Source organism: Solanum dulcamara, chromosome 10, assembly GCF_947179165.1.
Source record: "Solanum dulcamara chromosome 10, daSolDulc1.2, whole genome shotgun sequence".
NCBI classification, from domain to species: Eukaryota; Viridiplantae; Streptophyta; class Magnoliopsida; order Solanales; family Solanaceae; genus Solanum; species Solanum dulcamara.
The window spans coordinates 2,424,507-2,538,113 of record NC_077246.1 but is presented as its reverse complement, the minus strand read 5'-3'; the positions used below and the strand labels follow the sequence as shown (position 1 = coordinate 2,538,113).

Below are 113,607 nucleotides of genomic sequence, written 5' to 3'. Positions count from 1 at the left end.
AAAGTATTTATCTATGTATTATATCTTATTTAAATAATGTTTTATTTTGGGTGCATAAACAAGTAGTCCATACTATTGTTTAATGGAATTAGAAGTGATCCTGTCTGGAGGAATTTTTATGTTCACATGTTACACAAAAGAAAAGCAAAAGTTAAAAGGGGCTATCCATCAAAATTGTGTCAAGACAACCTTTTTGCACATGCAAGAAAAACATGGGGACAAGTCACAAGTTGCTAAGATCTCACCATATTTATTGACTTTACTACAATAGCACATGGTTTTTTCTGACAACTGTCTGCATCTTATCAGTTGGTCATGCTATTCTAGTATGTTTGTTGGTTAATCATTTGTTTTGGTGTTGTGGGTAACCAAAGGGGTTGGTTTAAGATTGAAGGTTACAAGCTTATCCTAATAATGAGGTTTATTTGAGGGGCAAAATCAAACTCAACCCGTCTAATTTAATCTAATTTATTTAAGTATGAGTTGGTTAGTGACTCGTCCATGCATTAGTTCAATCTATTTTAATCAATTATAAATTGGGTTGATATGTAATCTGAATTGACCCATGAGAAATTTTATTACAATATTTTAATTTTTTTTTTTAATTTGATATGTTAAATATAGTCATAATATTTTTTTTTACTAGGTACTAAAATAGTTTAAAAGAACAAATAAAATAATTAAGCTTAGTAAAAATAGAGTTGGGTTGAGTCTTGACCCGTTATATAATTCATTATCTAACCCATTTTGATCCAAATTAATTTGGGTTGGGTTGAGTCTTGACCTAATTATTGTGTTAACCCATGATGATCCGCCCAACTTGATCCAACCCGCCCTTTGCCACCCCCAGTTTATTCCCTCATCTCTCCTCTCTGTTTATGTGAAGGTGTTTAATTGGACTCGTACAAATAGAATAATTGCAATGTAACTATATCACCTGTTGATAAAAGAAAGACAGTATATCAAGCTTGTCCCAACAGATAGATTTATTCCTCTAGGAAGCAATCCACTCGTTGACGACGTAGACAAATGGTCCTTTGACATGAAATTTAAAAATGAAAGATTTTTTTTTAGGAAAAATTTGTGACGTAAAATAAGTTATAGATATTCGTGTGAATGTAAATTATTTCATCAAGAGTAAAATGAGATGTTTAAAGTTAAATTGTTAATAAATATAGAAACATTTTATTGTTTTGAAATTGACTAAAAAGGAAAGAATATCACATAAATTAAAATACAGAGAGTATTAGATATGATAAACCAGTGTTGGAGCCATCCTTGTCCAAGGGATAGCAATTGACACTCCTTCGCCTGAAAATTATATTCCATAAATCTATTTATTGAATCCTTTTAATTTTTTTTGTATTCTTACGTCTTTATATTTTAACTCTCTTGGTGAAAATTTAAACTTCGCTACTATGATCAATTATATAAGACAAAGTTTAGACTAAACCACAATGCAAGTAGAAATTTTCTAAGAAAAATGTAATGCAATTTGAACCAAAAAACCATCTATTGTTAAGATTCAAAGATATGCTTAGAGATTAATGCATTGGGTAAATGTCATGACATATTAGAGTTTAAAGCTCAACAAAAACAAAATATAGTTTTTCCATTTATCTAAATATTAGTGGGTAAATTATCAATATCAAATATTGATGAACGATAATAGACGTCAAATAAAGTAATCGAGCAGCACAGATACCGACTCCACTATAGCCTATTTGTGGAAAATCTTTGGGCCGAATATGAAGAGTAGGAGCATGATAGACCATGTTGTGGCCCATGAATTAATTTAAGAAGAATATGGTGAACTATTGGCCCATCACTAGTGATTTGATCTGATGGGCCTCTGCCACTTTTTAGGTGCCAAAATTGGTTCATTTGCACTTTTGCTTCTATTTGTGTTGGTTTTTAATTTTTGTCCTCTAAGATAAAAAAATATGTTTGCAAAACATAAGTTTATAATTTAGCTTTATTTTGTTCTACGTGTTCTGACTTGCGTCCTTAAAAACTTATAATTTATTAAACATATAGCAATAACGATCCAGTGAAATCATACTAAGTGGAGACTAAGGAGGATATAATGTACGTAGATTTTATCACTACCTTGAGGAGGTAAAGAGACTGTTTTCGAAAGACCCTTGTCTTAAGTGTCTCGAACCCAAGTAACAAAAAAAGAAGAAACAATGAAGAAAGCATAGCCGTTAATAAAAAAGACAATGTAAAGTCCACAAGAAAGAAATAATAACAACAGCAAAATAGTATGATAATGATACACAATATAAGGCAAGACAACACTTATACTCTATTAAACACGAATTTATGTGTTTTTTTTCTTTCTATTAAACATAAATTCAATTTTTAAGGGCAAAAATTTAAAAACAACATATTTGTAAACGAGTTTTGCAATGAAATAGCCAAAATTGAAGTAGAGAATGAGAACATGAGAGACGAGGAAGTAAGACTAGTAGTTGATTGTTGTAAAATATGGATGTCCTTTCTTTTGTCACTTTTACCCTAACCCACTAATTAACTCACCTTTTCTTCTTTTGAATTGACTATAAATAGCCATTGTGTAAGTTAGTAAACGTACAAAATCCTCTCTCTCTGCATTCCTTTCTAATTTTTGTCTTCCTTCTTATTTTGTTAAGTTAATTTGTTTCATAATACGTTATAGCACGAAGCTCTAATTTTCTCTGAATAAGTTAATTTCTATCTCAGGTATTGAATAAATTTAATTTTAGTTATCTTTGTTATTTCTAAATTAATTTCTATTTCAGTATTTGTCATGTCAAATTTATCAAAATTTGAGTTTGTGGCACTTGACATTACCGAAAAAATTTATTTGTAATGGATCCTTGATGCTGAAATTCACCTTGACGCTAAAGGTCTTGGTGATACTATTTGTTGACATCTAATTTTGATCCTCCACAACGCAAATTAGCTATCGAGTTTCTCTGAATTTTGAACATTTTTTAAATAATTAGCTTTTATAAAAACAAAGATATTTTTATGTTATTCTTAATTATTTTTATCTTTTTATAAATTTTAGTATAATATACATATTTCTATATAACTATATCTTTGATTACTGTTTATGTAGTTATTCGAAAATCATCTGAAAAAAATATTATTTTTAACTAAATACAATGTTAGTTAGGTTAGTTTAATTATAGTTTGCATTTTTGAAATTTTTAGTTTTTTCTAAAAAAAAAAAAAAAAAAGCTATCAATCTCCCACATCAAAAATCCTTGAGGGATTTGGGGTTTTTGGAGCCTATATAAAGGCTCATATTCTCATTAAGAAGAAGAAAAAAGTGAGAGATTTTTTAGCCACCCCTAAGTTAGAAATTTTTCTTACTTGGCTAGGATTTTGGATTCTTATTCCTAGCCTAAAAGTTGTGAAAATTTATAGCTTTCAATTGATATTTTTCTTCGAAGAAAATAGGAAATTGAAGTCAAAATTTAGACTAAGAATGGAGTTCTTATAACGTCGAACCCACAAAGGTTCGAGTCTAAATTTTTTCAATTTTTCTTTTTGTGGATTGGAGTTCCGTCAAGAGAGGTAAAAAAAATTCTCAGCTTTATTTTATTTAATTATTTCATGTTTTTATATTTAGTTGATTCGTAGTCTTTTTTTTAGCATGTATTAAGAATAGTTGGATTAATGATAGAAATATCTTATAGTTAGCATGTGTTAGAATTAATTAGCTAGCATGTGTTAGGATTATTTAATGAAAGCACTTAGTTTTGTTTATTATTTTTCCAAGTAGTTTTCTTTGACAATATAGATTTTCATGTTTTCAATTTCTTCTTTTAACATGATTTAGATAATAAAAATATGTTTAAGTTATTATTTAGTTAGAACTTTCATAGCCTAATTGATTTAATTCTTTCTTTAAAATTTGATTTAGTATAGCGTATAAATTAATTTCGTGTCCTTTAGTTACTTGAATATATTTCTTTTTTTCTTTTCTTTGTCTACATTTAATATATGTTGTTAGTCACCTCTCGGATGTCCATCAATTTGATAACTTAACATATCATGATATATTCCCTGGTTTAGATTAAATTAAGTAGATGCTTATGTAATTTTATTTTGATGCATGTGATGTCGATTCGAGTTCATCTTTGGACTCCATCCTTGCATATTGTTGAGTTTTGAGTCTTTCATCATCTTGCTCAAATTGCTGGAAAATTGATACATGAAAATAAAGCTAATATTCATGGTTTGAATATTGATATTGGGTTGTATACACGAAATACAGGTGAAAAACAATGTCGTATACACTGATATACAATATCTATACAATCTAATATGCAACAAAATAATATTGTATATATTGATATACAGTGTATATACAGTCTGATATACAAATATATACAGCAGATACAGGGAATAAACATGTGGTATACAGTGTGTATATGGTTCGATATACAAAAATAATAACGTATACACTCTATACAGTGTATATATAGTCTGATATATAGTGTATATACAGATACGATATATAATAGAATTGTGCTTAAGACCCAAAACGCAGATGGACAACAACTTAGTCCAGGCGTATAGAAACTAAGTGTCAAACCATATTTTCATGTGTTATTTATTATTTATTTATATTGATTCGGGTTGTAATAATTTTTGTACTTATTTTATTTATGTTTGCTTAAATATTAATTTTAATTTATTTTAACTAAATTAGAATCCCCTAAAGATAAATCAATTCATGTTAGTTTACTCTTTAAATGATTTTCTACCTTTACTTAGTCATTGATAAACTTTTACTTTTTTTTATATACATGTATATTATTTTCAATATTTAAGTTTGATCATTTTTTCTAAAAAATAATTTTAAAGTCTTCGTTTTCTTTAAACTAATATTTTCAAAAGTTAGTCAAATAATTTTTCAAATCGCCGGATAACCGTGCGTTAGCGTCCACTTTGAATGCTTAACACCTTCTCAAAGTGAAATAAGAAACTCATATCTTTTTTTCTTAATTTTTATGACTTAAATCTGTTAGAATTTTTTAAATTAAGTTTTTTTAATTTCTTTAAAACATTAAGTGGCGACTCTTCTTTTCTAAGATTGATTTTTTTTCTATAAAGTTGAAATTAATTTTAAAGTGTCTTTTTTTGACATAACACTATTAAATAAGAAAATAAAACATCAAGCCAAAATAAAGCAAAGACCATGATTTTCCTCCATCATCATATTTATGAAGGATTAAAAATTGAATATTTAACTGTGAAAGACCCTATTGAATTTGGATTAACTTGAAGGATCGGTATGACCACCTAAAACTTACGGTGTTACTGAAAGCTCGATATGAGTGGATACACCTTCGATTTCAAGATTTTAAAAGTGAGACAAAGTATAAATTTGCTATTCGCAAAGTATTCGTATTAAAATTATGTGGAGATACTATGACTGATGATGACTTACTTGAGAAAACTTTTTTCACTTTTTACTCTTCAAATGTGTTCTACAACAACAATATCGTGAAAAAAGGTTTAAGAAATATTCTAAATTAATTACATGCCTACTTGTGGATGAGCAAAATAATATTTTGCTGATGAAAAATCACGAAACCCATCCCATTGAGTCTGCTCCATTTCCTGAAGCGAATGCTGTAGCAGTACATAATCAGTCTGAATCAGCACAAAATAATTATCGTGGCCGCGTCCATTGCCGTGGTCGTGATAGAGGACAAAAAAAGTATCGTCATCATGGTGAAAATAAATATGAGAACAATAAAGTTTATCAAAATAATTCTTCTAAGGGTAAATTCAATGTTTGCCACCGATGTGGTATGAAGGGTCATTAGGCACGTGAATGTCGTATGCCTGATAATTTTGTGAAACTTTATCAAGTCTCTTTCAAAAGAAGAGATAATAATGTGGAGGCATATTTGAATTTTAGGAATGATGATAATGAAACAACTTCCTTAAATAAATATGAAGATATTGAGGTAAATCTTACTTATAAAGATGATGATTTTGAAAGTCTCCCAAATATTACTCATTTAGAAGCTGAAGACTTTTATGAGAATATGAATATTGATTGAAGAACTGATCATCTAACTGGGGATAAAAATTATAAAAATAGTTATTGTTTTCCTATTATGTTTGCTATTATGCTGTTATTCGTAAATGTGTTTCTTAAGGCAGTGCAATTTCTTATGGTTTCTTATGTTGTTAGTTTTTCACGTTCTTCTAATATATCTTTTTATTTATGAAGAATATGAAAATTTTACAGTCATCAATTGGATCCAAAATCAATTATGATGCTATTTGTCTTATCGATTGTACCACAACACATACTATTTTAAGAGATAAGAAATATTTTTCTTATTTGATTATGAAAGAAGCTAATGTTAATACAATATCTGATTGTACAAGATTAATTGAAGGATGCGAAAAAGATAAAGTTGTACTTATCGGAGGAACAAATTTGACAATTAATGAAGCATTATATTGTAGTATGTCTCAAAGAAACTTATTAAGTTTCAAAGATATTCGTCAAAATGGCTATAATATTGAGACTACAAATGATGAAAATAATGAATATCTCTACATTACTACAATGATGTCAGGCAAGAAGTTTATACTTGAAAAGCTATCCACTCTTTCATCCAATTTATACTTCACAAGTATTAGAATGGTTGAAACACATATCATAGTAAATTAAAGTTTTAGTAACTCAAATGATTTTATTATATGGCATGATCAGTTGGGCCATCTCGGTTCTAATATGATGCGCAAAATAATTGAAAGTTCACATGGACACTCTTTGAAGAACCAAAAGATTTTTCAATTTAAAGAATTCTCTTATGTTGCATGTTATCAAGGCAAATTGATTACTAGACCATTAGTAATCAAAGTGGGAATTGAATTTCCAACATTTCTGGAGCGTATACAAGGTGATATATGTGGGCCCATTCACCCATTATTGAACTATTTAAATATTATATGGTTTTAATAGATACATCTACAAGATGGTCACATGTGTGTTTATTAGTGTAACATCCCCTAAAAACGTTGTATATGATGTTTCAATCTCGATGAAAATGACATCTCTTCTGTATTTTGGGCATAACTTTTAATAGAATGATCCAAATTAGGTGATTCAAATTTCTAAATAACCCTAACATCATTACCTACAATTTTTGTGAATACCATATTTAAGTTTCAGAGGTTAAGCAGGTAAAATAAATTAATTGTTGCAAGATATGGTGTTGTGACGAAATAGAGTGTTTGTAGAAGAAAAATCATATCTCACTATAGGATTCTCCAAATTAGTTGATTCTTAAACGATATGAAAGTAGACTTCTATAGAAACAATTAATATTAAGACACCAAATCCTAATGAGGAAGTTATCTTTTTCAAACGCAGCTCCAAAAAGGGTAATCCATTAACAGAAGGTTTATCTCACCAACAATGAAAAGATCTAGATCCATTTGACATCACCCATGACATCAATAGTCCTTTATTTGACATTACCCATGATATCACAATCTTTTATTAAATTTTTAGATTTTTCTTTATAATTATTTTAATTATTGTTAGGTTCCTCCTTCACACCTATAAATACCCACCTTATTTCATCATTTTGTTCATCAAGCTTTTTCAAGCAACTCTTCTATCTATACACTCCTTTACTCATTCTCAAAATATAGTTTTAGTTCTTAGTAGTGTAGAAATACTATTTAGGTGATTCATATACTCCAGGTAGTATACAAAATACTCCGGCGAGGAGAAAATGCTAGAATTCAAGAGTGTTTATTAAGTCATTCGATTCTGAGTAACGCTTCGAATTCCAGGTATGTAAGGTTTCAATGAGAGTATTCCTTCCTCTCTCATGCCTAAATTATTTTGATTATATGATAAATTATGTTTATTTTCTTTAAGTTTTACTCTAAGGTATGTGGGTGTTTATCAATGGGTTCTTTCACCTACGGAGTCTAAAGCTCTTTCAACTAAATCTCTTGATTTCAAATAAGATTTTCTTATGAGTAATTCTTATTTTTACTTAATGGCATAAATCATGGTTAAACTAATGATTATTGGTCTATTTTGATGCAAAATGATTTCATATGTATGAATTGATGGTTTTCAAGTATTTTTTCCTATTTAGCTCCTTAAAGGTTCTTGAAATTCATGGTGGGTTGTTTACATCATGATTTTTAATTAATGGATATCAAATTATTTATATATAATTTTATTTACATACATGTTTGAAAGTTGAAGTAATTTAAACCCACCTAGTTTTACTATATTTTTAATGAAGTTTGACTTGAAAGCTGTCTCCAAATAAATATTTATGAAAGCAATGTCTATGATCAAAAAGGAGTCATATGAAATAAAAAAAATGATGAAATGCTATGAATGATGGATTCTTTATACTATAAGGATAATTCTTGCATATTTGAATTACTAAAGGTTTTAATGAGCCATTCCACCAAATGTGATATTTTGAATTCTCAAGCTATATGCTATGACTATTTTGAAGTATTAAACTATTTCATAAAATTGACTTAGCACCGAATGGGACATTGAGGTGGGATTCGATAAGGGAATCCTAGTAGCAATCCCTTGTCTCATTAACTATGTGCCAACATAGGAGCCTTTGTAGGCTTAGACTAATGGATCCATGAAAGCCCTTAAAGTTAAAGTTAAAGAAATAAATGAAGTTGACGGAGCTCTACCCGGCAAGTAGTCTCCCTGTCTAACGTAGGGGGTTATGTTGGATTCCATGTATCGCATGGTCTTAAATGTCGGTTATGGTCATTTTCCCATAAAATGAATATTTTAAAGGATATCTATATGATTGATTATGCATGCATAACATTATGTGTCATATTACATAAATGTTTTAATGTTTCCTCAATATTAATGCATGCTTACATACATAGTACATTCAAAGTACTAACACATACTCTTTTACCTACATGATATCACCATGTAGGGATCGGTGCTCCTCCCCGTTCTCCTCCACGTGGCTAGTTGAAATTTCGTTTGAAGACCACTTTTGGTGAGTTCCCATGTTCCGGGAACAACACTCCTTTATATTTTTAACTTATAACATCTTGAGATCTTTAGACACTTACTATGACATTTCTTTTTATTATGATTGAGGGTGAGCTAGAGACTTGTCTTAGCCCCATTAAATCTAAATGTTAGGTATTGTTGGACATATGTAAGTTGAAGATTTACTATTATGATTTCTTCTTGTTTATTTATTGTCATTACCTATGAAAGGCTAAAAAAATGCTAGGAGGCTTGTTTGAGGTACTTTCGAATTTCTCATTTGTCATGTCAAATCTAGGCCCTAGGCTTGGATTGTAACAATTATCAACTCATAATATGACATTTACGAGATTACTTGCTCAAATAATTAAGTTAAAAACACAATTTCCAGACTATGCAATAACGATAATTCATCTTGATAATGCTGGTGAGTTCACATCTCATGCATTTAATAATTATTGTTTGTACACTGGGATAACAGTTGAGCATCCAATTACTCATGTTCATACTCAAAATGGTCTAGCGAAATCATTGATTAAACGCCTCCAATTAAATGCTAGACCTATGCTTATGAGAACAAAACTTCTCAAAGTCTTGTGAGGATCAGACCCACAAGTTATCATAAAATCTCCTCATTACAATTAATTTTTGGTCAGGAGTCGAACATTTTCCATTCTTAGAATATTTGGATATGCAGTATATGTTCCAATTGCTCCACCACAACGTACAAAGATAGGTCCCCAAAGAAGATTGGTGATATATGTTGGGTATGAATCTCCTTCTATCATAAAATATTTGGAACCTATGACTGAACATTTATTTATTGCATGATTTGTTGATTGTTATTTTGATGAAACAATATACCAACCATTAGGGGGAGAAAATAAGCAGCTGAAAAAGAAAATAGATTAAAATGCATTATCACTGTCTCATTTAGATCCTCGTACAAATAAATGTAAAGTAGAAGTTCAAAAGATAATCCATTTGCAAAATATTGCAAATCAACTGCCAGATGCATTCACTGACCTATCAAGAGTTACTAAGTCCAATATTACAGCTGCAAATGCTTCAATTCGGGTCGATGTCCCAGTAAGATAATTAATTAATATAAATGAGTCTAAATCACACTTAAAATGTGGTAGACCGATCAATTCTAAAGATAAAAATCCTCTAAAAAGAAAACGAGCAAACAATAAAGATGGTCATAATATGGAAGAATCTTCTCAAAAAGAGTGAGGAGACATAACAATTGATAAAACCTTGGAAAAGCTTAAGACACCTGAAAATAATAAAGAAATTTCATTAAATCATGTCTCATCAGAAAAAATATGGAATCGAAATAATGTAATTGTCGATAATAGTTTTGCTTATAATGTTGCTATTGAAATAATGCAATAAAATAAGGATCTTGAAACAAAATTTGTCGTGAAATGTAGACAGAGGAATAACTGGCCGAAATGGAAAGCTGCAATTTAAGTTGAATTAGCTTTGGTTGAAAAACGCAAAGTTTTTGGACCGATAGTACGAACACTTGAAGGTAGAAAATCAATGGGGTACAAATGGATTTTTGTGCGAAAACGAAATGAGAAAAATAAAGTTGTAAGATATAAAGTACAATTTTTGGCACAAAGATTTTCGCTAAGACCTGACATTGATTATATGAAAACATATTCTCCTGTAGTGGGTGCAATCACTTTCAAGGTATTTTATAAATTTAGCAGTTCATAAAAAACTTGGCATGCATCTGATGGATGTCGTTACAACCTATTTATATGGCCCTCTAGATAATGATATTTTTAAGAAAATCCTGAAGGATTTAAAATGCCTGAGATATATAAAAATTCCTAAAAAACTTGTTCAATAAAAGTTTAAAAATATTTATATGGGCTGAATCAATCAGGGCGATGTGATACAATCGTCTTAGCCAATTTTTTCTAAAAGAATGATATAAAAATGATCTAATTTGCCCTTGTGTCTTTATGAACAGGTCTGAATCTGATTTTTTTCATAATAGCTGCATATGTTAATAATTTGAATATTATCGAAACTCCCGAAGAACTTTCAAAGGCAGTAAAATGTCTGAAAAAGGAATTTAAAATGAAAGATTTTAGAAAGACAACATTTTGTCTTGGTCTACAAATTGAACATTTTGCAAATGAAATATTTGTCCATCTATCAACATATACTAAAAATATTTTAAAGAGATTTTACATGAATAAAGCATATCCACTAAGTACCCCAATAGTTGTGAGATCTCTTGATATTACTAAAGATCTATTTCGACCTCATGAAAATGATGAAGAGATTGTTGGTGCTAAAATACCATATCTTAGTGCAATTGGTGCATTAATATATATTGCCAACATTTCTAGACCAAATATAGCTTTCTCTATAAACTTGTTATCAAGATTTAGTTCCTTTTCAACATGAAGACAATGTAATGGAATTAAGCATATATTCAGATATATCCTAGGGACCGCAAATATGAGATTATTTTACTCAAATGAATTCATGTCAGAATTGATTAGTTATGCAGATGCAAGATATTTTTTTGATTCCTATAAAGATAGATCGCAGACAAGCTACTTATTTACATATAATGGTACAACTATATCATGACGTTCAATAAAGCAAACTATGGTTGCCACTTCTTCAAGTCATGCTAGATAATAGTCATTCATGAAGCAAATCGAGAATGCATTTGGTTAAGATCAATAACTCAACGCATTCAAGAAATATGTGGTCTTTGTTTGAAAAGAGACGTTCCAATAATATTGTATGAAGACAATGATGCTTGTATAGCTCAATCGAAGGGAAGATACATTAAAGGAGATAGAACAAAACATATTTCACCAAAATTCTTTTTTACCCATGATCTTCAAAAGAAAGGTGAAATAGATGTTCAACAAGTTCATTCAAGTGATAATTTAGCAGATATGTTCACCAAGACATTGCCAGCTTCATCCTTTGAGAAATTGAGATACAATATTGGATGCAAAAACTTAACCATCTGAACCATGTTCTTCATCAGGGGGAGTAGAATACACGCTGCACTTTTTTTCCCTTAATCTAGGTTTTGTCCCACTGGGTTTTTCTAGCAAGGTTTTTAATGAGATAGCAATCAATGCATATTGAGAATAACTATGTATATTTGTTCTTTCACTAGAAGTTGTTTTTGTTTAAATGGACATTCAAGGGGGAGTATTGTAAAATATGAATGTCCCTTTCTTTTGTCACTTTTACCATATCACTACTTTTCCTCCTAACCCACTAATTCACTCACCTTTTCTTCTTTTGAATTGGCTATAAATAGCCATTGTGCAAGTTAGTAAACATACACAATTATCTCTCTCTGCATTCCTTTCTAATTTCTGCCTTCCTTCTTATTTTGCTAAGTTAATTTGTTTCATAATACTGATGAGTTTTATAAGTTTATGGAAGTTAATCATATTTTGTATACCAACAATGTAAAGATTTCTACGATAAACAATAATAACATACTCAATATAATTTCACAAATATAGTATGATAAAAATATGATGTAACACAATCTTATCTTATTTTTGTGGATTCGAGATAGTTATAGATAAACACTCATCTTGTATAAGGATTACTTAAAAGTCAATTAAATAAGTGGTCATAACAATACACTCACTTTCGTTTTATTTTACTTGATCCATGTTAACTTAACACAATTCTTAAGAAAGTTTTGACTAGGGGTATATTTTACTAACAAAATCTTATAAATGATGCTTTGAAATTCAATTTGACTACTATTTATGTACTCTCTCCGTTCATCTTTAGAAAAACAAGATATAATTACCATTTTTGTGTTTATTTTTTTTCTTGTTATTAAATATTATTCATTCCTCAAGATTTAGATGACTTATAATTAAGGCTTAAGTCATCGACGGACAATTAAAGTTATTCGCATTTTTTATTTAGACACCTCAATTAAGACTTGTACCTATTGAACACTTATAGCACTTCGAATTGATATCACTTCAACACTTTTTGCCTATGTGGCATTTTGGGTGTGATTCACGGATAAGGAGCGCGTGAAAGCTGAAAGCATTTGATTAGATTTTTTTTTTAAAATTAAAAAAAATCTCTTTCTTCTTTCTTGTGCTCCGTTGCCAGCACTTCCTCCACCTTACCACCACGTCGTCGCCGCTGCTGTTGCCGCTATAGGTTAAATTGTAAATTTCTAACATTGTTTACTTCTATAGATCAACAATATGACAAAGATTCAGAAAAGAAGAAAGAAATTTTAATCGATTCTAGATGTGAACAAAAAAAACGACCAAGCGACGGCGTTAATGGCAGAGGGGTGGTGGTCGCTCAAAAGAGGAGGAAAAATTGGATGTGATGACAACGATAATGACAAATCTGAAAAAATAAGATGAACACAATGGTTAAGGAGGTGAAGTGACCAGAGAAAAAAATAAAAGAACGGTGTTTTAACTTCATGAGACTTGCGGTGCCGGAGCCAGGGGCGGACCCACGTGTCATCCAGGGGTTCATCCGAACCCCCTCGTTAAAAAATTACACTGTATATATAAGATAAAGTTTTTAATTTATGAGTATATATTTGACATTGAACCCCCTGAACATAAGCCAAGGGACTAGCTCAGTGGCAAAGAGGTTCAATATTTTGTCTTAGCTTGTCTCTCAGCTTTCCGCCACTGGCCGGAGCAAAAGGAACTCGAACGAAACCTGTGACGAATCTGACGATGATGAAGAAAACGACGAAGTTCCACACAATCTTTACAAACCAATTTGTAACCTTAACTCTTCTTCATCTTACGACATCCCGTCTGCCATTGACGCCTTTTCCGAAGTAAAGTTCTCTATTTTTTTTTTAATTGGAGCAACAAAATGCTAATCTAAGTGGATAGGGCAATTAGAGAATTGTACCCCTTTTCATGTTATTATTTGCAATGCGATTTGAAATATTAATGTTTGAAATTATTGGAATTTTTCAAGTCGCCAAAGTTTTTGAACAGAGTTGAAGAAACTGGAAAGGATATGATGGACAACACATGATGGGATAGCAAGGGAAGTGATTGGGTGGTGGGTGGTTTTTTTTGATTTTATTTATATTTATTTTTAATAGTAATAAGTTTCTTTTTCTTTCACATTATAATACATGTTAAAATATTTTTTGGGACCCAAATGACACATGTCATTATTTAATTCGTCATGTTTGTTAGATCACCGCGAGTGTATTAGACACATTATACTTTTTTAGATGATTGTTGAAAAAGTGTTCACTGGCATTAATTCGAAGTGCTAAAGGTGTTCAATTGATACACGTTTAATTGAAGTGTCTAAGTAAAAAAATGTGGACAACTTTAAGTGTCCGTCGATGATTTAAGCCTATAATTAATATGAATGTTACAGTAAAGATTAAATGAAGTATTCAACTCTTTTAATTTGTTAAATTGAACAAACAAAATGAAAAATTTACTTTTAATATAGGTGTCAAAGTAAAATAAAATAGTAGTAATATGTTGTGATAGGCAATATGACATATCTATTTGTTGTTTTTATTAAAATTTTTCTTCAAAAGGAAAGAACTCACTAATATTAACTACCAATTCAAATTCAACACATATTGGAATCAAGAAACTTGTAAATTTGTTGCAGATAAAAAAGCTACAAATTCTAATGATAACTCTACAGTTCCTCTCTCCATTCTCTTCAACACCTTCAAAAAACCCAAAAATTTCAATTTTCAATTCCAACCCTTTATCTAAATCCCTTCAATTCAATGATACTCATTTGAAATCTTTCATAAAACCCCCCAAGATTCTACCTTTCAAGTGTTTTAGATGTAGCAAAACTCAAAATCAGAGGTTTAAGTGTAAAGGGGTTAAAGATGAGACAAAGGTGGTTGTGGACCGTGACGGCGGAGGCGGTGACGGCAGCGGAGATGGTGGTGGTAATGATGGAGATGATGAGAAATCGGAGAAGCAAAATGGGGTTTTGTCAGAATGGGTGAATATTACTTCAGATGATGCAAAAACGGTTTTTGTGGCTGTGGCTATATCACTTGCATTTAGGTCATTTGTGGCTGAGCCAAGGTTTATACCTTCATTGTCAATGTATCCTACATTTGATGTTGGAGATAGAATTGTAGCTGAAAAGGTAATTTTTTGTTTTGTTTTGCATATATGTTTGTGAATTATTCTTTTGACATGAGTTGAAGTTACATGAAGCAGTGATTATTCATATAGCTGACCCCCAAATTCGGATTTAGTAGTAGTGTTAGTCGGAGTAGTTGTTCTTGTTGTTATTGTTGCTGTAGTTGAACTTCCCAAGCATAGTTGGTCTCGAGTCTGGATAAAGTAAGAGAGTTAAGGTAGGTTGAATGCCAATGTAAAAACAGTCTAACTATGATGAATCATTAAAATGAATAGAGATATATTCTTTTTTTTTAATGATAACTGTGGAGATGCGAGAGGCTGGTTGTAGGGGGTGTGCGGAGGGATAGAGGTAGACCGAAAAAGTATTGGAAAGAGGTGATAGAAAGGACATGGCGCAACTTCATATTACTGAGGACTGTAGATAGAAAAGAGTGGAGGTTACGTATTAGGGTAGAAAGTTAGGAGGGCTAGAGGGTGTCTTGCTTAGGCTTGTTAGTGCTTGTTGTAGTACTAGTCGTACACTAGTTTCTTTGTTGTAAACTTTACATTGTGGTTTTATTTAATGCTATGCTTTCTTCATGGTTTTCATCTTTTATTACTTGGGTTTGATGCACTTGAGCCGAGGGTCTTTCAGAAACAGTCTTTCTACCTCCATGAGGTGGTGATAAGGTTTGCATACACTCTACTCTCCTCAAACCTCACCTAGTGAGATTTCACTGGGTATGTTGTTGTTGTTAGGGGTGGGCATTCGGTTCTTCGGTTCGATTTTGCTAAAGTGTGTACCGTATTCCAAACCAAACTAGATCGGTTCGGTTCGGTTTTTTCAACTTCGGTTCGATTTATTTCGATATTTATAAAATGTTTTTTTTGGTGCAAATGAAAAATAAAAAGGATATAAGGTAGTCCACAGTTCACACTCTGTCTTTTAAGTTATAAGTTATATTAGTTGTTGTTCACACTTCACTGCCCAAATAGCCATTAATTAATAAGTAATAATATCAATTAGTTGTTCACACTTCAAAGTAACAACTAACAACATAAAGTAATAACATTGTGGAATTGGATCAAAATATATAAGTAATAAAATTTTAAGTATTATTGTATATTTATTTAATAAAACTTCGGTTCTTCGGTGCACCGTGGAATTGTGATTCTAACACCGAACACCGAACCGAAGAACCGAAGTTTTCGAAAAAAAGAACCGACACTGAAAAACCGAATTAGTTCGGTTCGATTTTTTGGTTTTTATGCCCACCCCTAGTTGTTGTTGATAACTGTGGTGACGGGCCATCTTGCATGTACCTTGACTGATTACATGGGGCACCTGCCAATTCCTACCAACAACATCTACTATGTAACTCTGTCTACCAAGACTGCGGGAATTTGAACCTGAGACTTTAAGGTGCTCAACCTACTTCATTGACCATTAGGCCACACCCTTGGATGAGAATATAAATGATTCATATAAGCTGACTACGACTAGTTTGGGATTGAGTCATAATTGATATAGAAGTTGATAAAGTTTGAGTTTCTTTTGCTGAACATTTCCTCCTGATTTAACTAATGACAATCGATTAGGAAACTTGTAGCTGAAAAAGTAATTTGTTTTATTTTGGCTGTATATTTGTGAATTTATACCTTTGGTTGCTGATGAGGTTGAACTCTGCTAAGCATAGTCAGTCTCAAGTTTGGATTAAGGAGGAGGGTTCAGGTATGTTGAGTGACTATGATTCATCATCAAAATTGACACAAAAAGTTCATATAAGCTGACACCGACTAGTTTCGGCCTTTGGGGTTGAGGCATAATTAATATATAAGTTGTTGATAAATTTGGACACTTTTTAGCTGAATATTTCCTTCTGATTTAAATTTTGACAATTGATTTGGTTATGTTTCCAACATTTGATGCTGGGGACAAATCGAAATGTAGGGAATCAATTGTTGGAGACAGCTGAAATGCAGAGGACAGCTTTGTTGTGGAATTTATGCTTCTTGATTCATCCTAGACCTAAATATTGAATTTGAAATGATAATGTTAGTATCATGAAGTATAGACGTTGAAACACGGAATAGTTTGACTCTGAAAATGATTTTAGGATTGTAGTAAGGTCTGCGTACACTTTACCCTCACCAGCCCCCACCTAGTGGGATTTCATTGGGTATGTTGTTGTTGTTGTAGTAACTTATAAATAGTGATCTGTTTGCTGTTATTATCAGTTGTAGATGCATCAAATTACCTTTTATTAGGTGTCAGAGAATTACCTGCAACTTGCATCTAAAATTGTTCTTGTTATAGTGTGTTTGAAGTCAATACTGTTGTGTTGCAATCATCTAAAGACAATTTCCTGAGGGTACGAATATATGTTTAAGCCTCCTCAATTGGTTCTTTCCATCTTATATATCCTTTGATGTCCTTCGATATGTGCAATTATTAATATGGCGAGTCGATTATTTCAAAGTCATTTTTGTTCGTAACTATGTTGATCTTGTGGTTTCAGGTCAGCTACTATTTTAGAAAGCCATGCCCGAATGACATAGTAATTTTCAAAAGTCCCCCAGTCCTTCAGGAAGTAGGATACACTGATGACGATGTCTTTATCAAGAGGATTGTTGCAAAAGAAGGTGATATTGTCGAGGTGAGTTCATTAGATAATAGAAGCAGTAATACTATGAATTTGAACTGCTTAATTATGACTGACCCCCCACCCCCCTAATGGCTATAGAAGCAACTGAATTGGTTGATAGAATGCATGGGTCACAATACGCTCCTATTTCATTTCTCTTATGCTCCCTCAACAATAAGAGTTCAGTCTTTCAATATACATGTGCTTCCCTTTTTGTCAAAACCATGCACTGACCTGGTCGTCCAATCAGTATATTGAGAGGACGGACCCTTTTGTAAAAACTCTCTATATCCTGTATTTGTGTAATACATCTTCTCTCTTCCATTCCAACTCTGTTGATTTATCAAGTCCTTTTAGAATCTTTTCTAATAGCATTACGTAATATATAACCATGGAATTGCAACCTCTAGGCTGTAGTTTTGATACATGGACCGCTACTTGAACCAGTATCAGTGTACATCTGTGTTGCTCAGACTCTTTAAAACTGCACTCGGGTGTGTGTCGGATTCTCCAAGTAGCTCATTTTTGGAGCATCCGACACGGGTGCAACAACATTTTTGGAGAGTCCGAGCAACATAGGTGTACATTGTCAAATAGCATGCTTCTCCAGTCTCTGCTCTGGAGGAGAACTCCTGGTGAATTTGTTTATAACATTGATATTCAAATTCAAGATGCTTGAAATACATGATTCCACTCATGAGATAGTTCTCAACAAGGGTTTTTGGCATCTTATTGTTCCCTTCCATTTCAATCACAAACTTGAACTCCACCTCTCTTTTTTTTCGTCCAACCTCAGATGCTGTCCACTTTACTGATATAAAAAAAAAATTAATCAATTTTATAAAAGAGAAATTATATTGAATCCTCTTTCAGACTTAGCAATATTATTTTTCCTTTTTCATTCTTATACATCCGAACGATAGCTCAAAAGTTCAACCTGCGTTAAAATTTAATTATTTTACTCCATTACTTTCTTCCTAACAATTTCGTCAAATCAGAACGTGAGCTTCAGTTTGAGATAGAGTAAAAGATTACTACTTAGGAACTCATCAGCTGTGTGAGTGTTATAATTAAGTCCTAATATAGAAAACGAAAGTCAAGGGAAGTCTGCCGTCTTATTTTGCTTTCATATACAAAAAAGAGATCCCGCTCATCCCCTTTGTGATGAATCTCCAACATCCTTACATTTAAATCATTGCTATATCTTGTCTTTTTCTTCTGGTTTATTTTGGAGGGGAAGGGAGGAGTTTGTATAACCAGAAGTATAAAAGGAAATATTTTGGTGATTCTTGGTAGTGCAGGTTCATGAAGGAAAGCTGATTGTAAATGGTGTTGCGCGAAATGAAGATTTTATAAATGAGGCACCCAAATACGAAATGACACCAGTGGTATGTTCCGTTTCTACTGATTCATTTAACTCAGCAATCAGCTTCCCTCCAATTCATTTCCTTAGGAAGTTTCGAATATACAAAAGTATTGGGTCATCCAGATTTCACTATCAAAAACTATCATAGTTGTGGCCTATGTTACTCGGAATCTTCAAAAACGTCAACAGACGAGTGTCGAATCCTCCAAAAGTAGTGCATTTTTGGAGGATCCAACACGGGTGCGTCAACATTTTTGAAGAGTCCGAGCAACACTGATTGTACACAAAATCTGTTGTTTAATTGCCACTTAGTGTAAGAAGAATGCATACTATTCTTACCGTCTCTTATCCATGTTGTACTGCAGCATGTACCTGAGAATTCAGTTTTTGTGATGGGTGATAATCGGAATAACAGCTACGATTCTCATGTGTGGTGAGTTTTCCGTTCTCCGAAAAGCTGGAGCGTCTCCTATAAATTGCTAGTTTCATTAAGTGTCTGTTTGGCTGAACTTATTTAAAACAACTTATAAACTGAAAGCTGCTTTAGATAAGTTAAGCCAAACAGACCAAATTATTTTTTTGAGCTTATTTTAAGCACAAAATGACTTTAAGTTCGCCAACCAAACACTCAGAAACGCTGAAAACAGCTTATCAGAAACTAATAAGCCAATCTAAACGGGTTCTAAATATGCTCACCTTACGTTTGAATCTCTTTTTAACAGGGGAGCACTTCCTGCGAAAAACATCATAGGCAGGTCCATATTCCGGTATTGGCCTCCAAAAAGAATTGGCGGTACAGTTCTTCCTAAAGGTTGTGTTGTCGACAAGCAAGATAGTAGTTTAACAACGCCTCAATAACATATTTAGCCTGAAAATTTAAGAATTCGTGATTTCTACTTTCTTCTTTTTTGGAATAGACATGAAAATGAAAAAAGTGATCATCTATTCATTGTTTGGTATAGTACCATAATATGGCGTAGTTTGAAATAGGATGTAATGTAATGTATATTAGCAGGCATCTGACTTGCTCTTACTTGAGTTATCACAATCCGCCTTTCTACCTTCGCAAGATAGGGGTAAGGTTGTGTATACACCATCTATGAGATTTCACTGGATAAGGGTAAGGGAGGATCTTTACATAAAGCGTGAATGCAAATAAAATGTATTTCATGAATAAGCTTTTACGATTGGGTCTTTGAAATAGAAGAAGAGAATTTTTTTTTAAAAAAAAAACTAAAGCCATGGTTAGAATGCTCCTTCCAAATTAACATCAATAGAGATTAATGCTCATGAAAAATTGAGAAAAAACACCAAATTTCGATTTCGTGATCCTTAAACACTTAAAAATGGCATGAATTTCTATAAAAGCTATAAATATTATTTATTAGGTAATTATAGATGGTCTTATTAAATTTGGAGCAAAATAATTTCGGACAAGTATATTTACAGAATATTTATAGGCTAATGCTCATGAATAACTGGAAAAACACCAAATTCCTGTTTTGACCCCTAAATACTAAGAAAGTGATGTGGATTTCTATAAAAGCTATAAAAATCATTCACTAGATTATTATGGATGGCGTTACCAAGTTTGGAGCAAAAAAGTTTTGGACATAAATATTTACAGAATATTCATAGGTTAATGCTCATGAAAAACTGAAAAAACTACCAAATTTCTATTCCGTGACCCCTAATCACTAAAAAAGTGGTGTGTTTTCTACAAAAGCTATAAATATCATTCACTACGTAAGTACTAACGGTCCTACCAAATTTGAAGCAAAATAAGTTTCGGATAGAAATATTTACATAATATTCATAGGCTAATACTATCGAAAAACTGAGAAAAACACCAAATTTCTGTTTCATGAACCCTAAAAACAAAAAAAAAAGTAGCGTGAATTTCTATAAAATCTATAAAAATCATTCATTAGGTAATTACGGATGGTCCTACCAAAGTTGGGGCAAAAAATTTCCAGACAGAAATATTTATAGAATATTTATAAGCTAATGCTTACAAAAAATTGAGAAAAACACCAAATTTCTGTTTCATGATCTCTAATACTAAAAAAGTAGCATGGATATTCAGGTTATTATAGAGGTTTCTATAAAGATTTTGAATTTTTTATCCGAAAAGTAGTTCACAAAAATTCATACTCACACAAACGAAAAACTAAGAAAATTGCGAAATTCCAGTTGAGTGAACCCTAAATACTAAAAGAATGGTGGATCATAGCGAGACTACACATATTGTTCTCCAAGGTCATTATGGAGAGTTCCGTAAAAGTTTTGAAAAACACTTGCCCGAAAGCCAGTTCGCCAAATATTCATTGACTTACACACGAAAAAATGGTAAAATTGTCTAATTCTGCTTGTGCGGCCCCTAAATGCTATGAATGCGCAGTACATCGTGCTGAGGCAGCACGTACTAATCCCCCAGGTACCTACAGAGGTTTTCATAACGATTTTCGAGAAAAATCCACTGAAAGCTAGTTCACCAAAAATATCTATGGTCTAACACACATGGAAAAATGGAAAATTCACCTAATTCCACTTCTGCGGCCCCTAAATACTATGAACGTGCCGTGGATCGTGTCGAGGACGTACATACTGATCTCCCGGGTATCTACGGAGGGTCCATAAGGAGTTTTGAGGAAAAAAATGCACCGGAAGCCAGTTCACAAAAAATATGCTACCACATACAAAAAAATGTCAAAATCACATCATATCGCTAGTGCGACCCCTAAATGATATGAATGCGCCGTGGATAGTGTTGACGTCGCACGTACAGATCCCTATAGTACATATAAGGGGTACCATAATGGTTTTCAAAAAAATTTCACCAGAAGCTAGTTCACCAAAAATATTCATGGGCTAACACACACGAAAAATGACAAAATCGCCTAATTCCGCTTGTGCAACCCCTAATTGCTATGAATGTGACATGGATCGTGACAAGGCCGCGCGTACTAATACCTCAGGTACCTACATAGGGTCCCATGATGGTTTTTGAGAAACAACCCACCGAAAGCCAATTCATCAGAAATATCCATAGGCGACACACGAAAAAAATGGAAAAATCGCCTAATTCCTCTAGTGCGTACCCTAAATGCAATGAACACGCCGTAGATTGTGCTGAACCTGCATGTATTGATCCTACGGGTACCCAGAGAGGGTTCCACAACTGTTTTAGAGAAAAATCCACCGAAAACCAATTCACCAAAAAATATCCATGGGCTAAATACACGAAAAAATGGCAAAATCGCCTAATTCCATTTTTGCGGCCCTTGAATGTTATTAACGGGCTTTGGATCGTATCAATGCCGCACGTACTCATCCTCGGGTACCTACAGATGGACCCATAACTGTTTTTTGAGAAAATCCACTGGAAGCCAGTTCACCAAAAATATCAACGGTTAACACATACGAAAAATTGGCAAAATTACCTAATTCTATTTATACGGCCCCTAAATGCCATCAACGGGTCATGGATCGTGTTGATGCCGCATGTACTCATTTTCGAGTACCTACAGATGGACCCATAGCTGTTTTCGAGAAAATCTATCGGAAACCAGTTCACCAAAAATATCCATGGGCTAAACACATAACAAAATGGCAAAATCGCCTAATTTTGTTTGTGCGGTCCCTAAATGCTATTAACGGGCCGTGAATTGTGTTGATGCCGAAGTACTAATCCCCGGGTACCTACATATGGCGCCATAACTATTTTCAAGAAAATCCACCAGAAGCTAGTTCACTAAAAATATCAACGGCTAACACAAACGAAAAAAAGACAAAATTACGTAATTCCCCCTGTGCGCTCCCCTAAATCCTATGAACGCGCTGTGGATCGTGCCGAGGACGCATGTACCGATCTCCTGGGTTTCTACGGAGGGTCCCATAACAGTTTTTTAGAAAATTTCACCGAAAGCCAGTTCACCAAAAAATATTCATGGGCTAACACACATGAAAAAAATGAAAAAATTGCCTAATTCTGGTTGTGCCGTCCCTAAATACTATAAATGTGCCTTGGATCATATCGAGGACAAACATACTGATCTCCTGGGTATCTACGGGCCCAAAATGGTTTTTGAGAAAAATCCACCGAAAGTCAGTTCACCAGAAATATCAATGGCTAACATAGACGAAAAATGGCAAAATCACTTAATTCCACTTATGCGGCCTCTAAATACTATGTATGCATCGTTAATCGTGCTAAGGCCACACGTACTGATTTCCCGAGTACCTATGGAGGGTTCCAAAATGGGTTTTTGAGAAAAATACACCATAAGCCAGTTCATCAAAAATATCCATGGGCTAACACACACGAAAAAATGATAAAATTGTCTAATTCCGCTTGTGCGTCCCCTAAATGCTATGAACACGCCATGGATCGTGCTGAGGCCGCACGTACTGATCCTCGGGTACCTATGGAGGGTCCCGTAATGGTTTTCGAGAAAAATCCACTTGAATCTAGTTCAACAAAAAGATTCATAGCCTAACACACACGGAAAAATGAGAAAATTGCCTAAATCCGGTTGTGCAGCTCCTAAATGCTATCAATTCATCATGGATCGTATTGAGGCTTTACGTACTTATCAGTCGAGTACCTACGGATGGTCCCATTATAATTTCCGATAAAAATCTACAAAAAGCTAGTTCACAGAAAGTATCAATGGGCTAAAACACGAAAATAGCAAAATCGTCTAATTTTGCTTGTACGATCCTTAAATGCGATGAATGCACTGTGGATCATGTTGAGGACGCACGTACTGATTCCCTGGGTATCTTCGGAGGGTCCCATAATGGTTTCTGAGGAAAATACACCAGAAGTCAGTTCACCAAAAATATTAATAGGCCTAATTCCGCTTGTGCAACACCTAAATGATATGAATACACTGTGAATTGTGCCGAGGCCGCACGTACTGATCCTCAGTACCTACGGAAGGTCCCGTAATGGTTTTCGAGAAAAAATTCACACGAAAGCCAATGCTATGAACGCTTGTGGATCCTGTAGAGGCCACACGTACTGATCCCCAGGTACCTACGGAGGTTCTCATAATGATTTCTTAGAAAAATAAACCGGAAGCTAGTTCAAAAAAAATATTAATGGTCTAACACACATGAAAAATTGATAAAATTTCTTAATTTCGCTTGTGCGGCCCCAAGATACTATGAATGTACCGTGGATCGTGAGAGGCCGTAAATACTGATCCCTTAGATACCCACGGAAGGTCCCATAACAATTTTTGAGAAAAATCTATTGCAAACCAGTTCAAAAAAATTATCAACGGGCTAACACACTAAAAAAATGGCAAAATCGCATAATTTCTCTTGTGCGGCCCCTAACTTCTATAAACGCTCCTTGGATGACACCGAGGTCCACACTTACTGATCACTCGGGTACCTTCGAAGGGTACCGTAATGGTTTCTGAGATAAATCAATCGGAAGTCAGTTCACTAAAAATATTCATAGGCTAACACATGAAAAATGATAAAATTGCCTAATTCTGCTTGTACTGCCCCTAAATACTATAAACGCATTGAGAATCGTGTCAATGTTTCACGTACTAATCTTATGAGTATCTATGGAGGGTCCTATAACGATTTTTAAGAAAAATCCATCGAAAGCCAGTTCACCAAAAATATTCACGGGCTAACACACATTAAAAAATGGCAAAATCGCCTAATTTCGCTTGTGTAGCCCCTAAATGTTATAAATGCGCCGTGGATCGTAATGAGGTCGCCGGAACTGATCTCACAGGTACGTACAAATGGTTTCATAGTGATTTTTGGGATAAATCCAATGGAAGCTGGTTCAGTAAAAAAATTATGATTTTGCGACTCCTAAATTCTATGAACGCACCGTGGATCATCCCGAGGACACACGTACCGATCCCATGAGTACCTACGGAGGGTCACATAATGATTTTTGAGAAAAATTCAATAGAAGCCAGTTCATCAAAAATATCCATTGGCTAACACACACGAAAAAAATGACAAAATCGCTTAATTCTACTTGTGCGACTCCTAAATTCTATGAATACACAGTAAATCAAGCTGAGGCCACACATATTGAACTCAGGATATCTACAGAGAATCCTATATTGGTTTCCGCAAAAAATCCACCAGGAGCCAGTTCACCAAAAAAAGCATGGGTTAACACACATGAAAAAATAGAAAAAATTATCTCATTCCTCTTGTGCGGTCCCTAAATGTTATGAATGCATTGTGGATTGTGACGAGGCCTCACATACTGAATTTTCGGGTACCTATGAAGGGTCCCATAATGGTTTCAAATAAAAATTCATCGGAAACCAGTTTACCAAAAATATCCATGGGCTAATACGCACAAAAAAATAGCAAAATCACTTAATTTTGCTTGTGCAACTCCTAAATGCTAAGAACACATCGTAGTTCATGCCGAGGCCGCACGTACTGATCCCCTGGCTAACTATAGAGTGTCCCATAATGGTTTTTGAGAAAAATCCATCGAAAGTCAGTTCACCAAAAATATCCATAGGGTAACACACACTAAAAAATGAATGCGCAATAGATCATGTTGAGGCCGCACGTACTGATCTCTTGGGTAACTACGGAAGGTCCCATAATATTTTTTGAGAAAAAAAATCAATCGAAAGCCAGTTCAACAAAAATATTCATGGGCTAAAACACATGAAAAATGATAAAATCGCGTAATTCTGCTTGTGCGGCCCATTAATGCTATTAACGCATTGTAGATCAGGCCGAAGCTACACATACTGATCCCTCGAACACCTACAGAGGGTCCCATAATGATTTCTAAGAAAAATCCACCAGAAACCAATTCACCAAAAATATACATGGGCTAACACAGACGAATACTAACAAAATTATCGAATTTTACTTGTGCAACTCCTAACTACTATGAAAGCATTGTGGATCATGTAGATTACGCACGTACTGATCCCTCAAGTACCTATAGAATGTCCCATAATGGTTTATTGGAAAATCCACCATAAGTCAGTTCACAAAAAATATTCGTGGGCTAACAAAAAAAACTGGAAAATCATCTAATTCTGATGTACGACCTCTAAATATTATGAACACGTCATAGATCGTGCTGAGTGCCACACTTACTGATCCCTCGAGTATCTACGAAGGGTTACATAATGGTTTACAAGAAATATCCAACAGAAGCAACTTCACCAAAAATATCAATGAGCTAACTTCTTGGAATGCGATGTAGATCATGCCGAGGCCGCAAGAATTGATCCCTTTAGTAACTACAGTGGGTCCCATAACGGTTTTTGAGAAAATCCACTGGAAGCCAGTTCAACAAAGTATCAATGGGCTAACATACACGAAAATGACAAAATCGCCTAAATCTGCTTATGCGGCTCATAAATGCTATTAACGTACTGTAGATCAGGTTGAGGCTGCACGTACTGATCCCCCGAGCACCAACAGAGGATTCCATATGATTTTTTTAAAAAATTCATCAGAAGCCAATTCACAAAAAATATACATGGGCTTTACACACGAATAATAACAAAATTGCTGAATTTTGCTTGTGCGACCCCTAATTGCTATGAACGCTCTGTGGATCGTGCCAATTACGCACATACTGTTCCCTCGAATACCTACGGAGGGTCCCATAACAGTTTATTAGAAAATCCACCGGAAGCCAGTTCACCAAAAATATTAATAAGGCTAACAAACAAAAAAAAAGTGAAAAAATCGCCTAATTTTGGTGTACTGCCCCTAAATATTATAAATGCGTCGAAGATCATGCCGAGGACCAAACATTCTAATTCCTCGAGTACCTACGGAGGCTTACATAATGGTTTTTGAGAAAAATCCCCAGAAGCAAGTTCACCAAAAATATCAATGAGCTAACACAAACGAAAAATGGCAAAATCTACTAATTCTGCTTGTGTGGCCCTAAATTCAATGAACACGTCGTAGATTGTGTTGAGGCCGCACGTACTGATCGTCAGAGTACCTGTGGAAGGTCTCATAATGGTTTTCGAGAATAAATCCACCAGAAGTGTAACACTCCTCAAAATTTTTCCCTAAGATTCGGACCTTTCTTGTATTCGGGTAGGGTCGAACTCGAGTATGGTGGGGCATTTGCATGAGTTAAGACGAGTCTTTGAGAAATTGAGCAGCGTTAGAGGTGATGTGGGGTCACAAAAGACCCCTAGGACCAAGCTAAGTCCAAAAAGGTTCGTCGTGGCTAAGTTAGGATGAGTTCGTGTATGAGGTCGACTTCTAATGACCCTGTCTTTTGAAATATGACGATCTGATTGGCCCATGACCCATCAAATTAAAGGTCATCGAGTCTTCTTTCTAACGCCACCAAGAATGTAATTTTTGAAGTCCGGAGTCGAAAGATATGACGGTCCTAAGACGAACTAGCATGGCAAGGATTTCAGGCCTGGGTTGCATTTGTTGGAAAACAGGGCTTGGCGCCATAGTGGCGCAACGCGCCACTATCGCGCCAGGAACATGCCTCAGTAGTTTGGTCCCTGGCGCGGCGCGCCACTACGAGGTGTGCAGGATTTTTCAGGCCAAATTTCCAGAACCCAGAAAATATGGCCTTGGCGCTGTAAGGGCGCGATGCGCCACTATCGCGCCAAGAATGTGCCTCAGTAGTTTGGTCCTTACCACGGCGCGCCACTAACAGATGTGCAGGTTTTAGGCGTAATCAACCTGGCGCTGCAATGGCGCGACGCGCCACTATCGCGCCAGGAGCATTTTAGCCTATTTTCAGAACTTTTTGAGAAGGGGCAATTTGGGAACTTACCCAAATTATATATGTATCACCCTAGACCATATTCTGATCATATCTTGCAGCCCCCCTCTCTCTCTCTAAAAAAAAGCCCTAGGAGTCTCTCTCTCTCTCTTCTTCTTCTTCTCCATTTCTAACAAGGAATTGCTTTCAAGAGCTTCAAGATTCGAGTTCTACATTGAAGACCCAACCACAAGGTTTTCTTCAAGTCTTCACTAAGGTATGTAAGGCTATCCAAAACATGGGTTGAGTCCACCCATGTGCTCTACTCTTGCTTTGAGGTTAGAGGTCCCTGATAATGGAGTTTCTTAGTATGGTTTATGTTTGAATGAGTTTTGTCTCCTATTAATTTGACTTTATTGGTGTTGATGTTGTTGAGCTAAGAAGTTCCTAAAACCGTCATGTTAGTATGAGTTGAGGGAGATGACTTGTTATTATGTTTTGTTGATCTCTTTAACCATGTGATTATGTTGCATAAGTCAATTTTCTTGAATGTGCTATTCTACTTGAATTGTTGGGTTAAAGCCTTAGAGTTGTGATGAGTCCTAATGAAGGGTTATAAATGCTTATCTAAATAAGTCTTGATTGAGTTGATTGGAGGATAGAATTGACGAGTGGACGAGGTCCTAAATGGGACTTGCCATTATGACTATAACCGTTTCTGAGGAAAATCCACCGAAAGACAGTTCACCAAAAATATTTACAGGCTAACACACACTAAAAGGCAAAATCGCCAAACTATGCTTATGAGTACCCTTAATGCTATGAACGCATCGTAGACCGTGCCAAGGCCACACGTACTGATCCCCTAAGTACATACGGAGGGTGCCATAACGGTTTCTAAGAAAAATCCATCGATATCCAGATCATCAAAAATATCCATAGGCTAAGTGTTATACCCTATACTTTTGTATCTTGAAACGCCTCTTAAGCTTCTTAAATTTCTTGAAAGATTCTTAAGTTTTTGGAAGAATTCTTAAGTTTCTTAAAGTTTCTTAAAGCTTCTTAAGATTTCTTAAAGTTTTTTAAACTTCTTAAGGTTTCTTAAAGCTTCTTAAAGATTTTTAAACTTCTTAAAAGTTACCATGTGAGCCGGATAATCTATAACACTATCAAACAACTCTAAGGAAGGGAGAATGTGACACCCCATAGTAGGGAAGATTGAAAATACGGTTATAAGAATCCGGAAGGAGTTGGAGGCCAAGTAATGAGTCGTAGGACTCGAATTACTTACGTAAGCTACCAACTTGAAAATCTTACATACTTAAGCTACTTGAGTATATATCAAGCTTACGTAGCAAGGATTATATCAGTTCGTAAAATAAGACGATATTACGAACCCACGAGAGGGGAAAAGAAGGTGACACATGGCAGCATGAGAGAGTGCCACATGACAGCAGCTGGAGAAAGGGGGTGGACCCCACAAGCCATATGGCAACTCATGGTTCGAGGAGGTGGTATGTTGTCCTAATCAGGGTTTGACATATTTCACCACTTAGAGGTTGACACATGTCACCCTCTAAGGTGGACTATATATATATGTTTTATGATCATCCTTATCAAGAAAAGTCATTCTTATCTCCTAAGTTCAAGAAAACTCTAGAGAAAAAAAAGAGAAGAGAAACCCTAAGCTAGAGAGAGAGGCTACGGATTTAGAGAGGAAAAAAAGGTAAGTTTTCCGATTTTGTTCCGTTTATTAATTATCTAGGGTATACCATGATGATATGAAGGTGTTAGTAATGTAAATTTATGATTTGGGGCAGCACCAAAAGGACAGCAAGCAGCCACAAAGTTTTAGTCGCGCTAAAGAAACTTCCAAGGCGTGTTTTGGCGAGTTTGGCAAGTTTTGGGCAAGGTACGGTTTTTCCTTTCAAACTGGAGTTTATGATGATGTTATGAGGTATATTATATGTCTTAAATAAGGTTGAAAGTGGAAAAATTGTATAAGAATGCTTGACGTTAGAAACAAGCTAAACTGAAGTCGTTATAGTTAAATCGAAGTCGAGTAGTGTGTTGTGATTATGGTACTGCGGTTGCCGATTGTTTGGTTACGTGTTTCAGGGCTGGAAGGTGTTTTAAAAAGGGTGTGGGTGCTGCTAGTTGCAGCAACACGACCCTCCGTTTCATATTGTTAAGAATTTTATGAAATAAAGGTTAAAAACTCTATTTTGGTATCGTAGTTTTAAGCGAGTTGTTTGGAGTTTGTATTGTGTAAAGTTGAAGTGATTTACTTATAAACGTGCTGCTGGTTGTTGTTGTTGGTATGGTTGTTGATATTTTAGCCGAGTTGAAATCTTGGGGATGTTAAAATTATAGGGGAAATGCTGTCCGATTTTCGATAACTTCGGAGCTAGTAATAAGCTACTCAAGGGAAAGGGATAAGGAAATGATTCATATGGATATGTGGTTGTAGAGTTGGAAATGGGAAATCGAAAGGTTATTAATCTTAGTATTACTCTCATGTTAAATAGGTTCCAAAGACGACGAGGCGAACGTGGTTAAGAGTAATCCATAAGAGGTATGTAAAGTTACCCCTTCTTTCTCTTGGCATGTTTGGCATAAGTATGTAAAGCCTATCCTTTCTCTTCTTCTGGCTTGTCCTAGATGTAAGTAAAAGATGATACAATCTCTAAGGTGATTCCAGTCCTAAGTGTTTCTTATTTACCCTTTTATGTTGGAACTCTTACAATAATTGGCATGACTTTTATGAAGCAAATATATGACTTTTATATGACTCCCAGGGAGTTCCTATTTTCAGAGCCACTTGGATGGCCAATTTCGTGATTTCAAAAAGATATTTTATTATGCCTTGATACGAGTATATGATTTCAGAAGTTCTATTTTGATATAATCCATAGCGACATTCAAAAGGTACTTGATATGACTCTTGTCTTGATTTTTGAATGATAGCTCATTTTGATCATTCCATCGAGTCTCAAATATGATTTAAATTGCATTTAATTTCTCACTACTCCACGCGTGGATGCCTCAATGCTTTCTTCACTGAGCCCGGGCCAAGATATATATGATCGTGCGTACTTCCCTACCTTGTTCGTCGTGCCCCGATGTGAGAGGGCAAGTACGCTCTATACATGGGTCATTTGTAAAGTTATGCTGTGTCATGTACACATATGCTGATGTCTAATGTTATGATATGATATGACCATATGATATGATATGATCTATTATGAAGATATTTCCTACTCTGAAGTTATGCTGTGCTGTGGCGCCGGTGATGGGATGGCGACCACGTTTTGTTCACTGTGTCCCGTAATAGGGCCGGATATGACATATATTTTTCTACATGCATTATCAGGGGTTGTGATAAGCATTTTGATATTTCTGGATATTTGCTCATTTGTTTTGCACATTCTGTTCTGGTGATGACTTTAGTTATTACAGCCATGCTTTACATACTCGGTACATTTTCCGTACTGACCCCCTTTCATTGGGGGGCTGCGTTACATGTCCGCAGGTCAGACGCTCGATTTGCTGATCCACTTGCTTAGGACATATACTCTGCTGTTTGACGGTGCTACTTTATCCGGAGCCCTATTTTGGTACTAACTTTTCTGTTGCATATTTGTACACGTTGGTCTGGGGTATGACGGGGCCCTGTCCCATCATATGACTAGACTACCATTCTGTAGAGGTCTGTAGACTTATGTTGTGGGTTCTGTATATATTCTGTGGGTCCTGTATATGTGTTCTGGACTTCTATGTTCCGTGACGGCCTTCGTGTGCTACATCTGCTTTCATGTGCTCTCTAGCGACCTCTTTTGATTTCTACACTTGTTACTTATGCTAACATGCTAAGTGGGGCTAAAGGTACGTATAAGTGTCCAAATCGGGCACTAGTCACGGCATACGGAATTGGGTCGTGACACTAAGACGCACGAAAAAGATAAAATCGCATAATTCTGTATGTTTGGCACCTAATTGTTACGAACACTCCGTGAATCATGTCGGGACTGTACGTACTGACCTCTTGAGTACCTATGGAGGGTCACATAACTGTTTCCTACAAAAATCCACCGAAAGCCACTTCAACAAAAATATCCATGAGCTAACAAACACAAAAAACAAAATTGCCTAATTCTATTTGTGTGGCCCCTAAATGCTATGAACGCGTTGTGGATCATGTCATGACAGCACGTACTGATCACCTGGAAACCTACGGAGGGTCTAATAACGGTTTTTGAGAAAAACTCACCGTAATCTAGTTCAACAAAAATATCTGTGGGCTAACACACGAAAAAATAGCAAAATCGCCTAATTCTACTTGTGCGGCCCCTAAATACTATGAACGCGCTGTGGATCATGTCGAGACCGCATGTATTGATCCCTTGGACACCAACGAAAGGTCCTATAACAGTTTATGAGAAAATTCCACCGGAAGCCAATTCACCAAAATATCCATAATCTAACACACACGAAAAAAAATGATAAAATCGCATAATTTTGCTTGTGCAGCCCCTAAATGCTATTTATGCTTCGTGGATCATGCAGAGGCTGCATGTACTGATCTCTTGAGTACCTATAGATGGTCCCATAACTGCTTTCGAGAAAACTCCACTAAAAGTCAGTTTAGCAAAAATATTCACGGGCTAACACACATGAAAAATGACAAAATCGCCTAATTCTGCTTGTGCAGCCCTAAATGCTATGAACGCGCTGTGAATCATGTCGAGGCCACACGTATAGATCCTCGGGTACCTACAGAGGATCCCAAAATAATTTTGGAGAAAAGTCCACCAGAAGCCAATATAACAAAATTATTCATGGGCTAATATACGAAAAATGGCAAAATCACATAATTCCGCTTGTGCGGCCCTTAAATGTTATAAACGCACCGCAAATCATATCGGGGCCGCACATACATATCTCTCAAGTACCTACGGATCGCTCCATAATGGTTTATGAGAAAAATTCACTAGAAGCCAGTTCAACAAAAATATTCATGCGCTAAGACACACGAAAAATGACAAAATCGCCTAATTTTGCTTGTGCGGCCTCTAACTGATATGAACTAATTGTGGATCGTGCCAAGGCCGCACATACTTATCCCCCGGGTACCTACAGAGGGTCCCATATTGGTTTTTGAGAAAAATCCACTAGAAACCAATTCACTAAAAATATACATGGACTAACACACAAAAAAATGACAAAATCGCCTAATTTTAATTGTGTGGCCCAACTGTTGTCGTGTAGAGGCCGAACGTACTGATCTCTTGGGTACCTAGGAGGGTCTCATAACAGGTTTTGAGAAAAATACACCAAATGTCTATTTACCAAAAATATCCGTCGGCTAACACACCAAAAAAATGACAAACTAAACGCATCGTGGATTATCCCGAGGCCGTATGTATTGATCCCTCGGGTAACTACAGAGGGTCCCACAACGTTTCCTGAGAAAAATCCACCGGAAGCCAATTCACCAGAAATATCAATGGGCAAACTCACACAAAGAATGGGCAAAATCGCCCAATTTTGATATACGACCCCTAAATGTTATGAATGCATTGTAGATCGTGTTGAAGCCACACATACTGATTCGTCGAGTAACTACGGAGGGCCCTATAATGGTTTTCGAGAAAAATCCACAAGAAACCAATTCACTAAAAATATTCAAGGGCTAACACACACGAAAAATGGGAAAATCACCTAATTACGCTTGTATGATCCCTAAAGCTATGAATGTACCGTAGATTATCTTGAGGCCGTATGTACTGATCCTTTGGATACCTAATTCTGCTTGTGCAGCCCATAATTGTTATTAACGCGCTATAGATCGTTCGAAGGCCGCATGTAAATCCCCGGAGTATATACGGAGGTTCTCATAACGGTTTCTAAGAAGAATCTACTAGAAGCTAGTTTACCAAAATATTCATAGGTTAACACACAAAAAAATGATAAAATCATCTAATTTTGCTTATACGACCCCTTACTACTATGAACGCGTTGTGGATTGTGCCGAGACCGCACTTATTGATCCCATGGGTACCTATAGAGGGTCTCATAATGGTTTCTGAGAAAAATCCCAGAAGCCAGTTCAACAAAATATATTCATGCGCTAACACAAACGAAACAAATAACAAAATCGTCTAATTCTATTTGTACGAACCATAAATGTTATTAATGTTCCAGTTCACCAAAAATATCCATGGGTTAACATACATAAAAAAATGGCAAAATCGCTTAACTCCGCTTGTGCAGCCCTAAATGCTATAAACGCATCGTGAATCGTGCTGAGGCCACACGTATTGATCCACCGAGTATCTACAGTGGGTCCCATAATGGTTTTTGAGAAAAATCCACCGGAAGGTAGTTCAACAAAAATATCCATGGGCTAACATACATGAAAAATGGCAACATCACCTAATTTCACTTGTGCGGCTCCTAAATGTTATGAACGCATTGTAGATCGTTCTGAGGACGCATGTACTGATTAGATGAGTACCTACGGAAGGTCATTTAATGGTTTCCGGCAAAAATACACCAGAAGCTAGTTTACCAAAAATATCAATAGGCTAACACACACGAAATAATTAAAAAATCATCTAATTTTTCTTGTGCAGCCCCTAACTTCTATGAACGCGTTGTATATCGTGGCTAGATCGCACGTACTGATCCCTGAATACCTACTGAGGTTCCCATAATTTTTTTCAAGAAAAATCCACCAGAAGTGAGTTCACCAAAAATATCCATGAACTAAAACATACGAAAAAAATAATAAAATTGCCTAGTTCCACTTGTGCGGCCCTGAAATGTCATGAACGCACCATGAACCATGCTGCGACCACACATACTAATCCTCCGGGTACCTATAGAGTGTCTCAAAATCGTTTAATTTCTCTTGTACGACTTCTAAATTTTATTAGCTTACCGTGGATCGTGTCGAGGCCATATGTATTGATCCCCTGAGTACTATCGAGGGTCCATAATGGTTTCTGAGAAAAAATCCACCGGAAGCCAGTCCACCAAAAAGATCAATTGGCTAACACATACGAAAAAATGACAAAATCGCCTAATTTTATTTGTGCGACCCCTAAATGCTATGAACGCACTGTGGATCATGTCGAAGCCGCACATATTGATCCACTGGGTAACTACGGATGGTCCCAAAACCATTTTTGAGAAAAATTCACTGAAAGTCAATTCACCAAAAATATCCATAAACTAACGACCCCTAAATGCTATGAACGCACTGTGGATCATGTCGAAGCCGCACATATTGATCCACTGGGTAACTACGGATGGTCCCAAAACCATTTTTGAGAAAAATTCACTGAAAGCCAATTCAATAAAAATATCTAAGGATAACACAAAAATAAATTAGCAAACTCGCTTAATTCTACTTGTGCAAACCCCTAAAAGCAATGAGCGCACCGTGGACCGTGCCGAAGCCACATGTTTTGATATGTGGCCTTTAAATCGCCAAATTCTACTTATACAGCCTATAAATATTATGAACGCATTGTGGATCGAGCCGAGGTCGCACGTACTAATCCCCAAAGATACTAGAGGCCATAAAGGTTTTCAAAAAAAATCTACTAGAGGCCAGTTCACCAAAGATATCCCTGTGCTAACACACATAAAAAATGAGAAAATCGCATAATTTCGATTATACGGCCCCTAAATGTTTGAATATGCGTGAATTGTGTCAAAGGTTATACGTACTGCTCCCCTGGATACTTAAGGGGATCTTTTAAAGGTTTCAAAAAAATTTAACCGAAAACTATATCACCAAAATATTCATGGGCTAACATACACGAAAAAGATAAAATTGTCTAATTTCGCTTGTACACCTCTAAATGTTGTGAATATGTCATAGATTGTTCCGAGGCTACACGTACTACTTCCCCTGAGAAAATTATTTAATCCTTTTGAGTGCCCCTAAATGCTATGAGAGTTGCATGGATTATGTTGAGAATGCCTGTATTGTTCCCAAATAAATTCATTGGCTAACACAAAAGGATTAAATTCATTGGCTAACACAAAACAAAACAGAGAAAAACTATTAATTATTGTTGAGTGACCCCTAAAATGATTCTTATTAAAAGGTCCCAAAAAAGCTTTTAAAAATGGATTGGATCATGTCGAGGCTATACATATTGTTCTCTCGGATCGTTACTGATGGTCTTGTAAAATTTTTGCAAGAAAAATTGATCAAAAATCATATCATAAAAAAACTTAATGAGATAACACACATGAAAAAATTTAAAAAGCGTATAATTTATGTTGAATAGCCCCAAAATACTATAAAAATGGAATGAATCATGCCGACACTACACATATTGTTCCCCTAAATCGTTACAGCGGTACTATAAATGTTTGGCAAAAATAATAATCGAAAGTCATATCACTAAAAAATTAATTTGTTAACACACATAAAGAATTAAAAAAATCGTCTAATTCCTTTTTTGGAGCCCCTATCTGCTATGACAAAAAACGTGGATTATATCGAAACTACACATATTATTTTTTCAAGTCATTACCAAGGGTCCTTTGAAGGTTTTGCAAGAAAATTAACCAAAAGTCATATCACCAAAATATTCATAACCAACACATACGAAAAATTTAAAAAATCGCCTAATTTCTATTGAGTAACCACTAAATGCTAAGAAAACAATATTAAACTTGTTGAGGTTACGTATTGTTTCCCAGATTGTTGCAGAAGGTCCTATAAAAATATTGCGGAGAGTTCTATAAAGATTTTGAAAAATAATTGACTGAAACTATTAAAATTGTGACCTCTAAATGCTAAAAAATATAATATGGATCATTGCTAGTCTTTTTGTGAAAAGGAAAGCAATGCAATGCAAATTTACAAGAAAAAAATAGCGATAGCAAAGTAATATGATAATCAAATGCAATAACTACACAACCATAAAAGCATACTTTTTATAAGCAAAACTTGTAAATACATCAAAATATCCAGTTCTAAAAAGGGGTATATAATTCTTGCCTTTTTCAAATCATCTTGGTTCCAAGGTTCTCTTTCATTCATTGAGAGAATCAGATATAACGAGTCAATCACTACGTTTGCATCCATACATAGGATGCAGAGTCAGATGACAATAAATACGCATCATTTTCTCTTGGTTGGAAAGTTGTAAAGCCGCAAAATCAGATTGTTGGTGGAATGAGCATACAAATAGCTAATAACAGAATTTTGTCTATAATTAAGAATTTTGATTATAGGCCAAGGATATCAAAACAAACAAACAAAAGTAACAGATATTAACACACAAGGATAAAAACTAAAGGTTATGAAAGAAACCATCAATCTGGCATTCAAATTCTTTCATCAGTACATCTGGTATAACTGGTAGTGAAGATACTGATGTTGGATCATAGTGGTTGTCATCATTGGTTGCAGTGTCAGTTACAAAAACCAACATTAATCGCTTCATTACCAGCTTAGTCATGCCGAGCGGCACCATATCAATAGACATGCAGGACCACCAGTACATTAATGCACAAATGACAGCAATCCAAGCACAAATTTACAGTCCAGTATCATATTATATACCCTATTCTTTAATAGTTCAATTTCAATCAACAATCTACAATATGAAAACCCCCATCAAATTCACTCAAATGCAAAGTAAAAAAGTTTAAAAGGCATCAGTTCTCCAAGGTGATAGCATCAATAAAAGATTCAGACGCAAATTACCCATTTACGATATAAAAGATTCATCATTTGCCAATAAAACTAAAGTTAAAAAATGAATAAACAAAAAAAGTACCGAGTAAATGAAGATTAATCAATTAACGATCAGAACCTGTCGGGATTCACTCTTTACATCATAAAAATGTATTTCAGAGGATTGACAGACTTATGAATACTATCATCACTTCGTTCATCCTCGGAAGAAATTAATAAAAATATTTGAGTTGAAACTAGAATAACAATAGTGCTCAGAACTTCTTAGAGGGTAGTGTAAGCCATCACAGACAAAAAGTCTCCGACACATGAACTTTTCATCAAGGCACCATAAAAGGAAAAACAAATTTTAAAAACTCGAAAAATTATCACTAAATACATCAGGAAAATGTGAATTAACATAAAAAGTTTAATAATAGGACTCAGTTTATGGGTGGTGATATATCAGGATGGTCGGCAAGGTGGTTTTAACACCATTACGACGAACGAGACCAGTAGATATAAGTCGTCACAGTCCATTAACCATTTCAATTTTCAAAAAAAAAATATTAGCAATAAATTACCTAAAGATAAGATTTTTAACACAAATAAAAAGAGTCATCAGATAGGAGCGAAAGACTAAAAAGATTGTTTATAATCACAAAGATTTCATCTGAACTATGCTTCAAATCATCATATGACCCATTGATTTAATAATAACAGCACCAAAAATAAGAACATTTTTTGTACTATTGAACACCAAAAGCTTAAAGCTAGAGGAAAATATATAATTGGCCTCATAGAGAAGATTAGGCTTTCAACATGACGAAAATTCAGTCATATGCTTGTCTATAAAAGAAATTTAATCATCGGCCAACAACATTAAAACAAATAAATACAATCAAGTGCAGTCCAAGATGAAGGGCAAATGTGCATCACAGTAAATGACATCAACCAAACCAAGTTGTGCACAAAAAATGAAAAGCTCACAAATTTAACAGTTTATAGATAATTAAAGAACTTTGATTAAAATTAGATAATATAACCTCATTGTCAGGATCAAGTCATTATTTTCAAGCCAAATTTAGAGAAAATTGAAGGGAAAATGTAGCAATTTGTTCGAGGCCATAATCAATACGAGAAGAAAGTTTGAAAGGCACGGAGAATCGCTATAAATATAGCCAACCTTCAATGCAAATGTGTGTCATTTTTGAAAGACACCCTTGCTCTGCTAATTGGCTTTCTTAAAACAAAATGCAAACATAAGAGAATACTACAAAGTAAAAAAATAAAAAAGGGGGCATCAGTTCTCCAAGGTTATAGCATCAAAGAAAGATTCAGACGCAAATTACCCATTTACGATATATAAAATTTCATCATTTGCCCACAAGACTATAATTTTACAAAAATTAACACCACAGAATCACATTTAATGGAGGATTAATTATTAATAAACGATCAGAACCTGTCGGGATTCACTCTTTACATCATAAAAAATGTAATTCAGTGAATTAACATATGAAGTCTGTCATCACTTCATTCCTCCTCAACATAAATTAATTAGCAATTAATTATTAACACTAACTAAACACACAATATATTTGAGTTAAAATTGAAAACAAAATAGTGCTCAGAACTTCTTAGAGGGTTGTGTAAACCATCAACGACCAAAAGTCTCCGACACCAAAAAATTTCATCACAGCACTACAAAGAGAGAATTCAATTATCAGAAATTTAACAATTAATACATAAACTAAGGATTATAACTCTAAATTAACACAAAAATAAACATAATTAAGTTTAATTAATGGACTCAGTTTATGGGTAGTGATATATCAGGATGGTCGTCAAGGTGGATTTAAACACCATTACGACGAACGAGACCAATAGATATAAGTCGTCATTGTCCATTAACTATTACAATTTACAACAACAACAAACACAATGTAATCCCACAAAGTAGGGCCCAAGAAGGATAGAATGTACTTAAACCTTGGCTGCTGCTTCCAATAGAAACTTAGCTAAACCATTACAATTTCTCAAAAAAAAAACAATAAATTACCTTTAAAATCAGATTTCTAATACTAATAAAAAGAGTCATCAGATAGGAGCGAAAGACTAAAAGAGATTTTGTAATCACAAGGATTTCATTTGAACTATGCTTCTAATCATCATATGACCAATTGATACAGCAAAAAAAAGATTTTTTTAATTACTGAGCACGAAAAGCAGAAATCTGGATAGAAAAACAAAAAATAATAGATATAATTGGCCTCATAGAGAAGATTAGGATTTCAACATGATGAAAATTCAGACATATGCTTGTCTATATTTAAGAATTTTAATCATAGGCCAAAGAAAATTAAGTGAAAACAAACAAATCTAACAGAAATTGAACTGTAAAATCGAAGGGGCAGAGCTTACTCTTATGGAGAAAGAGAAAGCTGTTAAACCCTAGATCAGATGAACGAGTGATTGAGCTTGATGGGGACGAAGGTACTTTATATAGAGAAGAATGAAGGAAGCTAGGGTTTAGTGATGGGCTATTATGGAGCGGGCCGATCAGAAATCGCTAAAGTGATGGGCTTTGTGGGCTTAATGTCAATTGTTTTGGGTTCTTATTGAGCTAATATTCAAAAGGTTTATTACCAAGGGTGTTTTCGGTACTTTGATACTATCGGACTATATATATACTCCGATGGTATCAAAGAGAAAGAAGCAGTGCTTCAGTGAAAATACTATTCAGTTATTCTTTGATACCATCAGAGTATATATATAACAGACAGTGTTTAAGTGAAAAGATTGTTCAATTATTGTTTAATACCATTAAATATATAAATACCATCAAAGTACATGTATACTCCGATAAGGATGAAGAAGTAGTGATTCAGTAAATAGAACAAAGGGAAAATCGCATAAATAGTTTGGAATGTGGGTCTAATCAAGGTAATTAGTTTTGGTTGAGTCCAATTTGGATATTACTTTGCCTCATATTTGTGTAGTTTTCCCAACTTATTATCCTAAAAACATTCATGTATAGCTAAATAAATACTATGTGAGGTGGACCTCGATGGTGATATGTGTTGTTTGGAGGCGGAGGATGACACAAGTAATATGAAATTCACTTATAGAACTTATTTTTCGTACTTTTACTACGAAAGTCATTATTCCAATTTTTTAGACAAAAAATTTGATCAACTAAAACATGAAAAAATTGAAAATACTCCATAGAAACACACCCTTCAAAGAGAGATTTTACACAAATAGGTTTATATCATTGCTACTATTTAAGTTTTGATCCTATTTGAAATAACTAGTGTAAAAATGTGAGTTTTGATCCTATTCGAGTATTCGTAATAAAAGTGTGCTTTGTGAGTTTTTGATGGATGAACTCAACACAAATCCAAATGAATCACCATGAGTGTCTAATGAACAAGCTTATAGCACAAATCTGACGAATCAACAAGAGTTTGGTACATATTATATCGTAATTTTGAAATAAATTATTCATTAATTCTGATTGATCCCACGATTTTAACCCAAACCTTCAAAAAATAATTGTCTTCTTCACAATCAAGTAGGAGTAATATAACACATTCAATATAACCTTAAAAGTTAGGAGTTAAGCAAAAGGAGAGGAACCTATTAACTTAAAATTATCAACCAACTATATTTTCCTACATTTTACACTGCAGCACAGTTGTCACATAAGTGACCTGAATCTAACACCTCAAATATCAAGAAGATGGAAAAAAAAAAAGAAAAAAAAGAGCTTTCGTGAACAAAAAAGGGGAAAAATTGATGACTGATGAGCATTTTATCAGATATGTTTTCTGTAAGGTCAACTTCTATTGACTTGAATACTTCCTGGATCCAGTGTCGACAGTATCTGAGGCATCGACATGCCACCAGATACAACAATCTCTGCGAAGAGGAGAAAAGAGTATGTCGGAAAGTGCTTCAACCATGAGCATAATATATCTTGATCAAAAAATTGATGAGAACCCTCAGATTAAGAAGACATTGATACTGGAAAAAGGCTCACGCTTATAGAACAACTCAATGCATATATTTTCAAGAGACTGATGATGAAAAGATCTCTTACCTATCCCTTCACGGACAGACAAGTTTGGTCTAATAACATCTTTTGCATTAACTAGGAATATATCACCAATGTAAAGATGATTTGTAGGAACATACACACAGCATAGCTCTTCGTCTCCTGAATAGTTCTGGATTGGATGTTAAGACAGAGTAACGCACAAGTGAATTTCAAATAAAATGGACAAAAGATGCAATCATTTATAATTTTTTCCAACAGCAGGGATATATGATCCTAATGCTACCCATAGGGTAATCTTCGTAGTCCAGTTCGTTGGCTACGTTGGCTACATGAACTTTCACCTTGTTGGTGAGGGTTCGATTCTCCCCCACTTCCCCTTTCAAAATTTAAAAATCAAATTTACTCCTTTACTTTGCGAAAAGAATCATATTTGCCCTCTATTATACTTTCGGTGCAAAAATACTCCTACCATTACCCACGTAGCTCAAATATACCCCTCATCTGTTAAAAATGTCTAAAGTGGATATTCGATCCCACATAATCATGTAACCCCTTTCCATTCTTTTTCTTCCACTCCCTTCACCATCACTGCCACCAATATGACCACCACTGTATTCACGATTAAAATTTTAAACTCTTCATTTAAAGAAATAAACTGGAAAAACACATTTGGATCCCCCCGTCATCGTTTCGTTCATATGAAAGACCCATTCCAATTCCCATCCATTTACTCACAAAGCATGCTTAAAGATGGATATATTTAGATTTTTTATTTTTATTTCATTCTAATTAGGTCATATATATATCAGCTAGCAATAATGCAAGAGGATATGCAGGTATATATAAATTATAATTTGATTGGGGTAATGAATATTGCATTTCATTATATGGGAAACAAAAAGTTTAAAGGATATTACTAGCCGTTTGATTAGGTTATTATTCATCACCATATTGATCTTGGAGAATGGGCTTAGTAGAGTAATATCACCACTGAGTCATTATGGTAGTATTTATTTTGCAGAGCATGAAAGCCTTTTGAGAAATGTTGTTAGTCTTTTTTAACCTTTGCAAGTGTAATTGAAGTTGGATAAAACCGTAATTATATATAAACCCTAATAATATATTTTCTACAAAACAAGCTTGTACGGGTAAAGGAGCTTGTTTTGTAGAAAATATATTATTAGGGTCTATACATTTTATCCAACTTCAAATACACTTGTGTAGGGTTAAAAGACGAACAACATTTCGCTGAAGGCCTTCATGCTTTTAACATAATTTTTTTTTAGACAAAACCCATCGGTGGCCTCCTAAAGTTGGCACCAACTTTCACTTAGACACCTCAACTAGGCTTTGTTCATTTTAGACACCTCAAGTAAGGCTCTGATGTGTCATTTTGACACATTGTGCTGACTTGGCACATTGCGTGTGCTGCACGCATTTTAAGCGCGTGAAAAACGTTTTTTTCTTTAAAAATATTTTTTTTGTTGTTGTTCTTTTTCTTCATTTCTGCCATCATTTCTTTTTCATTTTCTTCTTCTTCTTCATTGCGTGTTCTTCTTTTACAAATTCCTTTTACAAAACACAATCTTTCTCCATTTTCTTCAACACCCATTTGCCCAAAACCCATAAATTCCCCTCCCCCAATCTCTCCAGACGATTCAAGAATCGTTGATAGACTTGTTCACATATTCACTAAGCCTCTTGATTCATCAATAAGTCAAGAACTTGATGAGTTGGGTTCAAAGATAACTACTTGTATTGTTGAAGTTGTTCTTAGAAATCTGAGAAATTGGAGAATAGCCCAATTGTTTTTTAATTGGACTTCGAATTTTGTTGTGGATTTTTCAAGATTTGAATTCTTTAACAATTTCAAAGAAAATAATTTTAGATTTGTATTAATCTTGCCCAAAAAAATGGAGGTTCGTCGAATTTTTTGATCCAATTTGATTTATTATTTTGTTTGCCATTATAGCTCCAGTTTTTTCCTCTTTAGATGATATGGATAGCGTTGGGTGAGTGTTGGAGGAGAAGAAGATTTGGTGGGGTGGGGGAGGGGTTGGGGTTTGGAGGGTGGGGTTGGAGAAGATGACGGCGGGATGGGTGGGATTAATAGTTGTTAATTTTTATTTTTTAAAAAAATTATTATTTGGATAAAAAAAATGTCACGTGTCATCAAATTATTGGTCATTTTTTTCTATTCAAAAGTCATTATTTGATAATTATTTTTGATATATATATATATGTCACGTGTCTTTATTTAATTTGTTGTTTTTGACGCGCCAAGAGAGTGCATTACACACACTTAATATATTTTGGTGATTGTCAAAAAAGTGTCCAAATGACACATCGAAGCCTTACTTGAGGTGTCTAAAATGAACAAAGCCTAGTTAAGGTGTCTAAGTGGAAGTTGGTGCCAACTTTAGGGGGCCACCAATGGGTTTCGCCTTTTTTTTAACATAAAAGTCATTCATGCTTTTAATATAATATAAACTAGTAGGAGTAAAAAGGGTTAATGTAACTACATTTTGAATCATTGATTTCTCAATATTCCCTATATTTTTCACTTTCTTGTAGTTCCTTCGTCTTTCTTTTTCATTTACGTATTATAGTTGAAAGTCTTAATAAATGAAATAGTTGTAATATCAATAAACTGTTCACTCACAGTTTTCCAGCTACTTGATAATCCAATAAATATCTTTCTAATTCCACATGATCCAAAAATTAATATGTATAAATCAATTGTAGGGGAAGGGATAAAATGGTTTGGGTCGGTAAGGTGGCATGCCAAGTCGTGTCCACTTCACCAAAATGTGTCATGTGGAATTGAATGTCCACCTTGGACATTTCAAACGGAGGAGGGGTATACTTGAGCTACTTGGATAACGGTAGGGCATTTTTGCACCGAAAATATAACGGAGAGGAAATATGATCCTTTTAGCATAGTACAGGGGTAAATTAGACCCTCTTCCAAAAAATAATTGCTACACATGCCCACCATGTAATAAGAAATTTCAAAATGGTCTAGAAAAAGTTGATAGTTGAATTCTTATTATTGAAGAATACAAACAAAGCATATAATCATTGGCATACCTGCAGGATAACAGATGAGGTAATGAACCCAAAGGCATATTCACCAATGCGTGGATGCCTTATTATAGCGACCTCCTTGAAAGCTTGTGTGTTCTGATCTGCATTAGGAGGTTATGTATCAATCATCACTCTCCAACTGAAAGCTGTTTCGTGAAAATAGTATGAAACTGAATATCCATAACGCATACCTGGAGATATGGCAGAGCTAATTTGCTTTGAAGCATTATAGATATGCCGAACAAATGGCATTCTTTTGATGAACCACTCCCCAAGACCCAAAACTGACGTCCCCAACCATGATGACATGAACACCCCGACCAAAAATATAAAAGTGATTGAAGTCATAAATCCAAGACCTGATCAGAAAAGCCATAGAAAAGGAGGTCATCTCAGAAGAAGAAGACATGAACTGCTAATATATCACAAGAAAAGAGCCTTAAACTAATATGGCTGACATTTACTTATGGTACCATAAAACTATTCGCTAATTCATCTGGAATGCTTTCTTCTTTAGCATGACAGTGCACTTAATGTCCAAAGAGAGATAAAGAACATTACTTAAAGACACCATGAAATGAGAGTGTCATTAACAACATAGGAATAAAGTTAGTTGTTTTTCATGGAGAAGGCGCAAATGCTTACCAAAAACATCAATTCCAAGTTGAGCATAGATTGGAGAGAAAAAGCCATCCACAAAATGAATAAACCACCACGTTATGTAGAAGGTGACTGCTATAGGAAATAGGATGACACTGCAAAAGGATGTGAGTGAGTAACAACAAGAAAAGTAAGGAATAGGGAAGAACATCTTTCTTAATCACAGCTAAGAGTGAAGACAAAGACTAATGTTTATAAGCATATCCTGCTACTCTTTTCCCATGACAATTACAAGCAACAGAGTGGACTGTGTTGCTTCCTAATCAAGATTATTTTGACAACTTTCATCCAGTGGATTCTTACTCAGTATAAGTTCAACAGCATAATCCAAGAAAGAAGAATGCTCTTTTCTGTGATAGATGTGTTAGCTCAAGGATTTTTACTGTCCTCCGGTAATCATATTTACCAACAAAAGTGGGTCATGATGAGTTAAATGGAGTAGTATGGTCAATGGGGATTCATATAATCGACCCAACTTCTTTGAAACTGAGGCACAGTAGTTGTTGTTTTATTACATGGTAGGAACAGCCTGACTACAAGCATTACCTCTAGTTTGTTTTAACAGCTGATCAAAGTCCTCACAACAACTCTGATGCTTTTGATGTTCATTCATTGTCTTAGTTCTGTTAGCTGGTAAGTGCTTCTATATTAGTCTTCTGAAACAAAAGCTAAAAGTGGGTAGTATAGTCATCAAGGGACCTTGAAAAGTGCAAAACCCTAACCCTTGTAACAGAAGCTAGAAAATGAGTAATAGAAGCCTGGATCGGTTCCTCTGTAGGCCATGAACCCTTGCTTAACTAGCTCTTGGAAATCATTCTTCTGTCACTTTTTTGTTTCTTGCTAAACTGTATTTTCTAAATGCAAGGAACCAGATAAAGAGATACAGCCTCTGTCTAGATCAAAAGGAAGATTGAAGAGAAGAAAATCATTTTTACCATCCAGTCATGAATTTCTTAGACGCCCAGCTCCTAACAACTTTAGAGAAAGTCTGCAGTTGCAAAAAACATACAGCTTTTGTCAGATAATGAAAAGAGGATTCAAGCTAAAAATATGAAAGTAGGAATCAAGGAACAGTACGATGATATTCATTGTGACCAGTCCAGTCACTGTGCAATTAAGCTTAAGATATGAAAGAAAGTAAACTAAGTTATAAGCTATGACAATAGGTCCAGTCACTATAATTAAGCTTAGGGTAGGAATAGTAAGTAAACTAAGTTATAAGCTGTGACAACAGACTTTGACACAATTATCAAATTTAGACTAGTGATGCAAGAGAATGAAAGAGAAGCAGAGCGAAGAATAGAAGGAATCAGATGAGAAGTAGAGAAGAAGAGAGAGATCTAAATTATAAGCTATGACAACAGATTTTGGCACAATTATCAAATATAGCCTAATGATGCAAGATAATGAAAGCGAAGCAGAGCGAAGAGTAGAAGGAATCAGATAAGCAGTCGAGAAGAAGAGAGAGATACGAATAGTAAATGTCAACAGTAAAGACAAATAAAAGACCAATAAGCAAACTAAACAATTGCTCCCAACAGCACATAAAACATTACTGCAGAAACCAAAGGTGCTACGCTTCTTACATTTATGTGCAGTGCAGCACTGCAGGTAATGTAATAGTTAATCAACTAATCAAGTATGGTGCACGTGAAAAGTTCTTTAAATGGGGCTTAATATCATTTTGACACAATAGATTTTCCAAAAAAAATGATGGGATTCTTTAGGCTTATGTTATATTAACTAGTTAAAAATATTTCTCTCAACAAAAATATTTTACACTGATTGATGCAAGCAATATATATACTCTATATCATTCTATATAACCGAAGGGGCAATAGTATATTTCTTGCTATAGTTTTCTCTATTTTACTCCATACCAATTACTTTCTCCACCTATATGTAATCATTATTTTCATTTTGGTTCCTCACTGCCCATACAGATCACCAAGCATCACTCCCATGCTCAACCTAGCACCGGCTGGTACTATTAGATGCTATCCAAATATTATGCCACAACAAAGTAAGCCCTAAATTGCTCACTCTAACACCAGTTCCAATGAGATCTAGCACAGGGACAGACAGGAATATCAATAGATGTAGAAATGTAGCATTCCATGTATGTTACACCATGCAATGAAGACAAAACATGAATGCCACATCTGAAAGAACTCAAACATATGAAAACTGAGTGTAGGACATCCAACTAATATACTGTACACATTTATTTTTACTTTTGATCGACAAATATATTATAGACTTGTACACAAAACTTATACAAAAACAACAACATGCCCAGAATACGTGGACGGTGGACCTTACCCCTACCTTTGTGGGGTAGAGAGGTCATTTCCGGGTAGACATACACAGAACCTATATCCAACATATATCACACACACACAAATTAATAGACGTCCTACGTAACACAGTCTTGTCAATCAAATAAAGCACATATTGTTAGTAAAAAAAGCATAAAACATGATTGAAAATGTCTTAACACTTAACAGGAAACAATATGCAAAGCTCTTTGAGACTTTCTGCTTCATATATGTAAGACGTCAACACACAGCACCAAACCGACGTGGAGAACACACACTTTAATAATTTAATATACTACAAAGGTATTACCTTTTACACATTTTAATCTAATTTATATTAAAAAAAATACCACAACTTAGCAAATCATAAAGCAGTAGTAAAAGAATGACTGAAGGTTGTACCCCACCTGAGTCCTCTCCTACCATAAAAACACAAGCTTTATCAGAGTTTCTCAAGAACTAATTATGTTGAGTTCTTCTGAACTTGCTAAGTATTTAGTTTCCTTTCATTCCATAAAATAAATTTCATGTGGCAGGAAACAGTAAACAAACACACTGAAAAATTAACATCAAACAAGGATTCAAGCAAAATTTTCCGCAGTCTCTATGATCAATTTCTGTAGATTCTGTAGCCGTAACATATTCAACTAATCTCTTCTAAGATCAGAAGTGATAAACTTGCCATTTGGGGAGAAAACTAAACAAATTATAGATAAACAGTACCCCAGACCAGCACTCGTGTAGCCTAGTGATCAATGAAGTGAGTTGAGAACCATGAGATTTCAAGTTCAAATCCCAACAGAGAAAAAAAAACACTATATGATTTCTTCTCATTTGTCAGCCTTGGTGGACAGAGTTAGCTGGTACCTGGCAGGTATCATTCGGAATTAGTCGAGGTGCGCAAAAGCTAGCACGGATACCCGTCATTAGAAAAAGAAAAACAGTACCCCAGCATGTTATTGTACAAATGAGTACAAAATCATCAAAGTTGCTTCTTCTTCCAGCATTCCCCTTTCCATAACTTTGCACTCTTAATAAGTAAACAACCAACATGCAATAAATTATGCTCATAGCAAAGATCTATTTCTTTCCTTCTATAAATACTTCAACATAATCCAATTCTTAAACACAACTCTTAACTCCTAATTAAGACAATTTAAACAACAAAAATCACTAACACACATAACAAATCCAGCAAAAACAGATAATCAAAACAAATCAGATCACCAAATCCCACTAAAACCCTAACAAAATTCCCCCAAAAAACAACACACATAAATATGAATAAATATATTTACTATACATCGAATTTTTTGCCTAAAATTTCAATTTAAAATTACGGAATTAACCTCACGGCCGGAGTGATGGTGAGAAGATGAAGATGAAGATGAGGATGAAGATGAAGGCTTGTCGCCGGAGCCATCGTCGCCGGCGCCGGTGTTAGCTACCGGAATGAGAAGTTCACGATCTCTGCTAGAATTTGCCATTATCATCTAGTTTTTCATCTCCAATTCACTTATAAATTCCACTTTTTTTCCCTGAATTTTTCTACAGATTTTCGAACTGTAACAGTTCTTCAAATCTATAATAATTTTTTATATATAATTTTTATATTTTATAATTATATATATTACTTGGTGATAGAGGAAGTGTTGGGTAGTGGGGACAAAAGAGGAATTTAGGAAAAAGTTATTAGTGTATTAGTAATTATAATTTTTTTGCTACATCAATTAATGGATTAACTATTTAATGTTGATGAGGTATTAGTTTTGACTTGGGCTGGGCCAGGTTGGATTTTTGTCATGGTGATGAGTGATGAGTTGTCTCCAATCATATTACGCCAACTTGGATCGTCTTTCCTGACTTTTATATATTGACGGGGTGATTGTGTTTGAATTTTATGAGTGAATTGAAAGTTGGATCTACATTAAATCATACTTGAAACACATATCTATCATCGTGATGAAAAGTCTGATTTCAAACCCTTGTGTAATTTACATTTTAAGATCAGACGTGATGAATATATTGAATCGTGTAGATATAATGATCAAAATTGTTGAACAATGACAAAAGTCTTACATTGGTGGTTAATGAGATGGGTGAATTTTTTATAAGGCTTGGAAAATCTTCTTCTCTTTGAGCTAACTTTTGGGGTGTGAGTTAGACCTAAGACCTAATTTAACAAAAATCACATTAAATTATTATTTTTTCGTGAGTTTCACGTCTCAATTATTAAATGTTCTCTTTTCCTACATTAGCTATCACCATATGTAGACGGTGAATTGGTGATGGCGGATTAAAATGTGAACAACTGATAGTTGGCCTAGCTAGTAAGTTTTGATGTGTGTTTTAATATATAGATGATAATAGTTCGTGTAGGAAAAAAGAAAACTAGTGCTTTTGACTATCAACTCAATTGTATATTCAAAGGGAGAGCCCTAATAGCATAGACAAAATGTTGTATTAGATAATTATAATAACTAGTTAGTAACTAAAAAAAAAGAGATAAATAACATATTACAACATGTTAAATACATATATAGTGGAGATTTCTTTTATACGTTAAGTATATAGAAGTTAAAAGACCAAAGAAATATTTGCAAGAATCAGCTATAGTCAAAATACATTTTTTGATATAGATATTTAGTATTCGAAATTCATTAATTCAACGAATTCAAACTCGCACAACATAACGCCTATTAGGGAACTGGTCCTACTAAAAAAATTCCATTCTAAAGCTCGAACTTGAGACATGCTGACCAACTTCAAATATTAATAGATTACAGAAATATTAATAGATTCCATTCAGCCTTGGTATTATTCTGTAATTCTAAAAACACAGCTTCTTGAATACCCTTTTCAACTACCCTGTAAGTAGAATACTATAAGAGTATTTCTATTTACACATTATGTATGCCAACCTGAATATATGTAGTGGCAGAGGTACAATATACGTTACGAAATCGGCAGAATTCAGTAGCTTTGTCTCAAATCTTGTATATGTATTGACAAATCCACTAAATATGTATGTATTGTACACTACGAACCCAGTAGCTTAAATAGGTTGTTGGTGTTGTGGCAAACGAAGGGGCATCAGAACTTATAAACTTCAAATCCGGGCTCGGCCTTTGAATATGTGCAGTAACTACAGTGTGAATTCAGTAAGTACATCCTCGATAATTCCATTTAAAACATGCTTCTCAATGTCAGTCACTACATGTTTAACCTCATCCAGAGTAAATGCATTCCTCCAACCAAGATCCCATGCTGTACTAACCAATCTGTTGCACGATAAATCTCTTTTGTGTAACGCATAAAGAGTATCAACAGAAAGGCTATTGGCATCAACCTTAGTGTAACTTTTCAAGACTTCAATCGCGTCACAAATTTCATTCAACAACTTGTCGAAGGAGATGGAGACTCTTGACATGTTAACAGGACTTTTTGATATTTCCAGGGTGCGCTGAGACCTTATGTTTTCCAACAATTCGTTTGCGCAATCCAGTACTAGTGTGCTGTTAGGCATTTCATTGTCTACACTAATTGTCTTCCATACTGTCGGTTCCCATGCATCAGTGTCAAAAAGCTCCTCTGCCCGACTGAGGAACGATTCATTGCTCAACAGTATGTGTCGTGTAATGGCTCCAGATTTGAGGTTTTCCTTCTCAGTTGAAGCCAGATGGATTTGATACCTAGTGTGCTCCATTAGTGGGACATCATCGTCACATTGGAATAATGGCACGGTAGATTCAGCTGCGGAACATTCACCATTCTTAAGATTATCTGCAATAGAAGAAGTAATATCATTTGTAAGTATTTGAACCACACCTAGAGATTAATCTACTTTAATCAATCACAAGAAATAGTACACAATATGTTTATTCTTATACTTGCAAGGATACAGTAATCTATTTGGTTCGAGAGACGTATAGAAATAGCAATTTCCAGTATGTAACTACCTTTTACATCATCATTTGTTTCTCGTGCGGTCCTCTAAAGGTAGATGTACATATATTCACAAAGTGGCTACTGTTGAACATGCTTTTCTTAAGAACGGATATGATAATAATGAGTTTTTGTGTCCATCTTCAAAATGTATTAAGTGATCAGAGCATAGAAGTTTAAGCTCGATATGATTCAGTTGCTACTGCAGGTTCCTAACCTGTCTTTTCTAAGCGACGAACTAACTGAATTACCATAATAAGTTATCTAGCAGATAGAAGAACAACAATCAGAATACAGAAAAATCATTTGTCTGAAGGCCGATTCACTGTATCTTTTTTGTTTTTTGATAAAGGATTCACTGTATCTTATATCTCATATAAAAAGAAATTGATCAAAACAACAAAAGCCATTTGTTTAACTAGCATCGACTCTCTTCTAGTCTCTCAAGAGATTTTTCAACGTTTTCTCATGGAAACCGCGTCTAAAAAACAGAATTTAGTTTTTAGACAAACCATGCATATTCATTAAACACAAGATCTAGTGAATTCATCTAACATCCAGGCAAGTTTCATGCTTTTGCTAGGAACAGTTATTTACGAGCCAATGTACAATGAATATCTGCGAAAGATTGCCTGAAGCTATGTCGCTCAAACTCTTCAAAAATGTCGCCAGGTACATGTCGGATCCTTCAAGCGCAGTACATTTTTGAAGGATTTGACACGGGTTCAGCAACAATATTGGAGAGTCCGAGCAACATAGGCCTAAATCACATAGATAACACAAGATTAATACTGATTACTTGACACAATGTCACACATAACGAAACGAGCACCTTACCAGAGACAACATTCTGGGAGATTTCAGCCACTTTCTCACATGGTAGCTCTTCTGAGGATGTAACCTTTTTTATGGCTATATCACTGTCTCGTTCATCGTTGTGTTCCATATTCTCAACCTGCATCGACATATTCCATTACTCTGATTATAGTCTTATATGAAGAATAATAACGTTTGAGAGTAATAAACATTAGTTTCTTATTGAAAAGTTACCTAAGACTTTAAAAATAGAAGGCATAAATGTGCACTTACAATAGGGACAATAGAGGAACTCTTGACTGACTTGTCAGTTTTGACATTCTTCTTCCTATTTCTGGAGTTATGTGCTGCAACGGCTGTGATTCTCTTTGAGTCGGCGCTATTTTGGAATGCAACAAGTTTTTCTGGTGCATTCGACTTTTTCTCAAGTTTCATCACTTTAGCAGTGGTCCTCTTGCTTTGATCTTGAACTTTAGTAGTGTTACTGGGACCAGCATTTTTCATTTCTCCAGATTTCTTCGCACCAGGAGCTCGTTGAGTTCTCTCAAACACTTCTTTCTTTGGTTGCTTAGTCCTTCCAGGAGACGAAGCTCTATTTTTTGTCAAAGGAAGTGTTCCCTCACTATGGTCCTTGGATCCTTTTTCGGGGATGCAGCTACTCTTCTGAACTTTTCTTGTCTGCATTTTCCGGTAGATAGTGAAATTCGCAGGTGAATTCTCTTCCTTTAAGTTCCGTTTACCAAATGAATCTTTAGTGTCCGGAGGATTTTCATCATGGCTGGAGGTCGAAAACCTTTCTGCCTGCAGTTCAGGAGCGTACACGGGCTTCATGATCACAATAGGAGGAGCATCATCAGCAGAACTCTTCAATTGATGAGAGATCACATTATTAGACTTGCATCTCAAAAGGCCTTTGAATTGCATGGTTTCAATTATTCCGTCTAGTGTTCTCCGTTTTGGATCCACCTTCTGGTTGATGACAGACTGCTTCGTCGCCTTTGGCAAGTCTATTTCGAATATAGGCCTTCTCGGCTTCAAAATCTTGTCCTTCTCTAATTGTTTCTGATGCAGGGGTGTTGAAGGAACCTCTTCAAGTCCCATTAACCTTGCAATCAAATTTGGCACTTTTGGTTTCTCCTTGTCTCGAGAACAGTCAAAAGAAGCAAATTGGCTTGAGCTAGTGGACGGTAACTCGGGTGACATAACCAGTTTTCTGGCATCAGCAACACAGGCCTTTTCTATCAATGACTCACTCGAGCTAGTGAAGCTCGTGGGCGAGAAATCTTGATACAAGTCTACTTTTCTTCTATCGAAACGAGCCTTTTCTGAAGCACAACATGGTGGCAACAGATTTTGTCTAGCAAGGCTATCTCTTATTACTTCCCTTAGCTCATCATAACAATCACGAGAACGGTCAACAGAAAGACTACGCTTTCCAAACTCCACCTTGTTATCATACCAGTGATCTGCAACAACACGTTCAGATATGGTCCTGCCAACACCTGTTGCACCAGATTCTCTTTTCCTCAACTTTTTCATATATTCAGAAGCTTCTTGCAATTTCCCCAACATCACTAAAGACTCTTGTAAATCAAAAGCTCCTTTCAACAAATCTTTTGCAACATCCTTTGAATCCTTATGATCTTCGATATTTTGAGGGCCGGTCTTGAATTTTTTAATTGTCGTACCTTCAATGACACCTTTGGGATCATCACAAGTGACAAATGATCTGTACATAACTGATCTCAGACTATCTTGAGGAATATTCTATGACATAAAATTTCAAGCAGAACTAGTCAAGATAACGACTTGAAATCCGAAAAAAATAAACAGAATGAAAGTTTTTAAACTAAAAGGATTTGCCAAATGTACTCACATTAACAAGTATATGCCTTGAAGAACTTTTCAAAGATTGACAAATAAAACTTCTTTTTCAGCTTTGAGTAACAGAAAGCAGAACCAAATATAAAGAATTAGTTGCTGTCTATAAAGACAAATATAAACTTCTCAAATATTGAATAACATTCATCTCTGAAATATTCAAATTAGAGTTATTAAGTATATTCATTTCTTAATTCTCACGATACACTTTCTTAATCTTTAAGAATATTTGATGAATGAGATAAAAAGGGAGATAATTCAATGGGATAGATACAATATGATAAATATAAAGATATGGATCTCCACAACAATAATTTTACATCTCAAAAGACAAACCTACAAGTCACTAAAAACACTGTAAAACAGTTTAAAGACTCCATTTTCCCCCCAATGTGTTCATGTATAAGTTGATACTTTGATCAAAAAGTGATTTTCTTAATCTTCAGCCTCTATACAAAATTAGTAATGAATGAGAAAGGATCAAATATCTGTAATCAAAAGCAGCCAAATAAAAATCTTGGGGAAAAAAAAGGATCCCAAGTGATAAAATTACACACATACACATATATTTTACACTGTAAAGCAGCTGAAAGACTCCATTTTTATCCCTAATATGTTCATGTATGAGCTGATCCTTTGAACAAAAAGGCAAAACATCTGTAATCAAATGCACCCAAATGAAGATTTTGGGGGGAAAAAGATCCCAATTGATAAATTCACACACACACATATTGAATACTGTAAAACAGCTTACAGAGACCCCATTTTTGTCCCAATTTGTTCATGTATAAGCTGATATTCGGATTCACACTGAAAAGTCCTACTTTGGATTAAAACACTCCCTATCAAAGGCGACTGACTACATAATATCCAGCCAGGGCTAGAACGTGAAACCTTATCTTCAGCTTATATATAAGAAGCAAACTAATGAAATGCACCCAAATGAAAATCTTGAAGAAAAAAAAGATCCCAAGTGATAAATCAACATACACAAAGCAGCTTAAAGACTCCATTTTTATCTCAATGTGAATGTGTATAACCTGATCCTTTGATCAAAAAGGTGATTTATTTTTTACCTCCAGCCTCTCTACAAAATGAGAAATGAATGAAAAAGTATCAAACATCTGTCATCAAAAGCAACCAAATGAAAATCTTGAAGAAAGAAGAAACCCCAAGTGATAAATTTACACACACACACACAAAGCAGCTTAAAGACTCCATTTTTATCCCAATGTGTCATGTGCATAACCTGATTCCTTAATTCAAAGAAAGTGATTTTCTTACCTCCAGCCTCGCTACAAACTGAAAAATGAACAATTTTTATAAGTAATTAAATGCACCCAAATGAAAATCTTGGAAAAAGAAAAGATCCCAAATGATAAATTTACACACACAAACACACATAATTAACACTGTCTTTTCTTGAATTCTCACCTTTATTTGCCCTTACACTTGTGTCAGCAAAAGAGTGAACAAACCCCAGATCCCACAACTATAATAGCTGGTAAAATCTTGACTTTTTTTGTTTTGTTTTGTTTTTCAGTCTACCCTCTCTATCCCAATTATTGTTATATCATAATGATGATGACAATTGACAATGTCCTTGTACATTCAAGAACTTGGACTTTAGGGAATTTTCTATTTTTTCAACTTTATTGTGCTAATTTATTATTAAATGTGAATGTTGGATGGTTGTTGAGTATGATGCTTTGTCCCATGTGAGTTGAAGTGTACCTAATTGGAAAATTGGTCTGGAAATTTTGATGAGAGGAAGGTGGATGAAGAAAGGAAGTAATTTATGAAACATGTTTAAACTAAGCTAATCTAAAAAAAAATACATCACGTGTGGACAGTGGAATCACATATAAACAGCCCGATACAGAAGTTTACCTTCGAAAGCTAGCTCACGAGGATATAATTGTTCAAGTTTATATAAGTAAATTACTAGATCAATTTTTAATCAATGTGAGATTATAATCACAAAGAGATCAAAACATCAAATATTCTCTTGAAGAGACATTTCAAATATTTCATAAAATCTTGAATATTCACAAAGAGATCAAAACATCAGATATTGTCCTTCTTAAAGTAAAATATTATCCATGTTTGTGGCGATCAAATATTTCACAAAAAGGTCTATACTCATCCTACTTTCAAGAAATACACTACTAATAATTATCAAAAATATTTAGAAGAGAAAAATCAGAGATAAATAAAGTTATATATACACAAATTGTTGGTGAAATTACAAGATTACAAATTACAATTGAAAAATAAAATGAAGAAATTAACTTCACTTCTTGGCTGAAGCGCGGATATCTCGCTCTTTTTAAGGAGATTCAAGCCCACTGCAGTAAATCGTTTCACTGGTCCAGCAGTAGTCCTCTTGACTTGTCCCCTCCAGGATACAACAGCCTTATCACAAAATGTAACTCAACAAACTCTGGACAAGAGTTGAGTTTAAAGCTCCACACAAAGAACACCTCCCTTCAACTAATAAGAACTCTCTTTTTAGACAAACTTAATTCTCTCAATAATTTTTTTCTTCTCTTATCTTCCATATCAAAACAAAGAAGACCTCTCTATTTATAGGAGAGAAAATCATACAAAGATAAAAAAAATAATGGAATGCCATCATTATCATCATTTAGTGCACCATTATGATTTAGTGCATCAATTATTAGTGATAATTATGTTAAAAATACATAATGGAATGATTTAGTGCACCACTTATTATTGATAATTAGATTTAAAATACATAATGAAATGATTTAGTCTTGCACTAACTAAAGATGATAATGAAAGACATTTTTATGCACTAAAGAGAGAATAATAACATATGTCACTTATGCAAATTAATCACTCAATATTGATATTAAAATGCTTAAACACTTATACAAATATTTATCAATAAAATCTTTATTTTTATCATATTTTATTTATAATTATCATCAATTTGTATTACTTTAAAATTTATTGAAAACCATAACGTCTAGTTGGTTTCACATCTTCAATCTAGTGACACGTCTTTTATTGGATTATTATGTTAGTGAAGTCAATACAAAAACGTGGATATTCAACAAATTTTGATTAATATAATTAAGAAAGCCCAACTTTTCATTTTTAAAAATGAAACGCAGCGAATATAAGAAAATCTACATCTAATTTTGTCACCTTACTTTTCTCCGATTAGTTAGGGAAATTAGTGGTCTTTATTTGACTTTGAGAAAAAAAAAAGATATAACATTACTTCATAGGAAAAAAGGAAAGTAAATAATAATAAGTCTCTCAGTGGCTGAAACATGTATGATCTTAGACCAAGAAAGAACAATATTAAATGACCATTGCTTGCACAATTACTAGAGTTTATATTGAAGAGGTGTACTAGATATATTCCGTGCGATGAGTTCGACTGAGTAAAAATACAAAGAATTTCAAATTTGAGATTTTCTAATTAAAAAATGATGTGTTCAATCAATTCAATCACTTTTACGGATTAATTACTAGATACTAATACCAACTCAATCATTCTTGCGGGCCAATTACTAGCAGCTTATATTCTTCATTGAATTAAAAATGATACCATCTTTACTCTCATGATAACACAATTGGAGATAGGTTATTGAAGGAGATTTATTTGAATTGCACCCGACAAGAAACATATAATATTGTATATATATAAAGTTAAAATTACTATTATTTTATGTATATATATACTAAATGTTGAATCCTCTTAATTTTTTTTATTTTTATTTTTTTATATTTTAAATTGTCTTACCATTAATATCGTCTCTCGAGGGAACACCCAATATTTGTTGGAAAAATAATTTTAGTATCTCAAAAAAGTATTCATCTTCCTGAATAGCATTGAGTGGCTATTAATTTTCCCTTAATCTTTCGTTTACTTTTGACAGTTGATGCATATTCTTTATTGTCATTAACCCATAATTATTAGCCCTTTATTGACAATTCATTAAGTCAATTCTTCATTAGTCTTAATGACTTTTATAACTCTTCAATATTTGAGAAACGTTAGAAATCCTTTGATCCATTTGGTTGTTTGCCTATATAAGCCTCTTTGGATTTACTGTCATAAGATAGAAGAAAAAAGATTATCATCCTTCTTATATTCTATTGTGCTGGGTTTATTTTAAAAGAATTCTTATTAGTTTCTGACTTCCAGCTTTATATTAGAAGAGCTTGTTGAATTATATGGGATACATTCATATCGGATGAAATATCTTCAAGGACAGTGTATTTTGACATGCCTCAAGATATGAGAATTCCTTACAAGTATTGTGTTAAAGTATTTTCCGTAAAATTTCCAACAATATTGGTTTGTTAGCAGGCATAGAGCTAAGTGGAGGTTTGGGAGTTTGGACAAACCCAATACCTTTTTCATAGACCCTGCATTTGTATTAGAAAATTAAATATACATATATATTAACTTAAGAACCATTTAACAAAACTAATTGACGGCTCAGTAGTTAGGAAGGGGCCATAGAAACACTTTACCACACTAGAGTTGTGGATTTGATCCACACTATCATCAAAAGTGTTTCTTTCTTTTTGAAAGGAATGCAATATTTCTTTCTTTAGAACACCCTGAACTCTTAATCTTGAATTTGCCTTTATGTGTTAGCCACTAATTTGATTAGGGGTAACAAAATATCCTTAAATAAAAATATTGATATTATATTAGTTTATCATAATGAGTGATATATATATTAATTAATTATGATCAAATGATACATACGTATATTAAATTAAATATAGTATAAGATATAATTTTTTATATTGAAATAAATATTCAAATTAAACTGAGTAAAAGTTTTATAAGATGATTCTTTTTAAACTTTCAAAAAAGAGAGGAAAAAGGGTAAAAAATTCCCTTAAACTATTTGAAATGAACAAAAATGCCCTCCGTTTATAGTTTGGTCCAAAAATGTCCTTGCCGTCAATACTTTGGTCCAGAAATGCCCTTATTGTTTTCTTTTTAAACTTTCAAAAAGAAAAGGAAAAAGGGTAAAAAATTCCCTTAAACTATTTGAAATGAACAAAAATGCCCTCCGTTTATAGTTTGTTCCAAAAATGTTCTTGCCGTCAATACTTTGGTCCAGAAATGCCCTTATTGTTATTTAAAGGGTAAAAAGGGCATTTTTGACCCATTATATAACAATAAAGACATTTTTGAACCAAAGTATTGACGGCAAGGGCATTTGTGGACCAAACTATAAATTGAGGGCATTTTTGACCCCTTTTCCAAAAGAAAATAATATTTACATAAGAGATAACAAGTTTAACTTTCAAAGATAATTGCAAAACAACAAAACATGCCCGTCTAGCTCAGTTGGTAGAGCGCAAGGCTCTTAACCTTGTGGTCGTGGGTTCGAGCCCCACGGTGGGCGCTTTTAATTTTTCTTTAAGTACTTTATTTGTTATGGTTCATACTTATTACAACAACAACAACCCAGTGAAATCCCACATCGTGGGGTCTGGGGAGGGTAGAGTGTACGCAGACCTGACTCCTACCAATGTAGGACGGCTGTTTCCGAAAGACCCTCGGCTCAATAAAAGTATAGAACAAGGTTAGACAAGAATATTAGAGTAAATAAGTAGATAATGAAAACGATCCAAACAATAGTATAATCAAAGCACAAAAAACAGTAGATATTATTATTGGATAATAACATAAATACCATAAATAACATACAGCAGAGTACCAGAAATCATAGTGCGTTAATACGCCTACGAATAAGGGAGAATAAAACCACTATGAACTAGCCTTCTACCCTAATGTGTGTCCTCCACACCCTCCTATCTAGGGTCATGTCCTCGCCAAGTCGTAAATGCGCCATGTCCTGTCTGATCACCTCTCCCCAATATTTCTTCGGCCTACCCCTACCTCTTCTGAAACCATCCATGGCCAGCCTCTCACATCTCCGCACTGGTGCCTCTGAGACTCTCCTCTTCACATGTCCAAACCATCTCAGTCGCGTTTCCCGCATCTTGTCTTCCACCGAGGCCACTCCTACCTTTTCTCGAATAGCCTCATTTCTAATCCTGTCACTCCTGGTATGCCCACACATCCATCTCAACATTCTCATCTCGGCAACCTTCATCTTTTGCACGTGGGAGACCTTAACTGGCCAACACTCTGCCCCATATAACATAGCTGGTCTAACGACCACTTTGTAGAACTTGCCCTTAAGTTGTGGTGGCACCTTCTTGTCACATAACACACCGGAGGCAAGCCTCCATTTCATCCATCCTGCCCCAATACGGCGTGTGACATCCTCGTCGATCTCTCCGCTGTCTTGCATGATAGAACCAAGGTACTTAAAACTACTTCTCTTTTGGATGGCTTGGTCCCCGAGCCTAACTTCCGCGCCAACCTCTTGAGGTGTCTCACTGAACTTGCACTCTAGGTACTCTGTCTTGGTTCTACTCAGCTTAAACCCCTTAGACTCCAAGGTGCGTCTCCAATCTTCCAGTTTAGCGTTAACTCCGCTACGAGTCTCATACTTATTGTTACGTGTAATTAATAATGTGAATAATTTTAGTATGGTTGTATATAACAAGTTAACAACTTCAATATGGTTGATTATCTCTTAAATTTGGTGCATACGGAAAGTTTGTACGTTGAGTTGTACTTTTACTAAATAATTATTTTTATGTTTTTTGATTTCTAAGGAAGAGTTTGTGTTGGTGATACTAGTTGAGAGAAGAAATTGATACTAATTCACCGAACTTGTAATCTATGTATATATCAATGAGAATTTTCGACACATAAAATATCAGAGGAGAGAGATATAACTCATTTTTAGGAAATCGAAGTAAAAAGTATAACAAACACTTTATCAATAAACTATATGTGATTTATATTTAGTCATTATTTTCTTGAAATGAATCTTACCTAAATGGCTGTGCATACTTTTATAATATCTGCCTTTGTTATAATGAGGCTTTCATGTCCCATTTATTCACTCAGTACGTTTTTAGGTAGTAAAAATTTATTTGCATATTAAGTAATTTAATTTTTTAAAAAAATAAAATGAGATATGTTTAAAGAAAATATGGTTAAGTTATAAGTGTGTGATGTAACACACGTCTTATATTTATCGGCTTGACATATATCACATGTGAATAAATTTTTACTATATTTTTATGGATACTCATATATACTTGGGGGTGTATATGAAATGTAGAGCAATTTTCACCTGTTGTTTCTTTTTGAGATAATTGTTTGATAAATAACAATTTTTTTTATTTCTCTTGCAATTTATGGACCTTAATTTCCAACCATGGTTTAACGAATTCTTTTGAAAAATTGAATTTTTTATTAGAAAACGTTAAATAATAGTTTAAAATGATAACTTATTGCAAGTATTATATGACAATCTAATATCTTTTTTTCTTTTTTGTATTTTTCTTTATTTTTCTTTTTTTAAAAATTGAGAGATATATGAGTAAACATTAGCCCCTAATATAATTTTGTCCGAAAAAGTAAGGTTATATTTGCATAATTTTTAAAAATAGGTACAAATCAAGATGGAGACCTAGAAAATGGACTCACTTTGCACAAATCAAACATAGAACGTACTATACGGGTTTTTATCAAAATTTGATAATTTTAATGCAAACTCTATAATTATCGAACTCATAAAATTTAAATTTTGTATTGACCTCTTAATATACTCTGTATTTTTCAAAGTCTTCATAGTAGAGCCAGCTTTTAACTTGCCTCCAATTACTTCTAGACCTATTTAACACACAAGTACTAAATATAGGCCTCAAATCAAATCCAACATAACACCTTCACATATTTTAGGACCTCCCTATTTATTTATAGCAATGATAGAGGAGAGAAGGAAGCACATGGGGAAGTTTTTTTTGGTCAAAGTTGAACTGCGATTTCTTTTAATAATTTTTTATCCGATATTCAGAATTCGAGAGTTTCACAATATTCAAATTATCAGTATTGAAGTCAGGATGTTTACTAATAGATTCAAAATCTGAAGAAGTCAGCACACTAACTAGTCGAAGAAGGTTCGATATCTACTATATATACATAAATAATAATTTTAACTATGTATAAATAGTATGATTTTCTGTCGAAGGTGGTTCAGATGAACCCCTTGACAACAAGTTGGCTTTGCCCCTATGAATTACACATTACATCGCTCATTTTGAGATAATGTACCCAATATAATTTTTTTAATATCCATAATTTAAATTTAAAATCTCTAATTAAAAGTCGAGAAACTTCAACCATTCCATCAGCTATCATTATTATTGTTATGTCAGACAAGGATCAAAATAGGGTATGTAGTGGCTTGACCTAAAAGAGTTGTGTTTGATTCTCTTTTTATTTTATGTGTCTATTGAACACTCGACTTTAAAAAATATACGTACCACTTCTCAATTTTATGATATTAAATTAAATTATATTTAATATATCAAAATATTCTATTATATTTTAATGCAAATAAGAAGCCATGAATTTTTCTATGGGTCTGGGCCATCTAAATTAATTCTCAAAGAACAAATTATTTATCTGAATTTGTGATTAAAGTGTTATCTATAGCACTTTGTCCCTCTTTTTATTTTATTGTTTCTCAAATCTAGTAAAACAATAAATCATATTCGAGTTAGTTATAAATTATGAGCTAATAAACTAGCTCTTCTACTTGTTATTGAAACATTAACCCTTACTAAAAAATATTAATGGTTTAAACTTGCCACGTGATGTGAAAATTTATAGTTAAATAATTTTTAAATATAGAAAGTGATATTCTTTTTTAAAAAGATAAAAAAGGAAATAAATAAGATATATAACTTGAAATAGATGGCATATTTTTATTGCGTATATTTAGCACCAATTAATGCTAAAATAAAGTTGATTTTTCAAATGAGTTTAAGTTCTATGCATCAACTTTTAAACCACCGCATAGGTAAAAACTTACTTAAAAATCCTCTTAAAATAGGCTGAAAAGTGGGGCAAAAAAGAGATTTAAAAAAGAGTTAGTTGATCATTCGTATGCTTTCCCTGGCTTTTTGCTATCATAAAAAATACAACCATAAACAAACCAAAAATAGAACAAAATAAGCTCAAATATTTATTCTTCCACTTAATTTTTCACCTACCCCTTTCCTTTTCCATTCATCAAACATGCACCCCACTTTCCAAAAGAAAAAACATAATTCATTAACCTTAATTAACAGCAAAGACACTAACTCCCACTATGTCATTTCCTTATTGTTATCAAAAAACCAAACCATTTTTCTCATATTCATCATATCATTTTGCCTTTCATTTTTTGAGAAATTAAGTGCTTTTTTATCTCTTTCAATTTCCATGTGACATTGTTGCATAATTGATTAGGCAAAAAAAATAAAATGGTTAGAGAAATATACAAGATTTCAAAGTCAAGATCTTTCAATTTTAGGAAGATTTTTGAAGGAAGACATGCACATAATCACCATCATCATGATGTAGTGTTAGAGAAAAATGGACATGGCAAAGAGATGAAATTTAGGAGTCAATTAGGTGCAAAATCATCTTCAGCATTAGAATTACAACAATTAACTAGTGTTTTTAATAGGTCTGTTGATTCCATTTCGCGCTTCGCCAAGGAAGGAGAAAGATCAAGAAACATCCACAAGGATAAACAAGGTTCAGGTAACCATTCAGCTCGAACTATGTATACGTATCCAAATAGAAATTAAAATGCATATGCCAAAGAGAAATTTGAATGTACACATATATATATATATATACTGAGATCACATTCATTATGAATTCACTGTCTCTAGATTCTAGATTCGCCAATATATGTAACCATTACGTTTATCATGTTTGTTGTCATAAACTTGTAGATGCACAAAGGTGAATCTAGTTTTGTAGGATCAACTGAACTCGTAATCCTTTCAGCTTGAACTATGTATACATATGCAAAAATAATTTAAAATGTATGTATTTACTAAGATTACGTACGTTCATTCCAAATTCATTGTCTCTAGATTCTGGATTAGTCTCTCCAAGATTGAATTACAATTTTGCATCAGAAAGATAAAAAATGCTTCAGGATTTGTATGATTTTACATGATATTCATTTCATAAACATGTAGGAATGCATGTTTGAATGACAGTTTTTCCCATGATCATTGATTTCCTTTGTCCAAATTAGATGTAAATGCATGTTTTTCGTTCTGTTTTGATTTGGATGTAGAGATGGAAATGATGAAAGAAAGGTTCGCGAAGCTACTTTTAGGAGAGGACATGTCTGGTAGAGGACAGGGCGTTTCATCGGCTCTAGCTTTATCAAATGCCATTACTAATCTTGCAGGTGATTTTCACCATAATGTCATCAAACATTATCCAGATTTTGTTCAATGTTTAGATATATGGAGAAATTATTACTAACTCTTTCTGTGTGTAAAACATATAGCTTCTGTTTTTGGAGAACAAAGGAAATTGGAGCCAATGTCTGAAGAGAGAAAAGCAAGATGGAGAAAAGAAATCAACTGGCTTTTATCTGTATCAGATTACATTGTTGAATTTGTTCCTTCTCAACAAAAATCTAAGGATGGAACAAACATTGAGGTATCTCTCTCCTTTCCAATTCATGATTTAGGGTGTGTTCGGTACGAAGAAAAATGCTTTCTTGAAAAATATTTTAAAGGTTTTACTTATTTCCTTGTGTTCTGTAAGCTAAAAATATTATCCTAAAAACATTTGTATCTAATCTAGACAAACACTGGGGGTTGGGGGTGTGGGGTGGGGGTGAAAATGAGGTGTGTTGGAGGGTGGGGAGGAGACAATCAATGTGGAATGACACTTGTGAAACTTGTTTTATCTACTGGAAAATCATTTTCCTCATTTTTAGGGAACTTGTTATTTTCTGTGTACCGAGCACATCCTTAGAGTAGAAATAGTGATCATTGAAAAAAAAAACAGAAATCTTGATAGTGATTTGGCAGGTAATGGTGACACAACAAAGAAGAGATTTGTTCATGAACATCCCAGCCTTGAAAAAGCTTGATGCAATGCTCATTGTGAGTACCAGCATTTCCCTCTTGCTATGGCATTACTTGATTGGTCCTATGATGTTCAAACTCTTCAAAAAGTACCGTTTGGTGTGTGTCGGATCTTCCAAAAATAATATATTTGGGTGATCCGACACAAGTATGCCAACGTTTTTGGAGGATGCGAGCAAATTAATCTGTCACTCTCCATTTCATTTTATATGTCTATGCACGAAGTTTAATAAAAAAAAAAGAGTTTAGGCACATATAAAGTACCCTTCGAACTTGCTGTCTAAAATATGCTATGGCATTTCTATGGTTATAAGAGCATGTCACTTTTTGGAACAAACTAAAAAGAAAAGAGTGTCATATAAAATGGAATAGAGGGAGTACACGAGTTGCATTCATCTCTAATGCTGGATAATTTCATGATGCTTAACAGGATTGCTTAGAAAAATTTAAAGACGAGAACGAGTTCTGGTATGTCTCAAAAGATGCTGATGAATCCGAGAAAGGTGTCCAGAGAGATGATAAATGGTGGCTACCTACAATCAAGGTTCCACCAGAGGGTCTCTCAGATACATGTCGAAAATGGCTTCAATATCAGAAAGATTGTGTGAACCAAGTACAGAAAGCATCTATGGCTATTAATGCACAAATACTCTCAGAAATGGAAATTCCTGAAAACTACATTGAATCTCTCCCTAAGGTAAGTAAAATGACACTCTCTTGCATACACTTTTAATCAATGTTCACTCGGACCCTCCAGAAATGTTGCTGCACCTGTGTCGGATTTTTGATGATCCGACACACACCTGACAATATTTTTGAAGAGTCCGAGCAACAGAGCTTTTAATAGAGTTAGTAATAGTTATTATCTCAGAAAGTCACTTTCTTTATTGAAGTGGAATCAACTTTCTGAGATAATAATTATTAGTTGAGTGACTGTCTAAGAAATCAACCTGTTTTTTTATAAGGGGCTCGGCTCGAAGATACTGTCATTTCTGTTATTGATTTATCTGATTTGTTCCAGAATGGTAGATCAAGTCTTGGTGATTCAATCTACAAGAGCATCACAATTGAGTTCTTTGAACCTGAACAATTTCTTTTAACAATGGATTTGTCCACAGAACACAAAGTTCTTGATCTTAAAAACAGAATTGAGGCATCTATAGTAATTTGGCAACGGAAAATGCACCTTAAAGATGGAAAATCTACATGGGGTTTAGCTGTGAGTGTGGAGAAAAGAGAGCTTTTTGAAGAAAGAGCAGAGGCTATCTTACTCTTGTTAAAACAAAAATTTCCTGGAATCCCTCAATCTTCTCTTGACATTAGCAAAATCGAACATAACAACGTAAGATGTTTTATCCTGTTCCATTTTACGTGGCACGTTTTCCCTTTTAGTTTGTTTCAAAAAAGAACGAGACATTTCTATTTTTAGACAGGATTTAACTTGTGATTTTCCATTTTATCCCTAATGACATGAGTTTGAAGCGAAACCTGGAGCAATGGTAAAGTTGTCTCCATGTGACATATAGGCCACAGGCTCGAACTATGGAACCAGCCATTGATGCTTGCATCAGGGTAGACTACCTACATTACATCCCTTGGGGTGTGGCTCTTCCCCGGGCTGCCCTTTATCCCTAATGGCATAATTTTATAGCCACAAAAATGTCATGACATGTTTAAAACCACGAGTTCCAATAGTCCGTCTTTCTTTCTTAAACTTCATGCTTAATCAAACACCTTTACATAAAATGAAACACAGAGAGTGACGAGTATTTTTGGAAGAGAATATTTCCTCATTACCTGACAAAAATCACAATTTGTTTGTTTCTGTTTTTGTTATTGTGTACAGGATATAGGACATTCTGTTCTGGAGAGCTATTCAAGGGTGCTAGAAAGCCTAGCTAACACGGTTATGTCACGCATCGAAGATGTCCTATACGCCGACTCTCTAACACAAAATCCATCACTTGAATTGGAAAAGTTGAACCTCTCATCAGCTGATTCCTCACCTCAATTTCCACTAAGTGGTATGTCAACTCCAAGGGAACTAGAGGCAGAGGTATTAAGTTCTGCTGCACAAACACCGACTTTATCTGATTTCATTGGTTGGAGTGAAGAGCTAGGAGACACAGGAATGAAGAAGAATCATTCGACGGGTAACTTGGAGGCTTATTTCAAAGGTGAAAATGACTACAATTGCATAGGGAAACTAGCTTGTATTACTCCCAAGAGATTATCCTACATTGAAAAGATTGGAAGTGGCCTAAGAAGTCCAACATCTCGACATTAAAAGCACTAGGCAACGACACTAGGAACGAAAAAAGAAACGAGAACAATGTCAGGGTGGTAGGAGGAATAGGAAGTAAACAAAATCTAAAGTAGTTAAAAAGTTCACTCGTGTGTAATACTCCGACCTTTTTTAAGGAGTTCGACGTTGTTAGTATTCGAAGTATGTGAGTGCTCTTCCTTCCATTGTGGATAGGGAAGTTCAAAATGCATGTTATGTTTTGTAGCATAATCTCCCTTTATAATAAACATAATTTGCAAAATCAAGAGTAATAATACATATCTTTAAACCTGGTAACTTGAGGCCTACAAAATCTTGAAGGGAAGTTTCATGGCAGTCTTTCGACTCTTCATAAATTCATGTAACTATTCTTCTACCACGTCGAATGAGTGACCTGATGTCCTTATTATGCATCGCTTTCCAATTCAATATGTTTCGTTTTTGCTTTCGAGCCTCCTGCATTCACAAGAGAAAGTAAAAAAAAAAAAAAAAATTAACATGGTGTTTAACACTATCCATATCTATACATTGCTGATATAAAGATACCTGAAACTTAAAGTTGGAATTTTGTGATTTTGGTGCAACAGATAGTCCATCGCGAACAGGAAGCACTGCAAATCCATATTTGAACGTTGAAATTCGAAAAACTCTAATTTTGAAAATTTCTCATCTTGTAAATGTGTTTTCTTTTTACCTGGAGGTGTAAAGCTAGACTTTGGCTCTGATACTTCAAGTAGAGAAGGCTTAAAGTTGTAAGTGTAACAAAATAGTGGCACATCTTCCTCTGCCTCAAATTCATCCTTGTCTAGAGTCTTATTATCAATTTGTATACCGAATCCCCTTCATTCGTCCAAGTCCGTTAGGCTTTTACTCTCCCAATATACATTGTTCTTGAAATCTATATTGCTCAGACTCTCCAAACTGTTGCAGAACCCATGCTGGATCCTCCAAAAATGCACTACTTTTAGAAGATCCAACATGCACCATGTGACATTTTTTCAAGAGTCCGAGCAACATAGCTTGAAATCATGCAATGGATAAAAGTATTACCTTGACATTTGTTTCATTCTCCTGAGATCTTGAATTGCTGATTTTAGAAAACAAAAAGTATTAGTATACAATTATGTTTCATTTCAGATTTATTACTGACTTTATTATTGAATGGATTGAAAAATTACGTGGTGATATATAACGACGATGAAATGTTGCTATATCAGTATTCCAACAAAGCCTTGTGAGAGCAAGCTTGTTAGAGTATTGCTGGCAGGTCGCGAGCCTCTAATTAAATCGAACAAACACAGGGAAACATTAGTAAAAATTATCAAAAGGAAACAAGAGAAGGTAGAAGAAAGGTGAGAAATTGGTAAGTACGTTAAGTTATATATACTGACGGTATAAAAAATTGAGTAAAATACTACGAACTTGAGTCAAACCATCAATTTGTAGCTCTGTTTCAGAAGCTGTATCTATAGTTGAAATCTTGCATTCAAGTTTAGCTGAGACAGATCCTAAATGATCAACAACTGTAACAACAGCTCTGCAGAGGTACTCTTTTGTGTTTTCCACTACACTGCGACAACAACATAAAGTACGTCTCAACAACAGACGTTCTCTATATTTTCTATTGACATATAAATCTCTGACAGGATTAATAGAATGCTAAGACGTAGGACCTAAAGTAAACGTACGTACTACCATGACTAAAACTTAGTCATGTTATAGTGCGTAAAGTCCAGTGACTTTAATATGACAAAAAATAGTTGCATAGCTTTTCTGTTATAGTGGATAAAGTTCAGTTACAATACGCGAAGAAATTAACTATAGAAATACTCACGCTCTTTTCTCTTCTGCCTTAACAAATGCTTTCTCACAATAATCTGCAGCATGATGAAGTTGAGAGCACAAATCCTTGAGTTCCTACAAAAAAAAAAGTTATAATCTCCACAAGAGATTGTTGTCAAGAAACACCATACACTCTCATCACACATACTCTAGCACCTAAAATTTGGAGAAAAAGAAACAACAAACAAATCAGTGGGGCGGAGACAGAATTTTCACTTGGAAAGTTCATTATTTACTAGTATATACCACTAAAAAAATTAGAGTTAATTGTCAAAAACACACCTGACTGTTACTTTTTCACAAGTTTCACACTCCAACTATGTGATTAGACCAATTATAAGCTGTTTTATTTTCATACTTCAACTATCAACATCTGCACATCTACTCAACAAAGTGTGTTTTAATACACAGATGACGATAGTTTGGGTAGAAAATGGAATAAGTAATAGGTGGGGTGCATTGAAACTCGCGCAAAAAGTGATAGTGAGATGTGGTTTTGACTATTATCTCAAAACTTTAACATTGTATGATTTTTTAACGAATGTGATTCTTCAGCGAACGGAATTCGGATGAACCCCTCCCACCCTTCTAGCTCTGCCACTGAAATAAAAAAGTACTCATCACAAGAAATTGTTGTCAAGAAACACCACAAACACACACACACACTCATGCTCTAGCACCTAAAAATTGGACAAAATAACAACCACCAAACAAGTGGTGGAGACATAATTTTCATCCTTGAAGTTCATTATTTACTATATAACACTAAAAAGAGTTAACATCATATATACAATGTGAATTTTTAACAAACAAGATTCAGATGAACCCCTTCTGCCCCTCTAGCTCTACCACTCAAACAAACGAGTACTCAGCATAAATATTACTTACTTGCAAGGAGTTGTTAAACTTAGTTGAATCATCAGTTTCTGCTTCTGTATATTTTTGGGGAGATGAATTAAATTCCTCCTCCATCATTCTTGTTTCACTTGCAATAAGTCTTCAATGCAGAAGCAAAGAAATAACAAATTCACCTTATATAATTTTATTTGATGGCTACCATGTTCCCAAAAAAGGTAGTGACTCCGTTCAAATTTATGTGATAGTATTTAATTCATTGGAGAATTTTAAAAAAAAATCAAAACTTGTGATTTAAAATATTTTATAGATATTTTTAAAATTAAATTATTTTTAAATATTAAAAAAAAGTCACTATCATCACTATAGTAAAAGAAAAGTGTGTTAAACAAAATAGGGATAAAGAAACTACATAGGTTATTTTTGTAATGGATAATAACATTTTTTTGTATTCCCTCGATATTTCTGATTAAGTACGAATAAATTATAATCATCTATCGCAATTCATGCAGGTGATTTTGGTCCTTGATGATATAGAACTCAACACATTCAATGTTAAAGTGTGAAGATGTGTGTTTTTGATCTATTTATGTTGGAAATATGTATATATATTTGAACTTTTTAAGGATTATGTTACCATCAAATATAAAGTAACATGAATATAATTTAACCTAACATATCTGTAATTAAGCAATGAAATAATTAATAATCACAAGCAATTTTTTTGTACACATTTTAATTAATTAAAAATTAAATATACTTAATTAGATATTATAAGTTTAAAATTAGAATTTTATTATTAATTAAGGAATCAAACTATCTATTACTCTTTTTCTCTTTTTGTATTTATCTATGCTTACCTATGGAGAACACAGGTTTTGTTTGTTAGTATATAACATAATCCCGTGACAAATATTCAAATTTCACTTTATATATTATATGATGAAAAAAAATCAAAATAGCTTTTAAGATGGATTCTCTTACTAGAATTTTATGGAAATGGACTGTGGTGGCCACTTCCTAAAAGACAAAAAAAAATTCAGTCTCGTGACTATATTGTTCTTCACTTTACAATCTATCTAAAAAACAAGTGTTCTGCCAAACTGATAATATATAGATCTTTGAAAACACTTAATAAAGCTGTGAAGAAAAAGAAAGAATTGTCGATAAAGAATATGTTTTTTTCGTTTGTGGGGAAGTTAGAAATTGTAAATTTACTTTTAAATTATTTTAAAAGTTTATGAAATTAAATATATATTAGTAATAAAATTAATATTTAATTTTTGTACATCATATAATTTTTTGGTGAAGGGTATACATTGAATCACCCTTCGCCTAAGGTAGAGCCCATGCCTCTATTTCAATTTACGTGTTTAAGTTTGATTGGATTCAGTTTTAAAAATAAAGGAAGATATTTTAATCTTGTGATGTGGTTTTAAATTGGCATAATACATAGGCCTAATCCATCGGTGATGTTACATTCTGTATTTTTGCATCTGGATTATTCGTAAGCTAACGGTTATAAATTCAAGGACTTTTAATTTTGAATTTTAAAAGGACATGATTTGTTATAGATGCCAAGTTATTTGAATAATTTATGTGAAGTAAAATACATCTCAAGAAGGACCCTTGAGCCAAATCAAAGTAGAAGCCATCAAATGTTTTTTTTTCTTAAAGTCACATTTCGGGTAAGCCAACTTTGGGAGGCCATAACCTCTTTAGAATTTGGGAATTTGGGAAAGCTCTCAAAATGAAAGTTGTAGGTAATTGAAATATCTTTCCAACCATAGGTCGTGGGACGAAATGTGATATCGGAGTAATAAGATATAGAAGTTTTAAGTCTGACAGGCCAAACTAAATAGTGAATTCGGCCCAACCCAATTCTAATTCGGGTCAGGCCCAATACCCACGAAATTAATCTAATTTTTATCTCTTCCTTCATACTTTAGACCAAGAAATATCTGGAAATTTCCAGAGAGAGTAAGAGAAGGGAAAGCTAGAGAGAAACACCAACATTTACCACAATTAAAGCCCCGAATCTCAAAGCTCTTGAAGAGAAAATTGTTGTACGTCGCATTGGCTTCAATTTGAGCTAGATATCATCCAATAAGGAGAAGATTTTATGTGGTGCTGCAAATTTAAGGTAATATTAAAGTCTCTTTTTCATTGTTAACAAGTTTAGTTAGAGTTTTAACGGATTAGAACGGAGAAAATAGTGTTATAAACTGGTTTGGTGATTTGTTAAGATTTATGGGTTAAAGGATTATTTTAGGTAGCTTAAATGGATGGAATTAGCTTAGTGATGATGTATAATAATGGTTGATATTGTTTTGATGTTGTTGATGAGTTGTTGTTCTTGAATTTGGAGGAAAAAGGTGTATGAAGATTGTGAATGTTCAAACCCGTTTTTGGAATTGAGTAGCTGGTAGTAATTCTGGAATATCTCATTGTGTATACCTTCGATTTTAGATATTAAATATGTTTTGGAAAGATAATACACGTACCTACAACTCTTATGTTTATGTTGTAGTCTATATCTGCTGTTATTATATCGAAAAATGAGGATGAATCATAAGATAAATTCTGTCCAGATTTTGAATTGCAAAAATCCCTCATGTATACCTGTTAGTGTTTTGATGATATCTCTTTGTAGAAAATGAGTTTTGAGTGGATTTCTTTTGTATTGGAAACTTAAGACAGAGATCTAAATGTTTCATGAAGGTCATAAAGTCCAGTTTTGCCGTTTTTATTTTCAAAATTTAGATACAACTTGAGGTACTCGACTTTCCGAATTTACTGCTTTAGTAACATGAGTCGGGTGGAAACATTCTAGGCTTATTGTCAATAATAAATCTTATTTTGTGTTAATATTTTGGATTGTTGATGTTTCTTGATGATTATATGACTGGTTTGAAAGTGGGAAAAGTGAGCGGTATAGGGGAGGTGCTGTCCAAATTTTTTTAGAAATAACCTATTAACGATAGACTACGTTTTATTCTTGTCCATAGCTTAACCATAGTGCTTAACGTTTTAATATAGGTTGAGACAATATTGGACAGCATATACGTATAAACGCTAAAGGTATGTAAAGTTAACATTTTCTTCTTTTGGCATGATCCATATGAAACGAATGAATGACGTATGCTTAAATTCCAAAGAAACTCTTATTCGTAGATATACTCGAATGGCTACCGTTCTTGATTTTCAAAATTTATATTGTTATGTCTTGACTCATGTGTATGATTCCAGCCATCCTAGTTGGTATAACGCATGTTGTGGTATAATTCATATTTTAGTATAATCTATAATTGGTGTGATTCATAATGACTATTGTCTTGGTTTTCAAATGATGGACTGTTTTGCTTATTCTATTAAGTCTCCGATAATGATCAAATTTCACAAGGTTGCTAATGATACCTTATTCGTGCATATTGTTATGGTATTATTCACCGAGTCCTATGATATGCCGGGTATGTTATTATGTATGGATTCCACTACATTATTCACCGAGTCCCTTACTAGAGGGCCGGGTACGTGATATGATAATATGATATTATGATGATATGACGATATGATTATGGCACCGAGTCCCATAATGGGCCGGGTACTGTATCAGTGTACACTACTCTATTCACCGAGTCCCTTGCTAGAGGGCCGGGTATGGTATATATATACATATGATGATATATTGATATAATTGTGACACCGAGTCCCATAATGGGCCAGGTACGATATATGATGATGATATGCATGTCTTCATTTTATAAGACACAGGTACAGTGATTTATTGATTATGATACTTGACTCCTGAATCTTTATTTCAGATGTGATCTCCTTTACGATATTTTATGCTTTATATACTTGGTACATATTTCGTACTGACCCCCTTCTTCGGGGGGCTGCGTTTCGTGCCCGTAGGTACAGATACTCATTTTGGAGAGCCGCCAGCTTAGGATTCTACTCAACGGATTTGAAGTGCTCCATTGTCTCGGAGCCTAAACTTTTGGTACTAATCCTTATAATGTATATATTTGTGTATTTAGGGGTACGGCGGGGCCCTGTCCCGTCATATGCTATTGTTAATCCTCTTAGAGGTCTGTAGACACATGAGTGGGTTGTATGTAGATGTTGTCTGGTGTACTAGTATGGCTTATGTTTTTGGACGTTTACATTCGGAGTGAAAGCCTTGTCGGCTTACGTATTATGTTATCTTATTTTTGACAATTAAGACTCTCCAAGAAACAGGTGATTTTGGTATATATATAAGTGACAGTTTGAGACGACGTGCTGCCCATATAAATCCTATATCATATTTAATTGCCGATTGACTATAGGTAATAGGTGTGTATAGGAGTGTCCAATTCGGACACTAGTCACGGCCCACGGGGCTAGGTCGTGACAGGTGACCCCTCAAAGTTGGCACCAACTTTCACTTAGACACCTCAACTAAGCTTTGTTCATTTTAGACACCTCAAGTAAGGTTCTGATGTGTCATTTTGACACTTTTTTTACAATCACCCAAATATCTAAAGTGTGTGTAATACACTTGACGCTGATGTGTCAAAGTGACCAATTAAATGAAGAAACGTGACAGATATATCAAAAATAATTTTAAAATAATGACTTTTGATTAGAAAAAAGTGGTCATTAACTTCATTTAATTGGTCACTTTGACACATCAGCGTCAAGTGTATTACACACACTTTAGATATTTGGGTGATTGTAAAAAAAGTGTCAAAATGACACATCGGAACCTTACTTGAGGTGTCTAAAATGAACAAATCTTAGTTGAAGTGTCTAAGTGAAAGTTGGTGTCAACTTTGAGGGGCCACCGATGGGTTCCACCTAATACATAAATATAATTCTTAATTTGGCTTCAACTAACAACTATGACCTCTAACTTTACTAGTGTACAAGTAGGCACTTTAACTACTCTGACTTTACTAGTGCACAAATAGACACTTTAACTATCTAAAACTAGAACAAATAGACATATTTGTCCTATATGACATCCCATATGACAATTTTGTGTCATACGTGGCGTTCTACGTGTATTGTGCCACGTAGGACATGTGTATCCATTTGTTCAATTTTATAGAAGTTTAAGTGCCTACTTGTGCACACTCAAAATTAGAGGGCATAAATGTGAAATGAGACCAAGTTAAAGGACATATTTATGTATTGTGCCTTTTAAATTTGTCATGTATAAGGTTGGAATTGAAAATTTTATCAACTATTTTTTTAGGAATATAAAAAAATAACTTAAATTGAGACAACGGATTAATATCTTTTAGTTGAATTTGTATTTTATTGAGGTGTAATAGAGATTGCGGATTAAGATAATATTGTAATAGGTAATCGAAAATAATTGTACTTGTAAGTGAAAGAGGGCAGAAGATTTATCAAAAATAATCTTTCTACCTTATATAAGAAGGACGATTTGAATGAAATTTACATACATATATTTTTTTTTCAAACCTCACTTATGAATCTACAATAAATATGTAATTCTTGTTGTATACATTAAATTGAAAATAAAGGAGCGTTGGAAAAACTGTCAATCGAAAATTAAATTTTTCGATAGTAGTGATTTTTGTTTCAGTAAGATGGAACTTTTTATGAATTTTTCTTTTTTGTTAGTAAAAACAATAATTATATGACTTTTTGTGGGGGGGGGGGGTGAGTGGGCGGGGGATCATATTATATGATCATATGTGAAATTTATTCCAATTTTTTTAACTATATAATATAAACTAAATTCTATTATTTTCCGTGCATCTATCCATCCAAAAAATTGGAAAAAGAGAGGATGTTAGGTCCAAATACTGAGCACATGCAGGAAAACTGTGCGCCTGGCGGGCTGTTAGCTAGTGTGTAGTAAAAGATTATCATACCACAAACTTGAATTTGAGATATTGCATAAATATCAAACTATATCCCATAAAAATATTATTCCCCCTTTTTATTTATTGATCTACCTCAGAAGAAATAGAATTGTTTATACTTCCTCTGTTTCAATTTATGTGACACATTTTTTTTTAGTTAGTGTCAAAAAGAATAATATATTTATATATTTAGTATCAAAATAACTTCAAAATCCTCATTTTTATGATTTATAGACACACAAACATTTAATATTTATTTTAAACCACAAGTTTCAAAATCACATAAATTGTGACGGAAAGAATATCATTTTCCAGTTATTGTTTGTACTGTGCGCTTGTAACCGAAATGGGCCATTAAGGTAGGGGTTGGTGGGCTAAATTCTGGCCTGCTCTATTCAAGCGCAGAGTTGGGCCACGTGACCCATCCCAAACGAAAACATGGGCTTCAAGGAACAAGTTTGCATAAAATAGAATATTTTGATACCATTGTGTAAATTGATTTCATTAAAAAAGTTTTGGAAAAATAGAAGCACACTCCTGAATGGTTGTCAGGATAACTTATGGTGATTCGTCAGGATTCTAAGAAAAATTCTATTGATCATTCGGATTTCTTATTTGATATTGGTCAAGTCTTGTTTTAGTGATAAGTTTAGGCAATTCCTTAGAATTTCTGATCAAATCCTAACATATAGCAAAATATTTTCATCATTTGTGGCCAAATCTTGATAATTGTTAATTTGAGACTATAATATCTCTGCACACCTAACAATCTTCCCTTGAATTAACTATCATCTTTTATGAGCTTATCTGTTGATTACTGATGTGTCATCCACATTAACCGGATATTTATAGCCATTAATGACTGCTAACTTCTTTTTTTATGCATGTATTTTCAAAGTTATAGATAAAGATAGTAGATCAATACATAAGCAGTCTAAGACACTAAGTCGGACCTTACGTCCCCACTCTATTATCTCCATACTCATATCACTAAACGATTGACTCACGTATCAGTAGTTTGGCCAAAATAGTCAAAAGATGCTCTAAATTATTATAATGTGATATATGTGCTATCCCACTTTGGATACAAGCCCATATCATTTTCCTCGAATGACTCACATCATTAAGAGTAGGGGTGTACATGGACCGGGTTGGTTCGGATTTTTTATAAACCAAACCAAACCATTTGTATCGGGTTATTAAATCTATAAACCAAACCAAACCAATAAAGTCGGGTTTTTCGATATTAATTTTTCTCGGGATTTTCGGGTTTTTTCGGGTTATTCGGGTTTTTTCGGGTTTTTCGAGTTTTCATAGTATCTAATAAAAAACAAAGAGCGGTGCTTCTTAAAAAGAATTCCAGTATAAAATATCAACATATAAGATGGAGGCAGAACACTGTTTGAAGTTTTAACTTTATAATATAACTTTATAAGATGGGTTTTTTTTTGTATATTATTTAGATGGTTTCTCAAGTCCAAATCTAAATGTAAGAAAGAAAAAACAATTATGAAAAAAAAAATTAAAATATTTATAAATTATATTTTAATAAATATTTTTATGTATAACATAATTTAAGAGTAGTATATCTATAATCGGGTCGGTTTGGATTCGGTTTGACTTTTTTTAGTTAAAACCAAACCAACCCTATAATGGTCGGGTTTTTTTTTCAAACACCAAACCAAGTCAAACCAAACCACTAGTCGGGTTTTTTTCCCGGTTTGGTTCGGTTTGTCGGTTTGGTGCGATTTATCGGTTTGCCTTGTACAGCCCTAATTAAGAGTATCACTACACATAATTATAAAAAAAAAACTTTTTAATTATTAATATGAAATTTTGTCCACATGCTCAACAACTAAGTTATTCACGAGAACATGGACAATTTGTGTGATATATCGCTCCAAAGTTCACGACGACTTAAATAATTTTTACGTTCAATGTGATTTAACTATCATAACAAAATTTATTATTTTTCTTAATAACTAATTTGGCAGTGAGAAAAATATACACAACAAGTTCTTTAAAAATAAGAAAAATGAGTTCTCTAATAGAAACAGAAAAAATAAGTTTTATAAATGATATTTCAAGTTCATTGTCTCCTCCCTATATACCCATCGCCTCCAACCTTCACGACCCCTTGACCATCCCACTTAACGTCACTCTGAACCCCCACTTCCTATGCCATCTCATCATCTTAATAGTGTCTTGCTAATATATAAATACTTTTGAAATGATATTTTTTGTTTACTTATTAAATAATAAAAAATAAATAAATAATTTGTTTATTTTTTTACAAAATATGTTCCACATACTAAACACACCTACATTTTTGTTTCCAAATATGCGCGAATGCAAAGTACACGAAACCCTTCTCTTTTTTTCCTGGTTGAACTAGTGAATTATGGCCATCTCTCCCAATGGAAGACACCTTGCATGATAATGATATAGTGTTAGGGTTAAAATGGGTTGAAATGTCAGGATACCTCATTTATGTAGATTGTCAGAAGATCTGACGTAAAAACGAGATGTTTTGTACATTAAATTTATATAGGACTAACACATTAGTAAAAAACAAAAGTAATTATTCATTTGACTCATAATATGAGTTGGATCAGATCAATTAAGGATATTCATATTATAAAAAGTCATTTATCTGCTTATTATTTTTCATGAATTCTTGTTTATTTAGAGTCTAAGCTTGTTTTGGCTTTTAGCTTAGATTCACCTTATCAATTCTTGAAAATATCCATATTATTCATTAATTAACTCATTTTTTAATTCATATTAAATATGAACGGATCAAATATATTTTGATCAATCGGTTTTTGACCTGTTCATTAATTTGCCATCAATTATCTCCAATTTTATTGTGTCCCCCCTCCCCATGGAAGACAACTTGCATGTGATCATATTTCATAACTAAACAAAAAGTGTAACATTATATGCAAGTCTCTATCCACAATTCCTCCTAGTACTATCTTGAGATAGAAAGGCGAAAGCACTATGTTATGTTTTTTTTTTCTTCAAGAAATTGCAAACTCTACCTATACACATGGAAGTGAAAATTGAATTCATGTGGTTATAATAGTTAAATGTCAATGGTAAAGTTAGAAATTTGGCAAAAGGATGTATGAATTTATTTTTATGTCAAAAATGTGCAAAATTTAATGTGTATTCTAATAGCTAATAATTACTCTTTGTCTATTGCACTACATAATTTTTCAGCAAAGGATGTGGACCGAATCACCCTTAGAAAGGTTATGTTGATTTAGATGTCGAATTTGTTGGGAAACAATGAAAACTCATCATCATCATCCTAATAATAATAATAATAATAATAATAATAATAATAATAATAATAATAATAATATAAGTTATTATTTATCAAAATAAAAGTACTGAAAAATAGATAGATATTATTAATATAATATTTTAAATAGTATACAATAATACTTGAGTTTTGCAAGACATTTTTCTAAAAAACTATTTCAAGTGTGAAATATGTTTTCATGATTAAATAAGTCTTCTCTAATTGAATAGAGAATACATGAATCAGCAAAATTTAAATTAACACAAACAAATTATTAAAGGAGAAATAAAAGATAACAAAACTAAAATAATTAATTAACTAAAAAAGAAAGTTAAAAGAGAGAGACCGTGAGGGAGATAGAGAGCTAGAGTAGAGGAAAGAAACCAATCAAAGTAAAACAAGTGTCAAGACACTTGTCCTCACAAATAACTTTCAAAATGTCAAAGATGATTTTTTTTCCTCTCATTCGATGTCCAATACTCATATTAAAACCCAATTAAATTTGGTTTTGATGTAGGGAAGTCCCACATTTTTTTTAGGGAGAGAAGGGGGGGGGGGGGGGGAAGTAAAGCGCTCCATAACAAAAGCAACTCCATACTCAGAAGAACTCAAACCCAAAATATCTGAATAAAATTAAAAAAATACTTATCAATCTACTACAACACTTACTATCCTTCTCAATCAATTGAAGAAGCTTTTTTAGTACTACATCATATAAGGCTTCTCAAATGCACATATGTAAAGGTTTTTTAAATACACTTCTAAAAATTCTTTTAATAATTCTTATGAAATAAATATTTACTTACAAAGTTATGGGTTCACTTTGAAAAAGAATTTATTAAATATTTATAAATTTTTACACATGAATCTAATCATTATCGTAATTTTAATTTGAGGTTGCTTGAAGAATAATAAACTTCTACTTCTAGATCTCGTTTTGTGGCTAATACAAAATTTTAACTTGATTGGTTTAATTTTTAAATCATTATCATTGTTTTTTATATACACTTATTATATTTTACGACAAATATACTGAGTTATGTTAAATTAGTTAACCTCCTTAACCAACTAAAGTTTTTTTATGAAATTATTCGTCTTTTTGTTAAAAAGCTACTTCCATTGCTCTATGATATATTTCCCTGTTTTTAATACATTAGGAACACTCGCTAAAATTTGCTTTTAGTTACATTTACGAAAAAAGTTCGTTTCTTCATTAAAAAAACAAAGGAAAATGGTCGAAGTTACTCTTTCAAATTGAGTAATTTACTCCATTATTAAAAAATAAAAAAAATGTGAATTTAATTATTATTGTAATTTTAATTTGAGGTTGATTAAGGAATTCATGAACATCATAATCCACCTTTGTTAGTGGATGACACAAAATTTTGACTTGATATGTTTAATTTTTAAAACTTTTAACACTAAATTAAAATATATTTTTAAATTATGAATTCAAAATGTAATATTTGTTGATATTATTGTTTTTCATATACATACATATAATGCATAGCATTTTCCTTTGTTGCTATTAATGCATAGTATTCTTTGAATTCTTTTACATGTACAAAAATGGTATGTCAAATAAACATATTTTTTCTTAGCTAACCAAAGTCTTTTATTGGAAATAATCGATTTTTCTTAGCTACAGTTTGATATACTCCCTATAGACATTAGAAACACTTGCAAAATAATTCTTTTACCAAAATTAGATGAAAACTTAATTTTTACAAATAATTATTTTAATGTGATTGATACTTTTTTTATTTCAATTTATATAAAGACGTTTGATTAAGTAGAGTTTAAGAGAAAAATAAAGACTTTTGAAACTGATTTAAAGTGTAATTTTTTAACTAACTAAAAAAATATCACATAAATTAAGATAAAGAAAATAACATTTACCAAAATAACTTGCATCCTTAATTGAAAAACAAGGTAAAATGGTCAAAGTTGCGCTTTGAAATTGAGTAATTTTACCCCCTTATTAAGAAGAAAAGATTGATTTTCGTCCTCGACCTAACAATGTTTCTAACTTGAGGATAATTTAAACTTATAGTAAAACATTAAGGAATATATTGACTAATTATTCTCGAAAAATTTAAACACGTAAAGTTGATCATTTCATGCAAGAATCTGTTAATGATAATATGCCTATTTTATTACAATATTCATATTAATTAACCTAACATCTTAGGTCTTGAGAAATGGTTTGAAAAATAAGTAATTAATATGGAGGATAAAATATGAAAAAAAGAAGATATTTTCTGCTAATATGTAAAAAGTAACAATTAAAACAAAAATATATTTTTAATATAATGAATAAGTAAAAAGTAAACAAATGAGTTATAACTTTATATTTTTAATTTTTTATCAAATATATAATATTAAAATTGAAACTCGACTAAATTCAATTTCGCCAAAATCGAACCTAAAACCTTTAGTGAAAAATAAAGAAATATTTATTTTCCAAGAAAATCCTCATTGATAATTTGTATCTTTTTCCATACATTATTAATTTTAAATCTCAAGAAACAAAATATATATATATATATATATATATATATATATATATATATATATTTATTTTTGTAAAAATAATAGTCCACGTTTTTTATTTTATTTTATTTGTTAAAATTTTGGATTACTCATTAGTTGCGTCAACTTTGACTCGTGGACTTAACATCATTCTCACGGGACCCGCTACTTTCAAATTGATCAAAAATTCACAGTAGATTCATTCAATCAAATTCATCTATAAATTCATTTTTTTTCATTCAATTCCCAAATTTTTGAGCTTAACATTATTTACTATTTTTCGTTGAAAATGGCGAAAGCGAAAGTGACGATGGAGGTGGGGAACGACGGCGTTGCCGTTATCACGATCTTCAATCCGCCGGGGAATGCTCTTGCTATTCAAAGTAAGCTTAAAATAAATCGAAATGGAATTTTGATTCGTTTTGTTGAAACGGAATTTTGATTTTGAGTTTTGATTTGGTTGTAGTTTTCGCTGGATTAAAGGAGAAATGGAATGAGGCAGCTATGAGAAATGATGTCAAAGCTATTGTTCTGACTGGTAAAGCTCTTGATTTGTTTAATTTCTTAGTCATCCTGTTTCGATCTATTTGATTTTGGATAGAATTTAGTACTATCAGTAAATAGTGATTGATTTAGAAATTTTTGTTAAACTTTCTGAATTACGATTTGCGAAGTTGATGTTTGGATGAATTTTAGATATGATTGCTAGTAACTGTTTTTTTTTGTTCAAATAACATTTTTGTTTGATCTGTTTGATTTTGGATAGAATTGAGTGTCAGTAAATAGTGATTACAATAGGAATTTAGTTAGATTTTCTGAATTACGAATTGCGAAGCTGATGTTTCGATGAATTTCAGTTTGATTGCAAGTAGCTGTTTTTTTTTCAAAAATTAAATAAATTCTTTGTTTGATCTGTTTGATTTTGGATAGAATTTAGTATCAGTAAATAGTGATTAATTTAGGATTTTAGTTAAACTTTTTGAAATACGAATTGCGCAGCTGATGTTTCGTTGAATTTCAGTTATGACTGCTAGTGAAATGAAATCTACTTTTGTATTTAATGAAGTTCCGTATGACATATTTGAGTCAATGTGGAGTTAGCTAATGCAGGATTAGCTAAGAACATAACATGATGGAAACAATAAAACTAAATTGAAAATATCAACTACAGTAGTAGGGATTAGTGTTTAGTGGTACACTTACTTTAGCTTCGGGAGATTTAGAGAACTTCTAGTTTCAGCGACCATCTAATATAAATTTAAATACAAATGATATACCAGTATTGGAATGGATTGGGTCTGATCACCGGACCCTGATCGGTTAGGTCATTGAGGTGTAAGAGTTGTTGCTGTTGTGTTCTCTCTCTTCAGGACAAGAAGTGTTAATTTCCTTTTCTGTACCCTTTTTTTTAAGAAAGTGTTAATTTCCTTTTTCTGCTTCATGGTTCATGTCCTTTGTGCATTTTTTGTATGTCGGTCTTCCCTCTTCCTTTTCTGTTTATGTTCTCATTGTTTTATTGCAGGAAATGATGGGCGGTTTTCTGGTGGTTTTGACATCAATGTTTTCGAGAAGGTTCATAAAACAAGTAGGATTACTTCCATTTTGTCTTTGTGCAGTTCATTATTGTGTGCCCTGAACCTTTTGTTTGAAAATTGGAATTTGGATGGGTTGCAGACGATATTTCTCTATTGCCTGATGTTTCTGTTGATCTCGTGACGAACATTATGGAAGGTAAGAGAACTGTTGGTCTGAATTAGGATTTCAAATCTTAAGATGGCTTACTGTAGCATCTCATTGTGCTTCTTCGTGTCATCTTGGTATCAATGTTATTTATATTTCTGTTGATCATTTCGATTTGTAACTTTAGATGGAAAGAAGCCTGCCGTGGCTGCCGTGGAAGGACTTTGTCTTGGTGGTGGCTTGGAATTGGCATTGGTTTGTGGTCTCTATAAAACGTGCTGTCCATATGCTTAACGTTTTCCTTGTGATTGAATTATGTAATGCATGCTTTTGGTAGGGATGCCATGCACGCATTGCTGCGCCAAGAACACAACTTGGGTTGCCAGAGCTTAGCCTTGGAGTTCTTCCTGGCTCTGGAGGTAACTCAGTCACTTACTGCTCATTGAAGTTGCATTTAGGTTAAATTTCTTTTCATTTCTAGATTTTATTGAGCATAGCAATAATGTTTCTTCTCAAGGTACACAACGACTTCCAAGGCTTATAGGGTTATCAAAGGCTATTGATATGATGATGGTAAGTCATTCATCTTCATGATTGAAAAAGCTGAAAATTGTGAAAAGTTCTCTTGGTGTGTGGGGTAAAGTTTCTATAGATCCTTACGTTTACCCATTGGCAATTAATTCATTTACAAAGTAACTGTTGGACAAATAATTCGTTTAACAGGTGCATCATCTTAAACAGAAAATTTTATAGTTATTCTCAGCATTAGATGGTGATTCTGGACTACATTCGTGATAGCAATCAAAAAGGATAAGAAATAAGAAGGGACAAAAGTATCAGTATATCCTTATTACATGTAGTACTTCAAGCTCTGCTTTTTCTCTGATTGTGATTGTTGGGTTTTAACTTTAATAAGTTGTCCACACATTATCCTCCATTTAGTTTGCAATACATGCAGAACTATTGAGTTGCTTCTTACTCAAATTTGTAAATCAATTTAAAAACATTAATTTGTGGGGACAATAGCCTAATTAATGTGAACAACTTTTTGCAGACATCCAAACCAATAATGTCAGAAGAGGGGGTGAAGCTAGGTCTTATTGATGCAGTTGTCCCTTCCACAGAGTTATTAAACGTAGCTAGACAATGGGCACTTGATATTGCAGAAAGGCGCAAACCTTGGATGCGTCCTCTTCACAGGACTGACAAAATTGGGTCCCTTTCAGAAGCACGTGAAGTTCTGAAGTTGGCTAGGCAACAAGTGAAGCAAACTGCTCGGAATATGCCTCAGCACTTGGCATGCCTTGATGTAATTGAAGAAGGCATAGTCCATGGTGGATATAATGGGGTTCTCAAGGTATATGTTGCTTGGTCAATTAATACCTATATTCTAATACACATCTCTCTTCAGAAAAGGACAACGTTCTAGTTTACCCACTTTTTGTTAACAAAATCCAGATAATCGCAAATAGTGTCATGGAAGGTAGTTAAGGCCTCATTTTTTTGCACTTAATAAAGGTCTTAATCTTAATCATTTATATCTCAGTTATTAAGGCAGTTTATTTTTTAAGTTTTGATCTTAATTATTAAGATCTTAAACAATGTTTTTTTTATGTTACAATCACTTAATGGGTCTAAATACATCTGAATGATTAAGATTTGTAACAAAATTTTAATGTTATTAAGATACCTATTTTTCACCAATTCAACCCACTCATCGCTACGGTCATCACCCATCATTATCAACTACCACCACGCACCACCCATTACTCATAACCACCACCGCTGCCAATCACTACGATCAGTTGTCACTATCTCTAGCCACCATTTTTTTTTTGAAAACTGGTAACATCTATCTCTAGCCACCATTTATAATCATCTCCACTAACCACTGTTACTACAACTACGAATCACTACTGACAATCACCACCATCTCAGTCACCATTGTATATTGCCGACCGCCATCATCATTCACCACCGCTATTAACTATCACTATCAGCCACCACAACTATTAGTTTCCACCACCAACTATCACCATCACCACTAGCTACTGCCCACAATACCACCATCAGCCAACTCCATTTTTCTCCAACACCAACCACTATATAATTTTGTAACACTATTTTTTTGATATAGTATTAGATTAATTTAGTATTTATTGAATTTTATATTTATTACTTCACAAATAAAGACAAGTTTATATATTTAGATGTTAAAAAAGCAATCAGTCTTAATTATTTAGTATTCAGATCTTAATCAACATCTTAATATTGAGATGTGTATTCAGACTCAGACATAAAAATCTTAATGCACATCTTAATATTCCAATTCAGATGTCCTAATCATAATAAATACAAATGAGGCCTAACTCAATCTTTATCCATTTAGCCATTTGAGACAAATGGATCAAGATGGATTAACAAACTTGTTTTAAGTCTTTTGCAGGAAGCTAAAGTATTTGAGGACCTTGTATTATTAGATACATCAAGAGGACTTGTTCATGTATTTTTTTCCCAACGGGCTACATCAAAGGTACAAAATATACTTCACCGCGGAGCACATGGTACCTGTTGTGTGCTGATGCTATCTTGAAGCTTAAAATTCTTTTGAAGTATCTTTGTTGAGTACATTAAACTTGAGTCAGGCTCTTAAACATTTAATTTTCAGCATAGTAAACTTGGTTACAGATTCTCTCTTATTATTACCTGATCTTTTGTTAAAAATATTAGTGCATTAGCTGTTGTTTGCAGAACTGTCTGTCTTAATGCGAAGCTTCTCATTGATAAGAACGATCACATGATTGAGAAGCAAGGTAGAGATCTGTTGTTTGTTAATGATGCAAGCTTGATTTGGTATGTTTCGTATACTTTAGGTTTCACTTTGGGATGGCTTTACTTGATGTGCATCAGCTAGTGAAAGTTCGTTATCAGTATGATTTCACGGATGAGAAGTAACATGGAGTCTGAATCTCTTGTATATAATTAGTATTTCATACTTATTATGATCTCTTGTATATAATTAGTAGTTCATACTTGTTATAATAGATTTGTTTCTGATCACTTCTGTAGCTTTTATGTTCCTGCTCTAGGGCTAGTTTGACTTTATTAAGTTACTTGGATATCTGCTTCCTCATTGGAAAATCAATTCTATCATATTTCTGAATTATATTTTAATTCCTAAATGGTTCAGGTACCTAATGTCACTGATATTGGTCTGAAACCAAGGCCAGTGAAGAAAGTTGCCTTAATAGGTGGAGGCTTAATGGGTTCAGGCATAGCTACCTCTCTTGTTCTGAGCAACATATTTGTTCTTATCAAGGAAATTAATCCCGAGTATCTTCAGAAGGGGATAAAAACAGTTGAAGGTTATTAATCTTCTTTCAGTGGGATTTTATCATATCTTATTTTGTTGTAGTTACTGTTCAGGATTCTTTGTTATGATTTCACTTTCATTTGTTCTTTTTCTGAACTGCTTTGGACTGTTTTTCCTTGAGCCAAGGGTCTATCGGAAACAGCCTCTCTACCTCTGCGGTAGGGATAAGGTCTGCGTACACTCTACCCTCCCCAAACCCCACTTTGTGAGACTACACTGGGTATGTAGTTGTAGTTGATGACTTGATAAATGTTGTGATAGATTGTGAGATTGTGAGGCCTTTTGACCATCCATAATCGTCTTGACAGTCATCTTATGATTTTGGAAGTTAGAAACTTACGCGGAGTACCTTATGTTACAGCAAATATCCAAGGTTTGGTAGCGAGAAAGAAGTTGCTGCAGGACAAAGCAAACAAAGCTTTCTCAATGGTTAAAGGTGTACTGGATTACTCAGAATTTAAGGATGTGGATATGGTCATTGAGGTAGCTACTGAACCTATACTTTACTCAAGTAATGTTCCGCAGAATGGTTTCTTCTTTCCCTTCTTGCTTCTTCACTTGGCTTCTCTATTTTCCTGGTGCTATAAAAATGTCGATGACCAGAATTCTACTTTCCTTCATCTGTTGAAATTTGTTGTTTTTGAAACAGTTCTGTCTTGTTTGTAGGCTGTCATTGAAAATGTTCCTCTAAAACAACAAATCTTCATTGATATTGAGAAGGCTTGTCCTCCCCACTGTATTTTGGCATCCAATACATCTACTATCGACCTCAACGTAATTGGGCAAAAGACGAGATCTCAAGATCGGATTATAGGAGCCCACTTTTTCAGGTTACAATTCTTGCTGTGTAACTTTCGTTCTATAATGAAGGTAAACCCTACTAATTAAGAGAAATTGACCTCTATGAAAGTCTACAGCTGATTTTCAAGTCTGAAAGTTATCAAATACTTTGTCTTTCGTTGAGGGGGAATATGACCACTACATAAAAAGAAGATTCAATATAATCTGGAAAATAGAATAATGTGGAACAAACTGTTATATGGGATGTCAGGTGATTAACTTTCACGTGTCTTTATATAGTTTCCTTTTTTGAGTTTTGCTCCTAGAAAATTTGGAATATCCTTCTTCAATTCTTCTTTGTCGTTTTCTACTTTTTAAAAGTGATATTGGGGAGATATAAGCTAAAGCCATTGTACTGCTGCCTAGCAATCTAAAAAAGGGAGAACCTAGCAATAAAGATCCCAACCTCCAATTATAAGATTGGGGAGTGATCCATGGAGCAATTTGGGAAGAGCCATTGTTGGGACCTGGGATTGTGGGGTTACGGGTGGAGTTTACCATACAAAAGGAGGAGAAAGCAGTCTACCAAGCTAATTGCTCCTTTTTTTTTCTTTGTTTCTTTGAAATAGAAAATCCTTGTGATGATTCTGTTGGAGAATTGGATCACTTTTTTTTATTGTACTTGCTAACTGATTTTTTTTCTATGGTCAGTCCTGCTCATGTGATGCCTCTGCTGGAGATAATCCGTACGGAGAAGACATCTGCCCAAGCAATTCTTGATCTCATGGCTGTTGGCAAAACAATAAAGAAAGTACCTGTTGTAGTGGGAAACTGTACTGGTTTTGCTGTCAATAGGACATTCTTTCCATATGCCCAAAGTGCACAATTTCTCGCGAATCTTGGAGTGGATGTCTACAGGATTGATGCACAAATCATTAGCTTTGGTCTCCCTATCGGTCCATTCCAGTAATTCTCTTCCACAAAGTTACCTTTATTCATGTGAGAGATAGTAAACTAGTCAGCAGTTCTTTGCAGTCTGTAAATGCTAATCTTCATGCTGTCTTTGACTTACACAGCTTTAAGATGATTAATGTGCTTAAATGATTCAAATTTTTAAATGCACCTAGATATCTGTGATGATACATCCAGAAGATGAAATTAGATATACATGAAAGTGCTAGAATGTTGGCGTGCAAATTTTGGTATTGGTGGAGCATTTGCTGACTGATGTTGAGATTGATTGTTGTGGCATCTGCCATTGATATTGGGTAAATAAATAAGAAATAGAACATAAGGAAGTATTTTCGGAGAGAGAAATTGGAGGCTGTCTTCCCACACTCCCACAAAAAGAACACACAGAGAGAGACCGACATACATTGAGGAGGGGGTGGGTGGGAAGATAGGAGGAGAGGTTGAAGGAGTTTGTATCATATGCAGGGGATGAGGATATAATGCATACAAGATATCCTGTCCCTTTCACTTTGGTCGGAGGTACTATAATCTTATTTATTCGCTTGGAAAGTAAAAGCAGTTGTGAGTTAAAATAACATGTTGTAGATTTCCAGGAGAATCAACAATCTAACAGTTTTTACTTCCACTTATAGCAGCCCGCAGCCTGTCTACTGCAAGCAATAGGCATGTAAAGTAATTTGCTTATTCATTTTGCAGGCTTCAGGATTTAGCTGGATATGGAGTAGCTGTTGCAACAGGGAAAGAGTATAGTTCGGCTTTTCCTGATAGAACATTTAAGTCTCCATTGCTTGATCTTCTAATAAAAAGTGGTCGAAATGGTAATATTGCAAGTTTCATCCTTTTTGTTTTCTAGGTATTGTTTATCCTACTGACACTGGTGATGCAGGTAAAAATAATGGAAAAGGATACTACATTTACAAGAAGGGAGAGAAGGCAACACCTGATCCTTCAGTGCTTCCAATTATTGAGGAGTCCAGAAGGCTCACTAATATTATGCCTGGAGGAAAGGTATCATTGGCTAACAAAGGAAAATCTCAAATCAGGACTTAATTATTGGTTTTGAAGGACTTGTCAAAATCTAAATCTCCTCGCAATAACCAGTGTCTTCGTTTTGAATTTGTGGCAGCCAATATCTCTCTCTGATCAAGAAATTGTTGAGATGATACTCTTTCCAGTTGTGAATGAGGCATGTCGTGTTTTGGATGAGGGGGTCGTAGTCCGAGCATCGGACCTTGATGTCGCTTCTGTTCTTGGAATGAGTTTCCCATCTTACAGGTTGGTACTATACTGTGAAATCAGCATCATTTGCTTCCAACAATAAGTCAAACACTTAGTCTTTGCTAGCTCGTGATAACTACTGATTCTGAAGTATGAACAACTTGAGCTAAAAGAAAATATCTCTCGTTTGGTATGAATGGGGTGTAATTTTACATGCTTAATAGAGAATGATATACCCAAGAGACAAGGGGATTGATAAAATTAATCGGTGAGGAGGAATGGAAAAGGATGGAGGGAAACAACAGCAAGTTGTTACCAAGTCAGGGCGTTTACAGAAGAAGAAGAAGAATCACGAGCTTTTCTAACCTTTTTGCTGCACTTAGCAACTGTGTTTTTTCTTCTTAAATTTCCACAGAAATTAGAGGACATTTTTCTCATACAGATCTTTCTTTGAATGATTTCCTTTTGCAGAGGTGGCATTGTTTTCTGGGGAGATACTGTTGGGGCAGGTCATATATATAAAAGTCTCCGCAAGTGGTCAGAATTATATGGTAATTTCTTCAAGCCATCAAAGTTCTTGGAAGAGAGAGCAGCAAAGGGCATTCCCTTGGTAAGAATTTGATCTTAGAGATCTACCATTCAATATAAGATCTTTTTACCTGTCCGTTGTTTCTTAGCTAGGCAATTTGGTCACTGATTTTTGCTGATAATTATTACTAATAATCAATATGCGCATGTCCTTGAGCTGCCAAGGGTTTATCGGAAACAACCTCTCTATCTCTAAGGTAGGGGTAAAGTCTACATACAATCTACCCTCCCCAAACCCCACTTTGTGGGACTATACTGGGTATGTTTTAATTAACGTGCACATGAAGTTCCAATAAGTAATGATCTCGGAAGTTGTATCTATAAATTACTTTGTTAGATTATTCAATGTGTCAATAATAGGAAAATACATAACCCATATTTATGAGCCTCCACTTTCAACAAACCACGTAAAGCAAAGATGTTTGTCATGTAACCATGGGTAAAACCATTTTACATTTAGTTCAGTTTATGGGGGAAGAAAGAACAAGGGGAGATGATGATATAGTTGTCCACAGTCACAGAGCTGCTTATGTCAAAACTTCAACTCCATCTTACACTGAATTCCAGTCTAACTGGATCAAGCGAATCTGGATAGGCATGATCGAAAGAGTTGTGTGCACATTTTGAACTCTGATAGCTTGCTATTTTTGCTTTGTGCATGTGTCAAATGCTTGCTTACTAATTGCATCATTTCTTATTCTGCAGAGCGCTCCTGCTTCTACATCTTCATCATCAAGGTCACGCATGTAAGCAATGCATTTACGACTTCAGATACTGTGGAAACAGTTCGTCGTTGAATATAGAAAGGCACCTACTTTGACCTCTTCATCATTATGGTCCTATGTTACTTCCTTTGGTGGGGTTGAGGTTAGGGGTGGGGCTATTAGAAGTATAGAACAGCTCAATTTCAAGTCCAAGCTAGTGGTATTGACTATTGACAATTATGCTGCGGATTGCTTAATGTTTTGATGGAAACATTTCAACTCTTATAGTATGTTACTTCTTATTGGTATAATAGCTTGATAGACACCTCTACTTCGGTTTTGGCACCCCGGCCCCTCTACTTTATGAAGTTTAAACTAGACACAGTTCAGATGTCTAGTTACTATTGACGTATTCTAGAAGTAGATAATAATGTTGAAAGTTTCACTAACCGTAATTTTATAAGTGGGGTCTAGATACGGGAGGGGAGGATGTATGTATATCTTACCCCAACCTTTGTGGTGTAGAGGGGTTATTCTGATAGGCAAATTGGGGCAATATTTCTCACTTGTGATTAACTATTGATTTATGATGAAATTGTTTCCGATGTTGCAATCTTCGATTAAATAAGCCACTATTAGAAATAATCAAACTCTATTAAGACAAGCTTAACATACTAAAGCAAAGACATGCCTGAACGATGCATCTTAGAGCATTTTTACTGATTTAAATCATGAAGTAAGACACTAAAAAAGTTATGGATTAAACAAATTTTTACATCAGTATTTTATCTCACTTAAGTTTCATACTAAGTCTAATAGCCAAAAACATCTCTAGCTTAGGCCCTTACTTGAGTGATATAGAGCACATGCTCGTAGAGTGACTCTAATACCATTTGTAACAATCATCCCATTAGTGATATTACCTAGGCCCACAACTTTAAAAGTGTCACTAGGTCTATTTTCTTATATATCCAACATCTCCCCCATGTTTAATCAATTTAGTTCAAATTGACCAAAAATGTAAACTTTACATTCGATCATGTACTTATTGACTCGTTTTGCTATAACCTAGCACAATTCAATCCAACCCGCAAATCTAACATCCCAGGTGCAATTTAGCTGACAGATATACATTCAAGGAAAGTTATAAAAAATGCAATTATGATTGAAATTGCACTAAAGTAAATGTGCTAAGAAGTTACAAGGCTTGTTAGTTCTAACAAATGGGGGCCTTGATGAATTTTTCTGCTACATCAAAGAAAAGACTGAATGAATAAAAGCCTAATATTACAAAGATGCAGCAGTTTACAGGCAAATCTCATTCTAAAGCTAACTATAATTTTCCTTTCAGATTTTTGGCTTGACATCCCCATTCTCATCTGGATGATGAACTTTAGGAAGCGCATTATTATTAGTAGTAGTTACTACTGCACTAAACATCTGAGTTGTTCTTGGCTGAGGAAGAGGAGAATTGGAAACACCATTGTTAAAGGAATCATGTTGATTCCTCGTTTCAGTCGTGGTAAAACCATTACCAATCATATCTTTTTGATCAATGAAGTCAGTACCTCGCACCATTGAAGAACATTTTTTTTCTGTAATTTGAAATAGATGGTTAGTAAAATAAGGTGATAACGAATGAAACACAGTGGTGAGCAACAGAAAGAAAAAAAAAGGTAACAGAGAGGAGGGGGTGGGGTGGGGGCGTATTGCAGTTGCATAAGAAGCAAGCATAAAATAATATTGTAAATAGTTCTAAGTTCTACCAACCCTAAACCAAAGATCTTGGGTTCGAGTTCGGGAATAGAGTCACCTTTGTAGGGAGAGCTAAAAACCCATTATCGCTAAAGACCCCATAATGAGCTTTCTACAATGTGAATCTTGATTACTCAAGCCATTGTGTTCAGGACATTGGATGGTTGAACACAAAAAAAAAAAATCTAACAAATTGTATTATTGAAGTTTTAATATAAATTAGCAGGGATTGAAGAATATTTAAATAATTAGCCATCTAGAAAATAACAAGAAAAAGTAGATAGGCTATATATATTAGGAATTTAAGAGCCAGATTGTACACACAGGTTATGTGATCATTCAAAGACACTGCAAGTCCACCATGCATCCTTTCCTATTTGTTTTGAGGAGCCAGGTAAATGATTTCTATAAAAGAGAAGAATGACGCACATGTTCTAATCCACCATAACATTGCAAGTGTGCAACAACAACATACCCAGTGTAATCCCACAACTGGGGTCCGGAAAGCGTAGTGTGTAGGCAACCTTATCCCTAGTCCCCTACCTTGTAAAGGAGAGGTTATTCCTGATAAACCCTCGGCTCAAGTAAAGCAATATCGAAAAACAAGTGCGTAAAGCGAAGTTGATCCGAGATACAAAAGAAAATGGCAAGATTCGGGCCCAAATCAAAAAAATCAAACAATGATCAACTAAACCTCGACTGCGAATCAGTTTGTGTCGACATTATGAATACTCCAAATCCATATTATTCGATTCAGGGCAATTTCAATCAGCCAGTAAATTATGTGTCTTTCTAAGGCATGTTACGGGCTCTATGAATCTCACTCCTATCTTTTCCCAGATAACTGATTTAATCCCAACAATTGTATCAATTATCTGGATCCTTTACTTCGTATTTTTAGCTAAGGGTGTGTTTCGTATGACATAATACTTTCTGTAAATAGTCATTGTGATGTTTGATTATTGGATACAGACAAATATTTTCTAATGAAAACATGCTCCACCAAAATGGAAAATATGAATCCCTTCACTAATGGGCAGAGGTCATTTCCTTCATAACTATTCTAAAATAGATTCAGACTCATCTACTTGTTCCATTTTACATCAAGCACAAAACAATGCTATTCCACCTTGTTCTTTTTTTTCAAATCAAGGATATTATAATCAACCATTAAACTTACAAATTTTATCAAAATACCACTCGATATTCAGACATTATTATCAATCCTTAATAAATAAGTCTACAGGGAATTCTGAGAGATTTTAGTTTTTGAGACTATTTCCCTCCATGTGATTCAGGTCTATCACTCTATCTCTTCTTCTGTTATCACATTCAATCAACATATTGTTATGCCTATTAACCAGTGCATAGAGAGGTCTACGTAGGATATAACAGAATTGTCTCAGGCAACCTTATGTCTTTATTTCTATATATGCTACTTGAACCCTCCATCAACTGTGGTCATTTATAATCTATTCTATCTTGTTGATTGCACATCTATCATAAAATCTGTAGTTTTATCTATGATATTCATCTTGCAGGTATGTTGAGGGTTTCAGACCCAACTTTCTCTCCTATATTGCATTGTCAGCTTCACATTTGTTCTATAGACTTTGCCTTTCACTCTATTGATTATCTTCTATCGTGTATCATTCTGGTAGCAATCCTCAATGTTGACCATTCTATTTTAATTCTATGTATACATCCTAATTTATCCTGTAATCCTTTTTAAAGCTAAGCAAATTATTTGACTATCTACGCTTAGGCATCACAATCAGTCTAATCTTACTTCACCTTCAATCTTCTTACGGGCATTGAGAATAACAAATGATTTTGTGATTGCACAAAATTTCTTTACTTGCTAATTGCTACCAGTACATGGTTCATTAATCAGCTCTTAAGAAGGTTGTAAGAATATGTGGAACAAATATGAGATAGATACAGTTACTTGGGAGGGAGACAAAAGGGCAGCTTCTTGCTATTTACTTTTTACTCTAGAATAGTTTCCAAGGAATGAGGAAGCTGAATTCGTTCTTTGGAAAGCAATAAGAATGACAGTGCCTCTGAAAGTATCCCTTTTTGTTTGGACAGTAGATTATGGAGCTAGAATAGCTTACTTACATAGAAGAGAAGACTACTGTGCACAGATTGCTGCATGGCAGACAGGAAGAGACGATCCGTCACTTGCTCCTTCAGTGTGAAGTAGCTAAAAATATGTGATGCGTTCCTTCAAAGCATCTCCAGAAGTTTTTCTATGTTGAAAGGGGAAACAAAGTCCCAATCAGTAAGAAAATTTCGAGATACCACTGCCACGTACATACTGTGGTCACTCCGGAGAGAAGGAAACAGGAGATGCTTTGAAGAACAAGATCTTGCTTTATAGACTAATATAAAGCATAGATACACAAATACTATATTCTTTTGGAGTAAAAAGAAAGATGTAAATGATTTGAACAATGCCATGAGTTCGTTGGGAGGTCTATAAGTGTAATGTTTTCAATGCTGCACCAACCCAGTACATTTACAATATGTAAATAGACTTCCTACCTTACGCATAAAGGGAAAAAACCAGCTCCAGGTGTTAAGTGGAAGTGAACAAAGGATATTTCCTAGAAAACAGGAACTAAGCTTACCATGCAAATTTAGGAGAAGGGATAACTCCACTTCAAAAGATTTACTGATTAATGGAGTCCCTCAAATCTCCACTCCTTCAAATCAGTAGCTAAGGACGTGGTGTATGCAAGGAGTCTGGTCGTGGGTTATCATAAACTATGTAAACTACACAATTATGTTAACTTGATTTAGCTGTATGGAATGGGAAATGATATGGATTTGAGCACTTCACAATGATCCTTCAAAATACATTAAAAAACGACACAAACTTGAATGTGCATGCACCTTATCCATTTTCATATTTGATACTTTCATTTCTCAGAATGCTATAGCCTATAGGCTACAAAAGTAAACATGTCCAACATTATCCAATGTACCTTAGGTAATATATAATTATTTCCAAAGAATTGATTGATCACATTAAAATTATTTTTGGGTTATACCTAGGAATTAGTGAATCTAGTTTTCAGGTCATTGTGTTTTATTCCTCATAATACTACATTTCTTGTGCCTAACAGAGGAATCTAACACGAAATTATCTCCCCTTTGTATTAGAAAACAACAGTTTAATCAGATGTCATTGAACATATAGTAAGGTATTTTGGGGCTTATGTGTGGCTTCACTGATGCAGTTTTTGGCAATAGCTACTTATTCAGTGAATCAGGACCAGATTTAGACAGAAAAGAAAAGAGAAATTTACCTTTTATTTCTCCTAGAGTGATGAGCCTATTAAGACAATCACGAAATTTCGTCAATACAATCCTTTCCTGTTCTGCATATGTCTCCGTCATGCCCTGCCCATGGGGCAATTGAGAAGAAGTATTACAGCTAAGAGTTGCTAGTTCATTAGGAGAAGTAACGGCAGCTGCAAACATGGTGTCTGATTCATCACACATTAGTGCTAACGTCCCGGGAGACATTGGCCTTCTTTTTGATATATCAACACCATCCAGACTAGACTCTTCCATGCTGATTTTCTCACCCTGGTCCCCACTCGAACAACAATCAAGCATATCCTTCTCAGAACCAGAATCTTTATGATTTTGTACTCGCTCCTGAGTTGACGAAGCAAGGGAAGCTTCTGTCTGCCCCTCAGCCTGTTTTTGTGAAGCATCCTTTTCATCTGAAAGCATTACAACACGTAAACAGTAAAATGATTGTACACCATATACAGCAAACGCGTGATAAAATCACACAAAAAGACATGGTAGAACCAACAGATATTAACTTTCCCAACATAAGATCTGACTTGTGCAATCAATCCATGCTCACCACATAACTATGCAAACCTTAGGGTACAATGTGAACTCACATTGCCTGTCCCAAGCCCATAAACAAAAAGATTTGTGGTAGGTTGATGGACTATGTAGATCTAGTCTTTACAATGAATCCTCATTATACCCAATTTATGATGTTAAAATTCTCCAATCTAAAAAGAAGCTCCTCACATGTTTCTTCCGGTGTTGTCAAAGGCGCGCTTAAGCCCTGAAGCAAGGCGCAAAACATGTTGAGAGCTTAGCATGCTGCATTCATTGTTAAAAAAGTTGTGGCTATGTAGAACAGAACCCTTGACCTCTTCTAACTAAGAACTTAACTACACCAAGTAGACAAGGCTTAATTTTGTGTTAAAAATTGCTGATAAATATTAATTATAGTTTTCCTCTGTGAATATTGACACCACTTTCCTAAAATGCTGCATACATGTTACTGTTGAAAGCAGTGTGGCGCCCAGAGCTTCCAAATCCTAAATATGCCTTTAATTCCATCAGAAGCAATCTGTTAACTTCGTTTACATTTAGTTCAGAGGCAGAAAGGTATATTGGCTAAACAATTTCTTCATTAGAAAACAACAACATACCCAATGCAATCCCACTAGTGGGGTTTGGGGAGGGTAGAGTGTACGCAGATCTTACCCCTACCTCGTGGAGGTAAAGAGTCTGTTTTCGGAAAACTCTCGACTCAAGTGCAGCAAAAATAATCTATAATTATTTTTTGAGAAATAAATATTCATCGCAAAGCTGCCTTTTATGTTTCCCAAGTTTCAAGAAGGAAAAAGGCTCAACTAAGTAGTAAAGCAAGAGATAGAAAAAAATGGCAGAAAGAAAACTCTTAGTAACTTCACACTTCCTAACGGAAACTCAATTTATGATTTTAAAGGAAACAACAAGCTGGAATCAATATAACAAAATAAGATGCACCAAAAGTATTGGTCATACAAGTAATAAAATGTACTTAGAAGACATCTATATATACCTGCCAGCATCTTCGCTGCTTCTCCTGAATATACAACTAAAACTGAGCAAAGTTCCTTCAAGTCCTGTGGTTGGATGAGGTCTTCCAACAGAGACCTTCAAACATGACATGATGATTAGTTTGCTGAATGAGCAGTAAAGTTCAATTTCTTAGGGGCAGTTACTGCTACCTGTAAGTAAACTTGGAAGGACCGACTGTTGAAGCATTTCCGACACATGGACCAGGAATTGAAGATAATGAAGGTAGGACAGAAGATTTAATGTGGTTCCCCTGTATAATACAGTACGGTATTTCATCCATCAATTATTTTCTAAAAAAGATTAAAGCAAGGCAACAGAAAATTGTCACTCCTGCTTATTTTTAAGCAAACCTATCAATCGACAAAAATAAGAGCCCATTTGGATTGGCTTTTGACTTACTTTTACCATTTTAGCTTAAAAGCGGGTGCTTATAAGCACTTTCAAAATTTATCCAAACACTAAAAAAATGCTTAAAAGCTATTTTGTCTTAAGAGCACTTAAAATAAGCCAATCCAAACAGGTTCTATATCCAGAAAAAAATTCACGTAGTTGTTAAATGACTTTTCTCGGATGAAAAGTCAGAGGACCTTATCCCTCAAACCCATGCCCTGTGCAATTAACTGTTATCAGCAACTTAGTGTTGCCAGGTGGATTATATGAGAAGGAACTCAAACATTCTTCAGTAATCAAACAGTTGAAAATGCATCGTTTCAATGGTGAAAAAATAGTGTTTACCTGTTGGAGTTGTCCATGTCTGTGAACAGGATCCTTAATTGTTGACCCAAAGAACAGTTCCTGACCCTTTCTTTTCTTGTTCACTGGAGGAGATCCATAACCGGAGGATCCAATGGCACCTGTGATCGCAGCATTTGCCGCCTGTTGGAGAAATGCAATATTGCTTGCATGATCTCCATGAAAAAGAGCCTGCCTCTCTTCACTTCCTTCAAAATTTTTGCAGTCCATGCACTTACAATTTTCAGAGCAAAGAATATTGGCTTGGAAGCATTCACAGTACTTCTTGAGGCAACCTGATTTCTTGCAGTGGCATCCTTTGTTATGCTTTGCCAAGACTAAGCCATCCCCAATTTCCTCCTAAAAAGATTTAGGTGCAGTTCAAAAGTTATCAAATAGATTAAGAAACAACAAATGGAGCTATTTGATTTACTTCAAATTTCAACTTTGCACATTTCATCCTTACATGCACAAATAGTTCTAGAAATCAAGCAAAATTTAACAAAAGAGAAAAAAATCCTATGGCATCATGATTTGACTGCCTTTGCTTCCTCTGAAATGATACACCACCATATTGAGTGAACGAAGTTGATTTCATGATTAGATTGACCCTTTGTGGATCCATATTTGATTAATTCTTCACAGTTAAATTTGTATACTAATAGGCACTTGTGATTATTGATAAAACTACTGTATGTCTCTTTATTGCTTCAGTGAATAGTTGTCCCATTTTTTTCAACAATGATTAGCAATTTTCAATATGATTGTTAGCTGTTAAATGTACAAAACAACCAAATAGTTGAGAAAACTCCTTTGACAGATTTTGGATCATTTAATTTGGTCAAACACATACTGCGCACTAGATTTATTAAGTTTTTCTTTTTGATATGATTTTCCTGTTCTTTTTTTCTTTCCAGAAGGAAAAATATAATTGAAAAGCTAATCATGAAGAAGTTCAAAAAAAAAAAAGTATTCCTTTGCCCCAATTTATATGACACACTCCTCATTTTGGGACGTCCCAACATGTTTGACATCATACCTTTTTATATAATTTTCAAGAATTTAAATTTGGTAAACTATTCAAAATTTGAACTTTGATGTGATGCTTTCTCTATCAAACTAATATTCAAAGAAGCATTGTTATGAGAATACCTTGCATAGAAGCACCTTCTCTTACTCCTACACGTAGTACATGGAATATAGATAGAGAAGGCACAGATTGTAAGATTAAGTCAACATTTCACTATTCAAATGCAAGCTTGAACAACCACAGGCATTTATTTTTACAAGCTCAGTTCAAGCTCAAAGTCAAAGTAGAAAATGATCTGTATTGACTTCTCAAGCTCGAAAAATTCAAGTAAATATGGATTATATGGCATTTCCTACTTTCTCATATACCAATTTTTAACTAGGTCATTCCTAAAAAGAGATCACAATAAACCAATAGTATCTTCGATCACAAGGACATCAGTGAGAGTAGGATATCTTTAAACCAGAACATAATTTTCTATGAATAATTCAAATTTTAAGAAAGCATCATCTACGAATCAACTTAATAAGAAGTACCTTATTATCTCGAGCTCCATGTGGACTGCTGGCAATTTTAGGCCTGAATGCATGTGGATTACGCTCTAAAGTAGCTTCAACTGCTTCGCGCCTAGCAGGCTCATTTTCAACATTGTTATGACAATTGTTACAATTGCACCCATCACAGTATATTCCAGATGCAAAGCATTCACAATACCTGTCCCCAAAAATAGAAAGAAAGCAAGGAAAAAAGCAAATTGCATAAGATCTAACCCTGTGTTGTTCATTCAAATACTATCAGCAAAACATCTGACAAAGATTGAATAACTGAAGTAAACAAAAAATCACCTGGATAAAGTAGCCAATTAGAAGAAACTTTACATATTGATAGAACAGGAACACCTTATATATCTCCTAAAATTATCACACAAAAACATGACGTCCAAAAGAAACACCCATAACTTCGTAGAAAGCGATTCTAATAATATAGTAATGCATAGACATGAAACACTTTTAAATACATGACAAATAACAGAGAATGGGATTATATAAGAATATTACCAGCACCATTACTGTGAATGAAAGAAATGCAATCACGTAAACCATCTGAAATAGACCAATGTCCCACAAACTGACGTTTTACATGGGTTGGTTTCAACCTTAGAAAACCAAATGTGGTGGTTTATTTTGATTTTTATGTATAATATAGCTTCAAAAACTCAAACAAAACCTCCATTTTCGAAATACAGACTGTATACATGTATTGCATGGACATTTTGAAACAAATAGCCCATTTATTCATGGCTAGAACCTAATTCCCAAAAGGTCCACTTTTGCAAGTGGTGAATTTACTAAAAACTGTGTGGTTTTTATATGTGGGCTTTAGCTGGTAATTTTTTGTATGTATTTGTATTATGTATAAACCCCAAATTTTCCATGTAAAGCACAAAGATATAAATTTCAAACCCTGAACTTATCTGTGTAAAGTTGTATAACCCTAAACTTTGAACTCCTAATGTAACGTCATATAACCCAAAACCCAAATTTCTTAGTGTAATGTATAGCCTTCTTAGTGTAATGTATAGCCCTAAATACCTAAACTAAAACTACACAAACCATCCACCTAACACCCACAACCTAATTAAAGTACTAAAACATGTGGTCTTTTACTACATATGTGTGGTTTTGGTTTTAAATTTTGAAAAAACTGCGCAGATATGATTTTGGTTATGGTTTTACTTCGTAAACACCACAGAAAACCCTATGTACCATCCATGTAGACATCTAGTCATCATTGACCGGATATCTTGTACGGTTAGATAATTCCTTTTCCTAAAGTTTTACCACTATGTCCATGTGCTCACAAGATTAATGCAAAGACAGTCAGTACTATGACACAAAGAGAAAATAATGGACATATGCTCCTGCAAATGAAAGTATGCCTACTTGAGCAGATTAAAAAAAAAACTGGAAAAGCATATGGAAGGTAAATATGATGGACTAGGCTTTAATCTCATTATTATCCTTCCTTTTGCAAAATTACCAATAAACCCTAGGATGAAATTAATAGCTTCTTTAGAACAGGGATTAAACATATCGCATGTCATCATGTGTCATATTTCCCATTTCTTAATCCTTACTGTTGGGAATTGTTCAGTTGACAATATTATGATGATTTTTTTTGGAAAATGATATATATAAGTTTCAATATACACAATATCTTTCACGGAAGGGAAATATCTCTTATCAACAAAAGTATCTGACTGATGAGAAAGAAAACAACATGAGAAACAAGGACAATGAGACAGAAAATAAGAATCATCTGTTAACTATTAAAATATTTCTTCATGTGAGAAAAAACCGAGATTTAAGGACATTCCACACTTGGTTTTTAATCCTAACCAAACTCTAGTCTCCTTGTACATGATCCCTCACTTTATACGACCATTCTCACAACATTTCAAATCTCTCTAAAAAGCAAAATACTTGGGGAATACACAGGCATATTGATGCTAAATAGTTTAGAAGCAAAGATTAATCAACCCCAAGATAAGTCTTGTAAACCAGGCAACAGAACAATAATTAGCAAGTGCCCTCAAATATATGCTTCCCAACAGAAAAAGAAATTTCTTCATTGATGTCTTAACACTTCTTTGGTTGGATCACCTTGACGATAGTTTTTCCTATGGCAAATCAGATAATAGGTTTTCTTCTTGAAATCATCAGGACTTGCTATTCTTCTTTCCTTTTCTAAGAAAGAATTAAGTTAACACATAGCTTTTCTTCTTTAATTGCTTTCCTCCTTTGGAAATTTCCTTTCTGGAGGGTGGTTACTGAAACATTGGAAGTTGTCTACTTGATAAGTAAAATCTATGCTTTTGTGCTCAAATATTGAAAATTCCAGCATACTCTGAAGAGTATGGGTGTTAAAAAATTATAGGGTTTTCTAATGGTCATTACCTCATGCATATCCCTTCCAACAAATGTTTTGTCAGCAAGAAGCAGAAAATTGGAAAAAAAAATCAGAGCTTATCAGTGTCACCTTCATGTATTTGCCATCGATTAATAGATTTTGGTTAGTTTTGAGATTTTCGACATAAGTTTGAATGAGGAGGTAGTACTTACAGCTTTAAACATCGAGAGTGTTTGCAGTTGCACTGCTTTTGCTTTTTAGGAGTACCATCTTTTACTTCACTAGCACTTTGCCTTGGACGTGCTCTTGGAGATTCTGGTTTCCTGAAAACAGCGAGTATTAGCATCATATAGAATATAGATCATGTTAAGGCTAAGCTAACATAAAAGTGCTCCCTGTCACAACTTTATAATGCAGAATCCCAAAAATTTGCCTAGAGCCCACAAACACACCCAAAATTTAACATGTTTGAGGTGAGCAAAGCAAGATAACTGTAGATATTAATAATATTATCCGCAAATTTAGGATCAAGAAGGCAGAAGACAATATGATCAACTAATCAGAGACATGTTAGATGGTAACCACAAATTAATATAAGGTTAATAGTTTAAAAGTAAAGTACACCGACAAGCAAAATGGAAGCCAATCCGGGTGAAGCATGCCTATACATGTACAAATATTGTTTCTTTCCATAAGTTAGCTAGTCAGCTGCAACATGACTTACAAAGTTGCAAGCAAAGGATCATGATTATCATCTCTAAAGTCATGTATTGCCTCACAAATCAACCAAAATATAGAAACAGAAAGGCAAACTGGATCAAATGAAATCTAAGGAATAAAAAAGGCAAATCCAAGCATTTCGGAGTAATCCAAACATTTTCCTCCCTCTCGGCCTCTCACCTTTCCCCGTCTCCTCATGGATTCAAGAAATAAAACTCATTTCTATCCTTTTTATCTGACACTAACTTCACAGAAAAATACTGATTAATTATCTATACCAATTGCACCAGAAACTTATCCCCAGTAACACCCCCAAATTTTTATGAAAGGAATCTCAAATTCTGATTTTTTTCGGATAACCAAGAAATCTGTTGTTTCAGATTTAGAAACTCAGTGAATATGGCCCCTCTACCCTCTCCACTTAATTCACCAGCATGATTTAAACTCATGGCATGGGCCTACCATAAATCTAGACTGTAAAACCTTTGCTATTGAACCAAAGCCCTAGAGGTATCTCATATTCTCTTCCTACATGCTCAAAGAGGCAATCTTTAGCAGATAGCAAACAAATTATAGAGTTTATAACAAACTTCCAACCACCAGTTCCTCTAATCCTGCCAAATTTCAGTGACATGAGCTCAAAAGAAACGTTTTTTTTCCTCCAATGAACCATAAATACTTACGGAGGTCGTATTGAAGGATGAGTAGGAGGCACCGCAGTTTGTTTCATCGGCATCAACAACATATGTTGCAGCGGCTGTGATGGTGGCGGCTGTAATTGTGGCCTTTGCACCGGCGTTAGCTTCACTGGTACGATTTGTGGACTAGACGTCATTGTTAACGGCTGAATCTTCTGAGTCTGCTCCGTCACCGCCGTAACGGCAGCCGCCGGAGATTGTCCAAACACCGTGAAATCCAGCTGCCTTGCCAGCTTCTTCGCCGGAAAATCCACTCCCGTAGCCACCGTAGAAGAAACAACAACCTCCGATTGTGCCTTGTTTGGAGGGAAAGAATCCCCTCCCTCACTTTTCTCCATTCAAAAAAAAAACTCAAAAAATCCTCAACTGAATTCAAAATTTCAAAATTCACTTATCATCCACTATAAATACCACTACAATTCCTCAATATCCATTAAATTAAACAAAAAAAAAACTCAAAAATTTAAAATTCATCAGATAAAATTCTAACATTCCTCAATCAGATTCAAATTACAAAAATCCACCAAACATTGGCTCAAAATCAACAATTATTCACCAAATTCAACAAAAATTCAATCGAAAACACACACATACAAAAACGTGTATCTGTGTGTATATACAGACGGAAGAGAGAGGAGAAGAGAAGAGAAAGAAGAAGGCTTTTGTGTTTGTGCTGCTCCCTCTAGCTTTTGAAATTCAATTTTTGTAAATATTGGACGGTAGGATATTCATTCAATTTTCATCCTACGGTCGATAAGAAGAGAATTAATCGGACGACTGAAATTCATAGAAGTGAGGTTTGATAATATCTAACCGTTGATTAAAAGAGTAATTAGAATTGCGTGTCTGTCTTTTTCTTATGCTTCCATCATCTAAATAAAATGACATTAGTTTCATCTTTGAATTATTGACAGTTTTAAAATATATTTTTATTTGAGTAATTAAATTTAAATACACATCTGATCTTATAATGTGAGTGAAATATATCTCTCAATTTTCGTCAAGTTTAGGAGTATTTTCAATACTTCTTCCGACATTTTATTAAGACTCTCATACTTCTACATGAATTTGATGCCACTTGTTATGATATTTGACAGATCAGATTGTATCTAAGATTAGTTAGTTAAATAGAGAGGTGTTTTTAAGACTGTCAATAATTTAAAAATAAAAATAATAATTTGCACAAAATTTAAAAGTATTGGTCGTTATTTGATCAAAAGAAGTCTTTTTGTTATTTTTTCAAAATAATTCCTAATGATTTTTTGGTCATAAAGCAGTTTAATACAACACTAGAAAACAATCAAAATAAATATTTCCGCAATACCAAACACACCAAATTTAAAAGTAATTTTAGAAAAAGGATAAAATATTTCTGCAACACCAAACACAATTAATTCTGCACTATATTTCATTTTACGTTTTTACGTGATGCTCTGTTTTATGTTCACAGTATTAGAACTCTATAGATATCCTTTTTTAAGAATAAAAATAAAAGAGACATATTTTTATATTTTTTTAAAAAAAAAAGTTGAACTTCTTATTTTACATTTAATGATACTCTTTTTGTTCTTTTTTAATTGTTATAATTTTATTTTTGAGAGTCGAAAAATATAAATTTTGACTAATATTTTAAGATTTACTTTTTTATCATATTGATATGAAAAAAATGCAATTTAAAGTACTTTTCGTATAATTTTGAACATCTAATTTTTTTAAAAAAAATAAATTAATATAATTTAATTTAACTTTAAAAATTAATTAAATTAACTCTCAAAAATACAATATAACGACTAAAAAGAAACGGTGTGTTTGTATAGCTATACACATGTCATAACAAGTTGAAAACCACAAGCATGAGAGCATTTTTAGTAACAACAACAATTACAATCTCGGTCTCAAACTTGGAGATGGATGTGTTGACAGGCATACTAACAGAGATAGACTTAGGAGTTAAAATATTTGTAATAAGGTAGGATCGGAATGATTTTTGTGGTAGATAAAATAAAAGAAGCGAAATAGAGATAGTTCGAATAAATGAAGAGAAAATATTCAATGAGGAGATGTGAGAAGTTAATTATAGTATATACATGAAGAGTTAGAGGTACTGGTAGGTCGAAAAAGTATGAGAGAAAAATGATTAGATAGGACATGACACACCTGTAGCTTATTGAGGACATGAAGATTTGAAGGTGCAGAATTAGGATAGATGGTTAGTAGTTAATTGAACGTTGTCTAGTTTCCTAATCAATATTGTTTTTACTATTCTCCTACTATTTCATTCTTCGATTTTAGTGTATTCTTGACTTCGATTATCATATTATTTCTTGTTACTATTATTCTCTTCTCTATTTGTTTTCAGTATGGATTCTTTACTACAATATCTACTTTGGACATGCTTTATTTGTGAATCGCAAATCCATTAAAAACAACTTTTCTACCTTCTCAAGATAGGAATAAGACTACGTACATATGATTACTTTCTTCGGATTTCAATTACATCCAATATGTTATGATCTCAAACAAGTTGAAGTTGATGTATATGAATTCTCAATTTTTTATTTAATCAAGCTTATTTTATATAATCATCATATTAAATAAAATAAAAATAAGAACTCTTTTAGTATGTTCCAAAAAAACACTTACATTTTTTTCTTAATTCTATGATGTCAAACATAGACAATTCTTTTGAGGAGCATTTTTTTCTCTCTGTAGATTATGAATATATAAACTTTTTCTAAAAAATATAAATAAATACGTTGAATATTCAACTCCGAATTAACGCTGCATTTTCCTTGAGAGTAGCATTATATACGCCGACATCGGCTTTCATAAAATGCAGGTAACCAATGAAAATATGACACGTGTCATATCATTTAGCGAAGAGGAGCGGGAAATTGGGTGGGCTCGAGAGCACGTGATTGTTTCATTTTTTAGCAAATGGAAAATGTTGACTTTTGGGATGGACATAAATTATCGAATTAAAATTTATTGTATCAAAGTTAGATTAATGTATTGGTATTTGATATATCTACTTTTAGTTACCGAATTATCAAATTCGAGTTTTAAAAATTATGAATCCATGTTTAATGAACTGTTTATCATATATATAAGGAACATTAATAATTGATTTGAGTGTTTTAATTCACTATGCCGATAAATTCATAAATGATAAGGCTTCCTCTATGTGTGATTGCTTGAAAAGCTAGCATGTAAAAATTCAAAGGTTGGACAAAAATTCAATTATCTTTTCACTCAATATGTAATTATCAAATTACCGTATCAAAATTTAATTTATCAGATCGAATTTGATACTTAATAGCTATTTTCAATTATAGATAATCATAGGTGAACGTTGAAAATATTGAACCGAATACTGAATAATCAGCTCTAGTAAGAGGTGAATGATCATCAATGCACGATGAAGACGGTATAAATAGAATCATGTTTTGTCAAGGGCACTAAAACACTCCATGTTGGGCGTTTTAGGTGCGAATTTGAATTAGCCGTGTGAGCAAATTTTGATATTAATGTAATACATTTTACACAAATTTTCACTTAGGTGTCCTCTTAACCTTTGCCTCCATAATAAAAGTAAAGCAAATATAAATATTCGTCAAAAAATGTTGTCCGATTTTTCAAAAGTAGAGCTTCACAATATTTTCGGAGAATCCAAACAATTAACATGTGTACTGATAAACATTGATAAGAGTTTAATACCTAAAGATTTGGGAAATGGAATGCCCTTGAAGCATACGGACCATTTTATTCAAGTAGAGGGTAGCACAACCTAAGAAGTTCCCTTAAAGCACAAACAATGATAATATATATTAATAATAAGTATATATATGTCCCAGTTTTTCTATTGCTATTCCAATAATGGAAGCCACAATTGTTACAACTTGCAAAAACTTGAGAATCTCTTCCAACAAAATATATGAAATGCTGCAATCAGCAAAGGACGATGTTGATCATCACGCAGGAGTCCGGAAAACAAATTCTGGGGAAAAAACCCGGACTTCCCAGCTCAAGAAAACTGAATTGAGAAACCATGATCCGTGGTTGAAACTTTCGTTGGGCCAAAATCATCAAAGTCTGAGTCGGAGTTTAGATCTCTATGAAATTCGTCAGATGAATCATCATTTTCAGAGCTATGTTTGGAGGGAATCCGCAATTCAGACAAGGGGACTGGCAAAGGTTCTTCATTCAGATATTTGTCGTGAAGTAATTCCATTGCAGTAGCTCTACCAGCAGGGTCAAAACATAGCAACTTTTTCACGAGAAGAATTTCGTCAGTTGACCTGTTGGATAGACATGCTTCTAAGCCAATCGGCTTATCTACTTTACCGAATGACATTAATTTGTAATCAGGAAGATCAGCACAACCAGGCCAGACTTCTTCAGATAAATTCCCGAGAACACTTAAAATTCTTCCTAGTTGATCAATGTCAGAATTTCCAGGAAAAAGTGGCTCCAAACGCAAAAGCTCTGAAAAAATACAACCTAGTGACCACAAATCAATCTCTGGCCCATACTTAGTGGATCCGTATAGTAGCTCAGGTGCCCTGTACCAACGAGTTCCGACACAGGATGTAAGTGGAGGAAAACAATCATGCTCACCATCGTCAACATCATATGAATATGTGCCTGGTAAGAGATCTTCCTCAACATAACTCATGGTTCCTGTTGCTAGACAGGAAGTGTCCCCATCTTGAATATTACTATCTTTATCAGTGTCATCAAAGGACTTGAATCTGAGCTCATCTGACTCACCAAGACGTGCTGGTTGAACCAGAGATCCTGGATCTTCAATAAATAGACCTCCTTCAGAAGACACATCTGATATGTGTTTGAAATGTGATGGACCAGCCACAGTTGGCTGATAAGGAGTGCTCTGTACATACGGCTGTTGATTGTCATTACCTACAAACCCGGGGGCCAGTAGTATCCTAGCCTGTGTGGAACAAAAGGAGGCAAGTTCATGTACTTAGAAGGAAAAGAACATCAACAGAAGTGAATTCAAAAAGAGTCGATGTTCCAGCAGAAGAATAAAACCACTATGGACGCCCCCAAGAAGGCTCTATGTTTGAAAGAAAAAATGTTATGCACATAGAGACAGAGTGGATGTAATCCGACTTGAGTGAGTTCAATTGAACTATTGTTTGGATCGAACTATGTACACATACAAACAACAATAACAACTACTACACCTCAGTCCAAACAAGCTAGGGTCTGCCATATGAATCCTCAATGACATGACCATGTTTCTCCATTTAAACTCATCTCTGGCCAAAATTATACAAAAAAGTTCTCTATATTTCTACTACCATATGAATTTCTTACAAGGCTAAAAGACTCCTAGAAAGCATACGATCTAAAGTAACATACTACTATAACAAAAACATATACCCAACTAATTGATATCACTGGACCTCCACATCTCCCAGCAAACCAAAGGAGGCATGACCTTAGTAATATATGAAGCCAAAGAAATTAAGGATTTGTGATTCCACCAATTAAGAAGTAACATTCAACAATTGATGTTCCCAAACCAGATGAGCAAAAACATCAAAGGAAAAGAGATGCTCAACAGATTCAAAGCTTGAGTTCACAGTAGAGTCACGCAATAACATTTGATTTAGGCTCCTTCCCTTCCACTGTGCATAACCGCGCTAGCAGATACTATGAGCCCTCTGTCCCATGCGTCTAACCAGCTCGTGTTGTTCACTGGTTCCACCAAAAACTCTCATTTGTTAAAGTGTAGCATAGTGCGCTTTAGGTGCTGAGCAAGAAAGGTTTCTATTTTATACAGATTCTTTTCTTCCATTGCGTCCTATCTTGAGCTAAGGTCTTTATTTCAGCATGAATTCTTACAACAACAACAACATACCTAGTGAAATCCCACTAAGTGGAGTCTGGGGAGGGTAGAGTGTACGCAAACCTTACCACTACCTTGTAAAGGTAGAGAAACTGTTTTATAGCAACAAAAAGAAAACGTATAAATATATAATAAGATCATACTCATTCTAAACCTACTAATCCTATACACTAAATTCGCCTTTGTATAAAGTTACTAACTCGGGAACTTAGCAACTGGATACCTCAAAGAATATCTTTTCGAGCTATATACTCCAGCTCTCCTAAGCTGTAAATTATCTTCATGAATAGCAATCAAAATTCTACCAATAAACAATAAAAAAATTGAAGAGAATCACATATTAAAGATCACATCTTGACGAGCTTTATGCATGGTGAAAGCCTGTTTGTAAGCTCAAATGAATCAAAAATATCACAAAAGGGCACAAATAGCCCATTGATGCATAGTAAAAAATACACATGAAAGTATAGTATTTCTGCGAGTTTTCTACTTGAACTATCAAAAATATGATACTTCGGGTGTATTTTTGATATTAACTTTTAATAGATTGATAAATTTGATATTGTTTAGCTTAAAAAAAAAACAGTAAATAATGAGCACCTGTCCAAAATCAGCTAATTTGAGGATCCCATCAGAAGAAATCAACAAATTTGAAGGCTTCAAATCTCTATGTACAATCGAATTCCGGTGACAAGCATCAACTCCACATAAAATCTGCATCATCCATTTCTTAATCTCCCCAAAACTCAATCCATTTTCCCATTTCTTCGCTTCTTTAACAAGACAATCCAAATCTGTAGGCAAATATTCCAATACGAGCACAGCATCTTCATCCTCCCTCCAGAAATACTCGTGTAAAACGACGACGTTTGGACAGTGTTGAAGCGTCTGTAATGCTTCGATTTCTCTAGACGCCGATTGATAATCGTGGATTTCTTTAAGAGCGACGGTGACAGAGTCGGATCTCCGGCGAGCTTTGTAGACGTCGGAATATGCTCCGGCGCCGATCCGGTTGAAGATTTCGTATTTTACAGTGATCTCTTTTCGGGTATGGATGCTCCAGCTCTTCGATAATGGAGGATCCATATATTTTTTTCTTCAATGGGAAAGGAAAGTTTTTGATTTTTATTATTTTTTTGACTTTTGAAGAACGAAGATGATTGGCTATGTCACGTGAGTTGGAGTCATTGCACGTGCCTTGGAATGGACTAAACATAAATGAGGAAAATATTAATTACAACAATTATTATGTCGTTTAGTCGCGGATTAGAAACTAAGTTATTCATGTATTAAATCATACATGAGAATTAATGTAATATCAACGTTTGGAAGTATTCTTTTGCTATGTATAAAATTCAACACATCTGATTCAGTGTTTGATTTGTAGTTTAAAAATTCATATAATTAATATATGTATAAGTTACGAAATAATCTATGTATTATTTTATGCATAACAAAAAATTGAATAACTTATACTCTGCATAACTAATCTCGACTTAATTAAATTGAACATTGTTTGATTTTTTTAAAAAATGAACTAAAAAAAAAGGGAGTGAAACATTAATAGATGTACTTTAGCAAAATTTCAATGTGGAATAGTGAAATTTTTGTCCCTGGTCCCTTTTGTTTTAGTTGTTTAGTTAAGGATATTTATACAAATAGTCAATTGGATTTACTGTTACTTCTGATAGTTAATCTACATGAATTATACATAATTTTTGATTATGCACATATTATATATGAATTATATATCCGCTTATAATTTTTAATTTAATTATTGGGTAGACGACTATTTAGGTTAAGAGATCTTTTACACAAATAGCCGATTGATTTTTTTATTTACTTTTCATAGTAATTCTACATAATATATTATAGATGAGTTATATATACAACAACAACCCAGTGAAATCCCACAACGTGAAGTCTGGGGAGGGTAAAGTGTACGCAGACCTGACTCCTACCAAGGTAGGACGGCTGTTTCCGAAAAACCCTCGGCTCAGATGAGTTATATATATGTTATATAATCACTGATAATTCTTAATTAAAGTTATAATTTGTATATGTGTCTTTTTTTTCTTAGCAAATTGAAAATTTTTATAAGAAAATATTAGATCATCGTCTAAAAGTTTCTAAGTTACTTCATATGTTAGATTACAATCAAATATTTTTTTTTCCAAATTGAATTAACATTAGACCCAAGTCTAACATTATTGGGAAGAAAATTGCTTTCAACCATATTAAGATCGTCTAATATTGCACATTATCACCAAGTAGAAAATGCTAATTTCCTTCTGATGCCACCAAAAACAACTCGCATGAACTCAACTACGCCTCAATCCCAAGCTCGTATCAATAATCTTATGGAATAATATAACACGAAATCCACCTAACGTTTCGCTAAGCATCACAGCCTCCGCATACGATCCCCCTGCTATCGGAAAGAAATTAGACGTTATATACCATATAGTGAATAAGTTAGAGATAGAGAATCAACATATTGCGGAAATCTTCATGTTGTAAATACATTGAGACAGTTTTGAGAGCTGTTAAAAGTGAGTTCAACAATGTCTTAAAGTCTATGTTGCTCGGTCTCTTCAAAAATGTCAATAGATGCGTGTCGGATTTTCCAAAAGTAGCGTATTTTTGGAGAATCCGATACGGGTGCCATCAAAAGTGAAGTCCGCACAACTTAACTTAAAGTCTTTGTCATTATTAAGATTTTGGCCCTCTAACCAACTATGTTGCTCGGACTCTCCCAAAATGTCACTGGCATGTGTTGGATTCTCCAACACGGATAACGCTTTCTTCTTATCAAAAAGAATGACACATTTCTATATTTGAAAACATCTAACTATAAACTTCTCATTTTGCCCTTAATGAGAAGATTTTATAGTCAGATAAACCTTATGCGATGTTTAAGACCACAAGTTACAAAAGTCTCAATTTTTTTGCTCCGTAACGGATCAAACTATTTGACGTAAATTGAAACTGAGGGGAGTAACTGATATCTTATATTGCTTGCACTCTTCAAAAATATCATCAGATGCGTGTTGGAGGATCCGACACAGGTGTGACAACATATTACTCCGGAGAATCCCAGCAACATAGCTAATATAGACACATATATACCATAGCTTTCACAGAATCAGAAATGTTTTCACTTACACAATTGAGCAGCCTGTGCTTCTGTGTCTTTTCTTACTTGCAACTTCCATCCTCCTAGGAGGTTGAAGCACAACCTTGATTGCAGTATCGAAAACAGCTTTCACATTCTAAAGAATACATACAAAATAATTTAGTGAACAGACGATATGCTCGATAACAACATTCCTAGATAATAGCAGAAAAAAATGTCTAGCAGACAGACAACGTATTAATTTACAGCAAAATTGAAATACCTGCTGTGTTTTAGAGCTACATTCTACATAAGCTGCAGCACCGATTTGTTTCCTTAGCTCCTCACCCTGCATTCAAGATGATTGAGTTATTCGTGATGTGTCATCTATATTAAGTGTTCTGTAAATCATAATGCTATAGGGACAACGCACTTGAGCAGGTGTAATGATATTTGAGTC

General features: G+C 34.0%; 9 protein-coding genes, 1 long non-coding RNA gene and 13 other non-coding genes across 30 annotated transcripts in view; 4 read left to right on the top strand and 19 right to left on the bottom strand.

Annotated features, from left to right (window-relative positions):
• Positions 1-14,591: 14,591 nt before the first annotated feature.
• Positions 14,592-20,355, top strand: LOC129870340 (chloroplast processing peptidase). The gene is made up of 5 exons (XM_055945080.1): positions 14,592-15,184; positions 17,682-17,819; positions 19,109-19,195; positions 19,539-19,606; positions 19,896-20,355. The coding sequence occupies exons 1-5, from the start codon at positions 14,705-14,707 to the stop codon at positions 20,029-20,031; spliced, it is 909 nt and encodes a 302-aa protein (XP_055801055.1). The 5' UTR covers positions 14,592-14,704; the 3' UTR covers positions 20,032-20,355.
• A 16,603-nt stretch (positions 20,356-36,958) lies between these two features.
• Positions 36,959-37,042, bottom strand: LOC129871880 (small nucleolar RNA U31b). Its single transcript, XR_008762345.1, has one exon. It is a non-coding gene; the product is annotated as a small nucleolar RNA U31b (small nucleolar RNA).
• Positions 37,043-37,213: 171 nt separating this feature from the next.
• Positions 37,214-40,166, bottom strand: LOC129871403 (uncharacterized). Its single transcript, XR_008762251.1, has 2 exons — positions 40,017-40,166; positions 37,214-39,296 (listed from the first exon to the last, which is right to left on the bottom strand). It is a non-coding gene; the product is annotated as an uncharacterized LOC129871403 (long non-coding RNA).
• LOC129871861 (small nucleolar RNA Z101) lies at positions 37,566-37,658 on the bottom strand. Its single transcript, XR_008762329.1, has one exon. It is a non-coding gene; the product is annotated as a small nucleolar RNA Z101 (small nucleolar RNA).
• On the bottom strand, positions 37,721-37,809 carry LOC129871878 (small nucleolar RNA snoR14). The gene has a single exon (XR_008762343.1). It is a non-coding gene; the product is annotated as a small nucleolar RNA snoR14 (small nucleolar RNA).
• Positions 37,864-37,942, bottom strand: LOC129871867 (small nucleolar RNA U61). Its single transcript, XR_008762334.1, has one exon. It is a non-coding gene; the product is annotated as a small nucleolar RNA U61 (small nucleolar RNA).
• On the bottom strand, positions 38,032-38,130 carry LOC129871857 (small nucleolar RNA Z43). Its single transcript, XR_008762327.1, has one exon. It is a non-coding gene; the product is annotated as a small nucleolar RNA Z43 (small nucleolar RNA).
• LOC129871855 (small nucleolar RNA snR60/Z15/Z230/Z193/J17) lies at positions 38,206-38,298 on the bottom strand. Its single transcript, XR_008762325.1, has one exon. It is a non-coding gene; the product is annotated as a small nucleolar RNA snR60/Z15/Z230/Z193/J17 (small nucleolar RNA).
• Positions 38,697-38,821, bottom strand: LOC129871853 (small nucleolar RNA snoR86). The gene has a single exon (XR_008762323.1). It is a non-coding gene; the product is annotated as a small nucleolar RNA snoR86 (small nucleolar RNA).
• LOC129871862 (small nucleolar RNA Z101) lies at positions 38,888-38,981 on the bottom strand. The gene has a single exon (XR_008762330.1). It is a non-coding gene; the product is annotated as a small nucleolar RNA Z101 (small nucleolar RNA).
• LOC129871879 (small nucleolar RNA snoR14) lies at positions 39,047-39,132 on the bottom strand. Its single transcript, XR_008762344.1, has one exon. It is a non-coding gene; the product is annotated as a small nucleolar RNA snoR14 (small nucleolar RNA).
• Positions 39,219-39,297, bottom strand: LOC129871866 (small nucleolar RNA U61). The gene has a single exon (XR_008762333.1). It is a non-coding gene; the product is annotated as a small nucleolar RNA U61 (small nucleolar RNA).
• LOC129871858 (small nucleolar RNA Z43) lies at positions 39,402-39,501 on the bottom strand. Its single transcript, XR_008762328.1, has one exon. It is a non-coding gene; the product is annotated as a small nucleolar RNA Z43 (small nucleolar RNA).
• LOC129871856 (small nucleolar RNA snR60/Z15/Z230/Z193/J17) lies at positions 39,685-39,776 on the bottom strand. The gene has a single exon (XR_008762326.1). It is a non-coding gene; the product is annotated as a small nucleolar RNA snR60/Z15/Z230/Z193/J17 (small nucleolar RNA).
• A 1,004-nt stretch (positions 40,167-41,170) lies between the features above and the next one.
• On the bottom strand, positions 41,171-49,321 carry LOC129870330 (protein CONTINUOUS VASCULAR RING 1-like). Its single transcript, XM_055945066.1, has 7 exons — positions 49,070-49,321; positions 46,338-46,390; positions 45,388-45,497; positions 44,934-45,101; positions 44,746-44,843; positions 41,698-41,824; positions 41,171-41,516 (listed from the first exon to the last, which is right to left on the bottom strand). The coding sequence occupies exons 1-7, from the start codon at positions 49,211-49,213 to the stop codon at positions 41,434-41,436; spliced, it is 783 nt and encodes a 260-aa protein (XP_055801041.1). The 5' UTR covers positions 49,214-49,321; the 3' UTR covers positions 41,171-41,433.
• Positions 49,322-50,473: 1,152 nt separating this feature from the next.
• Positions 50,474-56,171, bottom strand: LOC129871105 (uncharacterized). Of its 5 annotated transcripts, none has more exons than XM_055945976.1 (4): positions 55,797-56,171; positions 52,755-54,248; positions 52,503-52,620; positions 50,474-51,503 (listed from the first exon to the last, which is right to left on the bottom strand). In XM_055945976.1, exons 2-4 carry the CDS (start codon positions 54,216-54,218, stop codon positions 50,866-50,868), a joined length of 2,220 nt encoding a protein of 739 aa, XP_055801951.1. In that variant the 5' UTR covers positions 54,219-54,248; positions 55,797-56,171; the 3' UTR covers positions 50,474-50,865. The 5 variants fall into 5 exon arrangements, with proteins under 5 accessions (XP_055801951.1, XP_055801954.1, XP_055801950.1 ...); XM_055945979.1 differs by having other exon boundaries at positions 52,755-54,210; XM_055945975.1 differs by lacking the exon at positions 55,797-56,171 and adding an exon at positions 54,358-54,455.
• Positions 56,172-59,697: 3,526 nt separating this feature from the next.
• Positions 59,698-59,770, top strand: TRNAK-CUU (transfer RNA lysine (anticodon CUU)). The gene has a single exon. It is a non-coding gene; the product is annotated as a tRNA-Lys (tRNA).
• A 3,728-nt stretch (positions 59,771-63,498) lies between these two features.
• LOC129871103 (rho guanine nucleotide exchange factor 8-like) lies at positions 63,499-67,983 on the top strand. Of its 2 annotated transcripts, XM_055945972.1 has the most exons (7): positions 63,499-64,044; positions 64,595-64,711; positions 64,814-64,968; positions 65,346-65,420; positions 65,833-66,099; positions 66,424-66,744; positions 67,249-67,983. In XM_055945972.1, the coding sequence occupies exons 1-7, from the start codon at positions 63,762-63,764 to the stop codon at positions 67,687-67,689; spliced, it is 1,659 nt and encodes a 552-aa protein (XP_055801947.1). In that variant the 5' UTR covers positions 63,499-63,761; the 3' UTR covers positions 67,690-67,983. The 2 variants fall into 2 exon arrangements, with proteins under 2 accessions (XP_055801947.1, XP_055801948.1); XM_055945973.1 differs by lacking the exon at positions 66,424-66,744.
• Positions 67,924-70,616, bottom strand: LOC129871104 (probable protein ABIL5). Its single transcript, XM_055945974.1, has 8 exons — positions 70,417-70,616; positions 69,521-69,603; positions 69,109-69,256; positions 68,865-68,964; positions 68,737-68,773; positions 68,381-68,526; positions 68,233-68,297; positions 67,924-68,142 (listed from the first exon to the last, which is right to left on the bottom strand). Exons 1-8 carry the CDS (start codon positions 70,501-70,503, stop codon positions 68,044-68,046), a joined length of 765 nt encoding a protein of 254 aa, XP_055801949.1. The 5' UTR covers positions 70,504-70,616; the 3' UTR covers positions 67,924-68,043.
• An 11,722-nt stretch (positions 70,617-82,338) lies between these two features.
• On the top strand, positions 82,339-91,756 carry LOC129904956 (peroxisomal fatty acid beta-oxidation multifunctional protein AIM1-like). Its single transcript, XM_055980363.1, has 18 exons — positions 82,339-82,493; positions 82,577-82,648; positions 83,633-83,695; positions 83,785-83,841; positions 83,978-84,045; positions 84,128-84,209; positions 84,308-84,363; positions 84,845-85,147; positions 86,237-86,323; positions 86,981-87,155; positions 87,525-87,646; positions 87,830-87,993; positions 88,655-88,909; positions 89,612-89,733; positions 89,802-89,923; positions 90,042-90,190; positions 90,605-90,743; positions 91,427-91,756. Exons 1-18 carry the CDS (start codon positions 82,400-82,402, stop codon positions 91,469-91,471), a joined length of 2,175 nt encoding a protein of 724 aa, XP_055836338.1. The 5' UTR covers positions 82,339-82,399; the 3' UTR covers positions 91,472-91,756.
• Positions 91,757-92,565: 809 nt separating this feature from the next.
• LOC129871485 (protein tesmin/TSO1-like CXC 5) lies at positions 92,566-105,047 on the bottom strand. 2 transcript variants are annotated; one of them, XR_008762263.1, is made up of 9 exons: positions 104,143-105,047; positions 102,952-103,062; positions 100,366-100,543; positions 98,803-99,159; positions 98,217-98,317; positions 98,048-98,142; positions 96,495-96,917; positions 95,302-95,432; positions 92,933-93,020 (listed from the first exon to the last, which is right to left on the bottom strand). XR_008762263.1 is itself a non-coding variant. In XM_055946405.1 (8 exons), exons 1-8 carry the CDS (start codon positions 104,493-104,495, stop codon positions 92,773-92,775), a joined length of 1,866 nt encoding a protein of 621 aa, XP_055802380.1. In that variant the 5' UTR covers positions 104,496-105,047; the 3' UTR covers positions 92,566-92,772. The 2 variants fall into 2 exon arrangements, 1 of the variants encoding a protein (XP_055802380.1); XM_055946405.1 differs by lacking the exon at positions 95,302-95,432 and having other exon boundaries at positions 92,566-93,020.
• A 2,853-nt stretch (positions 105,048-107,900) lies between these two features.
• Positions 107,901-111,164, bottom strand: LOC129871486 (cyclin-dependent kinase F-1). The gene is made up of 2 exons (XM_055946406.1): positions 110,633-111,164; positions 107,901-109,108 (listed from the first exon to the last, which is right to left on the bottom strand). Exons 1-2 carry the CDS (start codon positions 111,116-111,118, stop codon positions 108,182-108,184), a joined length of 1,413 nt encoding a protein of 470 aa, XP_055802381.1. The 5' UTR covers positions 111,119-111,164; the 3' UTR covers positions 107,901-108,181.
• A 978-nt stretch (positions 111,165-112,142) lies between these two features.
• LOC129871487 (rac-like GTP-binding protein ARAC7) overlaps positions 112,143-113,607 on the bottom strand; it is a 3,373-nt gene continuing 1,908 nt past the window's right edge. The window contains exons 5-8 of one of the 2 annotated variants that reach the window (XM_055946408.1): positions 113,581-113,607; positions 113,431-113,496; positions 113,198-113,304; positions 112,143-112,460 (exon numbers count right to left, since the gene is read on the bottom strand). The exon at positions 113,581-113,607 is cut by the window's right edge and continues 38 nt beyond it. In XM_055946408.1, coding sequence (XP_055802383.1) covers positions 112,430-112,460; positions 113,198-113,304; positions 113,431-113,496; positions 113,581-113,607 — 231 coding nt within the window. In that variant the 3' untranslated portion in view covers positions 112,143-112,429. Of the gene's footprint in view, positions 112,464-113,197; positions 113,305-113,430; positions 113,497-113,580 lie in introns of both variants that reach the window. The other variant, XM_055946407.1, reaches the window with a different exon arrangement.

Coding starts and splice junctions, on each gene's coding strand:
- LOC129871105 (XM_055945976.1), bottom strand. CDS start 54,218: ATGTACAGATCATTTGTCACTTGTGATGATCCCAAAGGTGTCATTGAA. Junction 52,621..52,754: donor GTTCCTCTATTGTCCCTATT/GTAAGTGCACAT, acceptor ATGTCGATGCAG/GTTGAGAATATGGAACACAA. Junction 51,504..52,502: donor CTCCCAGAATGTTGTCTCTG/GTAAGGTGCTCG, acceptor CTTCTATTGCAG/ATAATCTTAAGAATGGTGAA.
- LOC129870330 (XM_055945066.1), bottom strand. CDS start 49,213: ATGATAATGGCAAATTCTAGCAGAGATCGTGAACTTCTCATTCCGGTA. Junction 45,102..45,387: donor ACTTGGAATTGATGTTTTTG/GTAAGCATTTGC, acceptor TTTTCTGATCAG/GTCTTGGATTTATGACTTCA. Junction 41,825..44,745: donor CCTCATCTGTTATCCTGCAG/GTATGCCAATGA, acceptor CATCCAATCCAG/AACTATTCAGGAGACGAAGA.
- LOC129871103 (XM_055945972.1), top strand. CDS start 63,762: ATGGTTAGAGAAATATACAAGATTTCAAAGTCAAGATCTTTCAATTTT. Junction 66,100..66,423: donor ACATTGAATCTCTCCCTAAG/GTAAGTAAAATG, acceptor GATTTGTTCCAG/AATGGTAGATCAAGTCTTGG. Junction 66,745..67,248: donor GCAAAATCGAACATAACAAC/GTAAGATGTTTT, acceptor TATTGTGTACAG/GATATAGGACATTCTGTTCT.
- LOC129904956 (XM_055980363.1), top strand. CDS start 82,400: ATGGCGAAAGCGAAAGTGACGATGGAGGTGGGGAACGACGGCGTTGCC. Junction 84,364..84,844: donor AGGCTATTGATATGATGATG/GTAAGTCATTCA, acceptor AACTTTTTGCAG/ACATCCAAACCAATAATGTC. Junction 90,744..91,426: donor CAGCAAAGGGCATTCCCTTG/GTAAGAATTTGA, acceptor CTTATTCTGCAG/AGCGCTCCTGCTTCTACATC.
- LOC129871486 (XM_055946406.1), bottom strand. CDS start 111,118: ATGGATCCTCCATTATCGAAGAGCTGGAGCATCCATACCCGAAAAGAG. Junction 109,109..110,632: donor AATTAGCTGATTTTGGACAG/GTGCTCATTATT, acceptor TGTTCCACACAG/GCTAGGATACTACTGGCCCC.
- LOC129870340 (XM_055945080.1), top strand. CDS start 14,705: ATGATAACTCTACAGTTCCTCTCTCCATTCTCTTCAACACCTTCAAAA. Junction 15,185..17,681: donor ATAGAATTGTAGCTGAAAAG/GTAATTTTTTGT, acceptor TTGTGGTTTCAG/GTCAGCTACTATTTTAGAAA. Junction 19,196..19,538: donor AATACGAAATGACACCAGTG/GTATGTTCCGTT, acceptor GTTGTACTGCAG/CATGTACCTGAGAATTCAGT.
- LOC129871485 (XM_055946405.1), bottom strand. CDS start 104,495: ATGGAGAAAAGTGAGGGAGGGGATTCTTTCCCTCCAAACAAGGCACAA. Junction 103,063..104,142: donor CATCCTTCAATACGACCTCC/GTAAGTATTTAT, acceptor CGCTGTTTTCAG/GAAACCAGAATCTCCAAGAG. Junction 99,160..100,365: donor ATGGAGCTCGAGATAATAAG/GTACTTCTTATT, acceptor AAATCTTTTTAG/GAGGAAATTGGGGATGGCTT.
- LOC129871104 (XM_055945974.1), bottom strand. CDS start 70,503: ATGATGGAGGAGGAATTTAATTCATCTCCCCAAAAATATACAGAAGCA. Junction 69,257..69,520: donor AAGGCAGAAGAGAAAAGAGC/GTGAGTATTTCT, acceptor TTGTTGTCGCAG/TGTAGTGGAAAACACAAAAG. Junction 68,774..68,864: donor TCGTCGTTATATATCACCAC/GTAATTTTTCAA, acceptor TTCTAAAATCAG/CAATTCAAGATCTCAGGAGA.